This window comes from Salvelinus namaycush, chromosome 21 (assembly GCF_016432855.1).
Source record: "Salvelinus namaycush isolate Seneca chromosome 21, SaNama_1.0, whole genome shotgun sequence".
NCBI lineage: Eukaryota > Metazoa > Chordata > Actinopteri > Salmoniformes > Salmonidae > Salvelinus > Salvelinus namaycush.
This window is the reverse complement of record NC_052327.1, coordinates 48,959,556-49,078,537: the sequence shown is the minus strand read 5'-3', so window position 1 is coordinate 49,078,537 and position 118,982 is coordinate 48,959,556. Positions and strand designations below refer to the sequence as shown.

Sequence of the window (118,982 nt, the reverse complement as noted above, 5' to 3'; positions counted from 1 at the left end):
TTCCCATCAGGACTATGAGAAAGCCTCGTTCTTCTGTGTAATATGATCTGTTCTGTTCCCTCCCTCAGACTACTGAGAAAGCCCTGTTCTTCCTGTGTAAATGATCTGTTCATGTCCTCATATGGACTATGAGAAGATCCCTGTTCTTCCTGTGTAATGATCTGTTTCTGTTTCAAAAATCCCATCAGGACTATGAGAAAGCCCGTTCTTCCTGTGTATAATGATTGGGATAGCTCCATAGGGGGGGAGGGGGGGACGGGGGGGGTAGGACGAGGAGGGGGGGGGGAGGAGGGGGGGGGGACGCCCTGTCGTCTGTGTAAAGGGGGGGGGGGGGGGGGTGTCTGTCTTTCCTCCCATCAGGACTATGAGAAGCCCTGGTCTCTCAGTGTAAATGATCTGTCTTTCCTCCCATCAGGACTATGGAAAGCCCTTTCGTTCCTGTGTAAATATACTGTTAGTCCTCCCATCAGGACACTTATGAGAAAGCCCTGTTCTTCCTGTGTAAATGATCTGTCTGTTTCCTCCATCAGGACTATGAGAAGCCCTGTTCTTCCTGTGTAAATGATAAATATTAAAAAGAAACAGAAAAAAAAAAAAAAAAAAATCCGAAGATGAGATGTAATAGAAAAAGAAAAAATTGGTAGGGCAAAAATTACACTTGTATTGCAATCGCTGTATCGATCCATCGGTTTCAATTTCTAAAGTAATACATGAGGGTATTTTCAAGTAATAAATTAACACATTGACTGCGTATAATGAGGTCAACATTGACAGTTTTTAAACAATAGGTATTACAAAAAATTATCATAATATTATAAACTAATAATCCATAATAAACCTAAAAACTCTTAAAGGTATTCTCTATGAACGAGATTTCAATGTCAAAACAAAAAAATGAATAATTTTAATTACGCGATATATATAATCATACGAAGATAAAGTTACCATATGTAATAAAATTGGAAGACGAGAAATGCACAGGTAAAATATACCCTTTAAAAAAAAAAATAACAAAATAAATAAGAATTTACATCAACAATTATCTGTGTTTCATGAAACAAACAGTATAGGGCAAATACTATGATCTAATTCTAAATAAATTCAAACACAATAACTTCACATAGTAAATAAAGTCTACTCTATTAAAACATTAAATAACAAATTACTTACATTACAAATGATATCCTAGATAATACAATATCATCATAGTTAAACAAATAAAAAGAAATAACCAAACAATAAAACTGAAAACCTACGACAAATTGATAGATCATAGAACTACAAAAAAACAAAACCTGAGCTAAGAAAAAATATTAACTAGAAGAAAAAACAAAACTATAAATATAATATAAGTATGCTTATAGTTGCCAACATCTTAATCACCAATGATAAACTACAAAGAAAACATATAGATACAAATCAGACATTCTGTCCAGTTTAATTCTAATAAAATTGAATCACTGAAGTTTCACCTTTCAAAAAAAGTTAAATAAACCAGACAAAGTATTTCCAAAACTATATGAAATATCACTGACACAGCATGTATAATACGGAACCAAAATACTTATAATAGCTAAAGCAAATTAAATACGATACCAAATACCTCAAAAAATATAATAGCGCATGATATCATCAAAATATCGGGAGAAAAAAAAATCCAACAACAAAATTTTCAATATTAAAATTCACAAATACCATAACTAAGTGTTAATTACTAAAATGCCTTTACTGTAATTGATCATACATTATTGGATATAAGCAAATTTTGGTTTCCCTTAGCTAAGAAATAAACCAACCCCAAGAAAAACAAAATAATTTAACTATTCAATCGATAAGCTGTGACACAAAAAAATAACAGTTAATTCATCTCACTGTATATCAAATAATATAATCGTCAAAAGTATAAATAGTAAAATTGAAATACCTTTTCGTCGGTATGTTTTTTAATGCTTTTCAACTGATACCGAAAAAACGCTGCGTGATAGGAGAAATGACGCTTAGTTCAATTACATTATCATTATGGTTCTTGGGCTTGGACGTTGGGTTTCCTGTGTTGTTCGTGAAACTTCAGTATATGCCGGCGTGGCGCGATATTCACAGAGGATGCTTTATGATGTGATGTCAAGTCTTTTCGTGGTTTGCAAGAGCCATTCATAAACAGACTCTGACACAATACCATGGAAATATAAAAATGAAAAAATATTGAATAATAATGAAATAAAACAAAGAAAAAACAATTACAATTTTAATACAAAAAATAAAACGCAAACTTAAAATTACTGATAATTATAATTACTAAAAAAACATTATCACTGATGATGAATTTCCACTAAACTACACTCCAACTTGTACCACCAACCTGAATATTAATAAAAGCTAATGCGACAAAATAACCCTATCAAAGTTAATAAGATCTCAATCTGAATAATCAACCACATAAGGACAAAGACTATTTAATCAAACATCTGAAATAATAGTCAAACTTATCATCATGTGCATAACACACAAATGACTAAAATGAAATCAAGAGTTTTTACTCAAGACTAGCCGACAAACCTTGCAAGTTAGCCATAACACGGATAACCGACTCAAAACTCCCAACAAACCACTGTAAGTTTGAAAGAAACAATATCCAACAACTTCCGTGCAAAACTCCCTTAAAATATTAACACTAATGACAACATATCATTATCTCCACAAACCCTACACACATCACCTCAATTCAAAAAACAGCATATCTCGATTAAAATCTTAAACAACAGCTAAAACAATCCCCCGAGCCATTATAGAGTTTTTCCCTAAAACTACAATAGAACAAACTCAACTAAGAAAAAAAAATCCCTCCCGATTTAATCAAAAAATTTACCACACCATAATGGCCTTACCACTATATTGGTCTAAGAACTCCGTAAATTACATACTTTTCATCGAAGAATGATATCCCTCCACAAAACCTTGAAAAGCCAGACATCTTCCTATATACAGAGTCTCTCAAAAGAACAAATCCCCCCTACTCAAAAAAGCTGATGATCATTTCATACAACCCAAAAAAATATAAAAAACAAGCAATTAGAAGTATTGTCATACATAGCGAGTGCATGGGTTAGCGAACCATAGTAATTACCCAATAACTTAAATCTCCTATATCAATTAAGCCCATTAATAACAACAAATTTTTATTGAACCTCTACTCTCCATAAAGGTACATTTAAAAAAATCTGATCACAACTAAGTAACAATAACACAAAAAACACACAAATTTAAACCCAGTGCACGAACAAAAAATACTTTTCTCAAAGAAGATCGCAGGAATCACAATCCAACTAGAAAGATACACGTAAAACAAACCTAACAATTTCATAACAACCATTGAGCTACCACAATACGCGAGACATATCAATACTGCTTCGTCGCTAACCTAAACCAACTATACTAGGTATTCACACAACAAGAAACCTTAATCAAAAACTACATCTAAGCTACACGACTAACATATTGGTCTCAGCAGGATACACCGAATTCTTCAATGACATGTACAAACTCCGGATTCAAAAATTAAAATCATTACAAACCTTAATACCAAATCAATATGATACTGTTCCATCCAAATTTAGACAAAAAAAACTCACGACAACGCTTGTAAAAGCCATTGGCAACCTTCTCTGACACTGAAATAATCATCAATAATAAATTACCAATCTCACAATTCCAATGCGGATCTTCACGAAACACTATCAAAGGTAATAATTGTGCAAGCAAACACCGGAATTTAACATGATCTCTAATTAATCAGACTCAAACTACAAATCTGTACGCCGCTTCCTGTGAATCCATCCTGACATTATCACTGCATTACACAAAAACAACACTTGATTATCAAACCCTTATCCGCCTCCACATGATTCGGTCCCTATCAGAGACAACAATATACTTACGGATAACGCATGTGGACCCATCTCACATTATACAAATCGCCACGTCAAGAACGCCAGCCTGGTTCTCTTCCCAGAAACACACGTATTGTGCCTGCTCACAACTTCTACCTATCTCACCTTTATCCTCCACCACAACTCCCGGGTTCCTCAGAAACCCCGGGTGTACCTCGCCGCGCCCTATTACGAATAACTCCTTCAACATCTAGTTCCTCTGTGTTTTACTAGCCGAATAACCCCATTATACCAGTGGATATGCTCCATGGTGGTCCTGATCTTATACAATCCCTCATATATTCAAATCTAAATCCTCTGCCTCCTTTCCGAAACACTACTAGGATAACTATACACCGAGGCAATTTGTGACATGCATATTCCATATGATCCCTCTGGTTTCAGGAATACAACGGTATACGCGAAACCGTGGGCCAAAGCTACATGATATATCCAACTTTTCACAAATACTCCATCGGTTTGCCAAGAAACAACCTAACCCCCCACTCTTTGGGCATTCTGCATACACTGTATTAGACGCAACTTTAACTCATCCTGGCATTTCAGCAAACACGATGCGGGTAATACGACAGAGGCAACCGTCTACTGATCGCTCGGCAATCTTGAAACTCCCCCCCTCTATGGACGTTTTCGAAAAAACCCCAGGATACAGCGGGCATATTACCCCATGATAAAGCTTAGACAATTATCTCAACTGCCATCCTAGGTTCTTCAGAAACAACAGCACGGTTTAAAATGGCAAGTAACTGAATAGCAGTTCATCATCACATATGGGTTAGACCAGAACACAGGTGAATTGATGGGAATCTCACCATGAAGATTACTCCACAAACTTTATACAACCAACAATTGACCTGGTTATATTACAGAAAACCACGAGTTATTGGGCCAATCTACCACCAGTCGAAAGTTCTTCAGCTACTCAGGGTTACAGAAACGCCCGCCAGTATCCATTCGGGTCAAGGCAATAGACGCACACTGATACAATCAATACCTCTACGCGTTTCCCAAGCGACAACAACTATACGGTAATCATATATTGCCGCACCAAACTGCAAATGATCGTGAAAATTATCTCATGAATTGCGTTCCCGAAACCCCCACCAGTATACTCCGGGCATATTCTATTAGATAGCTTACGAATTCAATCTCCACTCACCCCGATTGGTTGATCAGACGCATACCCGGATAGAGTCATTACTTAGGGATCAAATGGACATCTTATTACCACATTGAATCTATGTCCTCTCGGTCTTCAGACACCGGCCAGTATCTTGTGGCCCACTTCACCCCATGATATCCCGTCACCTTGTCCTCCCCCCTGGTTTCAGACCACCCACCGGTATCATCCCTCCTGGCCTTGACGACCACTTTAACATCTATCCTCACCTTATCCGAAACTCCCTCGGTCCTTCAATAAGCTAAACTCCCCATAGCAGATTATTCTGCGGCTCAGGGGCATTACATTTATCCTTCAAAATTAGTACCCCCACACCGCCACCTTTCATTGGTTTTCAACGTAAACTCCTCTACATTAACGGTTTAAATCTCCACCCCTCCTGGGTGCGAATTACATTTTACCTCAACTCTATCCTCCCCTGTTTATGAACTCACCGTACGTATTCAAGGGAGAAAGTTAAACAATGATAATCAATTATACCTCAGATGGTATTCACAGAAGCAACATTATATGGTGGTTTACAAAATATTACTGAATAATAATTTATCATCTGGTTTTCACGAATAAACAACAAAAGTGTATTAAATGAATATAATGTTACCAATGATATCATACTTTACTCTCTGGATGTCCCCACTCAGAAACAAAGCAGCATGAGGCATAATGGGCAATGACATGTATCATTAGCTCTTGGTTTCAGAAACACGTAATATGGGGTCATTACATTATTCATTATCTCTGGTTTCAGAAAAGACAGTGCTATGAGAAGCTATAATATTACCCATTATATTGCCTTCAAAATCTTCATCTCTAGCGCTTTCCAGAACACTCGACTCAAGGTAATAATTGCCCAGTTTCCATCTGGACGCACTCTCATGACTATCTCAACTCTATTATCTCTGGTTTCAATTTTCAGAAAACCGACAGTAGTATTCCCGGGCCACACAAATATACCGCAACATCGATATCAATTATCTCCATGTGAGTTCTTCCAGAATCACCTTGAGCCACCAACACCTACAACTCGGTTAATCAAAGATGGGACCAATTACCATGATATCAATGTTCCTATATAACTACTGTCTATACACCTACCATCCTATATAACTACTGTCTATACACACCATCCTATATAACTACTGTCTATACACACCATCCTATATAACTACTGTCTATACACACCATCCTATATAACTACTGTCTATACACACCATCCTATATAACTACTGTCTATACACACCATCCATATAACTACTGTCTATTACACGACCATCCTATATAACTACTGTCTATACACAACCATCCTATATAACTACTGTCTATACACACCATCCTATATAACTACTGTCTATACACACCATCCTATATAACTACTGTCTATACACACCATCCTATATAACTACTGTCTATACACACCATCCTATATAACTACTGTCTATACACACCATCCATATAACTACTGTCTATACACACCATCCTATATAACTACTGTCTATACACACCATCCTATATAACTACTGTCTATACACACCATCCTATATAACTACTGTCTATACAAACCATCCTATATAACTACTGTCTATACAAACCATCCTATATAACTACTGTCTATACACACCATCCTATATAACTACTGTCTATACACACCATCCTATATAACTACTGTCTATACACACCATCCTATATAACTACTGTCTATTACACACCATCCTATATAACTACTGTCTATACACACCATCCTATATAACTACTGTCTATACACACCATCCTATATAACTACTGTCTATACACACCATCCTATATAACTACTGTCTATACACACCATCCTATATAACTACTGTCTATACACACCATCCTATATAACTACTCTCTATACTCTCTATACACACCATCCTATATAACTACTGTCTATACACACCATCCTATATAACTACTGTCTATACACACCATCCTATATAACTACTGTCTATAAACACCATCCTATATAACTACTGTCTATACACACCATCCTATATAACTACTGTCTATACACACCATCCTATATAACTACTGTCTATACACACCATCCTATATAACTACTGTCTATACACACCATCCTATATAACTACTGTCTATACACACCATCCTATATAACTACTGTCTATACACACCATCCTATATAACTACTGTCTATACACACATCCTATATAACTACTGTCTATACACACCATCCTATATAACTACTGTCTATACACACCATCCTATATAACTACTGTCTATACACAACCATCCTATATAACTACTGTCTATACACACCATCCTATATAACTACTGTCTATACACACCATCCTATATAACTACTGTCTATACACACCATCCTATATAACTACTGTCTATATAACTACTGTCTATACACACCATCCTATATAACTACTGTCTATACACACCAATCATATATAACTACTGTCTATAGCAGCACCATCCTATATAACTACTGTCCTATACACACCATCCTATATAACTACTGTCTATACTGTCTATAACACACCATCCTATATAACTACTGTCTATACACACCATCCTATATAACTACTGTCTATACACACCATCCTATATAACTACTGTCTATACCACACATCCTATATAACTACTGTCTATACAACACCATCCTATAAACTACTGTCTATACACACCATCCTATATAACTACTGTCTATACACACCATCCTATATAACTACTGTCTATACACACCATCCTATTATAACTACTGTCTATACACACCATCCTATATAACTACTGTCTATACACACCATCCTATATAACTACTGTCTATACACACCATCCTATATAACTACTGTCTATACACACCATCCTATATAACTACTGTCTATACACACCATCCTATATAACCACTGTCTATACTGTCTACACACCATCCTATATAACTACTGTCTATACACACCATCCTATATAACTACTGTCTATACACAGACCATCCTATATAACTACTGTCTATACACAGCCCATCCTATATAACTACTGTCCTATACACACCATCCTATATAACTACTGTCTATACACACCATCCTATATAACTACTGTCTATACACACCATCCTATATATAACTACTGTCTATCACACCATCCTATATAACTACTGTCTATACACACCATCCTATATAACTACTGTCTATACACACCATCCTATATAACTACTGTCTATACACACCATCCTATATAACTACTGTCTATACACACCATCCTATATAACTACTGTCTATACACACACCATCCTATATAACTACTGTCTATACTGTCTATACACACCATCTATATAACTACTGTCTATACACACCATCCTATATAACTACTGTCTATACTGTCTATACACACCATCCTATATAACTACTGTCTATACACACCATCCTATTATAACTACTGTCTATACACACCATCCTATATAACTACTGTCTATACACACCATCCTATATAACTACTGTCTATACAAACCATCCTATATAACTACTGTCTATACACACCATCCTATAGAACTAATGTCTATACACACCATCATATATAACTACTGTCTATACACCATCCTATAGAACTACTGTCTATACACACCATTCCTATATAACTACTGTCTATACACACCATCCTATATAACTACTGTCTATACACACCATCCTATATAACTACTGTCTATACTGTCTATACACACCATCCTATATAACTACTGTCTATACACACCATCCTATATAACTACTTTCTATACACACCATCCTATATAACTACTGTCTATACACACCATCCTATATAACTACTGTCTATCACACCATCCTATATACTACTGTCTATACACACCATCCTATATAACTACTGTCTATACTGTCTATACACACCATCCTATATAACTACTGTCTATACACACCATCCTATATAACTACTGTCTATACACACCATCCTATATAACTACTGTCTATACACACCATCCTATATAACTACTGTCTATACACACCATCCTATATAACTACTGTCTATACACACCATCCTATATAACTACTGTCTATACTGTCTATACACACCATCCTGTATAACTACTGTCTATACACACCATCCTATATAACTACTGTCTATACTGTCTATACACACCATCCTATATAACTACTGTCTATACTGTCTATACACACCATCCTATATAACTACTGTCTATACACACCATCCTATATAACTACTGTCTATACACACCATCCTATATAACTACTGTCTATACACACCATCCTATATAACTACTGTCTATACTGTCTATACACACCATCCTGTATAACTACTGTCTATACACACCATCCTATATAACTACTGTCTATACACACCATCCTATATAACTACTGTCTATACACACCATCCTATATAACTACTGTCTATACACACCATCCTATATAACTACTGTCTATACTGTCTATACACACCATCCTGTATAACTACTGTCTATACACACCATCCTATATAACTACTGTCTATACACACCATCCTATATAACTACTGTCTATACAGACCATCCTATATAACTACTGTCTATACAGACCATCCTATATAACTACTGTCTATACAGACCATCCTATATAACTACTGTCTATACACACCATCCTATATAACTACTGTCTATACACACCATCCTATATAACTACTGTCTATACTGTCTATACACACCATCCTATATAACTACTGTCTATACACACCTATATAACTACTGTCTATACTGTCTATACACACCATCCTATATAACTACTGTCTATACACACCATCCTATATAACTACTGTCTATACACACCATCCTATATAACTACTGTCTATACACACCATCCTATATAACTACTGTCTATACACACCATCCTATATAACTACTGTCTATACTGTCTATACACACCATCCTATATAACTACTGTCTATACACACCGTCCTATATAACTACTGTCTATACACACCATCCTATACAACTACTGTCTATACTGTCTATACACACCATCCTATATAACTACTGTCTATACACACCATCCTATATAACTACTGTCTATACACACCATCCTATATAACTACTGTCTATACACACCATCCTATATAACTACTGTCTATACTGTCTATACACACCATACTATATAACTACTGTCTATACACACCATCCTATATAACTACTGTCTATACACACCATCCTATATAACTACTGTCTATACACACCATCCTATATAACTACTGTCTACACACACTATCCTATATAACTACTGTCAATACACACCATCCTATATAACTACTGTCTATACACACCATCCTATATAACTACTGTCTATACACACCATCCTATATAACTACTGTCTATACTGTCTATACACACCATCCTATATAACTACTGTCTATACTGTCTATACACACCATCCTATATAACTACTGTCTATACACACCATCCTATATAACTACTGTCTATACACACCATCCTATATAACTACTGTCTATACTGTCTATACACACCATCCTATATAACTACCGTCTATACTGTCGAAACACACCATAAGGATTTCACTACATCCACAGTAACATTAGCTAAATATGTGTACATGACCAATAACCTTAGATTGAATGTTTATTGAAGTCAGCACCTTTTCACCAGGTCAAATGCCTGGTCCGTGTTAATGTCCGTGGAGAATAACGTTGATTCTGATTCATTTTGACCTCGGATGGTAAAAACAGGAGAACTTAGCTAATGTACAGTATGGATGTGTTGTTCAGAGGTTGAGTGTTGTTCAGAGGTTGAGTGTTGTTTAGAGGTTGAGTGTTGTGTAGAGGTTGTGTGTGTGTTGTTCAGAGGTTGTGTGTTGTTTAGAGGTTGTGTGTTGTTTAGAGGTTGAGTGTTGTTTAGAGGTTGTGTGTTGTTTAGAGGTTGAGTGTGTGTTGTTTAGAGGTTGAGTGTGTGTTGTTTAGAGGTTGTGTGTTGTTTAGAGGTTGTGTGTTGTTTAGAGGTTGTGTGTTGTTTAGAGGTTGTGTGTTGTTTAGAGGTTGAGTGTGCGTTGTTTAGAGGTTGAGTGTTGTTCAGAGGTTGTGTGTTCAGAGGTTGAGTGTTGTTCAGAGGTTGAGTGTTGTTCAGAGGTTGTGTGTTCAGAGGTTGTGTGTTCAGAGGTTGTGTGTTGTTCAGAGGTTGTGTGTTGTTTAGAGGTTGAGTGTGTGTTGTTTAGAGGTTGTGTGTTGTTCAGAGGTTGTGTGTTCAGAGGTTGAGTGTGTGTTGTTTAGAGGTTGTGTGTTGTTCAGAGGTTGTGTGTGTGTTGTTCAGAGGTTGTGTGTCACACTAAAGTGGGTCCCATCCCCCAGGAGTCCATGAAGATAGCCCTGCAGCACGGGGACCGACCTCTCCAGGCACTGTGCTTACTGAACTTCGCCGATATCCACCGCTGCCGGCATGACGTTGATGTAAGTAACCAAATACTGTCCGTACTACACTGTTACAGATCTGAAGAGAAAAACCTTCCTTCAATATAGTCTGGGCTTGATTTATATTATTTTCTCTCCTCTTCTTTCCTCTCCTCTCCTCTACAACCTTTCATCTCCTGTTCTCTCCTCTTACCCTGTTCTCTTCTCTTCTCTCCTCCCCTTCTCTCATTTCCTGTTCTCTCCTCTCCTCTCTCTTCTCTCCCTCTTCTCCTCCCCTCCTTCATCTCCTCTTCTCTCCTCTCCTCCTTTTCTCTCCTCTCCTCTTCTCTCCTTCCTCCTTCTCTCCTCTCCCCCTTTTCTCTTCTCTCCTCCCCTCCCCCTCTTCACTCATCTCCTGTTCTCTCCTCTCCCTCTTCTCTCCCTCATCTCCTGTTCTCTCCTCTCCTCCAGAAAGCATTGCCTCGTTATGAGTCCTCCATGTGTATAATGACAGAGATTGGGAACCGTCTTGGCCAGACCCAGGTGTACCTGGGGGTAGGGAAGTGTTGGCTCCAGCAGAAAGAACTGGACAAGGCTCTTGATGCTCTGCAGCGCGCTCAGGAGTTGTCAGAGGCTTTAGGAACCAAGGTACAGTGTTACATAGTTCTGAATAAATACCATGAAAATATGCTGCCTTTTTACTGTAACAAAACATACTGTGCAATTAAAACAATTATGTGGGAATTATGAGGGAATCGACTGCAGTAAGTCAGCTATGTTCAGCCCGTGTGTTGATTCGAACCCTATACACCTCTCTCTCTGTTAGCTGTGTAGTCTAAAGGTGCACTGTCTCAGTGAGGGGATCTACCGCAGTAAGGAGAGTCAGGAGGAGCTAAGGGAGCAGGTTGTGAAGTTCCTGCAGTGTGTGGAGGAACTGGAGCTGTACTGTGGAATGTGTGGCGAGTCCATAGGAGAGAAGAACCAACAGCTGCAGGCCCTGCCCTGCTCTCACATCTTCCACCTCCAGTAGGTGCTCTACATGTCATTACTACATATGGCCCTGTCCTGCTCTCACATCTTCCACCTCCAGTAGGTGCTCTACATGTTATTACTACATATGGCCCTGCCCTGCTCTCACATCTTCCACCTCCAGTAGGTGCTCTACATGTTATTACTACATATGGCCCTGTCCTGCTCTCACATCTTCCACCTCCAGTAGGTGCTCTACATGTTATTACTACATATGGCCCTGCCCTGCTCTCACATCTTCCACCTCCAGTAGGTGCTCTACATGTTATTACTACATATGGCCCTGCCCTGCTCTCACATCTTCCACCTCCAGTAGGTGCTCTACATGTTATTACTACATATGGCCCTGCCCTGCTCTCACATCTTCCACCTCCAGTAGGTGCTCTACATGTTATTACTACATATGGCCCTGCCCTGCTCTCACATCTTCCACCTCCAGTAGGTGCTCTACATGTTATTACTACATATGGCCCTGTCCTGCTCTCACATCTTCCACCTCCAGTAGGTGCTCTACATGTTATTACTACATATGGCCCTGCCCTGCTCTCACATCTTCCACCTCCAGTAGGTGCTCTACATGTTATTACTACATATGGCCCTGTCCTGCTCTCACATCTTCCACCTCCAGTAGGTGCTCTACATGTTATTACTACATATGGCCCTGCCCTGCTCTCACATCTTCCACCTCCAGTAGGTGCTCTACATGTTATTACTACATATGGCCCTGCCCTGCTCTCACATCTTCCACCTCCAGTAGGTGCTCTACATGTTATTACTACATATGGCCCTGTCCTGCTCTCACATCTTCCACCTCCAGTAGGTGCTCTACATGTTATTACTACATATGGCCCTGCCCTGCTCTCACATCTTCCACCTCCAGTAGGTGCTCTACATGTTATTACTACATTACATATGGCCCTGCCCTGCTCTCACATCTTCCACCTCCAGTAGGTGCTCTACATGTTATTACTACATATGGCCCTGTCCTGCTCTCACATCTTCCACCTCCAGTAGGTGCTCTACATGTTATTACTACATATGGCCCTGCCCTGCTCTCACATCTTCCACCTCCAGTAGGTGCTCTACATGTTATTACTACATATGGCCCTGTCCTGCTCTCACATCTTCCACCTCCAGTAGGTGCTCTACATGTCATTACTACATATGGCCCTGCCCTGCTCTCACATCTTCCACCTCCAGTAGGTGCTCTACATGTTATTACTACATATGGCCCTGCCCTGCTCTCACATCTTCCACCTCCAGTAGGTGCTCTACATGTTATTACTACATATGGCCCTGCCCTGCTCTCACATCTTCCACCTCCAGTAGGTGCTCTACATGTTATTACTACATATGGCCCTGTCCTGCTCTCACATCTTCCACCTCCAGTAGGTGCTCTACATGTTATTACTACATATGGCCCTGCCCTGCTCTCACATCTTCCACCTCCAGTAGGTGCTCTACATGTTATTACTACATATGGCCCTGTCCTGCTCTCACATCTTCCACCTCTAGGTGCTCTACATGTTATTACTACATATGGCCCTGTCCTGCTCTCACATCTTCCACCTCCAGTAGGTGCTCTACATGTTATTACTACATATGGCCCTGTCCTGCTCTCACATCTTCCACCTCCAGTAGGTGCTCTACATGTTATTACTACATATGGCCCTGTCCTGCTCTCACATCTTCCACCTCCAGTAGGTGCTCTACATGTTATTACTACATATGGCCCTGCCCTGCTCTCACATCTTCCACCTCCAGTAGGTGCTCTACATGTTATTACTACATATGGCCCTGTCCTGCTCTCACATCTTCCACCTCCAGTAGGTGCTCTACATGTTATTACTACATATGGCCCTGCCCTGCTCTCACATCTTCCACCTCCAGTAGGTGCTCTACATGTTATTACTACATATGGCCCTGTCCTGCTCTCACATCTTCCACCTCCAGTAGGTGCTCTACATGTTATTACTACATATGGCCCTGTCCTGCTCTCACATCTTCCACCTCCAGTAGGTGCTCTACATGTTATTACTACATATGGCCCTGTCCTGCTCTCACATCTTCCACCTCCAGTAGGTGCTCTACATGTTATTACTACATATGGCCCTGCCCTGCTCTCACATCTTCCACCTCCAGTAGGTGCTCTACATGTTATTACTACATATGGCCCTGTCCTGCTCTCACATCTTCCACCTCCAGTAGGTGCTCTACATGTCATTACTACATATGGCCCTGCCCTGCTCTCACATCTTCCACCTCCAGTAGGTGCTCTACATGTTATTACTACATATGGCCCTGCCCTGCTCTCACATCTTCCACCTCCAGTAGGTGCTCTACATGTTATTACTACATATGGCCCTGCCCTGCTCTCACATCTTCCACCTCCAGTAGGTGCTCTACATGTTATTACTACATATGGCCCTGTCCTGCTCTCACATCTTCCACCTCCAGTAGGTGCTCTACATGTTATTACTACATATGGCCCTGCCCTGCTCTCACATCTTCCACCTCCAGTAGGTGCTCTACATGTTATTACTACATATGGCCCTGTCCTGCTCTCACATCTTCCACCTCTAGGTGCTCTACATGTTATTACTACATATGGCCCTGCCCTGCTCTCACATCTTCCACCTCCAGTAGGTGCTCTACATGTTATTACTACATATGGCCCTGTCCTGCTCTCACATCTTCCACCTCCAGTAGGTGCTCTACATGTTATTACTACATATGGCCCTGCCCTGCTCTCACATCTTCCACCTCCAGTAGGTGCTCTACATGTTATTACTACATATGGCCCTGTCCTGCTCTCACATCTTCCACCTCCAGTAGGTGCTCTACATGTTATTACTACATATGGCCCTGCCCTGCTCTCACATCTTCCACCTCCAGTAGGTGCTCTACATGTTATTACTACATATGGCCCTGCCCTGCTCTCACATCTTCCACCTCCAGTAGGTGCTCTACATGTTATTACTACATATGGCCCTGCCCTGCTCTCACATCTTCCACCTCCAGTAGGTGCTCTACATGTTATTACTACATATGGCCCTGCCCTGCTCTCACATCTTCCACCTCCAGTAGGTGCTCTACATGTTATTACTACATATGGCCCTGCCCTGCTCTCACATCTTCCACCTCCAGTAGGTGCTCTACATGTTATTACTACATATGGCCCTGTCCTGCTCTCACATCTTCCACCTCCAGTAGGTGCTCTACATGTTATTACTACATATGGCCCTGCCCTGCTCTCACATCTTCCACCTCCAGTAGGTGCTCTACATGTTATTACTACATATGGCCCTGCCCTGCTCTCACATCTTTCACCTCCAGTAGGTGCTCTACATGTTATTACTACATATGGCCCTGCTCTCACATCTTCCACCTCCAGTAGGTGCTCTACATGTTATTACTACATATGGCCCTGTCCTGCTCTCACATCTTCCACCTCCAGTAGGTGCTCTACATGTTATTACTACATATGGCCCTGTCCTGCTCTCACATCTTCCACCTCCAGTAGGTGCTCTACATGTTATTACTACATATGGCCCTGCCCTGCTCTCACATCTTCCACCTCCAGTAGGTGCTCTACATGTTATTACTACATATGGCCCTGCCCTGCTCTCACATCTTCCACCTCCAGTAGGTGCTCTACATGTTATTACTACATATGGCCCTGCCCTGCTCTCACATCTTCCACCTCCAGTAGGTGCTCTACATGTTATTACTACATATGGCCCTGTCCTGCTCTCACATCTTCCACCTCCAGTAGGTGCTCTACATGTTATTACTACATATGGCCCTGTCCTGCTCTCACATCTTCCACCTCCAGTAGGTGCTCTACATGTTATTACTACATATGGCCCTGTCCTGCTCTCACATCTTCCACCTCCAGTAGGTGCTCTACATGTTATTACTACATATGGCCCTGCCCTGCTCTCACATCTTCCACCTCCAGTAGGTGCTCTACATGTTATTACTACATATGGCCCTGTCCTGCTCTCACATCTTCCACCTCCAGTAGGTGCTCTACATGTTATTACTACATATGGCCCTGCCCTGCTCTCACATCTTCCACCTCCAGTAGGTGCTCTACATGTTATTACTACATATGGCCCTGCCCTGCTCTCACATCTTCCACCTCCAGTAGGTGCTCTACATGTTATTACTACATATGGCCCTGCCCTGCTCTCACATCTTCCACCTCCAGTAGGTGCTCTACATGTTATTACTACATATGGCCCTGCTCTCACATCTTCCACCTCCAGTAGGTGCTCTACATGTTATTACTACATATGGCCCTGCCCTGCTCTCACATCTTCCACCTCCAGTAGGTGCTCTACATGTTATTACTACATATGGCCCTGTCCTGCTCTCACATCTTCCACCTCCAGTAGGTGCTCTACATGTTATTACTACATATGGCCCTGTCCTGCTCTCACATCTTCCACCTCCAGTAGGTGCTCTACATGTTATTACTACATATGGCCCTGCCCTGCTCTCACATCTTCCACCTCCAGTAGGTGCTCTACATGTTATTACTACATATGGCCCTGTCCTGCTCTCACATCTTCCACCTCCAGTAGGTGCTCTACATGTTATTACTACATATGGCCCTGCCCTGCTCTCACATCTTCCACCTCCAGTAGGTGCTCTACATGTTATTACTACATATGGCCCTGCCCTGCTCTCACATCTTCCACCTCCAGTAGGTGCTCTACATGTTATTACTACATATGGCCCTGCCCTGCTCTCACATCTTCCACCTCCAGTAGGTGCTCTACATGTTATTACTACATATGGCCCTGCCCTGCTCTCACATCTTCCACCTCCAGTAGGTGCTCTACATGTTATTACTACATATGGCCCTGTCCCTGCTCTCACATCTTCCACCTCCAGTAGGTGCTCTACATGTTATTACTACATATGGCCCTGCCCTGCTCTCACATCTTCCACCTCCAGTAGGTGCTCTACATGTTATTACTACATATGGCCCTGCCCTGCTCTCACATCTTCCACCTCCAGTAGGTGCTCTACATGTTATTACTACATATGGCCCTGTCCTGCTCTCACATCTTCCACCTCCAGTAGGTGCTCTACATGTTATTACTACATATGGCCCTGTCCTGCTCTCACATCTTCCACCTCCAGTAGGTGCTCTACATGTTATTACTACATATGGCCCTGTCCTGCTCTCACATCTTCCACCTCCAGTAGGGACGTTTGCCTTGATTAAAACCTCTTCAGGATCAGTGGGTCCCCTGCGGGACCGCTGAGCTAACGTGCGCTAATGCGTTTAGCATGAGGTTGTAAGTAACAAGAACATTTCCCAGGACATAGACATATCTGATATTAGCAGAAAGCTGAATTAAATTCTTGTTAATCTAACTGCACTGTTCTACAGTAGCTATTACAGTGAAATAATACCATGCTATTGTTTGAGGAGAGTACACAGTTATGATCTTGAAAATGTATTAATAAACAAATTAGGCATATTTGGGCAGTCCTGATAGAACATTTTGAACATAAATGCAATGGTTCATTGAATCAGTCTAAAACTTTGCACATACACTGCTTCCATCTAGTGGCCAAAATCTAAATTGCACCTGGGCTGGAATAATACATTATGGCCTTTGTCTTGCATTTCAAAGATGATGGTACAAAAAAACACATGCTTTTTTCTTTGTATTATCTTTTACCAGATCTAATGTGTTATATTCTCCTACATTCATTTCCCATTTTCACAAACTTCAAAGTGTTTCCTTTCAAATGGTATCAAGAATAGGAATATCCTTGCTACAGGCAGATAGATTTGGGAATGTCATTTTAGGCAAAATTATTAAAAAAAAAAAAAAGAAAAAGGGGCTAATCCTTAAGAGGTTCTACATGTTTCATGTCCAGGGGTGGAAACAGGAGAGAACTCTTAGGATTTGGGTCAGTTCCCAGAGTCTCTACTTCTTCTATCCTCTCAGGTGTCTACAGAACAACGGTTCCAAGGGCTGCCCCAAATGTCGTCGGTCCTCCATGAAGCCTGGGTTTGTGTGAGGTTACGAGGCACCGTGCCTGGGACTTGAGGACACTATGTGATAACACTCTGTGAAGCTCCGACCTCAGTCACATAGCAGAGCCAGACTGCTGAACACACATCTGAATGTCTGAACTAATCTGAACACATATCTTAATGGGCAGACTGCTGAACACACATCTGAATGTCTGAACTAATCTGAACACATATCTGAATGGGCAGACTGCTGAACACACATCTGAATGTCCGAACTAAACTGAACCCATATCTGAATGTCTGAACTAATCTGAACACATATCTGAATGTCCGAACTAAACTGAACACACATCTGAACACATATCTGAACACACATCTGAATGTCCGAACTAAACTGAACCCATATCTGAATGTCTGAACTAATCTGAACACATATCTGAATGTCTGAACTAATCTGAACACACATCTGAATGTCCGAACTAAACTGAACCCATATCTGAATGTCCGAACTAAACTGAACACACATCTGAATGTCTGAACTAAACTGAACACATATCTGAATGTCTGAACTAATCTGAACACACATCTGAATGTCTGAACTAAACTGAACACACATCTGAATGTCTGAACTAATCTGAACACACATCGGATACAGTTTGTTGCCTGGCTGCTGTGTTCAGAGGATGTGCCACAGAAACGGAACCAGCCCATTACCTCGCCCCCGGGCTACTTGCTACCGAGGAACAGCTGGCTGGTAGACAAGACTAACAATCCCAGTGTGAGGACAGCCAGGACTGTAGTTCAAGACAGAGTTCAAAGGTCACCACTCCTCCGGTTTTTGTACAGTAAGTATGTCTCCTTAGCTGACACAGATAAGGAGGATACAGTGATAGATTTATTACACTGTTGTACATGATTTACTGTTTGTTTTTTTGTCAGAGGGTGAGGAGGAAGAAATCCAATATACTTAGTTTTGTGGACGTCTGTTTTAGATAAATCTGATAGTTTAGCATAATGTTCACTTTACTTTGGTTAGGGTATGCTGGAAGATTCATTGCAAGCATGTAATTGGAAATGATGTGAAACATTATTGTTTGGGATAAAGTGAAATCACTAGGATTTTGGCCACACGTTATATTATTCAAATTGAACAAAAATTGTATTTGAAATATACCCATCGAAAGGCAAATTGAGCCGTGTGTTTTTTTTATAAATGATTACTGTATAAATGATTACTGTAAAGTGTTTAATGGCCGTATGTCATGAAGATATTTCTGTACAACCTTTTTATCATCAGTGAACACACTGTACGTTGTCCAATCACAGTTGAGAACACAACACTTCAACTAAAGAATGCATAGTCACGAAGATCAAACGCTGATCGAATGGACGGTCAGGATATACTTGTGTTCGTTTTACTTTAGCATTTGATAAAAAACTATAAACTAGTATTTGTCCTTACTGCAGGGGTATGCAGCTTCCCCCTTTTTTTCAACTTACAGTAAGTTGAATTTTCACTTAAGTCTCCCATTAACATCAGTGCACGACTAAGTGAAAACTTAACTCGAGTGAACGCTAGGATTCACCCCCTGAGTGACTAAGGAGCAGTTCAACCCACATTGTGTTATTAATTATCAGGTGTGCTTGCTGAAGGCAACTCTAAATGTCTTATTATTATTCCGCGCTTAAACAAGTTAAGCTATAAACATGAAAATAACTTGTAAATATGCAGACTACCCGAGCTTAGATGGCTTGAGAACATTCATACTTTTTGAACTATAATAATATTTGGATGAGCTCCCAGTGCGTTTCAAGGAAACAGAAAAGGTCCGTAGACTTGGTAAAGAAATCAACACTTCTACACCCATCTCCTCTTTCACTGTTTAAGCTAACAACTCCAAACCAGATGTTCAGACTGGCCCAACTTAGTATGAAAACTCCTTCGATAAGCAATCTGTCTATACTTTTTGGAACTGTAGCCATTTCAAATGTGCATAGATTAGCATGGGGTTTGAATGAGAACCATAGGAATACAGAGGCAGCTGTTCAAAAAGGTCCTGCTCCTTGGACAATCAAGCTAAAATACTAACTTTACAACACTCAGGCTATCCTAACTTCACATTATTTAACATATAAAACACTCAGGCTATCCTAACTTCACATTATTTAACATCTTTATCAAGTATAACTATATAAAATAGCAATTTATTTCAGGAAATGTCCTTTTCTAGTTAAGTATTGATTACTTTTTCTATCCAGCATCTATTTCTGGAAAACGAAAAGTATATGTTTATTTTGAGTCTATAACACTACAACACTATTCAAAGCAAAATATTGTTGGGAATGAAGAAAAATGAGATCATGTATTATTGGGAAAACGATGTTGTCTGACCAATCACACGCATGTAGAATAATAATAAACTGTAGAGATATTTTCATTTATTTAGTTGTTGTAGCTCTGGTGTAAATAAGATTGGTTCTGATGGGGATCATCAGCAGTAACACAATGTGGATAGTTGTTGCATGTTTTCTTTGCCAAGTAGAACAAGTAATCAATCGTTTTATTAATATACAAATGGGGTTTTTTGATTATCGAAAGTCACACTTTATATAAACACAATGGCTTTTCTATTTACTGATTGATAATATTCATATTTATATCATTGTTAATCACCATTTTTTCTTACAGATTTCCAATAATATTAAGTAGACTGTATGAACATATACACCAACAATATTGTGGAGTTTTTTCATTTGATAATCAATCCTAACTTATTTGGAATGCATTGCAACTTTCTAGAATGAATCGTTTTACCTTAATTCACTTTGTTTAATGTGTAAGACATATATTTTACTGGAATGCATTGCAACTTTCTAGAATTAATTGTTTTGCATCGTAACTTTGTTAAATGTGTAAGAAATATATTTTCTGATGTAACATTTTGTAATTTTATATTTAATCCATTTCGATATAATGATACATCTGGTCAAAATGTTTTGATTATAAAATGGAATATGAACAATTCTTAGAATGTATTTATTGTTGTATTTTTAATAAACCACCACATTTACATATATGAATATTGTAGATGTTTGAAGAGAACTTTGATTGTTTGACCTTTTATCTAGTTGGTGTTAAAGTTCAGATAAGACAGACAAAATAATGTAACATAATGTAGGCCTGTATGATGGGTAACATAATGTAGGCCTGTATGATGGGTAACATAATGTAGGCCTGTATGATGTGTAACATAATGTAGGCCTGTATGATGTGTAACATAATGTAGGCCTGTATGGTGTGTAACATAAGTATACCAAACAATAAGTAACACCTTCCTAATATTGAGTCCATCCCACCTCACAGTTGTGTCAAGTTGGCTGGATGTCCTTTGGGTGGTTGACCATTCTTGATACACATGGGAGCCTGTTGAGTGTGAAAACCCCAGCAGCATTGCAGTTGTTGACACACTCAATCCAGTGTGCCTGGCACCTACTACCATAACCCGTTCAAAGGCACTTAAATCTTTTGACTTGTCTATTCACCCTCTGAATGGCACAGGGCTTAAAAATCCTTCTTTAACCACCTGTCTCCTCCATTTCATCTACACTGATTTAAGTGGATTTAACAAGTAACATCAATAAGGGATCATACTGTATCTTCTGACAGTGACACAGCGCCCCCTGTGGACTGAAGCTGAACTTTCCTACAACATTATATTTAACCCGGTTTAAAATTAATGTTGAGGTGGTAGAACTAACTAAATGAAACATGCTCATGTCTGTTATTTCCATATAGGATATGTAAGTATTTGTAAAAAAAAAAAAAAAATGCCCATTATTAAATTTGAGAAATTATTTCATTGAGCTTTTATTTTTTCATTCACTTAGCTACTTGTTCTATTGTTGCTACGTTGTCGCGAGTGTTCTATTGTTGCTACGTTGTCGCGAGTGTTCTATTGTTGCTACGTTGTCGCGAGTGTTCTATTGTTGCTACGTTGTCGCGAGTGTTCTATTGTTGCTACGTTGTCGTGAGGTTAACCTGCAAGGAAGCATTTCACTGCACTGTGTACTCCACCTACATCAGGTGTATATGACTAAGAAACAAATTTGAACTTAGAAGGGAAAGGAAGGGGGAGGACAGCCAGAAAGAGACGGTAAAACATGCCCAGCTTGGTGGTTTGCTTGTAGGTGAACACAACACTGAAAATACATAGGCCCTTAAAATGTAACGTAATCTTAAAACACCTCGCGTTAGCTGGTAGGACTGATGAAATGACATGAATCATACAGGTCTTATAACCTATTACATTCTACAGGAAAATGTGTGGCTCATGTCTCTTGATATTCATATAGCCTAGGGGCTATGTAGCTTTTGTTCTCTCATGTATGTGTGTTGCTCTGTTATGCAGACACTTTAATTTTTTATTTACAGTTGAGTTGCCTTGGTCAGTTTTTTAAAATAAATGTTTGCAAATTCTTAAATTTAAAGCAGAAATACCTTATTTACATAAGTATTCAGACCCTTTGCAATGAGACTCGAAATCGACCTCAGGTGCATCCCGTTTCCATTGATCATCCTTGAGATGTTTCTACAACTTGATTGGAGTCCACCTGTGGTAAATTCAAATGATTGGAGATGATTTGGAAAGGCACACACCTGTCTATATAAAGGTCTCACATTTGACAGTGCATGTCAGATCAAAAACCCAAGGCATGAGGTCGAAAGAATTGTCCGTAGAGCTCCGAGACAGGATTGCGTCAAGGCACAGATCTTGGGAAGGGTACCAAAACATTTCTGCAGCATTGAAGGTCCCCAAGAACACAGTGGCCTCCATCATTCTTAAATGGAAGAAGTTTGGAACCACCAAGACTCTTCCTAGAGCTGGACGCCCGGCCAAACTGAGCAATCGGGGGAGAAGGGCCTTGATCAGGGAGGTGACCAGGAACTCGATGGTCACTCTGACAGAGCTCCTCTGTGGAGATGGGAGAACCTTCCAGAAGGACAACCATCTCTGCAGCACTCCACCAATCAGGCCTTTATGGTAGAGTGGCCAGACAGAAGCCACTCCTCAGTAAAAGGCACATGACAGCCTGCTTGGAGTTTTCCAAAAGGCACCTAAAGGACTCTGACAATGAGAAACAAGATTCTCTGGTCTGATGAAACCAAGATTCAACTCTTTGGCCTGAATGCCAAGCGTCACGTCTGGAGGAAACCTGGCACCATCCCTACGGTGAAGCATGGTGGTGGCAGCATCATGCTGTGGGGTTGTTTTTCAGCGGGACTGGGAGATTAGTCAGGATCGGGGCAAAGATGAACGGAGAAAAGTACAGAGAGGTCTTTGATGAAAACCTGATCCAGAGCGCTCAGGACCTCAGACTTCCAACAGGAAAACGACCCTAAGCACACAGCCAAGACAACGCTGGAGTGGCTTCGGGACAAGTCTCTGAATGTCCTTGAGTGGCCCAGCCAGAGCCATCTCTGGAAAGATTCTTCAACAAAGTACTGAGTAAAGGGTCTAAATGCTAATGTAAATGTGATATTTCAGTGTTTTATTTGTAATCATGTTTTTGCTTTGTCATCATGGGATATTGTGTGTAGATTGATGAGGAAAAAAACAAGTTAATCCATTTTAGAATAAGGCTGTAATGCAACAAAATGTGAAAAAAGTCAAGGGGTCTGAATACTTTCCGAATGCACTGTACATACAGTTGAAGTCGGATGTTTACATACACTTAGGTTGGAGTCATTAAAACTCATTTTTCAACCACTCCACAAATTTCTTGTTAACAAACTATAGTTTTGGCAAGTCGGTTAGGACATCTACTTTGTGCATGACAAGTAATCTTTCCGAACAATTGTTTACAGACAGATTATTTAACTTATAACTCACTGTATCACAATTCCAGTGGGTCAGAAGTTTACATACACTAAGTTGACTGTGCCTTTAAACAGCTTGGAAAATTCCAGAAAATTACGTCATGGGTTTAGAAGCTTCTGATAGGCTAATTGACATCATTTGAGTCAATTGGAGGTGTACCTGTGGATGTATTTCAAGGCCTACCTTCAAATTCATTGCCTCTTTGCTTGACATCATGGGAAAATCAAAAGAAATCAGCCAAGAACTCAGAAAAAACATTGTAGACCTCCACAAGTCTGGGTCATCCTTGGGAACAGTTTCCAAAACGCCTGAAGGTACCACGTTCATCTGTACAAACAATAGTACGCAAATATAAACACCATGGGACCACGCAGCCGTCATACCGCTCAGGAAGGAGACGCATTCTGTCTCCTAGAGATGAACGTACTTTTGTGCGAAAAGTGCAAATCAATCCCAGAACAACAGCAAAGGACCTTGTGAAGATGCTGGAGGAAACAGGTACAAAGGTATCTATATCCACAGTAAAACGGGTCCTATATCGACATAACCTGAAAGGCCGCTCAGCAAGGAAGAAGCCACTGCTCCAAAACCGCCATAAAAAAGCCAGACTACGGTTTGCAACTGCACAACTGAAATGTCCTCTGGTCTGATGAAACAAAAATAGAACTGTTTGGCCATAATGACCATCGTTATGTTTAGAGGAAAAAGGGGGATGCTTGCAAGCCGAAGAACACCATCCCAACCGTGAAGCACGGGGGTGGCAGCATCATGTTGTGGGGGTGCTTTGCTGCAGGAGGGACTGGTGCACTTCACAAAATAGATGGCATCATGAGGCAAGAAAATTATGTGGATATATTGAAGCAACAGCTCAAGACATCAGTCAGGAAGTTAAAGCTTGGTCGTAAATGGGTCTTCCAAATGGACAAAGACCCCAAGCATATTTCCAAAGTTGTGGCAAAATGGCTTAAGGACAACAAAGTCAAGGTATTGGAGTGGCCATCACAATCATATAGAAAATGTTTGGGCAGAACTGAAAAAGCGTGTGCGAGCAAGGAGGCCTACAAACCTGACTCAGTTACACCAGCTCTGTCAGGAGGAATGGGCCAAAATTCACCCAAGTTATTGTGGGAAGCTTGTGGAAGGCTACCCAAAACATTTGACCCAAGTTAAACAATTTAAAGGCAATGCTACCAAATACTAATTGAGTGTATGTAAACTTCTAACCCATTGAGAATGTGATGAAAGAAAAGCTGAAATAAATAATTCTCTCTACTATTATTCTGACATTTCACATTCTTAAAAAAAAGTGGTGATCCTAACTGACCTAAGACAGGGAATTTTTAAGAGGATTAACTGTCAGGAATTGTGAAAAACTGAGTTTAAATGTATTTGGCTAAGGTGTATGTAAACTTCCGACTTCAACTGTACCTATACCTACTGTAGGTCAGGGCCCTGTTGCGTAAAACATCTTTAGTATTTCCCTTAAGGAATAGTTTTCCCTTACCGAAGGGAATTGTTTAAGGGTGTTGCATAGAGCCCCTCAAATATTTCCTCAGGTAAGGGCATAATTTAAGGATTTTATGGTAGTTTGACGGCATGTATGGCAGAAATAGTATCTGGTTACCATGGAGATGGCCTGATTCACTGACTGTCTCAAATAAATAATTTATTTTGTGGTAGATTTTTTTAACTTCTACAATTAACACAGGATAATCAAATTGCTTCAGAAGATAATAAACCATGTTCATTGTAGTTACTTTTGTCTCAACTTGTTTATATTACTTTCTAGCAAGTCAAGCTAGCTTACAGAGAGTAGCTAGCTAGCTTTGTAGCCGTGGATTGTGCACTTTCCATTGTTTAGCTAAGAAGCTAACTAGCTAGCTACCTAGCTGGCGGTTGTTTTACTATTGAAACCAGGGCACCTCCACAAATGCGGTTTACATTGATATTAATACTGAATGAAGCGGTTAAGGGACCTCATGGGCATCCCTAACTTTTTCACTTAATTTATGAGGGAAATTTACCTTAAAATGTTTTGTGACACTGACTTAAAGAAATTGTAAGGGAAACGATGAGGTGATGAATAACTTGATGTTTTATGCAACTGGGCCCTGGTTGACTAAGTCAGTTGCAGAAAATATTTTAAGGTGAATTCGTGCAGGTGAATGTTTTTCTCTGCCCTGGTTGCAAAAAGGAAAACATCAACTAGCTAGCTAGGTGTATAGCTAGCTAACAATAGCTACCTAGTGAAACAATGGAAGGAGCACAATCCATGGCTACAAAGCTAGCTAGCTAGCTAAGCTACCTACTCTGTAAGTTAGCTTGATGTGCTAGAAAGTAATAGAAACAAATTGAGATTAAAAGTAGAGAAACATGTTTTATTATCTTATGAATCAACTTATTTCTCCTGTCTTGAATGTAGAAGTTCTATTTTGTGATCTCCCAAAATAAAATGCTCTTTGATGAGATGTTCAGTGAGTGAATCAGGTCATCTCCATGGTAACAAGAGATTCTTCCTGCTCTACAGGACTTTAGACTAGCGTAAAACCCCTTAAGTAAGCCCTTACCTAGGTGCTCTATGCAACGGCCTTTAACAATTCCCTTAGGTAAGGGGAAATGATTCCTAAAGAGAAACACGATGTTTTATGCAACCAGGCTCAGGCCCCAAGTGAAACGATGTTGCTGGCCTCCACTTTATTGTCCATTAACGTACAGAGAATGGAAATGTGTCTTTATGGTCACCACCCAATCCCCTGAGACATACCCTGATGGCCTGGAGGCAATGCAGCGCCCCTGAACCATTTCTGGGCTAGTTGAGTGATGATGAACAAGTACATTTGGGACTGGCACCATGTGTATTCTACTAGTATGTTGAGACGCAGACTGAATTACATTTTTATTTTTTTTACAATTTGGAAATTGATCCGCGGGCTGCCAGTTGCCCATGCCTAAATTACACGATCAGAAGAAAAAAAAGAAGAGACTTCAGTAGCACTTGACAACTGTCAACCATAATGAAATCAGAACCGTTGATAAAGGTCTAGAAATATATAATAATATTAAAGTAGCCTAGTGGTTAGAGAAGCGGGTCAGCACCCGGAGAGTTGTCGGTACGAATCCCAGCTCAGATGGGAAAATCTGGTGCAGTGAGCCGGCAACTGGAGGGTTGCTGGCATCATCCTAGATACCGTCCCCTGCCGTTGTGCCGACGATCAAGGCACTAACCCCCTACAAATTATTTCAGGGACGCGGCACTGCAGATGACCCAGTCCATCAGCGTGTGTCTCGGGGGATTGGTTTCTGAGCATAAAGACAACTCCATTCTCTAAGTTAATGGACAATAAAGTACTGGAAGTTATGTCCTGTTATGTCCTGTATGTGTGTTTATAAGACGTATTGAGTTATATACTATATTAAAACACAAGATATTGACAGACCGGTTGAAATAATTTAGCAGTAATCTGTTTAATAATTATATCTATTCAGTCCACAAAGGATCATCCTCAGAGTTTACAGTCACTGACAAACTGGAATTAAAAAGGTCAAAGGTCAATTATTGTCATTCTCTTTGGGTTTGGTCTTCCGCTGCTTTTCCATGTCTTTGAGTTTGGAGTCCAGCTTCCTGTGTAGATAGGCCTTCTTGTTCGGATCTACAGACTTGTTCTTGTGTCCACTACCGGCATACAGAACCCCTTCTTTACTGATCCTCATCCTGGCATTGGCCCTGGCTTGGTCTCCACACCCATGGACCTGGAGGAGTCACAACACAGTCACAGAGGAGTCACAACACAGTCCCAGAGGAGTCACAACACAGTCACAGAGGAGTCACAACACAGTCCCAGAGGAGTCACAACACAGTCACCGAGGAGTCACAACACAGTCACCGAGGAGTCACAACACAGTCCCAGAGGAGTCACAACACAGTCCCAGAGGAGTCACAACACAGTCACCGAGGAGTCACAACACAGTCCCAGAGGAGTCACAACACAGTCACCGAGGAGTCACAACACAGTCACCGAGGAGTCACAACACAGTCACAACACAGTCCCAGATGAGTCACAACACAGTCCCAGAGGAGTCACAACACAGTCACAGAGGAGTCACAACACAGTCAGAGGAGTCACAACAGTCCCAGAGGAGTCACAACAGTCCCAGAGGAGTCACAACACAGAAACATCAGAGAATAACCTTTCCAAAAATGTGAAACTAAATTAAAATCAGTCCACTAAATACAAAATATACCTGAAAGTGACCACTGGTAGATAAGAGTTACAACAAATTAGAGATGTCGAACGGAAAACAAATGTAATTGAGTTTACTTGCAAATGCAGAATTAGTTTAGTGATCTGTCATTTAAAAGGGCAGTGCAGTCCAAAACGTGTTTTATATATATTTTCACGCTATAAAGTTGGAATAATACTGTGAAAATTATGATAATGCACTTTTAGTGTAAGAGCTGTTTGAAAAGACTGCCTGACATGTCAGTTTGATCGGCTGGGTGGGTTTCTGGTCACATCACCAGGCGGTGTAAGTTAATAGAACCACAAAGGGTTTCTTCTCTGCCAAAAAGAGCTAGTTTTCAGGTTACCCTCCCAGTAGGCTCCTCCCATTAGGCTCCTCAGCCCACTTCCAGACTGTCCTAGCCAAATTCCTGCTTGAAAATGTTTGCATTTTGCTAAGAAGACATTGTGTCTTTTGGACATTTTAATTCAAAAACAATCACAGTAAGGTACTTAAATTGTTAACCAGAAATGATTTGATAAAAATGGCTGCATTGGACTTATATAGACGTCTTGATTAACTCGAGTTAACGGATTAACTCTGGCAGCTAAACGTGCAAATGTTTACTAAACAGTGGAACATAATACAGTCAGAAAATGATTTGCCTAGATCTGGAAACAACGTCTTACCTCAGGTATGTGGTGACCGAGGCAGTATTGTCTGTTGCAGAACAGACAGAGTTGTCCCAGATAAATGACTAACGTTTTACACTTGACAAAACTACAGACACGTTCTGCCTTCACCACGGCATCTATAAGGGTGTCAAAATCATCGTCCGCCGTCGCAGCCGCAGCGATCTCACAGGCACCCGCTTTGGTCTTTTTGGTCTTTCCTAGAGGAGAGAAATTATACAGAACCAGTCAAAAGTTAGGACACACCTACTCATTGAAGGGTTTTTCTTTATTTTACTGTTTTCTACATTGTAGAATAATAGTGAAGACATCAAAACTATGAAATAACACATATGGAATCATGTAGTAACACAAAAAAAAGTTATTTTAGATTCTTCAAAGTAGACACCCTTTGCCTTGATGACAGCTTTGCACACTCTTGGCATTCTCTCAACCAGCTTCACCTGGAATGTTTTTTAAACAGTCTTGAAGGAGTCCCCATATATGCTGAGCACTTGTTGGCTGCTTTTCCTTCCCTCTGTGGTCCGACTCATCCCAAACCATCTCAATTGGGTTGAGGTCAGATGATTGTGGTTCCAGGTCATCTGATGCAGCACTCCATCACTCTCCTTGGTCAAATAGCCCTTACACAGCCTGGAGGTGTGTTGGGTCATTGTCCTGTTGAAAAACAAATGATTGTCCTACTAAGCACAAACCAGATGGGATGGCGTATCACTGCAGAATGCTGTGGTAGCCATGCTGGTTAAGTGTGCCTTGAATTCTAAATATATGACTGACAGTGTCACCAGCAAAGCACCCCCACATCATCACACCTCCTCCTCCATGCTTCACGGTTGGAACCACACGTGGAGACCCTGCTTCTACCCTGCTTCTCACAAAGACATGGCGGTTGGAACCAAAAATCTCTAATTTGGACTCATCATACCAAAGGTCAGATTCCCACCAGTCTAATGTCCATTGTTCGTGTTTCTTGGCCCAAGCAAGTCTCTTCTTATTATTGGTGTCCTTTTGTAGTTGTTTCTTTGCAGCAATTTGACCATGAAGGCCTGATTCACACAGTCTCCTCTGAACAGATGATGTTGAGATGTGTCTGTTACTTGAACTCTGTGAAGCATTTATTTGGGCTGCAATCTGAGGTGTTATACAATCTGAGGTGTATATCGGAGGATCAAAAATAAAACAGGCAATTAGAGTGAGCCTTGTTGATCATAAAGGAGGAATACGGTTTGATCAGAACTTATGTTGATCATCATTTTTGACTGCTAATTTGATCATTTTTTTCACTAACCTTTTGCCTTGGCCTTCTTAGCAGTCTGAGTCTGTCCTGCTGTACGGACGGTCTCTAGATGCTTCTTCTGCTCCCTCCTCTCCTGCTCCCGTCTCATTCGTTCCAGATGTAAAGTCTTGAGATCTACAGGTGCTGCCGGTTGCCCTACAGGAGGCCCTGTAACACTGTCTTCCTCCAGGACGGCTGCCGGGTGCCCTACAGGAGGCCCTGTAACCCTGTCTTCCTCCAGGACGGCTGCCGGTTGCCCTACAGGAGGCCCTGTAACCCTGTCTTCCTCCAGGACGGCTGCTGGTTGTAGGGCTTGTTGCTCCTCTTCTTCCCCAGCCTCGTTAGGCCCTGTCGGGGGTCTGGAGACAGTGATGCATCTGTCCTTTCCCTCTCCCTGGCTCTCATGGTTCAGGCCCAGCTCCTCTGCAACCTGTTTTAGGTGTATTTATTTGCAACAGGAAAAACAAAGCACAACATCAAAGTACAATACAGGGTGCAGGTGAGAAAGAGAAACACAAAATGAGCTTATGAAAAGTCTCACCATAATTTGTACATTCATAATGTACAACTACAAAAAAGTAATTTTCCTGAAGGAAAAACTGTGCTTTGTTTTTAGCTAATCGGTAGCCGTAGAAGTTAGTGTACTTTGCATCAGCAACTTAACAAAAACACAAAGTATTATGTACCTGGTGTACGAGCAGGCGGTCGTGGGAGTTGAGGGTCGAGGGAAACCGTAGCTCCGTCTGGTCTGGGTCCTGTAGGAACCACTCCACCTGGCCCTTGATTTCCAGGTATTTTATCTGGGTCAGTCTCTGCTCCTCCTCCGTGGGGGTGGAACGTCTGGCTTGGCTGTGTGTGCCGGGATCTGTGTCATGTTAATCAACGTGAACATGTAAACTTTTGTTTAAAATTTCAGTTGTGTGCATATTTCTGTATCACTACCACAGCAAGGGGGTAGATTAAACCTGATCCTGGAATAAAACAAAACTATTTTCAATTGAGATTTTCCATTGAATTAGATTTTTAGTCTAGGACTAGGCTTACTCTGGTTCTGGAAAACCAGCCTCTCCAAACCGTTAAACTCGTCCTTATTACTACACTATGTGAATAACGTCATAGCTGAACCTGTCTGGGGCTGTCCTCCCTGGGTCTTGTTCCCCCCAGAGGTCTTCTTGTGTCCTGGCTCCACCTTGCTCCCAGCCTGACCTCTGCCCTTCTGCTTGTTGGAGGTGGATGAGGAGCTGCTAGCGGTAGTGTTGCTGGACTTGGTATCTCGGTGGTCTCTGGTGTAGTTCTGGGGCACAATGTCCTGTAGGATGGATGGATGATACTTTCAGTTTCGATTTATACCAATTTATTTCTCAGGCTAGTATTGCCCCATATGGATAACAATATTTTTTAGACTAGTATTGCCTTTATCAATAGAGATATATTTTAGGCTAATATTGCCAATATCGATATTTTATAGTTTAATATCGTAACGTTATGACTCTAACTACTGTTCCCTTAAGGAGGCAAACGAGGTACAGCATACTATGGGGAGTTGTGCCTGACAAGGCCAATGAAATCCGCGCCTCGCTAGAAGCCCCGCCTTCCACAGGTGATACGTGTGAGGCTCGGATTCATTCCTTCCATTTCAAACCGCTCTTCACCGAGCTCAGGAATGGGCGGTGCGGGGCTAAAACAGGTGTTGTACCTCGTTTCCCTCCTTCAGGGAACAGTAGTTATAGTCATAACGTTAAGTTCCCTTTCAGTCAGTCAACTTATGTACAACATACTATGGAGAAATATAATCCCGCCTGAAAAGGAACCATTCCTTTACCTTGGCACCAGAGCTCAAAATTGCTTGCCACTTATATCCATACAGCCTTCTCATGGAGGGCCCCCTTGCAGACTGAACGGTAGCAATAACAGTCGGAGATAAACCTCTAGCCATCAGATTGGCCCTCTTAGGGGCCAGGCCCATAAGAACCAAATCTCTGGCCTCGCTTGCCAAACCTGCCCGTGCATGGATGTGTATAACACTGTTGGCTGTAATAGCCAGAGGCTCTTGATTATTCTTAGTTTGTAGACTCTGAGGTGTTTGCTGGACGTCGGTCTAGAACGCCACGCAAAGTTTATACCAGCCATTCTGGATCTTCGACATAGGAACCACTCGGCCTGCTTCTGGTGACGTGAGGATCTTTCCTCCCTCAATACAGGCACTGAGGCCTGGAGAACAGTCAACGTGATGACGCTGCAGAAACTCGGAACGAGCACAACAAATTGTAGCCTGTACCCTGACGTCAATGTTCGCACGATCCATGGAGACACTGCGCATGCGCGCAATTGGTCGGAGCAGACAGCGAGATTCCCGAGAATCTGGTTCTTCTTCTTCCATTTCCACCACTCTTGAGAACCGTGTGTCTGAACATGGCGAAGGAGAAAAAATGTGCTTAACAAGTCTCATAATAAAGTTTAATGGACTGTGAAATAGTGTTTAACATGACTACCTCATCTCTGTACCCCCACACATACAATTATCTGTAAGGTCCCTCAGTCCAGCAGTGAATTTCAAACACAGATTCAACCACAAAGACCAGGGAGGTTTTCCAATGCCTTGTAAAGAAGGGCACCTATTGGTAGATGGGTAAAATAATAAAATGCAGACATTGAATATCCCTTTTGAGCATGGTGAAGTTATTAATTACACTTTGGATGGTGCATTAATACACCCAGTCACTACAAAATATACAGTCGTCCTTCCTAACTCAGTTGCCAGAGAGGAAGGAAACCCGAGAGTGATGAATAGAAAACTACTTCCAGTTAATAATCTGGTATTAGCGGACAGAGCGCACCAGGTACTAGTCTACAGTAGCCCACAACATAACTGTTCTATGAAGAGCCTTGGCTCTGACATCAGATTACTAGGATGTTTTCACTTCGTCATCAGGGGTGTAGATGTGAGAAAAATAATAATACTTCATCCATTTGAATTTAGGCTGTAACAAAATGTGGAATAAGTCAAGGGGTATGAATACTGTGTTTGTGGCTAGTATTGCCGATATGGATTACGATATGTTTTAGGCTAGTATTGCCGATATGGAATACAATATTTTTTAGGCTAGTATTGCCGATATGGAATACAATATTTTTTAGGCTAGTATTGCCGATATGGAATACAATATTTTTTAGGCTAGTATTGCCGATATGGAATACAATATTTTTTAGGCTAGTATTGCCGATATGGAATACAATATTTTTTAGGCTAGTATTGCCGATATGGAATACAATATTTTTTAGGCTAGTATTGCCGATATGGAATACAATATTTTTTAGGCTAGTATTGCCGATATGGAATACAATATTTTTTAGGCTAGTATTGCCGATATGGAATACAATATTTTTAGGCTAGTATTGCCGATATGGAATACAATATTTTTAGGCTAGTATTGCCGATATGGAATACAATATTTTTAGGCTAGTATTGCCGATATCGATAGCAAAACAAGTACGTTTAAATGGGGGGGACTAAAAAAAACATTCCCTTGATAGACTGATACGTTATTGATTCCAAAAGGATTATAAACCTACCCGCAGGTACTCAAAGGCGGTGCGTACGTCTCCGTGCTGGGTCATGTGATCGATGAGGGTCTTGAGGAAGCCGTGGGTCTGGACGGTCTGTGTGTCACACACCAGGGCCAGGTGACGTCTGGCTCGAGTCACAGCCACGTTGATCCTCCGGTCTTCAGCTAAGAACCCTATCTCACCTGAAGGAGAAATAGAACTTAGTACATCAGCACGTTGGTAGAAATAGACGACACACACACACACACACTAGTTTACCTTTCCTGTTAGATCTGACCAAGGTCAGCACCACAGCCTCCTTCTCTCTGCCCTGGAAGCCGTCGACAGACTTGATCTCCAGATCGGGATGTCTGGCTGAGAGACGCTGACGCAGGAGATGCACCTAAACACAGACAAGAACATAAACAGCCTCTGCACCTTCTGTCACAAACGTTTCAGATCAAGGCTTACAAGACACAGGGCTCTGCAAAACTCAACTGATCTCCACCCCAAAAACAAATAGAGCTAAAACGTTCAATAGTGCAGAAAGCAGCCGTGACTCACCTGCAGATTGTAAGGGGCAATAACAGCGATGTCTTTAGGTTTCACCCCAGCTTCAGTCAACGCTTTGATGTGCAGTTCCACAATGTCCACCTCACCTGTTTATCAGAATACGAGTTCATCACAATTAGTTTATTAGATTTCAGCACCTCACACGGGTCCTAAGAAGACAAGATACCCGCGTGTGTTTCCTCTTAGTTTAGACTAGGTCATACTGTGTAGAGCTAGGGGACATTTTGGTTTGGTAGTAGTAAAAATAACAAACATGATCACAACATAAAATCAACAACCAACAGGAAATAGGACACCACCTCATATCATTTAGAAAGCTGACCTTGGTTTCCTTTGGACTGTTCGTCTGTCACCTCCATCTCACTAAGCCCACAGCCTGCTGTGTCTATGAGGAGGAGAGGGGTGCTGGTCTCTTCAACACTGGCTACTCCTGGGAGATCTCTGTTCAGGGGGAAGAGCCATGTTAGAACTGGGTTCCTTACAGGGTTGGGGTCAATTCCAATTCAATTCAGGAAGTAAAGTGAGAGTCAACTTCCTTCCGTCAATCCAGGAATTAACTTAAAGTCTAGAATGAAAATCCAAATTGGACTTCCAGTTAAATTACTGAATTCAAATGGAATTGAACTGTAAATTGTGATCCTAAACCCTCATTAAAATGTCTACTAATTTGATGTGAGATAAATGGGCTGTGTTTACACAGGCAGCCCAATTCTGATCCTTTGACTAATTATTGATCTTTTGACCAAATCAGACCAGATGCCAATACTTGGGGCAAAAAGAACCTGAATTGGGCTGCCGGTGTAAACGTAGCCAAAAGGAGGCAATTGTTACTTGAGCAGGTGTTTCTCCACTGAGCTGTGTGCGGTGAGTTGCCCCTGGTACATCTGTTCTGAGGCCCAGGTCATGATGTTACTGTTCATGCGGTACTGCACTGTCAGCATCCTGACTACGGAGTCTCCATACTTCTGGATCAACCTCTCCATCAGGCTGACAGACAGGCCTTTAGACGCAGCCCTGGATGAGAAAAATAGTATTGATTGAAATCCAAGTATCCATTTTAAATATGGCAAAAAGTAAAAAACGACACAAGCATGAATACTGTTTAACAAACTATTTACATGGCAGGTGTGACTGGGGACAGTCAGAACCCACTACCTGTTGCTCATTTTACATCTTTATTGGAGCATTTTTATTTTATTATTTTATTACAGACTCGGTCAGGGATAGGTGAAAAATGTCAGTGAAGACAGTTGGTCTGCGCATGCTTTGAGTACACGTCCTGGTAATCCATCGCGGCTTTGTGAATGTTGATCTGTTTAAAGGTTTTGTTCACATCGGCTACCGAGAGCGTTATCACACAGTCATCCAGAACAGCTGGTGCTCTCATGCATGCTTCAGTGTTACTTGCCTCGAAGCGAGCATAAAATGCATTTAGCTCGTCTGGTAGGCTCGCGTCACTGGGCAGCTTGCGTCTGGGTTTCCCTTTGTAGTCCGTAATAGTTTTCAAGCCCTGCCACATCAGACGAGCGTCAGAGCCGGTGTAGTAGGATTCAATCTTAATCCTGTATTGACGCTTTGCTTGTTTGATGGTTCGTCTGAGGGCATAGCGGGATTTCTTATAAGCGTACGGATTAGTCTCCCGCTCCTTGAAAGCGGCAGCTCTAGCCTTTAGCTCGATGCGGATCTTGCCTGTAATCCATGGCTTCTGGTTGGGATATGTACGTACGGTCACTGTGCGGACGACATCGTTGATGCACTTATTGATGAAGCCAGTGACTGATGTGGTGTACTCCTCAATGCCATTGGATGAATCCCAATACATATTCCAGTCTGTGCTAGCAAAACAGTCCTGTAGTGTAGCATCCGCGTCATCTGACCACTTCCGTATTGAGCGAGTCACTGGTACTTCCTGCTTTAGTTTTTGCTTGTAAGCAGGAATCAGGATATAATTATGGTCAGATTTGCCAAATAGAGGGTGAGGGAGAGCTTTGTACATGTCTCTGTGATTGGAGTAAAGGTGGTCTAGGATTTTTCCCCCTCATCCTGGTGTAACGGATGTGAAATGACTATCTAGTTAGCGGTGGTGCGCGCTAATAGCCTTTCAATCGGTGACGTCACTCGCTCTGAGACCTTGAAGTAGTGGTTCCCCTTGCTCTGCAAGGGCCGCGGCTTTTGTGGAGCGATGGGTAACGATGCTTCGTGGGTGACTGTTGTTGATGTGTGCAGAGGGTCCCTGCTTCGGGTCGGGGCGAGGGGACGGACTAAAGTTAAACTGTTACACCGGGAAGATGGGACGCCTTTAATTTTGAGCCCTGCTCTGAAGGCTCCGTTTAAGGCCCCATCTTATTCCTTATCTACATGCACCCCCCTTGGTCTCCAAACTCGAAATGTGACCAATTCCACTGACTATACACAGAGCAACATATATGTGTTGGTGGGACCAATAAGAAGAGCTGATATTTACGTGTGAGACTTGATGGTGGGTGGCAGCTGCTTGTAGTCTCCAGCCAGGATACACTTCCTGCCTCGGAGCAGAGCGATCCAGCATGAGCTCTCCAACGCCTGGGCACACTCATCGATCACCACCCAGTCAAAATGGTCTACAGGTAGGTTCTTCAGAGGGCCACCATCATTAGCACCTGGAGACAACACAGACAGGTAATAATATTGTTCAATAGGACACACATCCAGTCACAATGAAGATAGAGGGTTGTGTCCAAAGGGAAGAAAACGGACTGAAATAGGAAGGCGCAACCAGGACTTGTTGTGTTGCAAAACATTTTTGAAACGTTTTATAGCGTGTGCCCTAATGAACAACTGTTGATATCCACCATCACTCACCTGTGTTAGTAGCTAGAACCACATCAGCGCGTTTGAGGACCTCAGCAATGGCTGTAGCTTCCCTGGTCCTCAGCTCTTTCCTCAGCTCTCCTACCTCCCTCTTCAGGTGGATCCGATCTCGTTTGTCCTTCATCTTCTTCATCCCCATCTTCACCATACATTGAGAAAACACAACAATATCAAACCCAGAAGCATTCCAATACATCATGAAAAATACACAGAGAACATTACCTTATTATCTAAGTCTAAAAGTCACAAATCCGAATGTGAGGAGCTGGGAGTTAATCAATGGGAGTCAATCAATCAAAATCAGTTTCTGGACATTGATATACTGTGTACAGAACCTGTCAAAAGTTTGGAAACATCTACTCATTGAAGGGTTTTTCTATATTTTTACTATTTTCTACAATGTAGAATAATAGTGAAAACATCGAAGTTATTAAATAACATATGGAATTATGTAGTAAACAAAAAAGTGTAAAACAAATATTTTATATTTGAAGAATCTCAAATATAAAATATATTTTGATTTGTTGGACACTTTGGTTATTACATGATGTGTTATTTCATAGTTTTGATGTCTTCACTATTATTCTAAAATGTAGAAAATTGTAAAAATAAAGAAAATCGCTTGAATGAGTAGGTGTGTCCAAACTTTGGACTGGTACTGTATTACAGTAACTTCTGAAACCAAAATATCTGTGATCATAATTTACCAGTCAAATAATTAGAGACCATGCTAGCGCCCCACTGTAAATTCACCACACTGACATAAAGATGTGATTATCATTGATGCCATATTATCAATACTCACAAAAGCTTTGTCGATATCTTTGCGTATGTCAGCGATGATGTTGGTGTTGTCACTGTGAGCGAGGACGGCGTCTAGCGAGTGTTTCTGAATGGACTCTAGCAGGCGGGCAGGGTGACCCAGTCTCAGGACCTTAGCTTTGGCCTTAGCCAGGCGCTCTACCAGGTTATCCACGGCCACGTTAGAACCAGCACAGCACAGGACCTACAGGACAAACAGAGAAACAAAACAGAGAAAGACATTCAAATAAAATTACTGTAAAATGCTTACTTAAAAGCCCTTAACCACGCAGGTCAAGAAATAGAGTTAAGAAAATATTTAATAAATAAAGTAAAACATTTAAATTTAAACAAAATAACAATAACGAGGCTATATATGTACACGGGGTGCCGGTACCGAGTCAATGTGCGGGGTTGGGTGACAATTTTTAGGGCCTTCCTCTGACACCGCCTGATATTGAGGTCCTGGCAGGAAGCTTGGCCCCAGTGATGAACTGGGCCGTACGCACGACCCTCTGTAGCGAATTACAGTCGGACGCCGAGCAGTTGCCGCGGTGATGCAACCGCTCAGGATGCCCTCGATGGTGCAGCTGTAGAACCTTTTGAGGATCTGGGGACCCATGACAAATCTTTTCAGTCTCCTGAGGGGGAAAAAGGTGTTGTCGTGCCCTCTTCACGACTGCCTTGGTGTGTTTGGACCATAATAGTTGGTTGGTGATGTGGACACCAAGGAACTTGAAGCTCTCAACCTGCTCCACTACAGACCCGTCGATGAGAATGGGGGCGTGATCAGCCCTCCTTTTCCTGTAGTCCACAATCAGCTCCTTTGTCTTGATCACGTTGAGGGAGAGGTTGTTGTCCTGGAACCACACTGCCAGGTCTCTGACCTCCTCCCCATAGGCCGTCTCATTGTTGTCGGTGGTCAGGCCTACCACTGTTGTGTCATCAGCAAACTTAATGATGGTGTTGGAGTCGTGCATGGCCATGCAGTCGTGGGTGAACAGGGAGTACAGGAGGGGACTGAGCACGCACCCGAGGGTCCCGTGTTGAGGATCAGCGTGGCAGATGTGTTGTTGCCTCCCCTTACCACCTGGGGGGCGGCCCGTCAGGAAGTCCAGAATCCAGTTGCCTTTCAAAGCACTTCATGGCTACCGACGTGAGTGCTACAGGGCAGTAGTCATTTAGGCAGGTTACCTTTGTGTTCTTGGGCACAGGGACAATGGTGGTCTGCTTGAAACATGTAGATATTACAGACTCAGTCAGGGAGAGGTTGAAGAAACTTGACAGTTGGTCCACGCATGCTCTGAGTACACAGTCATCCGGTACAGCTGGTGCTCTCATGCATGCTTCAGTGTTGCTTGCCTCGAAGCGAGCTTAGAAGACATTTAGCTAGTCTGGCTCGCGTCACTGGGCAGCTCGCATCTGGGTTTCCCTTTGTGGACCGTAATAGTTTTCAAGCCCTGCCACATCCAACGAGCGTCAGAGCCGATGTAGTAGGATTCAATCTTAATCCTGTATTGACACTGGGCCTGTTTGATGGTTCATCTGAGTGAGTAGCGGGATTTCTTATAAGCGTCCGGATTAGTGTCCCGCTCCTTGAAAGCGGCAGCTCTACCCTTTAGCTCAGTGTAGATCTAGCCTGTGATCCATGGCTTCTGGTTGGGGTATGTAGCTAGGTATGTAACATACCAACAGGGTATGTAGCTAGGTATGTAACATACCAACAGGGTATGTAGCTCGGTCACCAATAAGAGTCCAAATCTGGTCCAAGTGTGACTAACAAAACAATCAAGCCATTATTATGATTACAAGGGACTACCTAAACCATATTTAAGAAGGGACTACTACCTAAACCATATTTAAAAAAGGGACTACTACCTAAACCATATTTAAAAAAGGGACTACTACCTAAACCATATTTAAAAAAGGGACTACTACCTAAACCATATTTAAAAAAGGGACTACTACCTAAACCATATTTAAAAAAGGGACTACTACCTAAACCATATTTAAAAAAGGGACTACTACCTAAACCATATTTAAAAAAGGGACTACTACCTAAACCATATTTAAAAAAGGGACTACTACCTAAACCATATTTAAAAAAGGGACTACTACCTAAACCATATTTAAAAAAGGGACTACTACCTAAACCATATTTAAAAAAGGGACTACTACCTAAACCATATTTAAAAAAGGGACTACTACCTAAACCATATTTAAAAAAGGGACTACTACCTAAACCATATTTAAAAAAGGGACTACTACCTAAACCATATTTAAAAAAGGGACTACTACCTAAACCATATTTAAAAAAGGGACTACTACCTAAACCATATTTAAAAAAGGGACTACTACCTAAACCATATTTAAAAAAGGGACTACTACCTAAACCATATTTAAAAAAGGGACTACTACCTAAACCATATTTAAAAAAGGGACTACTACCTAAACCATATTTAAAAAAGGGACTACTACCTAAACCATATTTAAAAAAGGGACTACTACCTAAACCATATTTAAAAAAGGGACTACTACCTAAACCATATTTAAAAAAGGGACTACTACCTAAACCATATTTAAAAAAGGGACTACTACCTAAACCATATTTAAAAAAGGGACTACTACCTAAAACCATATTTAAAAAAGGGACTACTACCTAAACCATATTTAAAAAAGGGACTACTACCTAAACCATATTTAAAAAAGGGACTACTACCTAAACCATATTTAAAAAAGGGACTACTACCTAAACCATATTTAAAAAAGGGACTACTACCTAAACCATATTTAAAAAGGGACTACTACCTAAACCATATTTAAAAAGGGACTACTACCTAAACCATATTTAAAAAGGGACTACTACCTAAACCATATTTAAAAAGGGACTACTACCTAAACCATATTTAAAAAGGGACTACTACCTAAACCATATTTAAAAAGGGACTACTACCTAAACCATATTTAAAAAGGGACTACTACCTAAACCATATTTAAAAAGGGACTACTACCTAAACCATATTTAAAAAGGGACTACTACCTAAACCATATTTAAAAAGGGACTACTACCTAAACCATATTTAAAAAGGGACTACTACCTAAACCATATTTAAAAAGGGACTACTACCTAAACCATATTTAAAAAGGGACTACTACCTAAACCATATTTAAAAAGGGACTACTACCTAAACCATATTTAAAAAGGGACTACTACCTAAACCATATTTAAAAAGGGACTACTACCTAAACCATATTTAAAAAGGGACTACTACCTAAACCATATTTAAAAAGGGACTACTACCTAAACCATATTTAAAAAGGGACTACTACCTAAACCATATTTAAAAAGGGACTACTACCTAAACCATATTTAAAAAGGGACTACTACCTAAACCATATTTAAAAAGGGACTACTACCTAAACCATATTTAAAAAGGGACTACTACCTAAACCATATTTAAAAAGGGACTACTACCTAAACCATATTTAAAAAGGGACTACTACCTAAACCATATTTAAAAAGGGACTACTACCTAAACCATATTTAAAAAGGGACTACTACCTAAACCATATTTAAAAAGGGACTACTACCTAAACCATATTTAAAAAGGGACTACTACCTAAACCATATTTAAAAAGGGACTACTACCTAAACCATATTTAAAAAGGGACTACTACCTAAACCATATTTAAAAAGGGACTACTACCTAAACCATATTTAAAAAGGGACTACTACCTAAACCATATTTAAAAAGGGACTACTACCTAAACCATATTTAAAAAGGGACTACTACCTAAACCATATTTAAAAAGGGACTACTACCTAAACCATATTTAAAAAGGGACTACTACCTAAACCATATTTAAAAAGGGACTACTACCTAAACCATATTTAAAAAGGGACTACTACCTAAACCATATTTAAAAAGGGACTACTACCTAAACCATATTTAAAAAGGGACTACTACCTAAACCATATTTAAAAAGGGACTACCTAAACCATATTTAAAAAGGGACTACCTAAACCATATTTAAAAGGGACTACCTAAACCATATTTAAAAGGGACTACCTAAACCATATTTAAAAGGGACTACCTAAACCATATTTAAAAGGGACTACCTAAACCATATTTAAAAGGGACTACCTAATCCATATTTAAAAGGATTACCTAAACCATATTTAAAGCCAGATTCTGCAACTTTTTCAATATGACAAAAAATTGTCAATGCTTGATAATTCTCTTGATAAGAATGGACACACCAATGTACTGTATGACATAATCTCTACCTTCTGTCCCCGTTTGACCACTTGCAGGATGATTTCCACCACAGTGGTTGTCTTGCCAGTGCCTGGTGGCCCGTGTATTACAGCTACCTCTCTCTGAGACAGCGCAAACGACACCGCCTGTCTCTGAGACTCATCCAGACCAGTGTTCAGGAAACACAGATCATCTGAACAAAGAAGAGAGATAATTGTCAATCTTACATTTGCATCTGAGAAGTTTTTTTTTTTTTTTTTAGACAAGTGAATATTTTTTTCTGATGTCCAAAATCACAAAGGCAATAATTTTCACATTCTTCTATTTCAGAGAGTATAATTCCAGATCTGGTGTGATACAGTAAGCTCATAACATATTCCTGAGAGGAAGCATTACGTGGTTGTGATATAGAGCCAGGTTCTGAGTAGCCGAAGAGAACGCTGATCAAATCCGAGGCTGGTCCACTGCTGTACCCATTCAGAGTGTTCAAGGCCCTGCGGACAACAAGTAATGGAATAGGTTAGGATTAGAGTCAGAGTTATAGGTTAGTGTTAAGATCAGGGTAACGGTTAAGCTCGGGCATAGGTTTTCTTACTAACTTTTTCATGCGTTTGTATGTGACATCGTTAGCCAGCTTCATGAGGTTGTACAGAGCGTCTGTGTCCAGGTTGAGTCCGTCCGGCGAGTCCTCACAGGCCACGGTTACCGCTGACTGACTGATGCGGGTCACTACACCAGTACACAGCTGGGAGGACGGCGTACAGCCATCCAGGTCATACAGACCCACTATGTCTCCTGCAACCACAGATAAATCAATCAGAGAGTTAGCGATTTAGTTTAGTCAAATTTAGTGTAAATAGCCTTTTCATAGACCTGTTTGTGCTTTTTGCCAACTCCAATGGCCATAGGAGTTGGCAGGACATCAAATATATGGAACCAGGCGGGTCTTACATACAGTAGATAAATAAAGATGGCTAGACCATAAGCTATGATATTCAACGTTAATGTTTATTTATTTACTTTTTAATTTTACCCCCTTTTCTCCCCAATTTCGTGGTATCCAATTGTTAGTAGTTACTATCTTGTCTCATCGCTACAACTCCCGTACGGGCTCGGGAGAGACGTGTGCGCGATGAGACAAGGATATCCCTACCGGCCAAACCCTCCCTAACTTGGACGACGCTAGGCCAATTGTGCGTCGCCCCACGGACCTCCCGGTCGCGGCCGGCTGCGACAGAGCCTGGGCGCGAACCCAGAGTGTCTGGTGGCACAGCTAACACTGCGATGCAGTGCCCTTGACCACTGCGCCACCCGTGAGGCCCGATATTCAACGTTCTTACCGGGTCCAAAGTTGTTGCTAGGTAGCACAGAGACGCCCATGTGTTTTCTGGGTTCTAGAAGAAGGAGTGATCTTCCATAAAGGCCAGTTGACTGGCTTCCTATCTGCAGCTTCAGAAGACAAACACCTTTACTCTGGAGATCTTTCAGAGAGACATTCTCCTGCCATAGCCTGCAGGTGCACAACAAGAGGAAACATTCAGAAACACTTCAATGTCCTCAATGAGGCAATTCATTTAGCGACGAACACAATGCATTCTGACCAAAACATCTTTAAAAACAACAGAAAGGAAACATGTTTTGTACCGGATGACTGTGTACTCAGAGCATGCTTGGACCAACTGTCAAGATTCTTCAACCTCTCCCTGACTGAGTCTGTAATATCTACATGTTTCAAGCAGACCACCATAGTCCCTGTGCCCAAGAACACAAAGGTAACCTGCCTAAATGACTACTGCCCTGTAGCACTCACGTCGGTAGCCATGAAGTGCTTTGAAAGGCAACTGGATCCTGGACTTCCTGACGGGCCGCCCCCCCAGGTGGTAAGGGGAGGCAGCAACACATCTGCCACGCTGAACCTAAACACCGGGGCCCCTCAGGGATGTGTGCTCAGTCCCCTCCTGTACTCCCTGTTCACCCACGAGTGCATGACCAGGCACGACTCCAACACCATTATTAAGTTTGCTGATGACACAACAGTGGTCTATGGGGAGGAGGTCAGACACCTGGCAGTGTGGTGCCAGGACAACAACCTCTCCCTCAATGTGAGCAAGACAAAGGAGCTGATTGTGGACTACAGGAAAAGGAGGACCGAGCACGCCCCCATTCTCATCGACGGGGCTGTAGTGGAGCAGGTTGAGAGCTTCAAGTTCCTTGATGTCCACATCACCAACGAACTATCATGGTCCAAACACACCAAGACAGTCGTGAAGAGGGCACGACAATGCCTATTGACTGAAAAGTTTTGTCATGGGTCCTCATATCCTCAAAAAGTTCTACAGCTGCAACATCGAGAGCATCCCGAATGGTTGCATCACCGCCTGGTATGGCAACTGCTCGGCCTCCGCCTGCAAGGAACTACAGAGGGTAGTGCGTACGGCCCAGTACCGCACTGCAAGTGGTACCAGAGAGCCAAGTCTAGGACCAAAAGGCTTCTTTACAGCTTCTACCCCCAAGCCATAACACTCCTGAACAGTTAGCCAAATGGCTACCCGGACTATTTGCATTGTCCCCCCCCCAAACCCCCATTTTTACACTGCTGCTACTCTCTGTTTATTGCCCATGCAGTCACTTTACCTCTACCTACATATTACCTCAACTAACCGGTACCCCCACACACCGACGCGGTACCGGTACCCCCTGTATATAGCCTCCACACCGACTCGGTACCGGTACCCCCTGTATATAGCCTCCACATTGACTCTGTACCGGTACCCCCTGTATATAGCCACCACACCGACTCTGTACCGTAACACCCTGTATATAGCCTCCACACCGACTCGGTACCGGTACCCCCTGTATATAGCCTCCACACCGACTCGGTACCGGTACCCCCTGTATATAGCCTCCACACTGGTACCCCCTGTATATAGCCTCCACACTGGTACCCCCTGTATATAGCCTCCACACTGACTCGGTACCGGTGCCCCCTGAATATAGCCTCCACACTGGTACCCCCTGTATATAGCCTCCACATTGGTACCCCCTGTATATAGCCTCCACACTGACTCTGTACCGGTACCCCCTGTACATAGCCTCCACACTGACTCTGTACCTGTACCCCCTGTATATAACCTCCACATTGACTCTGTACCGGTACCCCCTGTATATAGCCTCCACATTGACTCTGTACCGGTACCCCCTGTATATAGCCTCCACACTGACTCTGTACCGGTACCCCCTGTATATAGCCTCCACATTGACTCTGTACCGGTACCCCCTGTATATAGCCTCCACACTGACTCTGTACCGGTACCCCCTGTATATAGCCTCCACACTGACTCTGTACCGGTACCCCCTGTATATAGCCTCCACATTGACTCTGTACCAGTACCCCCTGTATATAGCCTCCACATTGACTCTGTACCGTAACACCCTGTATATAGCCTCCACACTGACTCGGTACCGTAATACCCTGTATATAGCCTCGTTACTGTTATATTATTGTTGCTCTTTAATTATGTTATTTTTCCTTCATTTATCATTTATTTAGTAAATAACTTAACAGTTATTTTTTCTTAACTGCATTGTTGGTTAAGGGCTTGTCCGTAAGCATATCACTGTAAGGTCTACTACATCTGTTGTATTCGGCGCATGTAACAAACACGATATGATTCTAAGATAATATAGGAGTTAAATACATACCTTGTCTCCTCGATCTCTGCTTCTCTCTCCTCCTGAAGGAGCTCTAGGGTCTTGGACACAAAGCATTCCACCTCCATTTCTCACTGAAATGACACAAGCATAATGTACAGTTTACTCCAGAGAACACATGTTTCCGCTGCTCCAGAGTCCAATGGCGGTGAGCTTTACACCACTCCAGCCGATGCTTGGCGCATGGTGATCTTAGGCTTGTGTGCGTGCGGCTGCTCGGGCCATGGAAACCCATTTCACGAAGCTCCAGACAAACAGTTATTGTCCTTAAGTTGCTTCCAAAGGCAGTTTGGAACTCGGTAGTGAGTGTTGTAACCAAGGACAGAAAAGTTTTACGTGCTTCAGCACTCATGGTCCCATTCTGTGAGCTTGTGTGGTCTACCACTTTGCGGCTGAGCCGTTGTTGCTCCTAGACGTTTCTGCTCTAGTAGGGCAGAACTTTGATGAACTGACTTGTTGTGAAGGTGGCATCCTATGACGGTGCAACGTTGAAAGTCACTGAGCTCTTCAGTAAGGTCATTCTGCTGTTAATGTTTGTCTATGGCGATTGCATGGCTGTGTGCTCTACTTTGTACACCTGTCAGCAACGTGTAACAGTATAACTTTAAACCGTCCCCTCGCCCCGACACGGGCGCGAACCAGGGACCCTCTGCACACATCAACAACTGACACCCACGAAGCGTTGTTACCCATCGCTCCACAAAAGCCGCAGCCCTTGCAGAGCAAGGGGCAACACTACTAATAGGTTTCAGAGCAAGTGACGTAACTGATTGAAACGCTACTAGCGCGTACCCGCTAACTAGCTAGCCATTTCACATCCGTTACAAACGGGTGTGGCTGAAATAGCCAAATCCACTAATTTGAAGGGGTGTCCACATACTTTTGTAGATACAGTGCACCAACTATTGTACCTTCACAAAAAAACATTAAGACACGGCTAAAGGACAATCAGACGTGTGCACATAATTACTAGCTGTGTATTGCCGCTTTTCATGTAGCTTGTGAGGTGTTACAAACACTTTTTGTTGATTTGATGTATTATGTTTTATTGCGCTATTGCTCTGTCTGCGTGCTACGTGTTTCTTGTCCTATGTTGCTCTGGGTGCTCTCATTGTCTGTCTGGATTGTTATTGGAATTGTTTTTAATAACCAGCCCAGGGACTGCGGTTCAAAATTAGCCGTCACTTTTACTGGACAGGACAGTGCACGTTAAAAGAGCCAGCTAGCTAGGTAGGCTAACTAGCTAGCCTACCATTGATATATAGCTGCTACTGTTATTTCATTTAAGAAAATAACACAAAGAACGGCAGATTAACAGTGTTAGCTATAATTACCAACTGCTTATTAAATATCCGTTCTATAACGAAAGCAAACTAGTGTAGGTAAAACCAAAAACTACCTGCTTGTTGAATCAGTTCGAGTTGAGCAAATTCATTATTGTTCCTCTTCGGTGGATTAATGCGTCATTTAGTTGCTCACACGTCTAAGGTATATCGCCACCTGCTGAGCTGGAGCGTGGGTTAGGTTGAACGTTTCTGAATAAATCTACCGTTTATTTTATTTGCTACCAAAAAAAAAAGATAATTCTCTGTCCTTTGATTTTTCCTATAAATGTTGTATGCTGTAATATGTGCTTATTTCATTGTGCGACTTCCATGAGCAAAAGTTCTAAATACAAAACTCTTATTTTGAAAACCACAAATGGAGGACCAGGAAGTGTCTCTTCTTCCTCTTTGTTTTTTTTCTGCCAGCTAGCTGTCAAACAGCTCGTACACACCATAGAGAAGGATAGAGAAAGCATCCCTAATATCCTTTCTATTATGGCGTCTGCGCACAGGCAGCGCAATAAAGAACAAAAGTAACGCCATGGTTCATTGAACAAAGTCTATGGGAAAATGAATGGAAGTTTTTGTAGGGGTTTTGGATAAATGACCAAAATAAGGTCTTTGGTAAACACAGGCTGAGGAGATCTTATACGTTTTGGTCAATGAGATCATCTTCGTCAGCCAACGTCGCTGTTTGTGAATATTGAAGCATTTATGTAATTTAAAAAACACATAAAGCCTTCAGAATTCATGAAGGTCATGTTAACTGACTGATTATCTCATAGAACAACATTTTAAAGATTTTCTAAACCTGTGTTAATCTTATTTTCTGTGTTATTCCTAAAACCCTATATTTCCCAAGTAATTTTCCCCATGGGAATGGCTGAACGATCCAGAGGTAACTCCTTATATGGGTTTTAGGACTACAAACTGGAGAGCTCTATTGAGGCAATCTCCATTTTGAATTAGTCAATTTTCTTCTTCTTGATCTGCTTATTCCTTCTGATGACCCTGTTGGACATGACTCCAACATGGTCACCAGGAGGGTTCAGCCAATGAAGTTGGAAGTCCCACCCAGTTGACCACATTAAAATGGTGGAAGCCCTCAATGGCGCTGCCCCTTACTAATACATGTTAAAATAGCCTTTTGGCTACTAGAGGCCTCTATCATTCTCTATGGTATACACAGCCACAGACCTGCAACTACATGGGTAGAGTTGAGTGAGATTGCTAGTATATTCGTGATTTCTCACTGGTTATAATTCATATCAAAACGTTGAACTGGCTGTGGGCACCATGCATCATTGGGTGTTCAGCTGACTTGACAACAATAACATCGTAACTCTATCCAGGCAGGGGTGGTTCTTGCCGGAACTCGCAAATGCTTCCGACACAGTTTCCTGTATCTCACTAGCTAGAACTTGTAATTATCTGAGTGGGTAGCTAGAAATCGTTTTTTTTTCAGTTCGTGTTGGTGCAGCCAACTGCAGTAGCAGCAATTGGTCCCATTCCTGTCTCTGTGTAGTTTGACTCGGAGGAGAGATGAGAGTAGAAGCAACGTTAATCATTGTGCTACACACCATACTGGTTACCCTGTTGGTCAGCTATGTTAGTGCTACGCTGTCCAGGACTGATGCCAAGAAGAAGGACTCCAAAACACAGGAGCCAGAGGTGAGGAAGAGGAGGATAGTGGTGATTTATGATGAGGACGAGTGGTGGCATCAGTATTTTGCATCCTGGAACCAGTGTATGTAACGGGCTCAATCAGCTATGCATATGGACGCTGGAGTTAAGGGTTCTCACTAGGGCTCAGCCCATGTGTGTGGAGATGGTGTGGACTTTGTATTCTCCCCTACCCAGTTCTGATTTAAGTAAAGGACCAGTATTGTAGAATAGACCACAATGAATTAATTATAGATATTGTCAGTGTTTATTTAGTTAGTCTCATCCCAGTTCCCACAGTTGCTGTGTCTTCCTCACAGCTCCACAATTCTGGCAACAAGACTACCAGGGTTGGGGTCAAATTGGGGTCAATTGTAATTGAAGCCAGTCAATTCAGGAAGTGATTTGAAATTAAAATCCCAGAAACTGAACATCTTTAGAAATAGATGCCCTTTTTTCAGGTTATTGAGGGAATCATTGAGAATAGATGCCCTTTTTTCAATGATTGAATTGGAATTTCAGTTTACTTCCTGAATTGACAGCCTTCCAATTGAAATTGACCCCAACCTTGGAGACTACAGTTTGGTTGGTTCTACAACTACACATGCAAATAATTTTATCTTGTGTTTGTTTATTATTATATCAGACGTCCCAGGCAGAGCGGTCGGTGCTGGAGCGAGGTCTGGTTGTTACTGACCCTCAGTGGAAGGACATCGTAAAGGAGGAGAGGAGATACTGCCAACAGGCTGTGACTCAACACACGTTCCAAGGACCCGTACTGGGTTATATAACTCCTGTAAGTGCAGTGCTTGATTTGGGCTGGAGCTCACCGGAGCTGAGTTCCGGCATCACAAATGTTCTTCTGTTTGAGTTCCTGCACCTCTTATAAAAATTATTAGCTTATTGCAGAGTTCCTGCACCTAAATATAAACAGTACTGGCACACAAAATGAGTACCGGCACCTATTTCAGTCTAAGTCAGGCGCTGTGTAAGTCTCTAAAAGCATGTTGGTGTGTTGTTTTAGAGTCTGGTTAAACCAGACTGAACGTTGCAGTCACCTTTGAACAACAGTGACACTTTATCCTTTACAGAAATGTTGCCAATTTTTGCCTGCAGGTTAGCCTGGAATCCAGAACCCGATTCACTAATATTCCACTCCTTGTACTCCATGTTTAGCATGGCAAGGAGTGGCATGATAACTCAATACAGAATGGTACCCAGGCTACCTGCAGGTACCATGTGTTTATCTGATTGGTTCTGATCACCCTGCTATTACTATTCAATGTCTGTGTATATAATAGTGGAACTATCATCTCACTACTGTTGTGTACGAGCTATATCTCATCAATAGGCTCCTTTTTTAAAAATCCATTATTTTACCAGGTCAGTTGACTGAGAACACGTTCTCATTTACAGCAACGACCTGGGGAATAGATACAGGGGAGAGGAGGGGGATGAATGAGTCAATTGTAAACTGGGGATTATCAGGTGGCCGTGAATGGTTTGTTGGCCAGATTGGGAATTTTAGCCAGGACACCGGGGTTAACACCCCTACTCTTACGATAAGTGCCATGGGATCTTTAATGACCTCAGAGAGTCAGGACACCTGTTTAACGTCCCATCTGAAAGACAGCACCCCACACAGGGCAATGTCCCCAATCACTGCCCTGGGGCATTGGGATATTTTTTAGACCAGAGGAAGGAGTGCCTCCTACTGGCCCTCCAACACCACTTCCAGCAGCAGCTGGTCTCCCATCCAGGGACTGACCAGGACCAACCCTGCTTAGCTTCAGAAGCAAGCCAGCAGTGATATGCAGGGTGGAATGCGGCCTAGAATACATTTAGAATCAACTCTTCATATAACCTTTCCCTTCTGCTTTATTTCTCTTCTCACGCTCCAGTGGAACTCTCATGGTTACGATGTTGCCAAGGTGTTCGGTTCTAAGCTGACCTCCGTGTCTCCGGTGTGGCTTCAGCTGAGACGGAGAGGACCGGAGAGCTTCCATATCACTGGTCTACATGATCATGACCCAGGTAATCTTTTCATAGACTAACCAGATTGATGCCAGACAAAGTTGTGATGTTGTCAGACAAAGTTGTGATGCCTAAGAAATGTGTACTAAGGACTTGTCAGAGTTGTGACAGTCAGAAATGTGTACTAAGGACTTGACAGAGTTGTGATAGTCAGAAATGTGTACTAAGGACTTGACAGAGTTGTGATAGTCAGAAATGTGTACGAAGGACTTGACAGAGTTGTGATAGTCAGAAATGTGTACTAAGGGACTATATGGAAAATAAAGTTGTCTTTCAAAGACTCTCCTTCCTTTCTAGGTTGGGTAAAAGCTGTGCGGAAGGCAAACAAAAAAATCAAAATGCGTAAGTGTGTTAAACTCAGCTTCTGTTTAAATAAAAAATATATTTCCAGATGACCTCACTATGGTATCATTCAGTCACATCCAGTTCCAATGATCTAACTCTCCTCCTCCTGATCAAACTCTTCTCCTCCTGATCCAAACTCTTCTCCTCTTGATCAAACTCTCCTCCTCTTGATCAAACTCTTCTCCTCTTGATCAAACTCTCCTCCTCTTGATCAAACTCTCCTCCTCCTGATCAAACTCTCCTCCTCCTGATCCAAACTCTCCTCCTCCTGATCCAAACTCTCCTCCTCCTGATCCAAACTCTCCTCCTCCTGATCCAAACTCTCCTCCTCCTGATCCAAACTCTCCTCCTCCTGATCCAAACTCTCCTCCTCTTGATCCAAACTCTCCTCCTCTTGATCCAAACTCTCCTCCTCCTGATCCAAACTCTCCTCCTCTTGATCAAACTCTCCTCCTCTTGATCCAAACTCTCCCTCTTGATTCAAACTCTCCCCCTTGATTCAAACTCTCCTCCTCCATGTGACATGCTTGGATTTGAACCTTTTTATTTAAATATTTTTCATCAAACTGTCCCGTTTTGTTTCTATATCAGATGTTCCAGCACCATCCTCAGACAAATGATTTCATTTTTGGTGTAATTCTAATTTCTGGATAAGGCTTAAAATACAGGATAGAATCTTTCTCTGTCACATGATAACCAATCACAGGGCCCTCATCATCTGATGCTTCTCTTCTTCTCGCTCAGTTCCTCGCCTGTTATTTGACGGCTGGTCGTACCAGGACTATATGAGTGTTCTGGACAGTGAGGATGAGATCGAGGAGCTGGGGACTGAGATGGTGGACGTAGCTAAGGTAAGGAGGGGTATTTATGCTTTCTTCAGACATTTAGAAAAAATGAAAAAAAAGGAGGAGACGGGGATCAAACCCTGGTCTCTGGGGTACTAGACGAATCCCAGAGCTGACAAGGTACAAATCTGTCGTTCTGCCGCTGTTCCTAGGCCGTCATTGAAAATAAGAATTTGTTCTTAACTGACTTGCCTAGTTAAATAAAGGTCAAATAAAAAGACCATGGGGCCTGCACATAAGGAGTTGAATTCACAATATAATACTAATGCATTATAGTACATTTATATCACATCAGTTGGCAAGTGAGACTGAAAACAATTTATCAACTGACAAAAAGTTGAATGTGTTGTGTATTTTTTTTTAACGGTAAATATTCTCATATACAGTCGTATACCTCAAAGTGAATGTTTGTTACAGATGTTGACTTCCGCTGTTTACAACATAGGAGTGTATCCTGAATGACTAACATGTCAAATGTAAACGCCTAATTGTGTTCTGCCTTTGCAGACAGAAGGCTTTGATGGCTATACGCTGGAGCTGTGGAGTCAGCTGGGAGGGAACAAGAGAGGGTGAGTAACACATGACACCGTGACCTGTCGTAGTCATGGTAATGACCCCTCTGAAGAGCTTAAAATCAACTTTTACAACCGTGGTTTGTATTGACTGTAAACACCTTTCCATTCAGGGAGTTGGTCCACATGATTACACACATCTGTGAGGCTCTTAAGGAGAAGAAGCTGGAATGTGTACTGGTCATTCCACCAGCCGTCACACCAAGGTAGGTGGAACAGATTCCACCGGCCGTCACACCAAGGTAGGTGATACAGATTCCACCAGCCGTCACACCAAGGTAGGTGATACAGATTCCACCAGCCGTCACACCAAGGTAGGTGATACAGATTCCACCTGCCGTCACACCAAGGTAGGTGGAACAGATTCCACCGGCCGTCACACCAAGGTAGGTGATACAGATTCCACCAGCCGTCACACCAAGGTAGGTGATACAGATTCCACCGGCCGTCACACCAAGGTAGGTGGAACAGATTCCACCGGCCGTCACACCAAGGTAGGTGATACAGATTCCACCAGCCGTCACACCAAGGTAGGTGATACAGATTCCACCGGCCGTCACACCAAGGTAGGTGGAACAGATTCCACCGGCCGTCACACCAAGGTAGGTGGAATAGATTCCACCTGCCGTCACACCAAGGTAGGTGATACAGATTCCACCGGCCGTCACACCAAGGTAGGTGATACAGATTCCACCAGCCGTCACACCAAGGTAGGTGGAACAGATTCCACCAGCCGTCACACCAAGGTAGGTGGTACAGATTCCACCTACCGTCACACCAAGATAGGTGATACAGATTCCACCAGCCGTCACACCAAGGTAGGTGGAACAGATTCCACCAGCCGTCACACCAAGGTAGGTGGTACAGATTCCACCAGCCGTCACACCAAGGTAGGTGGTACAGATTCCACCTGCCGTCACACCAAGGTAGGTGATACAGATTCCACCGGCCGTCACACCAAGGTAGGTGATACAGATTCCACCGGCCGTCACACCAAGGTAGGTGATACAGATTCCACCGGCCGTCACACCAAGGTAGGTGGTACAGATTCCACCGGCCGTCACACCAAGGTAGGTGATACAGATTCCACCGGCCGTCACACCAAGGTAGGTGATACAGATTCCACCGGCCGTCACACCAAGGTAGGTGATACAGATTCCACCGGCCGTCACACCAAGGTAGGTGATACAGATTCCACCGGCCGTCACACCAAGGTAGGTGGAATAGATTCCACCGGCCGTCACACCAAGGTAGGTGGAATAGATTCCACCGGCCGTCACACCAAGGTAGGTGATACAGATTCCACCGGCCGTCACACCAAGGTAGGTGATACAGATTCCACCAGCCGTCACACCAAGGTAGGTGGAACAGATTCCACCGGCCGTCACACCAAGGTAGGTGGTACAGATTCCACCAGCCGTCACACCAAGGTAGGTGGAACAGATTCCACCGGCCGTCACACCAAGGTAGGTGGAACAGATTCCACCGGCCGTCACACCAAGGTAGGTGGTACAGATTCCACCGGCCGTCACACCAAGGTAGGTGGAATAGATTCCACCGGCCGTCACACCAAGGTAGGTGGAATAGATTCCACCGGCCGTCACACCAAGGTAGGTGATACAGATTCCACCAGCCGTCACACCAAGGTAGGTGGTACAGATTCCACCTGCCGTCACACCAAGGTAGGTGATACAGATTCCACCAGCCGTCACACCAAGGTAGGTGATACAGATTCCACCGGCCGTCACACCAAGGTAGGTGATACAGATTCCACCTGCCGTCACACCAAGGTAGGTGATACAGATTCCACCGGCCGTCACACCAAGGTAGGTGATACAGATTCCACCTACCGTCACACCAAGGTAGGTGATACAGATTCCACCTACCGTCACACCAAGGTAGGTGATACAGATTCCACCGGCCGTCACACCAAGGTAGGTGGAATAGATTCCACCGGCCGTCACACCAAGGTAGGTGGAATAGATTCCACCGGCCGTCACACCAAGGTAGGTGATACAGATTCCACCGGCCGTCACACCAAGGTAGGTGATACAGATTCCACCGGCCGTCACACCAAGGTAGGTGATACAGATTCCACCTACCGTCACACCAAGGTAGGTGATACAGATTCCACCTACCGTCACACCAAGGTAGGTGGAATAGATTCCACCGGCCGTCACACCAAGGTAGGTGATACAGATTCCACCTACCGTCACACCAAGGTAGGTGATACAGATTCCACCGGCCGTCACACCAAGGTAGGTGGAATAGATTCCACCGGCCGTCACACCAAGGTAGGTGATACAGATCATTAAAACACATAAAAGGAAGACAACAGCTGCTCTAGAATCACACGGGGTCACAGATACATTAACAGTCTGGCATCATCAAACTTTAACCATAACATTCAATCCTGGCAGACATTTGATAGTGTTAGTTTAACAGATCATCAACAGGTTTAATGTATCTAACATTCGCCGTGATCTTTTCTATCTTATCTCCACTTTTAGTACTTTTTAATTTACACTGAAAGTGTTTTTCCATCCCGAAAATACACTACACTCTTTTAAGTTAGGCATCCTGAAAAAAATACTTAGGCTGTCCGCTCAAGGATTTTAATCGCAGAAAAATCCCTGCAATACCATTACTACCATGTCTGATCCTGAGAGAGAGGAGTTGAATCCTTCTGCTGTGATCAGATCAATACCATGTCTGATCCTGAGAGAGAGGAGTTGAATCCTTCTGTTGTGATCAGATCAATACCATGTCTGATCCTGAGAGAGAGGAGTTGAATCCTTCTGCTGTGATCAGATCAATACCATGTCTGATCCTGAGAGAGAGGAGTTGAATCCTTCTGTTGTGATCAGATCAATACCATGTCTGATCCTGAGAGAGGAGTTGAATCCTTCTGCTGTGATCAGATCAATACCATTACTACCATGTCTGATCCTGAGAGAGGAGTTGAATCCTTCTGCTGTGATCAGATCAATACCATTACTACCATGTCTGATCCTGAGAGAGGAGTTGAATCCTTCTGTTGTGATCAGATCAATACCATGTCTGATCCTGAGAGAGGAGTTGAATCCTTCTGCTGTGATCAGATCAATACCATTACTACCATGTCTGATCCTGAGAGAGGAGTTGAATCCTTCTGCTGTGATCAAATCAATACCATTACTACCATGTCTGATCCTGAGAGAGGAGTTGAATCCTTCTGCTGTGATCAGATCAATACCATTACTACCATGTCTGATCCTGAGAGGAGTTGAATCCTTCTGTTGTGATCAGATCAATACCATGTCTGATCCTGAGAGAGGAGTTGAATCCTTCTGTTGTGATCAGATCAATACCATGTCTGATCCTGAGAGAGGAGTTGAATCCTTCTGCTGTGATCAAATCAATACCATTACTACCATGTCTGATCCTGAGAGGAGTTGAATCCTTCTGTTGTGATCAGATCAATACCATGTCTGATCCTGAGAGAGGAGTTGAATCCTTCTGTTGTGATCAGATCAATACCATGTCTGATCCTGAGAGAGGAGTTGAATCCTTCTGTTGTGATCAGATCAATACCATGTCTGATCCTGAGAGAGGAGTTGAATCCTTCTGTTGTGATCAGATCAATACCATGTCTGATCCTGAGAGAGAGGAGTTGAATCCTTCTGTTGTGATCAGATCAATACCATGTCTGATCCTGAGAGAGAGGAGTTGAATCCTTCTGTTGTGATCAGATCAATACCATTACTACCATGTCTGATCCTGAGAGAGAGGAGTTGAATCCTTCTGTTGTGATCAGATCAATACCATGTCTGATCCTGAGAGAGAGGAGTTGAATCCTTCTGTTGTGATCAGATCAATACCATGTCTGATCCTGAGAGAGAGGAGTTGAATCCTTCTGCTGTGATCAGATCAATACCATGTCTGATCCTGAGAGAGAGGAGTTGAATCTTTCTGTTGTGATCAGATCAATACCATGTCTGATCCTGAGAGAGAGGAGTTGAATCTTTCTGTTGTGATCAGATCAATACCATGTCTGATCCTGAGAGAGAGGAGTTGAATCTTTCTGTTGTGATCAGATCAATACCATGTCTGATCCTGAGAGAGAGCAGTTAGCTATAACATTTATTTTCTCCTTGTTTAATCTTCCTGTTGTGATCAGTTCAGGCCAGCCGGGGATGTTCGGGAGGGAGCAGTTTGAGCAGTTAGCTCCCGTAGTGGACGGATTCAGTCTAATGACCTACGACTTCTCCTCTGAACGGTAACATTTCCTTCTCACTGAAACAATCATATCCTTTTATTTAAAAAACAATATTATATTGGTAAAATGACCATCACTGAACATTTTGACAGATGTTATAGGCCACTCCCATTGTTCTTAGTATATCAATAAGTCAGGTTCTCCCTCCTAGACCGGGCCCCAGCTCCCCTCTACCCTGGCTGAGAGAATGTGTCCTAGAGTTGTCCCCCAACAACCAATGGAGACACAAGATACTGCTGGGACTCAACTTGTATGGACTGGACTTCTCCACCTACGGAGCTGAACCACTGCTGGGGGGCAGGTAGGACACTCCTAATAAATACTTTATACTAGTAATCTATACAGAAGATTGTATCTCTGTCACTTCCAGGTCCCCCTTCAACCCCCTCTCTCGGTCACCTCCGGTCCCCCTTCAACCCTCTCTCTGTCTCACCTCCAGTCCCCCTTCAACCCTCTCTCTGTCTCACCTCCAGTCCCCCTTCAACCCTCTCTCTGTCTCACCTCCGGTCCCCCTTCAACCCTCTCTCTCTCTGTCACCTCCAGTCCCCCTTCAACCCTCTCTCTCTCTCTCTGTCACCTCCGGTCCCCCTTCAACCCTCTCTCTCTCTCTCTCTGTCACCTCCGGTCCCCCTTCAACCCTCTCTCTCTCTCTCTCTGTCACCTCCGGTCCCCCTTCAACCCTCTCTCTCTCTCTGTCACCTCCGGTCCCCCTTCAACCCTCTCTCTCTCTCTCTGTCACCTCCGGTCCCCCTTCAACCCTCTCTCTCTCTCTCTGTCACCTCCGGTCCCCCTTCAACCCTCTCTCTCTCTCTCTGTCACCTCCGGTCCCCCTTCAACCCTCTCTCTCTCTCTCTCTGTCACCTCCGGTCCCCCTTCAACCCTCTCTCTCTCTCTCTCTGTCACCTCCGGTCCCCCTTCAACCCTCTCTCTCTCTCTCTCTGTCACCTCCGGTCCCCCTTCAACCCTCTCTCTCTCTCTCTCTGTCACCTCCGGTCCCCCTTCAACCCTCTCTCTCTCTCTCTCTCTGTCACCTCCGGTCCCCCTTCAACCCTCTCTCTCTCTCTCTCTGTCACCTCCGGTCCCCCTTCAACCCTCTCTCTCTCTCTCTCTGTCACCTCCGGTCCCCCTTCAACCCTCTCTCTCTCTCTCTCTGTCACCTCCGGTCCCCCTTCAACCCTCTCTCTCTCTCTCTCTGTCACCTCCGGTCCCCTTCAACCCTCTCTCTCTCTCTCTCTGTCACCTCCGGTCCCCCTTCAACCCTCTCTCTCTCTCTCTCTCTGTCACCTCCGGTCCCCCTTCAACCCTCTCTCTCTCTCTCTCTCTGTCACCTCCGGTCCCCCTTCAACCCTCTCTCTCTCTCTCTCTCTGTCACCTCCGGTCCCCCTTCAACCCTCTCTCTCTCTCTCTCTCTCTCTGTCACCTCCGGTCCCCCTTCAACCCTCTCTCTCTCTCTCTCTATCTGTCACCTCCGGTCCCCCTTCAACCCTCTCTCTCTCTCTCTCTCTATCTGTCACCTCCGGTCCCCCTTCAACCCTCTCTCTCTCTCTCTCTCTATCTGTCACCTCCGGTCCCCCTTCAACCCTCTCTCTCTCTCTCTCTCTATCTGTCACCTCCGGTCCCCCTTCAACCCTCTCTCTCTCTCTCTCTCTATCTGTCACCTCCGGTCCCCCTTCAACCCTCTCTCTCTCTCTCTCTCTGTCACCTCCGGTCCCCCTTCAACCCTCTCTCTCTCTGTCACCTCCAGTCCCTCTTCAACCCTCTCTCTCTCTGTCACCTCCGGTCCCCCTTCAACCCTCTCTCTCTCTCTCTCTCTCTCTGTCACTTCCAGGTCCCCCTTCAACCCTCTCTCTCTCTGTCACCTCCGGTCCCCCTTCAACCCTCTCTCTCTCTCTCTCTCTCTCTCTGTCACTTCCAGGTCCCCCTTCAACCCTCTCTCTCTCTCTGTCACCTCCAGTCCCCCTTCAACCCTCTCTCTCTCTCTCTCTCTCTGTCACCTCCAGTCCCCCTTCAACCCTCTCTCTCTCTCTCTCTCTCTCTGTCACCTCCGGTCCCCCTTCAACCCTCTCTCTCTCTCTCTGTCACCTCCAGTTTCCCTTCAACCCTCTCTCTCTCTCTCTCTGTCACCTCCAGTCCCCCTTCAACCCTCTCTCTCTCTCTCTCTCTCTGTCACCTCCGGTCCCCCTTCAACCCTCTCTCTCTCTCTCTCTGTCACCTCCGGTCCCCCTTCAACCCTCTCTCTCTCTCTCTCTCTGTCACCTCCGGTCCCCCTTCAACCCTCTCTCTCTCTCTCTCTCTCTGTCACCTCCGGTCCCCCTTCAACCCTCTCTCTCTCTCTCTCTCTCTGTCACCTCCGGTCCCCCTTCAACCCTCTCTCTCTGTCACCTCCGGTCCCCCTTCAACCCTCTCTCTCTGTCACCTCCAGTCCCCCTTCAACCCTCTCTCTCTCTGTCACCTCCAGTCCCTCTTCAACCCTCTCTCTCTCTGTCACCTCCGGTCCCCCTTCAACCCTCTCTCTCTCTCTCTGTCACCTCCAGTCCCCCTTCAACCCTCTCTCTCTCTCTCTCTCTCTCTCTGTCACCTCCGGTCCCCCTTCAACCCCCTCTCTCTCTCTCTGTCACCTCCGGTCCCCCTTCAACCCTCTCTCTCTCTCTCTCTGTCACCTCCGGTCCCCCTTCAACCCTCTCTCTCTCTCTCTCTCTCTCTCTCTCTCTCTCTCTGTCACCTCCGGTCCCCCTTCAACCCTCTCTCTTTCTCTGTCACCTCCGGTCCCCCTTCAACCCTCTCTCTCTCTGTCACCTCCGGTCCCCCTTCAACCCTCTCTCTCTCTCTCTGTCACCTCCGGTCCCCCTTCAACCCTCTCTCTCTCTCTCTGTCACCTCCGGTCCCCCTTCAACCCTCTCTCTCTCTCTCTGTCACCTCCGGTCCCCCTTCAACCCTCTCTCTCTCTCTCTCTGTCACCTCCGGTCCCCCTTCAACCCTCTCTCTCTCTCTCTCTGTCACCTCCGGTCCCCCTTCAACCCTCTCTCTCTGTCACCTCCGGTCCCCCTTCAACCCTCTCTCTCTCTCTCTCTCCCTCTCCCTCTCTCTCTCTCTGTCACCTCCGGTCCCCCTTCAACCCTCTCTCTCTCTCTCTCTCTGTCACTTCCAGGTCCCCCTTCAACCCTCTCTCTCTCTCTCTCTCTGTCACTTCCAGGTCCCCCTTCAACCCTCTCTCTCTCTCTCTCTCTCTGTCACCTCCGGTCCCCCTTCAACCCTCTCTCTCTCTCTCTGTCACCTCCAGTCCCCCTTCAACCCTCTCTCTCTCTCTCTGTCACCTCCAGTCCCTCTTCAACCCTCTCTCTCTCTGTCACCTCCGGTCCCCCTTCAACCCTCTCTCTCTCTCTGTCACCTCCAGTCCCCCTTCAACCCTCTCTCTCTCTCTCTGTCACCTCCGGTCCCCCTTCAACCCTCTCTCTCTGTCACCTCCAGTCTCCCTTCAACCCTCTCTCTCTCTCTCTCTGTCACCTCCGGTCCCCCTTCAACCCTCTCTCTCTCTCTCTCTCTCTCTCTCTGTCACCTCCGGTCCCCCTTCAACCCTCTCTCTCTCTCTCTCTCTGTCACCTCCGGTCCCCCTTCAACCCTCTCTCTCTCTCTCTCTGTCACGTCCGGTCCCCCTTCAACCCTCTCTCTCTCTCTCTGTCACCTCCAGTCTCCCTTCAACCCTCTCTCTCTCTCTCTCTCTCTGTCACCTCCGGTCCCCCTTCAACCCTCTCTCTCTCTCTCTCTCTCTCTCTGTCACCTCCAGTCCCCCTTCAACCCTCTCTCTCTCTCTCTCTCTCTGTCACCTCCGGTCCCCCTTCAACCCTCTCTCTCTCTGTCACCTCCGGTCCCCCTTCAACCCTCTCTCTTTCTCTCTCTGTCACCTCCGGTCCCCCTTCAACCCTCTCTCTCTCTCTCTCTGTCACCTCCGGTCCCCCTTCAACCCTCTCTCTCTGTCACCTCCGGTCCCCCTTCAACCCTCTCTCTCTCTCTCTCTCTGTCACCTCCGGTCCCCCTTCAACTCTCTCTCTCTCTCTGTCACCTCCGGTCCCCCTTCAACCCTCTCTCTCTCTCTCTCTCTGTCACCTCCGGTCCCCCTTCAACCCTCTCTCTCTCTCTCTCTGTCACCTCCGGTCCCCCTTCAACCCTCTCTCTCTCTCTCTCTCTGTCACCTCCGGTCCCCCTTCAACCCTCTCTCTCTCTCTCTCTCTCTCTGTCACCTCCGGTGCCCCTTCAACCCTCTCTCTCTCTCTCTGTCACCTCCAGTCCCCCTTCAACCCTCTCTCTCTCTGTCACCTCCGGTCCCCCTTCAACCCTCTCTCTCTCTCTCTCTCTGTCACCTCCGGTCCCCCTTCAACCCTCTCTCTCTCTGTCACCTCCAGTCCCCCTTCAACCCTCTCCCTCTCTCTCTCTCTCTCTGTCACCTCCGGTCCCCCTTCAACCCTCTCTCTCTCTGTCACCTCCAGTCCCCCTTCAACCCTCTCTCTCTCTCTCTCTGTCACCTCCAGTCTCCCTTCAACCCTCTCTCTCTCTCTCTCTCTCTCTCTGTCACCTCCGGTCCCCCTTCAACCCTCTCTCTCTCTGTCACCTCCGGTCCCCCTTCAACCCTCTCTCTCTCTCTCTCTCTGTCACCTCCGGTCCCCCTTCAACCCTCTCTCTCTCTGTCACCTCCAGTCCCCCTTCAACCCTCTCTCTCTCTGTCACCTCCGGCCCCCCTTCAACCCTCTCTCTCTCTCTCTCTCTCTGTCACCTCCGGTCCCCCTTCAACCCTCTCTCTCTCTGTCACCTCCGGTCCCCCTTCAACCCTCTCTCTTTCTCTCTCTGTCACCTCCGGTCCCCCTTCAACCCTCTCTCTCTCTCTCTCTGTCACCTCCGGTCCCCCTTCAACCCTCTCTCTCTGTCACCTCCGGTCCCCCTTCAACCCTCTCTCTCTCTCTCTCTCTGTCACCTCCGGTCCCCCTTCAACTCTCTCTCTCTCTCTGTCACCTCCGGTCCCCCTTCAACCCTCTCTCTCTCTCTCTCTCTGTCACCTCCGGTCCCCCTTCAACCCTCTCTCTCTCTCTCTCTGTCACCTCCGGTCCCCCTTCAACCCTCTCTCTCTCTCTCTCTCTGTCACCTCCGGTCCCCCTTCAACCCTCTCTCTCTCTCTCTCTCTCTGTCACCTCCGGTGCCCCTTCAACCCTCTCTCTCTCTCTCTGTCACCTCCAGTCCCCCTTCAACCCTCTCTCTCTCTGTCACCTCCGGTCCCCCTTCAACCCTCTCTCTCTCTCTCTCTCTGTCACCTCCGGTCCCCCTTCAACCCTCTCTCTCTCTGTCACCTCCAGTCCCCCTTCAACCCTCTCCCTCTCTCTCTCTCTCTCTGTCACCTCCGGTCCCCCTTCAACCCTCTCTCTCTCTGTCACCTCCAGTCCCCCTTCAACCCTCTCTCTCTCTCTCTCTGTCACCTCCAGTCTCCCTTCAACCCTCTCTCTCTCTCTCTCTCTCTCTCTGTCACCTCCGGTCCCCCTTCAACCCTCTCTCTCTCTGTCACCTCCGGTCCCCCTTCAACCCTCTCTCTCTCTCTCTCTCTGTCACCTCCGGTCCCCCTTCAACCCTCTCTCTCTCTGTCACCTCCAGTCCCCCTTCAACCCTCTCTCTCTCTGTCACCTCCAGCCCCCCTTCAACCCTCTCTCTCTCTCTCTCTGTCTGTCACCTCCGGTCCCCCTTCAACCCTCTCTCTCTCTGTCACCTCCGGTCCCCCTTCAACCCTCTCTCTCTCTGTCACCTCCGGTCCCCCTTCAACCCTCTCTCTCTCTGTCACCTCCGGTCCCCCTTCAACCCTCTCTCTCTCACCTCCGGTCCCCCTTCAACCCTCTCTCTCTCTGTCACCTCCGGTCCCCCTTCAACCCTCTCTCTCTGTCACCTCCGGTCCCCCTTCAACCCTCTCTCTCTCTGTCACCTCCGGTCCCTCTTCAACCCTCTCTCTCTCTGTCACTTCCAGGTCCCCTTCAACCCTCTCTCTGTCACTTCCAGGTCCCCTTCAACCCTCTCTCTCTCTGTCACCTCCGGTCCCTCTTCAACCCTCTCTCTCTCTGTCACCTCCGGTCCCTCTTCAACCCTCTCTCCTTTGTTTCCTGTAAAGGTTCATAGAGCTGTTGAAGGAGCTGAAGCCTCGACTACTATGGGATGAACAGGCTGAGGAGCACTACTTCAGCTACAAGAGGTACAGTTAGTCTACCAGATTATGGTATTAGGGGTACAGTTAGTCTACCAGATTATGGTATTAGAGGGACAGTTAGTCTACCAGATTATGGTATTAGAGGGACAGTTAGTCTACCAGATTATGGTATTAGAGGGACAGTTAGTCTACCAGATTATGGTATTAGAGGGACAGTTAGTCTACCAGATTATGGTATTAGAGGGACAGTTAGTCTACCAGATTATGGTATTAGAGGGACAGTTAGTCTACCAGATTATGGTATTAGAGGGACAGTTAGTCTACCAGATTATGGTATTAGGGGGACAGTTAGTCTACCAGATTATGGTATTAGAGGGACAGTTAGTCTACCAGATTATGGTATTAGGGGGACAGTTAGTCTACCAGATTATGGTATTAGGGGGACAGTTAGTCTACCAGATTATGGTATTAGGGGGACAGTTAGTCTACCAGATTATGGTATTAGAGGGACAGTTAGTCTACCAGATTATGGTATTAGAGGGACAGTTAGTCTACCAGATTATGGTATTAGAGGGACAGTTAGTCTACCAGATTATGGTATTAGAGGGACAGTTAGTCTACCAGATTATGGTATTAGAGGGACAGTTAGTCTACCAGATTATGGTATTAGAGGGACAGTTAGTCTACCAGATTATGGTATTAGGGGGACAGTTAGTCTACCAGATTATGGTATTAGAGGGACAGTTAGTCTACCAGATTATGGTATTAGAGGGACAGTTAGTCTACCAGATTATGGTATTAGAGGGACAGTTAGTCTACCAGATTATGGTATTAGAGGGACAGTTAGTCTACCAGATTATGGTATTAGAGGGACAGTTAGTCTACCAGATTATGGTATTAGGGGGACAGTTAGTCTACCAGATTATGGTATTAGGGGGACAGTTAGTCTACCAGATTATGGTATTAGGGGGACAGTTAGTCTACCAGATTATGGTATTAGAGGGACAGTTAGTCTACCAGATTATGGTATTAGGGGGACAGTTAGTCTACCAGATTATGGTATTAGAGGGACAGTTAGTCTACCAGATTATGGTATTAGGGGGACAGTTAGTCTACCAGATTATGGTATTAGGGGGACAGTTAGTCTACCAGATTATGGTATTAGGGGGACAGTTAGTCTACCAGATTATGGTATTAGGGGGACAGTTAGTCTACCAGATTATGGTATTAGGGGGACAGTTAGTCTACCAGATTATGGTATTAGGGGGACAGTTAGTCTACCAGATTATGGTATTAGAGGGACAGTTAGTCTACCAGATTATGGTATTAGAGGGACAGTTAGTCTACCAGATTATGGTATTAGAGGGACAGTTAGTCTACCAGATTATGGTATTAGAGGGACAGTTAGTCTACCAGATTATGGTATTAGGGGGACAGTTAGTCTACCAGATTATGGTATTAGGGGGACAGTTAGTCTACCAGATTATGGTATTAGGGGGACAGTTAGTCTACCAGATTATGGTATTAGGGGGACAGTTAGTCTACCAGATTATGGTATTAGAGGGACAGTTAGTCTACCAGATTATGGTATTAGGGGGACAGTTAGTCTACCAGATTATGGTATTAGAGGGACAGTTAGTCTACCAGATTATGGTATTCTTTAACTTCATTATGTCACGTAAAAGAACGATCATTCCTAGATTATGTGAAGTGCAGTTTCCATTCAGCACTCCTTTATTTACTGTCTTGGTGAAGAAATGGGTCTTGTCTGATATCTTCACACCACAGTAACTCACTTTGTGTTCCACCTTCTAGGAGCAATGGAGTCAAGCATGTGGTGTATTACCCAACACTGAAGGTATGACCCTTTGACCTCCCTTTGATATACATCAGACACCATACGGGAAAGTATTCAGACACCTTGATTTATTACACATCTTGTTACGTTACAGCCTTATTCTTAAATTAATTAAATTGTTGTTGTTTTTTACCTCAATCTACACACACTACCCCATCATGACAAAGCAAAAACAGGTTTTGATACATTTTAGCAAATTGATATATATATAAAAAACTGAAACATCACATTTACATAAGTATTCAGACCATTTACTCAGTACTTGGCACACCTGTATTTGGGGAGTTTCTCCCATTCTTCTCTGCAGATCCTCTCAAGCTCTGTCAGGTTGGATGGGGAGTGTCGATGCACAGCTATTTTCAGGATCTGCAGAGATGTTCAAGTCCGGGCTCTGGCTGGGCCACTCTAGGACATTTAGAGACTTGTCCCAAAGCCACTTCGGCATTGTCTTGGCTGTGTGTTTAGGGTTGTTGTCCTGTTGGAAGGTGAAACTTCGTCCCAGTCTGAGGTCCTGAGCGCTCTGGAGCAGGTTTTCATCAAGGATATCTGTACCTCGATCCTGACTAGTCTCCCAGTCCCTGCTGCTGAAAAACACCCCCACAGCATGATGCTGCCACCACCATGCTTCACCGTAGGGATGGTGCCAGGTTTCCTCCAGACGTGGCATTTAGGCCAAAGAGTTCAATCTTGTTTCTCATGGTCAGAGTCATTTAGGTGCCTTTTTACTGAGGAGTGGCTTCCGTCTGGCCACTCTACCATAAAGGCCTGATTGGTGGAGTGCTGCAGAGATGGTTGTCCTTCTGGAAGGTTCTTCCATCTCCACAGATGAACTCTAGGGAGGCGTCAAAGTGACCATCGGGTTCCTGGTCACCTCCCTGACCAAGGCCCTTCTCCCCTGATTGCTCAGTTTGGCTGGGCGTCCAGCTCTAGGAAGAGTCTTGGTGGTTCCAAACTTCTTCAATTTGAAGAATGATGGAGGCCTCTGTCTTCTTGGGGACCTTCAATGCCGCAGAAATGTTTTGGTACCCTTCCCCAGATCTGTGCCTCGACACAATCCTGTCTCGACACTCTACAGATAATTCCTTCGACCTCATGGCTTGGTTTTATAGACAGGTGTGTGCCTTTCCAAATCATGTCCAATCAAATGAATTGACCACAGGTGAACTCCAATCAAGTTGTAGAAATATCTCAAGAATGATCAATGGAAACAGGATGCACCTGAGCTCAATTTCTAGTCTCATAAAAGGGTCTGAATACTTATTTAAATAAGGTATCTGTTTTTTAAATTTTATACATTTGCTAACATTTCTAAAAACCTGTTTTTGCTTTGTCATATGTGTAGATTCAGGGGAGGGAAAGCATCAATTCTGAATATTTTCCAAATGCACTGCAGACGATTCTCAAAATAACCAGATAAATACACTGAAAGAGTATCATGGTACACCAGGTTTGAGTTGATTCATGATCAAACAACATTTTCCAGAAACACAGATCCTTTATAATGTATTGCCCTGTCTCTCTCTCTCCTCTAGTCTCTCCACCAGCGGATCTCTTTAGCCACTGAGTTAGGTACAGGAATCTCCATGTGGGAACTGGGCCAGGGGCTGGACTATTTTTATGACCTGTTATGAGCCAATCAGAGTAAGAGACTCAAGCTCCTTTTTATTTTTTTTAGCAAATCGATAAACGGTAATATTTGCTGAGCCACTGAGCACCAGCCAAGCATGAGGATTCTACCATTTATTTTGATGAATGACGTCTCTTATCTCAGGAAGAGTGATCATTGGAGACGGAGGCCGTGTTGTATGTGGAGTAAATGTGACGAGGGGTGACAAACTGAACTAAGGAACTTGAAGCTGCTAACGTGGCAAGAGCATCCATCAAAGCAGTTTAACTGGGGGTTGGTGACAGGGTTATTATGGGGTGTGTCACACACACGAGGTGTTCATGTATTTAAAAATGGAAAGATATGAAGTATTCTTCTACCATTTTAAGGACTGGTTTCCCGGACCTAGATTAAGCCTACTGTAGTCCTACATCTGAGGCTACATCATGTTTGTCAGGTCTAAATCAGACACCAGTCTGCTGCAGGAATGTTGCTTTGACATGAAATTAAAAAAAAGGTACATTGTTCAGTGTTTGTTTTTAATATAAAAATGTAATCGACAATAGAAATGTACATACATACAGTGATACTTTTTCTAATACCTCACCGGTGGCTGTTGAATTAGGCTGTGTGTGGTAGCTACGCTAGTAGTACTACAAACCTCTGCTGTAGTAGACTGCAGGGTTGGCCTCAATTCCATCTAAAATCCAGTCGATTCAGGAAGAGCACTGAAAATTCAAATCTCTTCTACAAGGTCTAATTGGAATTTGGTTTACTTTCTGAAATGGAATTGCACCAACCCTGGTGTACAGTACATAAGACAGGAGTTGTCCTCATGGCCCAACTAAACTTCATATTATCACATTTGTACCCAGAACCTTTATTTGTCCTTGATCGCACTAAATGTAAAGGAGCTCTACTTTGAGATTTTGCCTGCGACACCTGTATTTGAAAGGTTCAGTCTTCTTACTGTATGTATACTCTGAGCCCTGTCTGCTAAATCATATCCTGTTCATGTCAAAATAAGGCTGGGATTAAATCCGATCGCGCTTTGTGGGCAACGCACCTTTTTAAAAGAGCCACGGAAGACGCCGATTGGCACGTTTTTCTGCTTATTAGAAAAACAGGTTTCAGTTTTGGAGGTGTGGTTAAATCTGTTTATTCCCCATGAAGCCTATTTCACTTCCTGAAAATCCCCAGAATGAATCGAAGATTACATTTATTACAGATGTATTGAGTTGATGTTTTAGTTGTGTAATTTTACATCTAAAAAAGGTGTTTGGTGCAGTTTTTCTCAAGTAAAAAGAAAAAAATTTGCGATTTGTTGTCTTATGTAAAAGTCGGAGCTGCTGGGCAGGTCTGTCTCACTGTTTATGCTATTGGATAGAGAACAATCACAGCAGCTGTTCACCCCGTGTTAGTGGGTAAATGGACATCGTCAAATCAAAACCCAACCTTAATTTATCCGTTGTGACACACAGATATTCCAAACTCCATTTTAGACGAGACCCACTTTATGACCAAAATGATCCGATTTACACTAACTCATATCGATGCCAAATTGGCCATTTTCAAATGGATTCGTGGCTTTTCAAAGGCAGTAGCTCCTTTAAAAGGCAATATTCCCACGCATTCATGATAAACGCTGCATATGTCGATTCAATGGCAGATCACCTTTTTAAAAATGGCGCATAGCTGTCAAAGCACGATCGGATTGAATCCCGGCCCAGGGCTTTTTAGCTTGGTCCCTACGTAGCTGAACAGAAGACATGTTACTTTCCATTACAGAGCATGATGAGGTTATTGACAGCGACTGACGTAGACTGTGTGTTCTGTCCGGTCACCAGGTGTCTGTCGATCACGACATGCACGGCGTCCTCCTGACTAGCTGGAAAAACAACAGAAATACATCAGGTTACATCTTTTGTTTTTTGCTCGAGACACAACACTTAACATCCACGTCAGTCATATTGATTGGCTTCCTGCCGTGTTAAAACATGACTTCCTCGTGTCGAGACATGAGACCAATTCAGATCTCATTCTGAAGTAGTGTTGAACATGGCAGGAAGCCAATCAATATGATCTACTGATAGGGTGGCAAAATTCCACTCACTCCACCCCCCCAAAAAAACAGGTTTGCCAGAAATTCTGGGTTGTAGTATTCTGAATGTATTGCCTCCTCCTTCCTGATTCTGGGTTGTAGTATTCTGAATGTATTGCCTCCTTCCTGATTCTGGGTTGTAGTATTCTGAATGTATTGCCTACTCCTTCCTGACTCTGGGTTGTAGTATTCTGAATGTATTGCCTCCTCCTTCCTGACTCTGGGTTGTAGTATTCTGAATGTATTGCCTCCTCCTTCCTGATTCTGGGTTGTAGTATTCTGAATGTATTGCCTCCTCCTTCCTGATTCTGGGTTGTAGTATTCTGAATGTATTGCCTCCTCCTTCCTGACTCTGGGTTGTAGTATTCTGAATGTATTGCCTCCTCCTTCCTGATTCTGGGTTGTAGTATTCTGAATGTATTGCCTCCTCCTTCCTGATTCGGGGTTGTAGTATTCTGAATGTATTGCCTACTCCTTCCTGATTCTGGGTTGTAGTATTCTGAATGTATTGCCTCCTCCTTCCTGATTCTGGGTTGTAGTATTCTGAATGTATTGCCTCCTCCTTCCTGATTCGGGGTTGTAGTATTCTGAATGTATTGCCTACTCCTTCCTGATTCTGGGTTGTAGTATTCTGAATGTATTGCCTACTCCTTCCTGATTCTGGGTTGTAGTATTCTGAATGTATTGCCTCCTCCTTCCTGACTCTGGGTTGTAGTATTCTGAATGTATTGCCTACTCCTTCCTGATTCTGGGTTGTAGTATTCTGAATGTATTGCCTACTCCTTCCTGATTCTGGGTTGTAGTATTCTGAATGTATTGCCTCCTCCTTCCTGACTCTGGGTTGTAGTATTCTGAATGTATTGCCTCCTCCTTCCTGACTCTGGGACTGTTCCAACTGGGATTTTGGTGGAAAGTTACCAGAATTTTTTCAACCCTACTTATTGATCATTTTCTCAAAATCCTCTGCAATGTAGACGTCCTGGAACAAAAATACCAGTTATCTCCCACACTCACCGGTGTACGATCCTCCGCTGTCCTTGACAAAGTCCTCCACGATCAGAGGCAGGTTGGCAAAGTCTGGGCTCCTCACCAACTCAAACACAGACGGCTGGGAAATAACACAACCAGGAGAATGGAAGTTGTATGAAACGAGTAACCATATATTTTCATGTAAAAATCAGGTTTATTATTGGCTTTCATGAATTTGGAACGTAGTGTTATTCCCTGCCCCCCCCCCCCCCCTAGACTAACCCCAGTGAGACTGTAGCCAGTGAAGATCCACCTCTGTCCTTCTACGGCGCAGCACAGACCAGATACCCCTTGTCCTATAGCGCACACCGCCTCTGGTACAGACATGGTCGTGTCAAAACAACAGCTCACAAACCACGCAACAATGTTTCACAATATTAGTTTCTTAAACATTTTGAGTCCAAGATTTAGCTGAGGCCTCTGTCGGATCTGGATCGCCGTGCGATAGAAATTTAAAAAGGTAATTTCGGATTGAGCCGACATATACATATTTGTTTACCATGAATGCAGTCTCCACCCAATGCAGGAGCATTACCTTTAAATTGGTATTGGGCTTTAGCGGATTGAATAGAGACCTAGTCTGTGTTAGGGGATCTGTGGTGTAGAGATCTACACGAGAGACTACGGGATAGAGCACAGGGTAGGGTACTGACTCTGCTGTGAGGTGAAGTGTGCGAGGATACGTGCCAGAGAGCCACTGTGTGCCAGGTCAGTGAGCGCCCCAGGACAATCTGGAATCAGCAGAGCTTGGTACCGAGCACCTGGAATATAGGGGACAGTCACGACATCGTCACGTGACCTTCGGGCAAAGTATTACGCCAACTATTTCCATTTGTATCTTAACAGTCAAATAACTGACCGCTCAATTACCGTGTAGCAATTGACATATTTTGGATATGAATGCGGCAAAGAAATATACGAAGGTTACAAACTTATGCATGTAATCTTACCGTCTATTGACTCCAACTTGGCTGGGGTCGCAAAAGACTTTTGGCTGAAGTCTTGGACCCATCTGGCTGTGGTTTCATCCACCCCGACAAAATCTATGGGCTTCCCCTGGAAATGACAAGACACCAACATCTTGTGTGTTTTTTTTGGTGTGTCTGTCTGTGTGTGTGTGTGTGTGTGTCTCCGTGTGTTTCTTACCCCTGGTGTAGCAGTCTGCAGGTTGAACACTGAACTGCAGAGACAGAAGGCTTGATGGAACGACCGAGCAGACACTCCTGATGACAGGAGAGAGAGAACTTAAAACAGCAGGCTAGCTACTAAAGCAGCAGTATGAACCATTCATGGTGATGAATGTACAATATGATAATGATTGTGTCAAACAAACAATCCGGGATAAGATAACAGCACAGCTACAAATTAGTCATATTTCCCTTTTTGACACAGAAAAGATACTGTAAAACATGACTAATATGGGTGCAATAGCTATCTAGTTCATTGAAAATATGAAGACTCATTGTCGTCCGTCACATGACATAAGGTTACATTCAGCAGCGCTAGCTTGACGTGCTCGTATCGACAGAAGTGGAAGAAATGAAATGTTCATAACGTGTTAACGCCTTACCTTGTGAAGCTGCACTGGCCACAATTAGACAAGTGGGCTTAGAAGACATTTCAGTGGTTTACCGAGATCAAATCGGTTGGCTGCTACTTCAGACCACTGTTTAAAAAAAAAAATGAAAACAGGAAGTGATCAGAGTTCAACTTCCTCTTCCTCTAGCCAATGACAGTTCAACAGCCGTTTTCACTCTGAACCAATTTCAAAATAAACGTCTAACGTACAGCAAGTGAAGTGAGCATAAAACGATGTGAATATCCTTTACAAAACCTTTGTATGTATATACAGTACCAGTCAAAAGTTTGGACACACCTACTCATTCGAGGGTTTTAATTTATTTTTTTATTATTTTCAACATTGTAAAATAATAGTGAAGACATCAAAACTATTAAATAACACATATGGAATCATGTAGTAACCAAAAAAGTGTTAAACATATCAAAATATTTGAGATTTGAGATTCTTTAAAGTTGTCACCCTTTGCCTTGATGACAGCTTTGCACACTTTCTCGAACAAACCAAGTTCACGTGTAAAATTCAGTTAAACTAAGTTAATAATGTTATTAAGTTAGCCCAAGTCTACATTCATGTAAGGTGAGTCCCAGACACAACTTTACCTGGACAAAGGCGATCCTGATCCCCACTGCTCCAATGATCTACAGTCGGCTCAGAATGAATTCCTCAAACTGATGCACCCTCCTTCATGGGGGAGGATGACAGGACAGAAATGGTGGCAGAAGTTGAATGTTGAACCTTTGTTGTACACATAGACAGATGATATTGTGTCCTATTTTGCGCAAATATGCTGTCGGTGTGTTCGAAGCGTCGTCTCATCACAGCCGCACACCCAACCTAGTGTTGCGTACTGCTCCATTGAAAATGAATGACTTCTGCCAAAACCAAAGAGTTTGATGCATATTTGGGGTGGGGGTGATGGGAGTAGTGAGGTTTGTATGGAATGATTTTATTTTATTATATTATAAATTCTGGGTTAGTTAACACTTCTTCGGGATCGGTGTCCTGTCCACGGTTGAGCTAACGTAGGCTAATGTGATTAGCATGAGGTTGTAAGTAACAAGAACATTTCCCAGGACATAGACATATCTGATATTGGCAGAAAGCTTACATTCTTGTTAATCTAACTGCACTGTCCAATTTACAGTAGCTATTACAGTGAAATAATACCATGCTATTGTTTGAGGAGTGCACAATTTTGAACATGAAAACTGATTAATAAACCAATTAGGCACATTTGGGCAGTTTTTTTTTATACAGAAATGCAATGGTTCATTGGATCAGTATTTGTACATACACTGCTGCCATCTAGTGACCAAAATCTAAATTGTACCTGGGCTGGAATAATACATTATGGCCTTTCTCTTGCATTTCAACGATGATTGTACAAAAACAAAAACAAAAGAACAGTTGGTTTTTTCTTTGTATCTTTTACCAGATCTATTGTTATATTCTCCTACATTATTTTCACATTTCCACAAACTTCAAAGTGTTTCCTTTCAAATGGTACCAAGAATAAGCATGTCTTTGCTTCAGGGCCTGAGCTACAGGCAGCTAGATATTTGTATGTCATTTTAGGCGAAAATGTTTTAAAAAAGGGCGAAGTTTCAAGAGAATATAGTGGTGTAGATAGGTCGTGGCCGGTCTCACACTCCAGTACAGTAGGTGGCGCTGTGGGCACCTGTCAGTTGGTTGCTGTTCGCCAATAAAACTTAAAGAAGAAGAAGAAGCGTTAAAGCGTCTGGTGGTTATGAGCCGTAGGCGGCATCTACCCATGTAGAATAAGGTATATGTAGATTTGTTTTCAAACTTCATTAAACCAGCTCATATGACAGTGTCGAAGAAATAAGTTAAACTTTCTGATGATAATAACCTAGCTAACGGCCAGCAAAATTAGATTGCTAAGTTAACTGTTTGTCTGGGTTTAGTTAACTAAGGTCACTAACTTTAGTTTTGTAACAGCGTTTTATTTTACAAACGTTACTTGGCTTTTTCGATGAGCTAGCTAGCTACAGTAGCTAGCTAATGTAGTCAGTTTATTTTGTTAGGTGAAACACTTTTCACGCAACTTCGATACCGAAGTGACTTTTTCGAAGCAGGTTTGGAGAATTTTACGCAGCAGGTTATGACGCCTCGATCACACCTACAGTGTATCTTTGCGCGAAATGGCACGCAACATCATCTGGATATATGTGCAACATACGTTGCACAACATTCACCTTCTGCTACCAATTCTGTCCATCCCTGTACACATATTGTCGGCTCCCGAGTGGTGCAGAGGTCTAAGGCACTGCATCTCAGTGCTAGAGGTTTTACTACAGACCCTGGTTCGATCCTGGGCTGTATCACAACCGTCCGTGATAGGAAGTCCCATAGTGCGGCGCACAATTGGCCCAGCGTCGTCCGGGTTATGCGAGGGTTTGGCCGGGATAGGCCGTCATTATAAAATAAGAATTTGTTCTTAACTGACTTGCCTAGTTAAAGGTAAAACATATATATATATATATTTTTTAATATTTTCGATAAATCCAAGGTATGCACCACACAGAACGCACTGCCTCTGCAACACAGCGAAATGAATGTACTTCTGGTGTACCAGAACACAAACGCTGTCTGTGTGATCGAGGCGTAAGACTGAGGTTAAGGTTAGAGAAAATGCCCTCATAACCTGCTACGAAAATCACTTTGTATCGAAGTGGCGTTAAAAGTGTGTCCTGCTTGTTAGTAAGAAGTTCGGGGGATGTTGGCTAGCTAAGTGTTTGTTTGGATCCCAAGTGACTCTCGCTTGGCTTGATTCGATTTCCTAGATGATGTAACGAACAAGACTTGTTGCTAGGCAACTAAAATCAGCTTGCCGTAACCAAGAAACAACTACTACAACAACAACAAGAGACGGTGTTGACTACTACAGCCGATCGAGGACAAAAAAGGATTACATTTACATTTTTTTTTAAACATTTTAGTCATTTAGCAGACGCTCTTATCCAGAGCGACTTACAGTAGAGTGCATACATTTTATTACATTTTTACATACTGAGACAAGGATATCCCTACCGGCCAAACCCTCCCTAACCCGGACGACGCTATGCCAATTGTGCGTCGCCCCACGGACCTCCCGGTTGCGGCCGGCTGGGACAGAGCCTGGCCTGAACCTAGAGACTCTGGTGGCGCAGCTAGCACTGCGATGCAGTGCCCTAGACCACTGCGCCACCCAGGAGGCCACGCCACCCAGGAGGATTACGTCCCAAATGTCTCCCTAGATAGGGCACTACTTTTGGAGCCCTGTGGGTCCGTGGTCTAAAGTAGTGCCCTACATAGATAGGCAATAGGGTGGCATTTGGGACCTGTAACCCCTAACGTTACCCTGACCTCTCCACGGCTGCCTGTCTGTGGAACAGATTTAGCTAGCTCACTACTCACAAAGTTACACACTGCTTTGGCTCTTGACCAGATGCATGGGAGGAGAGCAGGGAGCATGGTACGTTTCTATATTTAGCTCCGAAATACTACTGTCACACTATCTTACTCATCTACATGTAACGGTTTAGCGTCCGTCCCTCTCCTCGCCCCAACCTGGGCTTGAACCAGGGACCCTCTGCACAAATCGACAACAGCCACGCTCGAAGCATCGTTACCCATCGCGCCCCAAAAGCCGCGGCCCTTGCAGAGCAAAGGGGAACAACTACTTCAAGGTCTCAGAGCGAGTGACGTCACTGATTGAAACGCTATTAGCGCGCACCACCGCTAACTAGCTAGCCATTTCACATCGGTTACATACACAAAGGCTCATTTTCCAGAAGATAATGAAGTTGACAGAGACTGGGGGCTGAAGCATCCTAATGTTGTGCCACTACTATTTAACTACTCTGTACTTCTGTTTCAGGGAGGACTAGCAAGAGGAGAAGACTAAAGAAATCATCCTGAGAGAAACTCAACGTGACCGTTAACAGAAGTCCATTATGAAGCAGAGAACCTTGTTTCTCACCTCAAAATGACGATCCATTTCAATCTGTTCAGTATGGCTACCAGCAGGACTGACATGCTGAGGAATAACACAGCCTATGTTCCTGAACACTGATACTAGGAGTTGGATTAAATGTTTTAATCTGAACTGAAGGTCCGCATCTAAAAACTCACAGATTTGGGTAGAACCAAAGTGAAGAAGGTGACGGTGGAAAGGTAGGTGGCCATCAAAGCGGAGGGTCGTGGAGGTCATCAAAGCGGAGGGTCGTGGAGGTCATCAAAGCGGAGGGTCGTGGAGGTCATCAAAGCGGAGGGTCGTGGAGGTCATCAAAGCGGAGGGTCGTGGAGGTCATCAAAGCGGAGGGTCGTGGAGGTGAGGGCCATCAAAGCGGAGGGTCGTGAAGGCCATCAAAGCGGAGGGTCGTGGAGGTGAAGGCCATCAAAGCGGAGGGTCGTGGCGGTGAAGGCCATCAAAGCGGAGGGTCGTGGAGGTGAAGGCCATCAAAGCGGAGGGTCGTGAAGGCCATCAAAGCGGAGGGTCGTGGCGGTGAAGGCCATCAAAGCGGAGGGTCGTGGCGGTGAAGGCCATCAAAGCGGAGGGTCGTGAAGGCCATCAAAGCGGAGGGTCGTGGCGGTGAAGGCCATCAAAGCGGAGGGTCGTGGAGGTGAGGGCCATCAAAGCGGAGGGTCGTGGCGGTGAAGGCCATCAAAGCGGAGGGTCGTGGAGGTCATCAAAGCGGAGGGTCGTGGCGGTGAGGGCCATCAAAGCGGAGGGTCGTGGAGGTCATCAAAGCGGAGGGTAGTGAAGGCCATCAAAGCGGAGGGTCGTGGAGGTGAGGGCCATCAAAGCGGAGGGTCGTGGCGGTGAAGGCCATCAAAGCGGAGGGTAGTGAAGGCCATCAAAGCGGAGGGTCGTGGAGGTGAGGGCCATCAAAGCGGAGGGTCGTGGCGGTGAGGGCCATCAAAGCGGAGGGTCGTGGCGGTGAGGGCCATCAAAGCGGAGGGTCGTGGCGGTGAGGGCCATCAAAGCGGAGGGTCGTGGCGGTGAGGGCCATCAAAGCGGAGGGTCGTGGAGGTGAAGGTCATCAAAGCGGAGGGTCGTGGAGGTCATCAAAGCGGAGGGTCGTGGCGGTGAAGGCCATCAAAGCGGAGGGTAGTGAAGGCCATCAAAGCGGAGGGTCGTGGCGGTGAAGGCCATCAAAGCGGAGGGTCGTGGAGGTGAGGGCCATCAAAGCGGAGGGTAGTGGCGGTGAAGGCCATCAAAGCGGAGGGTAGTGAAGGCCATCAAAGCGGAGGGTAGTGGCGGTGAAGGCCATCAAAGCGGAGGGTAGTGAAGGCCATCAAAGCGGAGGGTCGTGGAGGTGAGGGCCATCAAAGCGGAGGGTCGTGGCGGTGAGGGCCATCAAAGCGGAGGGTCGTGGCGGTGAAGGCCATCAAAGCGGAGGGTCGTGGAGGTCATCAAAGCGGAGGGTAGTGAAGGTGAGGGCCATCAAAGCGGAGGGTAGTGAAGGCCATCAAAGCGGAGGGTCGTGGAGGTGAGGGCCATCAAAGCGGAGGGTCGTGGCGGTGAGGGCCATCAAAGCGGAGGGTCGTGGCGGTGAAGGCCATCAAAGCGGAGGGTCGTGGCGGTGAGGGCCATCAAAGCGGAGGGTCGTGGAGGTGAGGGCCATCAAAGCGGAGGGTCGTGGCGGTGAGGGCCATCAAAGCGGAGGGTCGTGGAGGTGAGGGCCATCAAAGCGGAGGGTCGTGGAGGTGAGGGCCATCAAAGCGGAGGGTAGTGGCGGTGAAGGCCATCAAAGCGGAGGGTAGTGAAGGCCATCAAAGCGGAGGGTAGTGGCGGTGAAGGCCATCAAAGCGGAGGGTAGTGAAGGCCATCAAAGCGGAGGGTCGTGGCGGTGAGGGCCATCAAAGCGGAGGGTCGTGGCGGTGAGGGCCATCAAAGCGGAGGGTCGTGGCGGTGAAGGCCATCAAAGCGGAGGGTCGTGGCGGTGAGGGCCATCAAAGCGGAGGGTCGTGGCGGTGAAGGCCATCAGCGGAGGGTCGTGGCGGTGAAGGCCATCAAAGCGGAGGGTCGTGGCTGTGTCACTACAGGTCAAATACCTGTGACTGGCAAAGGAGCGAAGACGGGAAAGGAACCAAAGAGTAAAAGCCAGAGGGGCCTTTTGAAGTTCATCCCAGCCGAGGGCCAGAGAAGGTGGTGGCAGCCGAGGGCCAGAGAAGGAGGTGGCAGCCGAGGGCCAGAGAAGGAGGTGGCAGCCGAGGGCCAGAGAAGGAGGTGGCAGCCGAGGGCCAGAGAAGGAGGTGGCAGCCGAGGGCCAGAGAAGGAGGTGGCAGCCGAGGGCCAGAGAAGGAGGTGGCAGCCCGAGGGCCAGAGAAGGAGGTGGCAGCCCGAGGGCCAGAGAAGGAGGTGGCAGCCCGAGGGCCAGAGAAGGAGGTGGCAGCCCGAGGGCCAGAGAAGGAGGTGGCAGCCCGAGGGCCAGAGAAGGAGGTGGCAGCCCGAGGGCCAGAGAAGGAGGTGGCAGCCCGAGGGCCAGAGAAGGAGGTGGCAGCCGAGGGCCAGAGAAGGAGGTGGCAGCCGAGGGCCAGAGAAGGAGGTGGCAGCCCGAGGGCCAGAGAAGGAGGTGGCAGCCGAGGCTGTGATTGTGTCAAGCTCATCCCAGCTGCAGGTGTCCTGGGCTAGGTAGCCAGACCTAACCCAGAGATGCTCCAGACCAACAACAACTCGCTGGTCCTGCTGACCTATGACCTGTGTGTCAACTCCTTAAGTGAGCTGCTCAGGGCAGCGCCCGTCATCCAGCTAGTGCTGTTCATGTACGTACATGATTGGTTTTGTAGCCCGTTAATGATTCAAATGTTTATTTGACTTTAATAGCTAGTTATTTTTTATTTTGTTGTTTTTGAAAATGTTCCAAAATCTTTCCCAATAACAATCAGGTCTTACTTACTTTGTTTATAATTACTGTAATGTTGTTTAGGCCTAACTGTGATTTATAACCTGTGTGTTCCAGCATCTAGGACATAGCCTCGCTGTTCAACGTGATCATCATTCTGCTGATGATGTTTAACACGTCCGTGTTCCAGGTCGGTCTGGTCGCTCTGCTACTGGAGAGGTTTAAAGGCTTACTGATGCTGTGTGCCATCTACCTCACCATCAGCATCTCCTTTCACTGCTCGGTAGTGGTACGTACGGACACACAGAGAGAGAGAGAGAGAGACGTAGGAGGGACAGGATTCTAACTCTCATCAGAAATAATACATGATGTAGTTCTAAACATGGGTCATGTTTTGATGTTTCCTCTAGAGCCTGAGATGGCTGGAGTCCAACAGTTTGACCTGGACAAACGGCCTACATGTTCTCTCTGTCTTCCAGAGGGTTGGTATGTTTGAAGAGAAAGACCTGCTCTCAGTACCACTTAGGTTTATTCAGCTGTACTTTTTTGAAGCTTGATAAGTGGTTGCTTCTTTTCACAAGCCTACTTAACTGACAAACATGTTTGTTAACTTTGTGACGCGTCTTAGGCATTAGCACTGGCAAATGGTTGCTTTTATTAATGATGCTAATACTAGACTAAACAACATGTTGGTTGGTGATGTGTTTGGGACATTTAACCAGACTAAACAACATGTTGGTTTGTGACATTTAACCAGACTAAACAACATGTTGGTTGGTGATGTGTTTGGGACATTTAACCAGACTAAACAACATGTTGGTTTGGGACATTTAACCAGACTAAACAACATGTTGGTTTGTGACATTTAACCAGACTAAACAACATGTTGGTTTGTGACATTTAACCAGACTAAACAACATGTTGGTTTGGGACATTTAACCAGACTAAACAACATGTTGGTTGGTGATGTGTTTGGGACATTTAACCAGACTAAACAACATGTTGGTTTGGGACATTTAACCAGACTAAACAACATGTTGGTTTGTGACATTTAACCAGACTAAACAACATGTTGGTTTGTGACATTTAACCAGACTAAACAACATGTTGGTTGGTGATGTGTTTGGGACATTTAACCAGACTAAACAACATGTTGGTTTGGGACATTTAACCAGACTAAACAACATGTTGGTTGGTGATGTGTTTGGGACATTTAACCAGACTAAACAACATGTTGGTTTGGGACATTTAACCAGACTAAACAACATGTTGGTTGGTGATGTGTTTGGGACATTTAACCAGACTAAACAACATGTTGGTTTGGGACATTTAACCAGACTAAACAACATGTTGGTTTGTGACATTTAACCAGACTAAACAACATGTTGGTTTGTGATGTGTTTGGGACATTTAACCAGACTAAACAACATGTTGGTTTGTGACATTTAACCAGACTAAACAACATGTTGGTTTGGGACATTTAACCAGACTAAACAACATGTTGGTTTGTGACATTTAACCAGACTAAACAACATGTTGGTTTGGGACATTTAACCAGACTAAACAACATGTTGGTTGGTGATGTGTTTGTGACATTTAACCAGACTAAACAACATGTTGGTTTGGGACATTTAACCAGACTAAACAACATGTTGGTTGGTGATGTGTTTGGGACATTTAACCAGACTAAACAACATGTTGGTTTGTGACATTTAACCAGACTAAACAACATGTTGGTTTGTGATGTGTTTGGGACATTTAACCAGACTAAACAACATGTTGGTTTGTGACATTTAACCAGACTAAACAACATGTTGGTTTGTGACATTTAACCAGACTAAACATGTTGGTTTGTGATGTGTTTGGGACATTTAACCAGACTAAACAACATGTTGGTTGGTGATGTGTTTGGGACATTTAACCAGACTAAACAACATGTTGGTTTGGGACATTTAACCAGACTAAACAACATGTTGGTTTGGGACATTTAACCAGACTAAACAACATGTTGGTTTGGGACATTTAACCAGACTAAACAACATGTTGGTTTGGGACATTTAACCAGACTAAACAACATGTTGGTTTGGGACATTTAACCAGACTAAACAACATGTTGGTTTGGGACATTTAACCAGACTAAACAACATGTTGGTTTGGGACATTTAACCAGACTAAACAACATGTTGGTTGGTGATGTGTTTGGGACATTTAACCAGACTAAACAACATGTTGGTTTGTGACATTTAACCAGACTAAACAACATGTTGGTTTGGGACATTTAACCAGACTAAACAACATGTTGGTTTGGGACATTTAACCAGACTAAACAACATGTTGGTTTGGGACATTTAACCAGACTAAACAACATGTTGGTTTGGGACATTTAACCAGACTAAACAACATGTTGGTTTGGGACATTTAACCAGACTAAACAACATGTTGGTTTGTGATGTGTTTGGGACATTTAACCAGACTAAACAACATGTTGGTTTGGGACATTTAACCAGACTAAACAACATGTTGGTTGGTGATGTGTTTGGGACATTTAACCAGACTAAACAACATGTTGGTTTGGGACATTTAACCAGACTAAACAACATGTTGGTTTGGGACATTTAACCAGACTAAACAACATGTTGGTTTGGGACATTTAACCAGACTAAACAACATGTTGGTTTGTGATGTGTTTGGGACATTTAACCAGACTAAACAACATGTTGGTTTGTGACATTTAACCAGACTAAACAACATGTTGGTTTGTGATGTGTTTGGGACATTTAACCAGACTAAACAACATGTTGGTTTGTGATGTGTTTGGGACATTTAACCAGACTAAACAACATGTTGGTTTGTGATGTGTTTGGGACATTTAACCAACTCTGTCCTTCTGTTCCAGTGTTGTATTACTACTTCTACAAACGGACGACAGAGTGTCTGGGCGACCCGCGGCCGCATGACGATTCTGGCTGAGGGATTCCTTCGCCAGAGCTCGTCAGCGAGGAGGGAGGGACTGGAGGATCTATTATCTGTCTGGCTGAGGGATTCCTTCGCCAGAGCTCGTCAGCGAGGAGGGAGGGACTGGAGGATCTATTATCTGTCTGGCTGAGGGATTCCTTCGCCAGAGCTCGTCAGCGAGGAGGGAGGGACTGGAGGATCTATTATCTGTCTGGCTGAGGGATTCCTTCGCCAGAGCTCGTCAGCGAGGAGGGAGGGACTGGAGGATCTAGTACCAAGTGAGGTCCGCCAGACTGGTGACAAGACTTTCACTACCTGGGTGGGTCATGTTCATTTGACACCAGAAGAAAACTGACATGGAGGGACTATCTGGCCTTGTCCAATAAGAAACGCCCATTGTTTTCAGTTTCAAAACATTTTGCTACGGTGTGCCCTACTGAACACGACCCTGGACTAGGATAGAGATAGGAGAAAGAGTGGTCCATCCTGGTAGTTTCTCAATCAAGATGTTCCACTAATATGGACTAGTGTTGTTACTAGAGGCAGATGACACTAAAGGACAATCTCAGGTTTTCCTCCAATGGATTAAAAAATAAAATAAAATGCACAATGGCAATTCATTTCAGTGTTTTTACTAAAATGTGATACCGTCTCACTCCTAAATGGAACCCTATATAGTGCACTACTATAGACCAGAGCCCTATTCCCTATATAGTACACTACTGTTGACCAGAGCCCTATTCCCTATATAGTACACTACTATAGACCAGAGCCCTATTCCCTATATAGTACACTACTGTTGACCAGAGCCCTATGGGTCCAGAGAGAGTAGTGCACTAAATAGGGAATATAATGCCATTTGGGAGGCATGCAGTGCCTTCACACTTCTTCCACATGTTACAGCTTGAATTTAAAATGGATTAAATTTACATTTTCTGGTCACTGGCCTACACACAATACCCCATAATGTCAGAGGAATTATGTTTAAATTGTTTTACAAATGAATTAAAAATGAAAAGCTGAAATGTCTTGAGTCAATAAGTATTCAATCCCTTTGTTATGGCAAGACTAAATAAGTTAAGGAGTCAACATGTGCTTAACAAGTCACATAATAAGTGTCATGGACTCACTCTGTGTGTAATAATTGTGTTTAACATGATTTCTGAATGACTACCTCATCTCTGTACCCAAACACATACAATTATCTGTAAGGTCCCTCAGTCCAGCAGTGAATTTCAAACACAGATTCAACCACAAAGACCAGGGAGGTTTTCCAATGCCTCGCTGAGGGAGGGCCCCTATTGGTAGTTTATCATTTTAAAGCAGACATTAAATATCCCTTTGAGGCCAATGGTGACTTTAAAACAGTTATAGAGTTTAATCGCTGTGATAGAAAACTGAGGATGGATCAACAACATTGTAGTTACTCCCCGGGGCCAGATGGTCACGAGGGTAACACCGGGGCCAGATGGTCACGAGGTTAACACCGGGGCCAGATGGTCACGAGGTTAACACCGGGGCCAGATGGTCACGAGGGTAACACCGGGGCCAGATGGTCACGAGGGTAACACCGGGGCCAGATGGTCACGAGGGTAACACCGGGGCCAGATGGTCACGAGGGTAACACCGGGGCCAGATGGTCACGAGGGTAACACCGGGGCCAGATGGTCACACTGGGGCCAGATGGTCACGAGGGTAACACCGGGGCCAGATGGTCACGAGGGTAACACCGGGGCCAGATGGTCACACTGGGGCCAGATGGTCACGAGGGTAACACCGGGGCCAGATGGTCACGAGGGTAACACCGGGGCCAGATGGTCACGAGGGTAACACCGGGGCCAGATGGTCACGAGGGTAACACCGGGGCCAGATGGTCACGAGGGTAACACCGGGGCCAGATGGTCACGAGGGTAACACCGGGGCCAGATGGTCACGAGGGTAACACCGGGGCCAGATGGTCACGAGGGTAACACCGGGGCCAGATGGTCACGAGGGTAACACCGGTGCCAGATGATCACGAGTGTAACACCGGGGCCAGATGGTCACGAGGGTAACACCGGTGCCAGATGATCACGAGTGTAACACCGGGGCCAGATGGTCACGAGGGTAACACCGGGGCCAGATGGTCACGAGGGTAACACCGGGGCCAGATGGAGACTGACTGCTCTGTTTGTACCTCAGATATTAATCTGGGATTGGGGTTTAAGGCACCACCACCACTATTAGACCACAGTGGTCTGAAATAGCCCTCACTGCATTCCCTAGGGTACATGCTGTATCTCAAAGTTACATTTACTGCATTCACTCCAAATAAAGAGATAGATACATCTCTCTATGGCTGCGTTTACACAGGCAGTCTAATTCTGATCTGCAGCCGGATCACATAGAATTAAAACTAGTATAAATCACTACAGATTTCCATATGTTCTTGGACTTCCTACTCCCATGTCAATGCCAGGGCCGTCGGCATGAGGATCTTGAAACACCAGATTCTTTCCTGAACAGTCATGTCACCTTTGTGAATGAGATGTGTCTAGGTAGTTGTCACTACTACTAAACGGAAGTTTAAAACTAATACTGCAATCACTGACTTATTGGGGACAATCTGAATTGAATTGCCTTGATTCCTCACATCCTTAAAACTCATTTAATGACAAGGTCAAAGGTTTGACTTCATCCAATGGGGTTTTGAGAAGGAAGCGAGGAGAGAGGGTGCAAGGAATCAAGGCAATGCAATTCAGATTCACTGTGGTGCCCTCTGGCAGACGTCTCTAGCACCACCTTGTGGCGATTTATTTCTACTGCAGTCCTCTGACTAATGAAGGCACTTCCAAAGCATCAATAGGCTGGCTCACTCCAATGCTGTCACAATTTCACCAGTAAAGACTAGGTATGAATCCAAAACAGAGGCTTAAATACAGAAGCAAAATACGTTTTATTTGGACATCATAGTGCCCAAAAGTTCAGCGAGTAAAAGTGCATTAATAAAAAGCTGCCTATGACTTGATACCAAATGGTTTTGTTTACCTTTATTCTGCATATAAGCCTCAGTTTGGGATTTATTCCTCTTCAGATAGTGTGCGGGTTCCCATCTCTTTTAGTTTTCACATTTTGATACCTACCTGGAATCAACACAGATTTGTAAACCAGACCTTTAAAAACAAACGCACAGGCGGCCTCCTTTCATTACCAGTAGAAACTACGCAGTTTTGTACAAATGTCTCTTTATTTAGTGAAAGGCAACCCCAATCCCCAGCCTCTTGTCAGTGCAGTCCATCTTCTGTGTCTGTGGTGGAGCCCACTTCGTGATGTCCTTCTGTTCCACTGGAATGTTCTTCTGTATCATTTGGCAATATAACAATCTGTAACAGGACACACACAGGGATCATAGACATGAAACACTATGGTGAATGAGTGTCAGAACACGGAAATTGAGAAATGTCCGACCTGGAAACTCATTGTAAAGAGTTAATACCGGGTCCGAGTTGCCCACTTGGGAAGTATCCCGAATCAACCAATAGGAAGCTCCAGGAAAATAAATTTAACTCACGAGGTTCCGACTCATTATGAATGCAGCATAAGTCTCTCTCTTACCTGTCAGACATAGATGCCGACCCACAGTAACAGAAACAGCACTCCGAAGCCCATGAAGAGAGACGCCACTAGGGAGATGAGCAGCTCTTTGTACACGTCTCTGGTGTATTTAGTGGACGTTACCTCGTAGCTGGGAGACAGTTATGGTGCTAATCGTAGTGGTACACAACAGACCAACCGTTACATCCAGTCTATCGGAAAAATATATATACATCGTCTCACTTATTGTCAACACATTCACCTACAGTAGTGTATATTATCTCTGTGAATATTCAGACTCAGCAACCGCTTCTATCAGCCTGTTATCCAAATCTCAGCCTGTTATCAATCACTGTTCTTCATTCCTAAGTCATAGAGAGACACAAGGCATATTAGTTGACATTGGTGTGTTAATACTGGGCTGCAACAAAAGCCGACACGTTCAGTGTCCCCATTCCCCAGGTTTGAAGACCATAAAAGTCACTATAAAGACAGATGACCATGGAAGGATACACAAAGAACCACGCAGTGAAGAACATGCCGATAGCCAGTAGGACCACAGTGAGGTGTGGGAAGACTGCCGGGTTCACCGGACTGGTGTATCGAGTCATAGCCTCCAGCTCCTGAGGGAAGAAGAACGGAGACAATGTAGAGATTCACTCAGTGTGCTTCTGGTTAGGGACAATATCCCACATTTCTAAATGGACAGGTATGTTGCTATAAATAAACATGGGGTTTCAACTTACTAACGAGGTAAATATGAGTTATGTACAGATCAAACGGCTTATTGACTGACTTGGTCATAACAGTTGAAGTTCTCTGGTCTTAACTTGGCATTGTCTGTGGGAGGCTGTATTGGGTGTTAGCTTACTAGCTACAGTAGCTAGTTAAGCTTGATCTATATTGTTCCGCTATATTACCATAGCTAGCTACTGTATTCCCATCATAACATAGCTACATGTTATGCTATTCGATTAAATGATGAGTAGCTATGAAACGTAGTTCACTAGCTACAGATATAGCGTTAATGAATATCGTTAGCTGAACTAGTATCTGTGCGTTAGAGACCTCTCGCCCAGAAAACTCAAAATCAAACTCCCATTTTTATTTAACGAGACAAGTCAGCTCTGTAAACGTTGTCAAAATACGTTCATTTATCACCAAATATGGAGTTTCGCTGAGCAACCATCTTCCTTTACGGCCGGTATGTACTTACAAAAACATGTCTACAAATATTTTTAAACAAGCCATCGAAGAAAATGCCTATTCAGCCCGGAGGCTCGGTTTGAACATTAACAGCATCGCTTGCCGTACGGTTTTGGAATCATACGGATATTTCATATCGGAGAGAAAAAGTTTTCCAAAAACGAAAGGTTAAATTGATTCACACCTTTTTATAGGGTTAGGGTTCCCACAAGGCCATATCTCCATGTTACAGCCTTGTTTACGGAAAACAGACGCAAGACAGAGGACTGACTGACTACCTGCGCTAATGAGTTATCTGCTTCTCTGCGTGTAAACGGAAGACAGACACCACAAACCTGTTGTCACTAAAAAATACTGTATGCTGCAACTGTGTTAAAACAAAACAGTAAGTGTCTATTGTGTCTTATCCGGTGTCCTGTGTGAATTTAAGTATGCTCTCTCTAATTCTCTCTTTCTTTCCCTCAGAGGACCTGAGCCCTAGGACCATGCCTCAGGACTACCTGGCCTGACGACTCCTTGTTGTCCCCAGTCCACCTGGCCGTGCTGCTGCTCCAGTTTCAACTGTTCTGCCTGTTCTGAACATGTGAACATCTTGGCCATGTTCTGTTATAATCTCCACCCGGCACAGCCAGAAGAGGACTGGCCACCCCTCATAGCCTGGTTCCTCTCTAGGTTTCTTCCTAGGTTTTGGCCTTTCTAGGGAGTTTTTCCTAGCCACCGTGCTTCTACACCTACATTGCTTGCTGTTTGTGGTTTTAGGCTGGGTTTCTGTACAGCACTTTGAGATATCAGCTGATGTAAGAAGGGCTTTATAAATACATTTGATTGATTGATATTTAACGTTTGTGACCTGAACAGGGATTTGTGTTTCTAGAACCGTATTGCAATTGAGATTTCCATTTAATTTGAGTATTTGGCTGTTTTTGGTTTCCAGAGTCAATTTGTATTTTAATAAACAGAACATGTAACACAAATCCTTGGAATAAGGAGTAACGTGAATTTAGGCTCCTTTCGTCCAAGATTGGGCTAGTTAGCTAATGTTGGCTAGCAAGCTAGCCATTACAACACGGAAATGCCTAGCTACAACAACCATTTGAATACATATAATATTAGGATTTAGACAGATCTATAGCTATAAGTCGCATTTCATGATCAAGTTATTCTTATAAAATTGTGCATTAGCTACAAATCACTTACCATTTTGTTGAGTTTCTTGTTCCTACTGCAGAATCTCAATACTAGATAAGAGCCACGTCAGTTCTCCCGACGTTCTCAAGCCAGCGTAAAAATACTTGGCCGCCACCTAGCGGGCTGGAGAAACAGTTTCATGCGGAATCCTTAGTTTATTTATTCCATGTTTTATTCCGAAACAGAGATTTTTACATGAGATTAATTTTAAGATTAGCACAAAATAATTTAACAGATTATTTTACATGCAATTGTGCTGATCCTAGATCTTAAAATGAATCGATAAAATAACAATGTTCCTGGCTGTGATATGCTGTTTAGGTCTCTCTCTCTCTCTCTCTCGCTCTCTCGCTCTCCACCAACCAAAACACATTTTGTTTTCAATCAATATTTTATTTACTGCATGCATTCATATTATGACAACAAGCTCTTCAAAACAAACAAAAAAAGAGACGAAAACAGCAAAGACTTACAAATAAATGCCATGATCATGTATTAAAAACAAAGTAAGAGGTTTGACTAAAAAGCACAGATTTATAGGGAGAACTTTTAAAGCAGGAACAGGACTAGTACAGAGGTGAATGAGGGAAGGGGGTGAATATGCTTTACAAAGTGATTCAATGTTCATCAAGTATTTTAGTGTTCTGAAGGGCTTTAAGCCATACGAATTAGAGTAAGAAGATAAATGTATTTCAAAATGAGTGATTTGATCGTTTCATTGTAAAGTTTTAATTAGAAAGTCCTGTGTGTGTGTGTGTGTGTGTGTGTGTGTGTGTGTGTGTGTGTGTGTGTGTGTGTGTGTGTGTGTGTGTGTGTGTGTGTGTGTGTGTGTGTGTGTGTGTGTGTGTGTGTGTGTGCGTGTGTGTGTGTGTGTGTGTGCGTGTGTGTGCGCGCGCACACCCATGTGTTTTCTTTCTCAGTGAAACAGGTAAAAGGAGAATAGTGATTTTGATTGGCATAGAATTTCATAAAACAACATTTACATATTAATGATACAACATACATGATACAGTAATAAAGAGTAAAAATGATAGTGATAATACAGAAATAACATAAAAAAGGAGCATAGATTGTTACAAAATGAAGCTACACAGTAACATGTAATGAGTTTCTATACCATTTTAAACCAGTTGGAACCAGTTTGAACCAGTTGGAACCCGTTGGAACTAGTTTGAACCAGTTGGAACCACCATCAGAGCATTAAGCAGTTCATATATACAGTGCTAAACTACAAGTACTATGCTGGTGTCACTATAAAGGCTGGCTGGTGCATTTTAAATAAACTAAAACAGTACACTGTACTCATGTATGGCAAAATCATATTGGTAATACAGTATAATACTATATATTTTATATTGTGTCATCTTCAATTAAGTATATTCATTTAATTATTTGTTTTTTAATTTAGATTTCTTATGACAGGTCAGGTAAGATTTAACACACCTGGTTAGAGGGACATTGTGTCAATACAACTGTTTCAACCCACCAGGGGCCTGCATTTGTGATCAAGGATATTTCTTTTGGACATGGACAATGGGAATCTGATCCTAGATTAGCACTCCTCCTCTAAGGCCTGATCCTAGATCAGTACTCCCACCCTAAGGCCTGATCCTAGATCAGTACTTCTACCATAAGACCTGATCCTAGATCAGTACCCCTACCCTAAGACCTGATCCTAGATCAGTACTCCTACCCTAAGGCCTGATCCTAGATCAGTACTCCTACCCTAAGGCCTGATCCTAGATCAGTACTCCTACCCTAAAGCCTGATCCTAGATCAGCATTCCTAAGGTGATTTCTGAATACGGGCCCAGGTCTCTGTATTGGAGAGATGATGCATTCTGAATGCCCGTGAGATGGGAATACATATTTTGTTAACTTGTGACATTCAGATACCAGATAATATCCAAAGGGTCCTTCATCACGTACTAATACATGTATATACTAAATACTGTATTGCATGACATATGAGGAATATAGTCAATAGTATATCCAACAGGACAGTGGTCAGTGAGTAAGGAAAAGATATCACTACAAAAAGTATAGGCTAATAACAGAGTACATGTGAAGAGGTGTGTTTTCCAAAGGAGATTTATAGTTATAAACATGGCTTAAGGGAAAGGGTGATGTTTCCCGTCAGGGAGGGGAAGACAAAAAGCGTTACACAGATTCAGAGCAATGAATGGAAAGGTTAGAATAATACAATGTGCCAAGTGTATAAATCCGTGACTCTTTCAGTAGGCTGCTAGCGTGGCTTCTGGCCAAACCTTTTTCTCCTTCAGTTGCACAAGGCCGTGTCACAAAATGGCCACCTTTGTTAGTTTAAATAAATAGGATTTAAACACTCTGTGGCTCAAACGTGAACAGCATTCAATCAGTCAGCATTCAATCAAGTCCATGAGCCGCTTCTGTCTCGAGATAAGCCGACCTCCTTGTCGAGAAGGATAAGGCACCAGCGGTTTAAAAAACATCATTCAGATGTTGATATTTGTGTGGGTTATCAACATCATCATCGAGAGCAGAAAGGAATCGCCAATCTTCTACAATTCAAGCATATAAAGTTAACATACATGTAGCTAAGAAAGTACTTTGTCTTAAACACAAATGTAGTATTTGCTAGTGGTCCTGTGAGTGAGTTACAGTGTATTACGTTTCCAGTGGGCAAGTTACAGCGTAAAAAGTATTTTCATTGTTGTTCAAACATATAGTCAGTGTTGGACCTGAACAATGGATGCAATTATCAGCTGCTGAGATCATACAGTGTTCCAGATTATACAGTGTTCCAGATTATACAGTGTGTACACAGTATTCCATCCAGTCATATAATTAGAATCATTCTAACTCTATGGTTCCAGTACAGTGTATATACAGTATTCCAGATTATACAGTGTATATACAGTATTCCAGATTATACAGTGTATATACAGTATTCCAGATTATACAGTGTATATTCAGTGTTCCAGATTATACAGTGTATATACAGTGTTCCAGATCAGACAGTGTTCCAGATTATACAGTGTATATTCAGTGTTCCAGATGATACAGTGTATATACAGTGTTCCATATTATACAGTGTTCCAGATTATACAGTGTATATACAGTGTCCCAGATTATACAGTGTTCCAGATCATACAGTGTTCCAGATTATACAGTGTATATTCAGTGTTCCAGATGATACAGTGTTCCAGATTATACAGTGTATATTCAGTGTTCCAGATGATACAGTGTATATACAGTGTTCCAGATCAGACAGTGTATATACAGTGTTCCAGATTATACAGTGTATATACAGTGTTCCAGATTATACAGTGTATATACAGTGTTCCAGATCATACAGTGTCCCAGATCATACAGTGTTCCAGATCATACAGTGTATATACAGTGTTCCAGATCATACAGTGTTCCAGATTATACAGTGTATATACAGTGTTCCAGATTATACAGTGTATATTCAGTGTTCCAGATCATACAGTGTTCCAGATTATACAGTGTATATACAGTGTTCCAGATTATACAGTGTTCCAGATCATACAGTGTATATACAGTGTTCCAGATCATACAGTGTATATACAGTGTTCCAGATTATACAGTGTATATTCAGTGTTCCAGATCATACAGTGTTCCAGATCATACAGTGTATATACAGTGTTCCAGATTATACAGTGTATATTCAGTGTTCCAGATTATACAGTGTATATTCAGTGTTCCATATTATACAGTGTATATTCAGTGTTCCAGATTATACAGTGTTCCAGATTATACAGTGTATATACAGTGTTCCAGATTATACAGTGTTCCAGATCATACAGTGTATATACAGTGTTCCAGATCATACAGTGTATATACAGTGTTCCAGATTATACAGTGTATATTCAGTGTTCCAGATCATACAGTGTTCCAGATCATACAGTGTATATACAGTGTTCCAGATTATACAGTGTATATTCAGTGTTCCAGATTATACAGTGTATATTCAGTGTTCCATATTATACAGTGTATATTCAGTGTTCCAGATTATACAGTGTTCCAGATTATACAGTGTATATACAGTGTTCCAGATCATACAGTGTTCCAGATTATACAGTGTATATTCAGTGTTCCAGATTATACAGTGTATATACAGTGTTCCAGATCATACAGTGTATATACAGTGTTCCAGATCAGACAGTGTATACAGTGTTCCATCCAGTCATAGAATTAGAATCACAGAATGAGAATCATTCTAACTCTATGGTTCCAGTACGGTGTTCCAGATCAGACAGTGTAGCTGTGCTGCTGAGATAATACATTGCAGAGCCCTACTGTGTACTTAGAAAGATATGGTTCTTATACAGTGTATACACAGTGTTCCAGATTATACAGTGTTCCAGATTATACAGTGTAGCTGTGCTGCTGAGATCATACATTGCAGAGCCCTACTGTGTATTTAGAAAGACATGGTTCTTATACAGTGTATAGTGTTTATCCTCCGCATTGTGCAATGTTCCCAGTTATCTGAGTTGATATCCAGTCTGATCATGGTGAGTCATTCCTTGTAGATATAAAACGTATTTACTCCTGTGGTTCAATGCATTTAAAATTAAAATGTGTGTTCTCCTGTTTCTTTATATAACATTGACCTTCATGGGATCAGCTAGCTACCTGTATAGATCCATCATCACCAAAAACAATCTGATGTAGCTGAAATCACATCCCACCGACCAGTAGCTTATCTGTTAAGACACATTTATACACTACGTGCAAGTAGTGCACTATATAGGGAATAGGGTTCTATAGGGCTCTGGTCTAAAGTAGTGCACTATATAGGGAATAGGGTTCTATAGGGCTCTGGTCTAAAGTAGTGGACAATATAGGGAATAGGGTTCCATAGGGCTCTGGTCTAAAGTAGTGGACAATATAGGGAATAGGGTTCCATTTGGACGCAACCAGTGAGTAAATCAATCTGACCCAGAATAAAGCAGCCCGGTACGTAATATAACGTTACTCTTGATACGCCACTGAGACCAGCTGTAATATAACGTTACTCTTGATACGCCACTGAGACCAGCTGTAATATAACGTTACTCTTGATACGCCACTGAAGTCAGCTGTAATATAACGTTACTCTTGATACGCCACTGAAGTCAGCTGTAATATAACGTTACTCTTGATACGCCACTGAGACCAGCTGTAATATAACGTTACTCTTGATACGCCACTGAGACCAGCTGTGAACATGACTCCCCCTTATTATTTGCTGAGGCACAGTCTGCGTACCCAATGGTACCCTATTCCCTATTTAGTACACAATAGAGTGAATGGGGTTCCATTTGGGACGAAGCCACTTGTGTTCTAGAACCAAATGGAATTTCCATTAAACATGAAACCATTAGTTCAAAACAGAGTTTTGTTTTCAGTCATCAGGAATGGTTAGAGTGTGGATAAGAAAACCAGTTCAGTAAAATGTGTAAGGATGCTATAAATTGGCAAAAAAAACATAGTTATTAAGACATAATGTACAGTGCATTCAGAAAGTATTCAGACCCCTTGACTTTTTCCACATTTTGTTACGTTAAAACCTTATTCTAAAATGGATTAAATCGTTTTTTCCCCCATCATCAATCTACACACAATACCCCATAATGACAAAGCAAAAACAAAAAGTATACAGGTATATAAGGTATATACCTTATTTACATAAGTATTCAGACCCTTTGCTGTGAGACTTGAAAGTTCAGGTGCATCCTGTTTCCATTGATCATCCTTGAGATTGATCATCCTTCTCTGGTCTGATGAAACCAAGATTGAACTCTTTGGCATGAATGCCAAGCATCTGGAGGAAACCTGGCACCATCCCTACGGTGAAGCATGGTGGAGGCAGCATCATGCTGTGGGGATGTTTTTCAGCGGCAGGGACTGGGAGACTAGTCAGGATCGAGGGAAAGATGAACGGAGAAAAGTACAGAGAGATACTTGATGAAAACCTGGTCCAGAGCGCTCAGGACCTCAGACTGTGGCGAAGGTTCACCTTCCAACAGGACAACGACCCTAAGCACACAGCCAAGATAACTGAGGAGTGGCTTCGGGACAAGTTTCTGAATATCCTTGAATTGGCCAGCCAGAGGCCGGACTTGAACCTGATCGAACATCTCTGGAGAGACCTGAAAATAGCTGTGCATCGACGCTCCCCATCCAACCTGACAGAGCTTGAGAGGATCTGCAGAGAAGAATGGGAGAAACTCCCCAAATACAGGTGTGCCAAGATTGTAGCGTCATACTCAAGAAGACTCGAGGCTGTAATCGCTGCCAAAGGTGCTTCAACAAAGTACTGAGTAAAGGGTCTGAATACTTATGTAAAATGTGATAAAATATGGAAAAAGTCAAGGGGTCTGAATACTCTCCGAATACACTGTAAGTCTATATCATCATGACATCATGTAAGGCATCGGAGCTTGGGTGGATACAGTTCCACATTCATGCCTCTCTCATAAGTTTGAGAGCAGAATAAATAGTTTTTCGATCCCCTATTGTTTGGAAGGAGCCAGAGAGAGAGAGAGAAGGATGGGATAGGAGGTGTACTAGTTAAGATACCCTGGGTCAGTCTGCGGATACGTTCAAAGCAGCACACTAGTTCGCATGCTTAGTTTCCTCTCCTCTCACGAGCAGCTGCTTTGAATGAGGAAGTAGAAGTCAGAGTATGGCGGTGTGGTGGATACGTTCTCATCCTCTACGCCACACCTCACTTCACTCTGCCAGAAGGAGAAGAGGACAGAGGTCAAGGACGCAACTTTTATATGGATTTTAAATGGTCAAATGTATTTAAATTCAATACTCACAGATTTGGCCACTCTGAAGTGATAGGTAACGTCCTGGAATGACAGTACAGATACTGACCACAGGTGATTTGTCCCCTGAGGAGAAAGAGGTCAAGAGGTCAGTCAGTAGCTCCATAAGCTGGGAAGTCAGTAACAGGGGTTGGGGTCAATTCCACAGTTAATTTGAGAAGTATTGTAACGTCAGGTGAAGAGGGATTGACCCCAACCATGTTCAGTAACATCTGTAATGTTTTATCATGGTGGTGTGTAGATGTACCTCAGTAACTGTTCTTTCTCCAGCATAGAGCTCGGTCTCTCTGTGGTCAGGACACAGCCGTCCTCTGGTGACTCCACACTGTTTGACCCACACACTGGCACTGGAACTGAGGAATATAATGTTGTTTGTACTGTTAATCTTATCATTGGAAATATCCACGAGATGGTGTGCCTGGCAGTTGTATGTGTGTGAACAGTAGATATACCGTAGCTGTCAGGTGAACGGTAGATATACCGTAGCTGTCAGGTGAACGGTAGATAGAGATAGATATACCGTAGCTGTCAGGTGAACGGTAGATATACCGTAGCTGTCAGGTGAACGGTAGATGTAGCGTAGCTGTCAGGTGAACGGTAGATATACCGTAGCTGTCAGGTGAACGGTAGATGTAGCGTAGCTGTCAGGTGAACGGTAGATATACCGTAGCTGTCAGGTGAACGGTAGATGTACCGTAGCTGTCAGGTGAACGGTAGATATACCGTAGCTGTCAGGTGAACGGTAGATAGATATACCGTAGCTGTCAGGTGAACGGTAGATATACCGTAGCTGTCAGGTGAACGGTAGATATACCGTAGCTGTCAGGTGAACGGTAGATAGATATACCGTAGCTGTCAGGTGAACGGTAGATGTACCGTAGCTGTCAGGTGAACGGTAGATATACCGTAGCTGTCAGGTGAACGGTAGATATACCGTAGCTGTCAGGTGAACGGTAGATGTACCGTAGCTGTCAGGTGAACAGTAGATGTACCGTAGCTGTCAGGTGAACGGTAGGTATACCGTAGCTGTCAGGTGAACGGTAGATAGATATACCGTAGCTGTCAGGTGAACGGTAGATAGATATACCGTAGCTGTCAGGTGAACGGTAGGTATACCGTAGCTGTCAGGTGAACGGTAGATAGATATACCGTAGCTGTCAGGTGAACGGTAGATATACCGTAGCTGTCAGGTGAACGGTAGGTATACCGTAGCTGTCAGGTGAACGGTAGATAGATATACCGTAGCTGTCAGGTGAACGGTAGATGTACCGAAGCTGTCAGGTGAACAGAGCTGATTTGATTTGATTTGATTATACGTGTTGGTATCATTTAGTGCACATTTGAAGGTGTGTAGCAGGCCGTGTTGGTTCAGGTGAATGTGTGGAGCAGGTCGTGTTGGTTCAGGTGAATGTGTGTAGCAGGTCGTGTTGGTTCAGGTGAAGGTGTGTAGCAGGCCGTGTTGGTTCAGGTGAAGGTGTGTAGCAGGCCGTGTTGGTTCAGGTGAAGGTGTGGAGCAGGTCGTGTTGGTTCAGGTGAATGTGTGTAGCAGGTCGTGTTGGTTCAGGTGAAGGTGTGTAGCAGGCCGTGTTGGTTCAGGTGAAGGTGTGTAGCAGGCCGTGTTGGTTCAGGTGAAGGTGTGTAGCAGGCCGTGTTGGTTCAGGTGAAGGTGTGTAGCAGGTCGTGTTGGTTCAGGTGAAGGTGTGTAGCAGGTCGTGTTGGTTCAGGTGAAGGTGTGTAGCAGGCCGTGTTGGTTCAGGTGAAGGTGTGTAGCAGGCCGTGTTGGTTCAGGTGAAGGTGTGTAGCAGGCCGTGTTGGTTCAGGTGAAGGTGTGTAGCAGGCCGTGTTGGTTCAGGTGAAGGTGTGTAGCAGGCCGTGTTGGTTCAGGTGAAGGTGTGTAGCAGGCCGTGTTGGTTCAGGTGAAGGTGTGTAGCAGGCCGTGTTGGTTCAGGTGAAGGTGTGTAGCAGGTCGTGTTGGTTCAGGTGAAGGTGTGTAGCAGGCCGTGTTGGTTCAGGTGAAGGTGTGTAGCAGGCCGTGTTGGTTCAGGTGAAGGTGTGTAGCAGGCCGTGTTGGTTCAGGTGAAGGTGTGTAGCAGGCCGTGTTGGTTCAGGTGAAGGTGTGTAGCAGGCCGTGTTGGTTCAGGTGAAGGTGTGTAGCAGGCCGTGTTGGTTCAGGTGAAGGTGTGTAGCAGGCCGTGTTGGTTCAGGTGAAGGTGTGTAGCAGGCCGTGTTGGTTCAGGTGAAGGTGTGTAGCAGGCCGTGTTGGTTCAGGTGAAGGTGTGGAGCAGGCCGTGTTGGTTCAGGTGAAGGTGTGTAGCAGGCCGTGTTGGTTCAGGTGAAGGTGTGTAGCAGGCCGTGTTGGTTCAGGTGAAGGTGTGTAGCAGGCCGTGTTGGTTCAGGTGAAGGTGTGGAGCAGGCCGTGTTGGTTCAGGTGAAGGTGTGTAGCAGGCCGTGTTGGTTCAGGTGAATGTGTGGAGCAGGCCGTGTTGGTTCAGGTGAAGGTGTGTAGCAGGCCGTGTTGGTTCAGGTGAAGGTGTGTAGCAGGCCGTGTTGGTTCAGGTGAAGGTGTGGAGCAGGCCGTGTTGGTTCAGGTGAAGGTGTGTAGCAGGCCGTGTTGGTTCAGGTGAAGGTGTGTAGCAGGCCGTGTTGGTTCAGGTGAAGGTGTGTAGCAGGCCGTGTTGGTTCAGGTGAAGGTGTGGAGCAGGCCGTGTTGGTTCAGGTGAAGGTGTGTAGCAGGCCGTGTTGGTTCAGGTGAATGTGTGGAGCAGGCCGTGTTGGTTCAGGTGAAGGTGTGTAGCAGGCCGTGTTGGTTCAGGTGAAGGTGTGTAGCAGGCCGTGTTGGTTCAGGTGAAGGTGTGGAGCAGGCCGTGTTGGTTCAGGTGAAGGTGTGTAGCAGGCCGTGTTGGTTCAGGTGAAGGTGTGGAGCAGGCCGTGTTGGTTCAGGTGAAGGTGTGTAGCAGGCCGTGTTGGTTCAGGTGAATGTGTGGAGCAGGCCGTGTTGGTTCAGGTGAAGGTGTGTAGCAGGCCGTGTGTACTCACCTCATGTGTAGAGTGATTTTTGACATGGAGGAGTTCCTGGTTCCTTGGAGTGATACGGAATAGCTGTGGACAAAACCAAAAATCATTATACAATGCAGTCACAATATCTACGTGGTGTCATGTATTCCACAAAGTGTCATGTATTCCACAAAGTGTCATGAGAACCTCACAGGCAGACCCACAGCTGTGTAGAGACCCACACAGGCAGATCCACAGCTGTGTAGAGACCCACACAGGCAGACCCACAGCTGTGTAGAGACCCACACAGGCAGACCCACAGCTGTGTAGAGAACCTCACAGGCAGACCCACAGCTGTGTAGAGACCCACACAGGCAGATCCACAGCTGTGTAGAGAACCACAGAGGAAGACCCACAGCTGTGTAGAGAACCACAGAGGAAGACCCACAGCTGTGTAGAGAACCATACAGGCAGATCCACAGCTGTGTAGAGAACCACAGAGGCAGACCCACAGCTGTGTAGAGACCCACACAGGAAGACCCACACCTGTGTAGAGAACCACAGAGGAAGACCCACAGCTGTGTAGAGAACCACACAGGCAGATCCACAGCTGTGTAGAGAACCACAGAGGAAGACCCACCTGCAGCTGTCAGGATGGGGACAGTTGTGTGATGAGATGTGTTGGTCTGTCTCCAGGATGTGCAGATCTATAATGGAAGGGAATGGTCTTCCTCCTGTTTCCTCCTCCGTGCTGATGTGTGTGTTGTCCCTGCGTTGTCTCTGAGGCAGGGGCAGTGTCTGCTGGTCTTCAGGCCCGCCCGGTCCAGGCAGCCAGTTGTTGACCCCCCCCACCCCCCCTACACCCCCCAGGTCCTCTGCAGGGGCAGGTTTCTTAGCCTTGGACAGGTAGATGGGGGCGGAGGTGTGGCTGAGACGGTTCCGGTAGCGTCCGTCCTTGTCCACAGGCCTGGACTTGGCCTTCTTGTTGATGCTGCGCGGTGTAGGGACCGGACTACTCACTTCTACAAGAGAGAGGATGGAGACCGGTACCATTTAATGGAGACCGGACTACTCACTTCTACAAGAGAGAGGATGGAGACCGGTACCATTTAATGGAGACCGGACTACTCACTTCTACAAGAGAGAGGATGGAGACCGGTACCATTTAATGGAGACCGGACTACTCACTTCTACAAGAGAGAGGATGGAGACCGGTACCATTTAATGGAGACCGGTACCATTTAATGGAGACTGGTACCATTTAATGGAGACCGGACTACTCACTTCTACAAGAGAGAGGATGGAGACTGGTACCATTTAATGGAGACCGGTACCATTTAATGGAGACCGGACTACTCACTTCTACAAGAGAGAGGATGGAGACTGGTACCATTTAATGGAGACCGGTACCATTTAATGGAGACCGGTACCATTTAATGGAGACAGGTACCATTTAATGGAGACCGGTACCATTTAATGGAGACCGGTACCATTTAATGGAGACAAGTACCATTTAATGGAGACCGGTACCATTTAATGGAGGCCGGTATCATTTAATGGAGACAGGTACCATTTAATGGAGACCGGTACCATTTAATGGAGACCGGTACCATTTAATGGAGACAGGTACCATTTAATGGAGACCGGTACCATTTAATGGAGACCGGTACCATTTAATGGAGACCGGTACCATTTAATGGAGACCGGTACCTTTAATGGAGACCGGTACCATTTAATGGAGACAAGTACCATTTAATGGAGACCGGTACCATTTAATGGAGGCCGGTACCATTTAATGGAGACAGGTACCATTTAATGGAGACCGGTACCATTTAATGGAGACCGGTACCATTTAATGGAGACAAGTACCATTTAATGGAGACCGGTACCATTTAATGGAGACAGGTACCATTTAATGGAGACAAGTACCATTTAATGGAGACCGGTACCATTTAATGGAGACAGGTACCATTTAATGGAGACCGGTACCATTTAATGGAGACCGGTACCATTTAATGGAGACCGGTACCATTTAATGGAGACAGGCACCATTTAATGCTTATAGCAACAAACACAAGTTGATATATTTGCTGTGTCACAGTAATGTCACTTAAGCATTTATGAAATGCTTACTCACTGATTATGCATAGGTTATGAATGTAAGACAGATGGGTCAATGTTTTCTTACCCAATGTAGACTGGTTGTTGCTTGGCGACAGAGTAGTTGCTGATTGGTTGTTTGTGGCAGTTGTAGATGGACAGCAAGCTGCAGGATTGGCCAGTGAAGGAGAGGGTGGGACTGTATCTACACAGAATAGATAGGTTCATAACATATAGACATTGATTCGTGATGATGTCCTGTAGGATCAGTTTGGTTTCTAATGTCTTTATGACAACCCTAAAACAATACTCTATACACCGTGTTTAGATCTTAAAGTCTGTTACAAATACATAGTCAGTCCAATAACTAACAATTGTAAATAAGCCTCAGAGATAGCTAGTCCTTTCTACCTCTAAATACTGGTAAATACGCCTCAGAGATAGCTAGTCCTTTCTATCACTAAATACTGGTAAATAAGCCTCAGAGATAGCTAGTCCTTTCTACCACTAAATACTGGTAAATAAGCCTCAGAGATAGCTAGTCCTTTCTACCACTAAATACTGGTAAATAAGCCTCAGAGATAGCTAGTCCTTTCTATCACTAAATACTGGTAAATAAGCCTCAGAGATAGCTAGTCCTTTCTACCACTAAATACTGGTAAATAAGCCTCAGAGATAGCTAGTCCTTTCTACCACTAAATACTGGTAAATAAGCCTCAGAGATAGCTAGTCCTTTCTACCATTAAATACTGGTAAATAAGCCTCAGAGATAGCTAGTCCTTTCTACCATTAAATACTGGTAAATAAGCCTCAGAGATAGCTAGTCCTTTCTACCACTAAATACTGGTAAATAAGCCTCAGAGATAGCTAGTCCTTTCTATCACTAAATACTGGTAAATAAGCCTCAGAGATAGCTAGTCCTTTCTACCATTAAATACTGGTAAATAAGCCTCAGAGATAGCTAGTCCTTTCTACCACTAAATACTGGTAAATAAGCCTCAGCGATAGCTAGTCCTTTCTACCACTAAATACTGGTAAATAAGCCTCAGAGATAGCTAGTCCTTTCTATCACTAAATACTGGTAAATAAGCCTCAGAGATAGCTAGTCCTTTCTACCACTAAATACTGGTAAATAAGCCTCAGAGATAGCTAGTCCTTTCTACCACTAAATACTGGTAAATACGCCTCAGAGATAGCTAGTCCTTTCTACCACTAAATACTGGTAAATAAGCCTCAGAGATAGCTAGTCCTTTCTACCTCTAAATACTGGTAAATAAGCCTCAGAGATAGCTAGTCCTTTCTACCACTAAATACTGGTAAATACGCCTCAGAGATAGCTAGTCCTTTCTACCACGAAATACTGGTAAATACGCCTCAGAGATAGCTAGTCCTTTCTACCACGAAATACTGGTAAATAAGCCTCAGAGATAGCTAGTCCTTTCTACCACTAAATACTGGTAAATAAACCTCAGAGATAGCTAGTCCTTTCTACCACTAAATACTGGTAAATACGCCTCAGAGATAGCTAGTCCTTTCTACCACGAAATACTGGTAAATACGCCTCAGAGATAGCTAGTCCTTTCTACCACGAAATACTGGTAAATACGCCTCAGAGATAGCTAGTCCTTTCTACCACGAAATACTGGTAAATAAGCCTCAGAGATAGCTAGTCCTTTCTACCACTAAATACTGGTAAATAAACCTCAGAGATAGCTAGTCCTTTCTATCACTAAATACTGGTAAATACGCCTCAGAGATAGCTAGTCCTTTCTACCACGAAATACTGGTAAATACGCCTCAGAGATAGCTAGTCCTTTCTACCACGAAATACTGGTAAATAAGCCTCAGAGATAGCTAGTCCTTTCTACCACTAAATACTGGTAAATACGCCTCAGAGATAGCTAGTCCTTTCTACCACGAAATACTGGTAAACACGCCTCAGAGATAGCTAGTCCTTTCTATCACTAAATACTGGTAAATAAGCCTCAGAGATAGCTAGTCCTTCTACCACTAAATACTGGTAAATAAACCTCAGAGATAGCTAGTCCTTTCTACCACTAAATACTGGTAAATAAGCCTCAGAGATAGCTAGTCCTTTCTATCACTAAATACTGGTAAATAAGCCTCAGAGATAGCTAGTCCTTTCTACCACTAAATACTGGTAAATAAGCCTCAGAGATAGCTAGTCCTTTCTACCACTAAATACTGCCCATCTAGCATTCCAGAGAGGGATTCATATGTCTGTGTGTCTCTGACCTTGACGTGTCGAGATGGTGGATTGAGGAGCAGAGGCCATCCTAGATGATCCCTCTGCAGACCTGGACCAGAGGGGTATGAAAACATATAGTACAGTGAGAGGAGAAGGGAGATGGAATGGAATGGAATAGAATATAAAGGAATAGAATAGAAGGGAATAGAAGGGAATATAATAGAAGGGAATGGAATAAAATAGAAGGGAATAAAATAGAAGGGAATAGAATAGAAGAGAGATGGAATGGAATATAATAGAATGGAATAGAAGGGAATGGAATAGAATGGAATAGAAGGGAATGGAACAGAATGGAAAGGAATAGAAGGGAAGGGAATAGAATGGAAGGGAATAGAAGGGAATGGAATAGAAGGGAATGGAATAGAAGGGAATGGAAGGAAATGGAATAGAAGGGAATGGAATAGAAGGGAATAGAAGGGAATGGAAGGGAATGGAAGGGAATGGAATAGAAGGGAATGGAAGGGAATAGAAGGGAATGGAAGGGAATGGAAGGGAATGGAATAGAAGGGAATAGAAGGGAATGGAAGGGAATGGAATAGAAGGGAATGGAATAGAAGGGAATAGAAGGGAATGGAAGGGAATGGAAGGGAATGGAATAGAAGGGAATAGAAGGGAATGGAAGGGAAGGGAAGGGAATGGAAGGGAATGGAATAGAAGGGAATAGAAGGGAATGGAAGGGAATGGAAGGGAATGGAATAGAAGGGAATGGAATAGAAGGGAATAGAAGGGAATGGAAGGGAATGGAATAGAAGGGAATGGAATAGAAGGGAATAGAAGGGAAGGGAATTGAATAGAAGGGAATGGAATAGAAGGGAATGGAATAGAAGGGAATAGAAGGGAATGGAAGGGAATGGAATAGAAGGGAATGGAATAGAAGGGAATAGAAGGGAATGGAATAGAAGGGAATGGAATAGAAGGGAATGGAATAGAAGGGAATAGAAGGAAATGGAATAGAAGGGAATGGAATATAAGGGAATAGAAGGGAATGGAAGGGAATGGAATAGAAGGGAATAGAAGGGAATGGAATAGAAGGGAATGGAATAGAAGGGAATAGAAGGGAATAGAAGGGAATGGAAGGGAATGGAATAGAAGGGAATAGAAGGGAATAGAAGGGAATGGAATAGAAGGGAATGGAATAGAAGGGAATAGAAGGGAATAGAAGGGAATGGAAGGGAATGGAATAGAAGGGAATGGAATAGAAGGGAATGGAATAGAAGGGAATAGAAGGGAATGGAATAGAAGGGAATGGAATAGAAGGGAATAGAAGGGAATGGAAGGGAATGGAATGGAAGGGAATGGAATAGAAGGGAATGGAAGGGAATGGAAGGGAATGGAAGGGAATGGAATAGAAGGGAATGGAATAGAAGGGAATGGAAGGGAATAGAAGGGAATAGAAGGGAATGGAATGGAAGGGAATGGAATAGAAGGGAATGGAAGGGAATGGAAGGGAATGGAAGGGAATGGAATAGAAGGGAATGGAAGGGAATAGAAGGGAATGGAAGGGAATGGAATGGAAGGGAATAGAAGGGAATGGAAGGGAATGGAATAGAAGGGAATGGAAGGGAATAGAAGGGAATGGAAGGGAATGGAATGGAAGGGAATAGAAGGGAATGGAAGGGAATGGAATAGAAGGGAATGGAAGGGAATAGAAGGGAATGGAAGGGAATGGAATGGAAGGGAATGGAATAGAAGGGAATAGAAGGGAATGGAAGGGAATGGAAGGGAATGGAAGGGAATGGAATAGAAGGGAATGGAAGGGAATGGAAGGGAATGGAATAGAAGGGAATGGAAGGGAATAGAAGGGAATGGAAGGGAATGGAAGGGAATGGAATAGAAGGGAATGGAAGGGAATAGAAGGGAATGGAAGGGAATGGAATAGAAGGGAATGGAAGGGAATGGAAGGGAATGGAAGGGAATAGAAGGGAATGGAAGGGAATGGAAGGGAATGGAAGGGAATAGAAGGGAATGGAAGGGAATGGAATAGAAGGGAATGGAAGGGAATGGAAGGGAATGGAAGGGAATAGAAGGGAATGGAAGGGAATGGAAGGGAATGGAAGGGAATGGAATGGAATGGAAGGGAATGGAAGGGAATGGAAGGGAATGGAAGGGAATGGAAGGGAATGGAATAGAAGGGAATGGAAGGGAATGGAAGGGAATGGAAGGGAATGGAATAGAAGGGAATGGAAGGGAATTGAAGGGATTGGAAGGGAATGGAATGGAAGGGAATGGAATAGAAGGGAATAGAAGGGAATGGAAGGGAATGGAAGGGAATGGAAGGGAATGGAATAGAAGGGAATGGAAGGGAATGGAATAGAAGGGAATAGAAGGGAATAGAAGGGAATAGAAGGGAATGGAATAGAAGGGAATGGAAGGGAATAGAATAGAAGGGATTGAAATATAATTCCTAGCAGATGGCATCAGATGGGGAGGGGCATAGATATTTCACAATCCTCACGTGATAGAATAGTAATGAATGCTGAAATGTTACCTTTATACTTTGTATATTTTATTTAATGGTCTCCAGAATGATGTGCTCATGCTGGTGTTTAATGGCTGTTTTTAAGTGGTGAAACACAATACACATTTCTCATTCTAAAGTTTTGAATATGAGACTAGTGGATTGGGTTGTACAGTGTTGGTGCTGTGTTGAAAGTGGTTTGTACCTTTCACACTACTCTTTCAGAATACATTTGCCAGTATAGGCCTACTTCATGGAATGTTCCAGACTGAACAACCAAGTCAACAGTAGAAATGAGTCATGACCTCTTGAGACACAGCCTGGAAAACACCCTAATTACCAACTTGAAGTACGGCATCAATCAAAGATAAGAGAGAGGAGAGTAGGGAACGAGAGGAGGGAACGAGAGCAGGGAACGAGAGGAGGGAACGAGAGGAGGGAACGAGAGTAGGGAACGAGAGGAGGGAACGAGAGCAGGGAACGAGAGCAGGGAACGAGAGGAGGGAACGAGAGTGGGGAACGAGAGCGGGGAACGAGAGAGGGGAACGAGAGCGGGGAACGAGAGCGGGGAACGAGAGCAGGGAACGAGAGCAGGGAACGAGAGCAGGGAACGAGAGCAGGGAACGAGAGCAGGGAACGAGAGCAGGGAACGAGAGTAGGGAACGAGAGCAGGGAACGAGAGCAGGGAACGAGAGCAGGGAACGAGAGCAGGGAACGAGAGTAGGGAACGAGAGCAGGGAACGAGAGTAGGGAACGAGTGTAGGGAACGAGAGTAGGGAACGAGAGCAGGGAACGAGAGTAGGGAATGAAAAAATAAAAGAGAGAGAAAGATAGAGGAAGAAAGGAATGAGGAAAGAAAGGTAGAGGGAGAGCATACCATGGACAGAGTGGTGGACAGAAAGTGACTGTAGCAGTGAAGAGGGGCATCCAAGAGATGTACAGGGAGCAGGAAGCTACGTAGCTACAGAGGACATAAGAGACATATAAGGAGTAGGAAGCTACATAGCTACAGAGGACATAAGAGACATATAGGGAGCAGGAAGCTACAGAGGACATAAGAAACATATAGGGAGAAGCAGGCTACATAGCTACATAGCTACAGAGGACATAAGAGACATATAGGGAGCAGGAAGCTACATAGCTACAGAGGACATAAGAGACATATAGGGAGCAGGAAGCTACATAGCTACAGAGGACATAAGAGACATATAAGGAGCAGGAAGCTACATAGCTACAGAGGACATAAGAGACATATAGGGAGCAGGAAGCTACAGAGGACATAAGAAACATATAGGGAGCAGGAAGCTACATAGCTACAGAGGACATAAGAGACATATAGGGAGCAGGAAGCTATGTAGCTACAGAGGACATAAGAGACATATAGGGAGCAGGAAGCTACATAGCTACAGAGGACATAAGAGACATATAGGGAGCAGGAAGCTATGTAGCTACAGAGGACATAAGAGACATATAAGGAGCAGGAAGCTACGTAGCTACAGAGGACATAAGAGACATACAGGGAGCAGGAAGCTACACAGCTACAGAGGACATAAGAGACATATAGGGAGCAGGAAGCTACGTAGCTACAGAGGACATAAGAGACATATAGGGAGAAGCAGGCTACATAGCTACATAGCTACAGAGGACATAAGAGACATATAGGTAGCAGGAAGCTACACAGCTACAGAGGACATAAGAGACATATAGGGAGCAGGAAGCTACGTAGCTACAGAGGACATAAGAGACATACAGGGAGCAGGAAGCTACATAGCTACAGAGGACATAAGAGACATATAGGGAGCAGGAAGCTACGTAGCTACAGAAGACATAAGAGACATACAGGGAGCATGAAGCTACACAGCTACAGAGGACATAAGAGACATACGGGGAGCAGGAAGCTACATAGCTACAGAGGACATAAGAGACATATAGGGAGCAGGAAGCTACATAGCTACAGAGGACATAAGAGACATATAAGGAGCAGGAAGCTACATAGCTACAGAGGACATAAGAGACATATAAGGAGCAGGAAGCTACGTAGCTACAGAGGACATAAGAGACATATAGGGAGCAGGAAGCTACATAGCTACAGAGGACATAAGAGACATATAGGGAGCAGGAAGCTACACAGCTACAGAGGACATAAGAGACATATAGGGAGCAGGAAGCTACATAGCTACAGAGGACATAAGAGACATATAGGGAGCAGGAAGCTACACAGCTACAGAGGACATAAGAGACATATAGGGAGCAGGAAGCTACGTAGCTACAGAGGACATAAGAGACATATAGGGAGCAGGAAGCTACACAGCTACAGAGGACATAAGAGACATATAGGGAGCAGGAAGCTACACAGCTACAGAGGACATAAGAGACATACAGGTAGCAGGAAGCTACGTAGCTACAGAAGACATAAGAGACATACAGGGAGCATGAAGCTACACAGCTACAGAGGACATAAGAGACATATAGGGAGCAGGAAGCTACGTAGCTACAGAGGACATAAGAGACATACAGGGAGCAGGAAGCTGCTTAGCTACAGAGGACATAAGAGACATATAGGGAGCAGGAAGTTACACAGCTACAGAGGACATAAGAGACATACAGGGAGCAGGAAGCTACATAGCTACAGAGGACATAAGAGACATATAGGGAGCAGGAAGCTACGTAGCTACAGAGGACATAAGAGACATATAGGGAGCAGGAAGCTACACAGCTACAGAGGACATAAGAGACATATAGGGAGCAGGAAGCTACGTAGCTACAAAGGACATAAGAGACATATAGGGAGCAGGAAGCTACGTAGCTACAGAGGACATAAGAGACATATAGGGAGAAGCAAAATGGAAAAGAACAGCGATATCACACACATGGCTACAGAAGGCAGAGAGGAGGAGAAACGTAAACGAAAAGAGAGGAGTGAAACTGGTTTGTGTGATGTACTGTAGGATGTAGTATACAAGGGGGCATGGCGCCCTGAGACATGGCTGGTGACTCCTGTGTGGTCATGTTTCAGGGCTACAGGGACATGGCTGGTGACTCCTGTGTGGTCATGTTTCAGGGCTACAGGGACATGGCTGGTGACTCCTGTGTGGTCATGTTTCAGGGCTACAGGGACATCGCTGGTGACTCCTGTGTGGTCATGTTTCAGGGCTACAGGGACATGGCTGGTGACTCCTGTGTGGTCATGTTTCAGGGCTACAGGGACATGGCTGGTGACTCCTGTGTGGTCATGTTTCAGGGCTACAGGGACATGGCTGGTGACTCCTGTGTGGTCATGTTTCAGGGCTACAGGGACATGGCTGGTGACTCCTGTGTGGTCATGTTTCAGGGCTACAGGGACATGGCTGGTGACTCCTGTGTGGTCATGTTTCAGGGCTACAGGGACATGGCTGGTGACTCCTGTGTGGTCATGTTTCAGGGCTACAGGGACATGGCTGGTGACTCCTGTGTGGTCATGTTTCAGGGCTACAGGGACATGGCTGGTGACTCCTGTGTGGTCATGTTTCAGGGCTACAGGGACATGGCTGGTGACTCCTGTGTGGTCATGTTTCAGGGCTACAGGGACATGGCTGGTGACTCCTGTGTGGTCATGTTTCAGGGCTACAGGGACATGGCTGGTGACTCCTGTGTGGTCATGTTTCAGGGCTACAGGGACATGGCTGGTGACTCCTGTGTGGTCATGTTTCAGGGCTACAGGGACATGGCTGGTGACTCCTGTGTGGTCATGTTTCAGGGCTACAGGAATATGGTTGATGTATCTTGATGTGGTCATGTTTCAGGGCTACAGGGATATGGTTGATGTATCTTGATGTGGTCATGTTTCAGGCCTACAGGGATATGGTTGATGTATCTTGATGTGGTCATGTTTCAGGGCTACAGGGATATGGTTGATGTATCTTGATGTGGTCATGTTTCAGGGCTACAGGAATATGGTTGATGTATCTTGATGTGGTCATGTTTCAGGGCTACAGGGATATGGTTGATGTATATTGGTGTGGTCATGTTTCAGGGCTACAGGGATATGGTTGATGTATCTTGATGTGGTCATGTTTCAGGGCTACAGGGATATGGTTGATGTATATTGGTGTGGTCATGTTTCAGGGCTAGTGTACAGGTTGATGTATATTGATGTGGTCATGTTTCAGGGCTACAGGGATATGGTTGATGTATCTTGATGTGGTCATGTTTCAGGGCTACAGGGATATGGTTGATGTATCTTGATGTGGTCATGTTTCAGGGCTACAGGGACATGGCTGGTGACTCCTGTGTGGTCATGTTTCAGGGCTACAGGGATATGGTTGATGTATCTTGATGTGGTCATGTTTCAGGGCTACAGGGATATGGTTGATGTATCTTGATGTGGTCATGTTTCAGGGCTACAGGGATATGGTTGATGTATATTGATGTGGTCATGTTTCAGGGCTAGTGTACAGGTTGATGTATCATGATGTGGTCATGTTTCAGGGCTACAGGGATATGGTTGATGTATATTGATGTGGTCATGTTTCAGGGCTACAGGGATATGGTTGATGTATATTGGTGTGGTCATGTTTCAGGGCTAGTGTACAGGTTGATGTATCTTGATGTGGTCATGTTTCAGGGCTACAGGGATATGGTTGATGTATCTTGATGTGGTCATGTTTCAGGGCTAGTGTACAGGTTGATGTATCATGATGTGGTCATACATACACATCTTTCTCGATGACGTCCCCTCTGTGGTGCAGTGTCAACACATAGAGTACGGACATGGAGATGACACTGAAGGTCATGACGACGACTAGAGCCAGAATGGTTCCCTGCATGAACCTGTGACTGATGCATCCCTGCTCTGGAGTCGGACTCTGTAATGACATCAAAACACAGGTTTGACATTTGAAATGCTGGTTTTCCAGGAGGACTAGGCTGAGCGAGAGAGAGAAGGGGTTCTGTACCGGTGTTCATGTGTAGGGAAACATCTACCTTATTCCCAGGTTTAACTGTCTTCTTCTTCAGGGGACCACTTCCTGTCCTGCTGAACTGGCTTCCTGATTGGCTGGAGACAGAGACAGGAAGAACATTTTTTAATCATCCACCCAATACATTAGGTATGTCAAATAATAAAAAATACTGGACCAGCGCTTGATTACCAATGGAATAGTACCAAAAGGTATAGTCAGAGTGCTCCTCTTAGAAAGTATTTGACATGTAAAGGTGTGTCCTACCTGGTGGTGCCTCCGCTCACGGTACTCTTCATGCTGTCCAGGCGGCGGAGTTTGGCCAGCTTCCTGCTCCAACGCTCCAGCTCATCTATACGAGTCTCCAGGTTGTCAGTCAATTTACACAGCTCCTTCACTGCACCGACGTTCTCCATGAAGATACGGTCCTAGAGAGAGAGAGAGAGAGAGAGGAAGGAAGGGAGGGGGAGAGAGTGAGGGAGGGAGGAGAGAGGGAGGCACAGAAGTCAATGTCTGTTGCAAAATTCCATCCTGCTGTTGGTCCTCTCCTTTAACAAGAGACCAGGCCAGACATCCTGCTGGGGGTCCTCTCCTTTAAACAAGAGACCAGGCCAGACATCCTGCTGGGGTCCTCTCCTTTAACAAGAGACCAGGCCAGACATCCTGCTGGGGTCCTCTCCTTTAACAAGAGACCAGGCCAGACATCTGCTGGGGGTCCTCTCCTTTAAAAGAGACCAGCCAGACATCCTGCTGGGGGTCCTCTCCTTTAACAAGAGACAAGGCCAGACATCCTGTGGTGGTTCTAAAACCAGAGACCAGGCCAGACATCCTGCTGGGGGTCCCTCCTTTAACAAGAGACCAGGCCAGACATCCTGCTGGTGGTTTTACAAGAGACCAGGCCAGACATCTGCTGGTGGTCCTCTCCTTTAACAAGAGACCAGGCCAGACATCCTGCTGGTGGTTTAACAAGAGACCAGGCCAGACATCCTGCTGGGGGTCCTCTCCTTAACAACAGAGACCAGGCCAGACATCCTCGGGGGTCCTCTCCTTTAACAAGACATCCTGCTGGTGGTCCTCTCCTTTAACAAGACATCCTGCTGGTGGTCCTCTCCTTAACAAGAGACCAGGCCAACATCCTGCCTGCTGGGGGTCCTCTCCTTTAACAAGAGACCAGGCCAGACATCCTGCTGGGGTCCTCTCCTTAACAAGAGACCAGGCCAGACATCCTGCTGGGGGTCCTCTCCTTTAACAGAGACCAGGCCAGACATCCTGCTGGGGGTCCTCTCCTTTAACAAGAGACCAGGCCAGACATCCTGCTGGTGGTCCTCTCCTTTAACAAGAGACCAGGCCAGACATCCTGCTGGGGGTCGTCTGTAGCTGGGTTCCTGTAGCTGGGTTCCTGTAGCTGGGTTCCTCTAGCTGGGTTCCTGTAGCTGGGTTCCTCTAGCTGGGTTCCTGTAGCTGGGTTCCTGTAGCTGGGTTCCTGTAGCTGGGTTCCTGTAGCTAGGTTCCTGTAGCTGGGTTCCTCTAGCTGGGTTCCTCTAGCTGGGTTCCTCTAGCTGGGTTCCTGTAGCTGGGTTCCTCTAGCTGGGTTCCTGTAGCTGGGTTCCTCTAGCTGGGTTCCTCTAGCTGGGTTCCTCTAGCTGGGTTCCTGTAGCTGGGTTCCTGTAGCTGGGTTCCTCTAGCTGGGTTCCTCTAGCTGGGTTCCTCTAGCTGGGTTCCTGTAGCTGGGTTCCTCTAGCTGGGTTCCTCTAGCTGGGTTCCTGTAGCTGGGTTCCTCTAGCTGGGTTCCTCTAGCTGGGTTCCTGTAGCTGAGCAGAGCAGAGCAGTATTGTCCTGGTTAGTTGAGCAGAGCAGAGCTGTACTGTCCTGGTTAGTTGAGCTGAGCAGAGCAGTACTGTCCTGGTTAGTTGAGCAGAGCTGTACTGTCCTGGTTAGTTGAGCTGAGCAGAGCAGTACTGTCCTGGTTAGTTGAGCAGAGCAGAGCAGTACTGTCCTGGTTAGCTGAGCTGAGCAGAGCAGAGCAGTATTGTCCTGGTTAGTTGAGCAGAGCAGTATTGTCCTGGTTAGTTGAGCAGAGCAGAGCAGTATTGTCCTGGTTAGTTGAGCAGAGCAGTACTGTCCTGGTTAGTTGAGCAGAGCAGAGCTGTACTGTCCTGGTTAGTTGAGCAGAGCTGTACTGTCCTGGTTAGTTGAGCAGAGCAGAACTGTCCTGGTTAGTTGAGCAGAGCAGAGCAGTATTGTCCTGGTTAGTTGAGCAGTAGCCTGTAATTGATCCCTGGTTAGTTGAGCAGAGCAGAGCAGAGCTGTCCTGGTTAGTTGAGCAGGAGCAGAGCAGAGCTGTCCTGGTTATTTGAGCAGAGCAGTACTGTCCTGGTTTAGTTGAGGCCAGAGCATGTACTGTCCTGTTAGTTTGAGCTGAGCCAGAGCTGTTACTGTCCTGGTTAGTTGAGCTGAGCAGAGCAGTACTGTCCTGGTTAGTTGAGCAGAGCTGTACTGTCCTGGTTAGCTGAGCTGAGCAGAGCAGAGCAGTATTGTCCTGGTTAGTTGAGCAGAGCAGAGCAGTATTGTCCTGGTTAGTTGAGCAGAGCAGTACTGTCCTGGTTAGTTGAGCAGAGCAGAGCAGAGCTGTCCTGGTTAGTTGAGCAGAGCAGTACTGTCCTGGTTAGTTGAGCAGAGCAGAGCAGTATTGTCCTGGTTAGTTGAGCAGAGCAGTATTGTCCTGGTTAGTTGAGCTGAGCAGAGCAGTACTGTCCTGGTTAGTTGAGCAGAGCAGTATTGTCCTGGTTAGTTGAGCTGAGCAGAGCAGTATTGTCCTGGTTAGTTGAGCAGAGCAGAGCAGAGCTGTATTGTCCTGGTTAGCTGAGCAGAGCAGAGCAGAGCTGTATTGTCCTGGTTAGCTGAGCTGAGCAGAGCAGAGCAGTATTGTCCTGGTTAGTTGAGCAGAGCAGTATTGTCCTGGTTAGTTGAGCAGAGCAGAGCAGAACTGTCCTGGTTAGTTGAGCAGAGCAGAGCAGTATTGTCCTGGTTAGTTGAGCAGAGCAGTATTGTCCTGGTTAGTTGAGCAGAGCAGAGCAGAGCAGTATTGTCCTGGTTAGTTGAGCAGAGCAGAGCAGAGCAGTATTGTCCTGGTTAGTTGAGCAGAGCAGTATTGTCCTGGTTAGTTGAGCAGAGCAGAGCAGTATTGTCCTGGTTAGTTGAGCAGAGCAGAGCAGAGCTGTCCTGGTTAGTTGAGCAGAACAGTATTGTCCTGGTTAGTTGAGCAGAGCAGAGCTGTACTGTCCTGGTTAGTTGAGCAGAGCAGAGCTGTACTGTCCTGGTTAGTTGAGCTGAGCAGAGCAGTATTGTCCTGGTTAGTTGAGCTGAGCATAGCAGTATTGTCCTGGTTAGTTGAGCAGAGCAGACGCGACGAGTTGCAGAGTCAGTTTGTCCTGTTAGTTAGCAGAGCAGCAGTATTGTCCTGGTTATTTGAGCAAGCAGAGCTACTGTCCTGGTTAGTTGAGTCAGAGCAGCAGCTTTCCTGGTTATTTGAGCAAGCATAGCTGTCCTGGTTAGTTTGAGTCGAGTAGCAGAGACTGTACTGTCCTGGTTAGTTGAGCTGAGCAGAGCAGTATTGTCCGGTTAGTTGGAGTCTGAGCAAGCATTTGTCCTGGTTAGTTGAGCAGGCAAGCAGTACTGTCCTGGTTAGTTAGCTGAGCGAAGCAGTATTGTTCCTGGTTAGTTGAGCAGAGGCAGTATGTCCTGGTAGTGAGCAGAGCAGTATTGTCCTGGTTAGTTGAGCTGAGCAGAGCAGTATTGTCCTGGTTAGTTGAGCAGAGCAGTATTGTCCTGGTTAGTTGAGCTGAGCAGAGCAGTATTGTCCTGGCTAGTTGAGCAGAGCAGAGCTGTATTGTCCTGGTTAGCTGAGCTGAGCAGAGCAGAGCAGTACTGTCCTGGTTAGTTGAGCAGAGCAGAGCAGTATTTGTCCCTGGTTGTTGAGCAGCAGAGGTATTGTCCTGGTAGTTGAGGCAGAGCAGAGGTATTGTCCTGGTTATGTTGAGCAGAGCAGTACTGTCCGGTTAGTTGAGCAGAGCCGTACTGTCTGGTTATTTGAGCAGAGCAGAGCAGAGCTGGTCCTGGTTAGTTGAGCAGAGCAGTGGTCCTGGTTAGTTGAGGCAGAGCAGACAGTACTTGTCCTGGTTAGTTGAGCAGAGCAGTATTGTCCTGGTTAGTTGAGCAGAGCAGTATTGTCCTGGTTAGTTGAGCAGAGCAGTATTGTCCTGGTTAGTTGAGCTGAGCAGAGCAGTATTGTCCTGGTTAGTTGAGCAGAGCAGTATTGTCCTGGTTAGTTGAGCAGAGCAGTATTGTCCGGTTAGTTAGCAGAGCAGATGTCCGGTTAGTGAGCAGAGCAGCTATTGTCCTGGTTAAGTTGAGCAGAGGCAGAGCAGAATCTCCTGGTTAGTGAGCAGATCAGAGCAGAGCATTATTGTCCTGGTTAGTTAGCAGAGCAGTATTGTCCTGGTTAGTTGAGCAGAGCAGTATGTCCTGGTTATTTAGCAGAGCAGAGCAGTTGTCCTGGTTAGTTGAGCAGAGCGTATGCTGTAGTGAGCATCGCAGAGCAGAGCTGTACTGGTTAGTTGAGCAGAGCAGAGCAGAGCAGAGCAGTATTGTCCTGGTTAGTTGAGCAGAGCAAGCCGAGGCAGTTTGTCCTGGTTAGTTGAGCAGAGCAGATAGTATTGTCCCTGGTTAGTTGAGCAGAGCAGAGGCATCATTGTCCTGGTAGTTGAGCAGACAGCATTACTGTCCTGGTTAGTTGAGCTGAGCAGATGCAAGTATTGTCCTGGTTAGTTTGAGCTGAGCAGAGCAGTATTGTCCTGTTAGTTGAGCAAGCAGACAGTATTGGTCCTGGTTATTTGAGCTGAGCAGAGCAGTATTGTCCTGGCTAGTTGAGCAGAGCAGAGCTGTACTGTCCTGGTTAGCTGAGCTGAGCAGAGCAGGACAGTACTGTCCTGGTTAGTTGAGCAGAGCAGAGCAGTATTGTCCTGGCTAGTTGAGCAGAGCAGTATTGTCCTGGTTAGTTGAGCAGAGCAGAGCAGTATTGTCCTGGCTAGTTGAGCTGAGCAGAGTGCTGGCCTGGCTAGTTGAGCTGAGCAGAGTATTGTCCTGGCTAGTTGAGCAGAGCAGAGTGCTGGCCTAGCTAGTTGAGCAGAGTGCTGGCCTGGTTAGTTGAGCTGAGCAGAGTGCTGGCCTGGCTAGTTGAGCTGAGCAGAGTGCTGGCCTGGCTAGTTGAGCTGAGCAGAGTGCTGGCCTGGCTAGTTGAGCTGAGCAGAGTGCTGGCCTGGTTCTCATAGTGGCTGTCACCATTCTTGAAAGGACAATGTGAAAGAAAACTACCTGAGCCAGCACAAGTCTGTTTGGGGTATCAAGATGAAAATGGTACTCAAATACGTGCTGTGTGTGTGTGCGTGCTGTGTGTGTGTGTGCTGTGTGTGTGTGTGTGTGCGTGCGTGCGTGCGTGCGTGCGTGCGTGCGTGCGTGCGTGCGTGCGTGCGTGCGTGCGTGCGTGCGTGCGTGCGTGCGTGCGTGCGTGCGTGCGTGCGTGCGTGCGTGCGTGCGTGGAGACGAGGGTGGACAAACCTCCAGCAGTCTGGTACTTGTAAAATGTGAAATTATCCCAGCTGGATGGGATGGAGCGGAACATTACATATTGACTTGCTGATGAAGCAGTACCCCTTACTGCCCCGGCTAATCACACCTGATGGTTCTGCAGGACACACACACACACACACACACACACACACACACACACACACACACACACACCACACACCACACACCACACACACACACACACACACACACACACACCACACACAGGCAGAGAATGAGAGTGAAAGAGAAAGAGAAACAGAGACAAGGGGAATTGGGATTTGTGATTTATGTATGTCTTGTTTCTGGCTCTTTTCTTTGTAACAGCATGAGGCATCTGCTTGACCCCTTCCCTGATCTACATTACCACCATCTGTACTGATTACCACCATCTGTACTGAACTACATTACCACCCTGCTGTACTGATTACCACCATCTGTACTGAACTACATTACCACCCTGCTGTACTGATTACCACCATCTGTACTGAACTACATTACCACCCTGCTGTACTGATTACCACCATCTGTACTGAACTACATTACCACCATCTGTACTGATTACCACCATCTGTACTGAACTACATTACCACCATCTGTACTGAACTACATTACCACCCTGCTGTACTGATTACCACCATCTGTACTGAACTACATTACCACCATCTGTACTGATTACCACCATCTGTACTGAACTACATTACCACCCTGCTGTACTGATTACCACCATCTGTACTGAACTACATTACATCTTACTGATCAACATCGTACTGGAACTATGACCACCTCTGTACACTGAACTACATACCCACCCTGCTGTACTGATACCACCACTGTACGAACTACATTACCACCATCTGTACTGATTACCATACTGTACCAACTACACCATCTGCTGTACTGATTACCACCATCTGTACTGAGCTACATTACCAACCTCTGTACTGATTACCACCATCTTGTACTGGAACTACATTACCACCCTGCTGTACTGATTCCACCATCTTTCTGAACTACATACCACGGGCCTGCTGTACTGAATTACCACCATCTTGTACTGAACTACATTACCACCACTGCTGGTACTGATTACCACCATCTGTACTGAACTACAATTACCACCCTGACTGTTACCAGCTCGGAACTCTACCACCATCTGTACTGAACTACATTACAACCACATCTTACTGATTACCACCATCTGTACTGACTACATTACACCATCTGTACTGATACGACAGCTGTACCACCATTACATTGTACTGAACTACATTACCACCATCTGTACTGATTACCACCATCTGTACTGAACTACATTACCACCATCTGTACTGAACTACATTACCACCATCTGTACTGAACTACATTACCACCATCTGTACTGATTACCACCATCTGTACTGACTACTTACACTGGTTGATCCACCATCTGTACTGAACTACTTACCACCCGGCTACTGTACTGATACATCCATCTTACTGAACTACATTACCACCCTCTGTACTGATTACACCATCTGTCTGAACTACATTACCACCTATGCCACCACTGTACTGAACTCAGTTTACCTACCCTGCTTTACTGATTACCACCATCTGTACTGAACTAGCTTACCACACCCTGTCTGTACTGATTACCACCATCTGTACTGAACTAACATTACCACCAATCTGTAGCTGAATACATTCCCGTAGCTTTACCACCATCTGTACTGAACTACATTACCACCCTGCTGTACTGATTACCACCATCTGTACTGAACTACATTACCACCCTGCTGTACTGATTACCACCATCTGTACTGAACTACATTACCACCATCTGTACTGAACTACATTACCACCCTGCTGTACTGATTACCACCATCTGTACTGAACTACATTACCACCATCTGTACTGATTACCACCATCTGTACTGAACTACATTACCAGCCCCGCTTACTATACACCTTACCTGAACTACATTACCACCCTGCTGTACTGATTAACCACCATCTGTAACTGACTACATTACCACACTCTGTACTGAATTACCACCACTGTAACTGAACTACAGATTACCCCCTGCTGTACTGATTACCACCATCTGTACTGAACTACACTTACCCACCCTGCTGTAACTGATTACCACCATCGTACTGACACTTACCCTGTGACTTCCACTCTCTGCTATTCCCCGTGACTGATTACCACCATCTGACTGAACTACATTCCACCACTGCTATGATTACCACCATCTATGGACTGAACTACATTACCACCCTCGTTGATACATCGTATGAACTACATCCCACCCATCTGTACTGATTACCACCATCTGTACTGAACTACATTACCACCATCTGTACTGAACTACATTACCACCATCTGTACTGATTACCCACACGTCACTACTTGCACTTGTACTGAACTACATTAAATCTGATGTCTTAACCATGTACTGATTACCAATTGTACGACTCGAACTACAAAGTCGGATTTACGATTAAGTTTTTTTTTTATTTTTTATTTAACTTTATTTAACTACAAGTCAGTTAAAACAATTCTTATTTTCAATGACGGCCTACCGGGAAACAGTGGGTTAACTGCCTTGTTTCAGTGGTCAGAACGAGACCTAATTTTGTACCTTTCAGCTCGTTGGATGTCCAAACTTCAACCTTTCGGTTACTAATCCAATGCTCTAACCACTAGGCTACGCTGCCGCCCGATCTCAGATGCACAGGGTTCCATTTAGGATGAACAGGGTTCCATTTAGGATGCACCGGGTTCCATTTAGGATGAACAGGGTTCCATTTAGAATGAACAGGATTACATTTAGGATGAAACATGGTTCCTTTAAATGAACGGGGGTTCCATTTAGAATGAACAGGATTACATTTAGGATGAACAGGGTTCCATTTAGAATGAACAGGGTTCCATTTAGGATGAACAGGGTTCCATTTAGGATGAACAGGGTTCCATTTAGGATGAACAGGGTTCCATTTAGGATGAACAGGGTTCCATTTAGAATGAACAGGGTTCCATTTAGGATGAACAGGGTTCCATTTAGGATGAACAGGGTTCCATTTAGAATGAACAGGGTTCCATTTAGGAGAACTGACATAGATGACAGGGTTCCATTTAGAATGAACAGGGTTTCCATTTAGATGAACAGGTTCCATTTAAGTGAGTTCTCGAAACGGATTCCATTTAGGATGAACAGGATTCCATTTAGGATGAAGCAGGTTTCTCGATTTAGGATGAACAGGTTTCCATTTAGTGCAGGTTATTAGAATAACAGGGTTCCAGCTTAGGATGAGCATTTAAAACAGGGTTCATATTTAGGAGCCACCGGGTTCCCATTAGGATGAACCGGGTTACATTTATGATGCACACGGGTCATTAGGAAAAATGGTTCCATTTAGGAATACAGGGTGTTCCATTTAGGATGAACAGGGTTCCATTTAGGATGAACAGGGTTCCATTTAGGATGCATCGGGTTCCATTTAGAATTAACAGGGTTCCATTTAGGATGAACAGGGTTCCATTTAGGATGCACCGGGTTCCATTTAGGATGCACCGGGTTCCATTTAGAATTAACAGGGTTCCATTTAGGATGAACAGGGTTCCATTTAGAATTAACAGGGTTCCATTTAGGATGAACAGGGTTCCATTTAGGATGAACAGGGTTCCATTTAGATGCCAGTCATGGAGATCCAGTAGGTGAAAGGTCCATTATAGATGAACAGGTTCCATTTAAGGATGTCACAGGGTTTCCATTTAGAATGAACGGGTTCCATTTAGGATGCACAAGGTTCCATTTAGGTGGAACAGGGTTCCATTTAGAATGAAACGGCCATGGGACAGTTTCCATTTAGGATGACAGGGTTCCTTTAGGAATGACATTCATTGTGAATTCCATTTAGAATGAACAGGGTTCCATTTAGTGCCAAGGGGTGCTGATACAGGGTTCCATTTAGAGAAGGTTCTGGACAGGTTCCATTTGATGAACGGGTTCCATTTAGGATGAACATCATATGAGACGTTCCATTTAGGGAATTTTGGGGGAACGGTTCATTAGAGACAGGGTTTTCCATTTAGGATGCACCGGTTCCATTTAGTTGACAAGGGTTCCCATTGTAGATTGAACAGGGTTCCATTTAGGATGACAGGGTTCCATTTAGATGTAAACAGGGTTCCATTTTAAGGTCTAGGAGAACTTCCATTGGATGCAGGTTCCATTTAGGTGTGATAGAACAGGGTCCATTTAGGATGAACAGGGTTC

At 44.3% G+C, this 118,982-nt stretch overlaps 8 protein-coding genes across 8 annotated transcripts in view; 4 read left to right on the top strand and 4 right to left on the bottom strand.

Moving 5' to 3' along the window:
- Positions 1–21,589, top strand: part of rapsn (receptor-associated protein of the synapse, 43kD) — a 50,614-nt gene extending 29,025 nt beyond the window's left edge. Inside the window, exons 7-9 of the mRNA XM_039016992.1 lie at positions 11,464–11,562; positions 12,329–12,528; positions 18,507–21,589. Coding sequence (XP_038872920.1) covers positions 11,464–11,562; positions 12,329–12,528; positions 18,507–18,579 — 372 coding nt within the window. The 3' untranslated portion in view covers positions 18,580–21,589. The remainder of the gene's footprint in view (positions 1–11,463; positions 11,563–12,328; positions 12,529–18,506) is intronic.
- Positions 21,590–26,824: 5,235 nt separating this feature from the next.
- On the bottom strand, positions 26,825–47,809 carry ighmbp2 (immunoglobulin mu DNA binding protein 2). Its single transcript, XM_039017808.1, has 19 exons — positions 47,743–47,809; positions 46,335–46,417; positions 43,973–44,142; positions 43,232–43,427; positions 43,029–43,126; positions 42,662–42,825; positions 38,378–38,578; positions 37,564–37,711; positions 37,187–37,361; positions 35,554–35,736; positions 35,045–35,163; positions 34,714–34,808; positions 34,429–34,552; positions 34,177–34,352; positions 31,729–31,912; positions 31,290–31,468; positions 30,616–31,033; positions 29,325–29,527; positions 26,825–28,164 (listed from the first exon to the last, which is right to left on the bottom strand). The coding sequence occupies exons 2-19, from the start codon at positions 46,409–46,411 to the stop codon at positions 27,964–27,966; spliced, it is 3,111 nt and encodes a 1,036-aa protein (XP_038873736.1). The 5' UTR covers positions 46,412–46,417; positions 47,743–47,809; the 3' UTR covers positions 26,825–27,963.
- A 1,041-nt stretch (positions 47,810–48,850) lies between these two features.
- Positions 48,851–67,548, top strand: chid1 (chitinase domain containing 1). Its single transcript, XM_039017806.1, has 12 exons — positions 48,851–49,339; positions 49,977–50,126; positions 51,232–51,364; positions 51,662–51,706; positions 52,454–52,560; positions 53,062–53,123; positions 53,240–53,332; positions 57,286–57,384; positions 57,536–57,685; positions 63,524–63,604; positions 65,375–65,417; positions 66,950–67,548. Exons 1-12 carry the CDS (start codon positions 49,211–49,213, stop codon positions 67,046–67,048), a joined length of 1,191 nt encoding a protein of 396 aa, XP_038873734.1. The 5' UTR covers positions 48,851–49,210; the 3' UTR covers positions 67,049–67,548.
- On the bottom strand, positions 67,549–71,836 carry gatd1 (glutamine amidotransferase like class 1 domain containing 1). The gene is made up of 7 exons (XM_039017807.1): positions 71,724–71,836; positions 71,300–71,376; positions 71,104–71,209; positions 70,807–70,914; positions 70,376–70,467; positions 70,139–70,232; positions 67,549–68,911 (listed from the first exon to the last, which is right to left on the bottom strand). Exons 1-7 carry the CDS (start codon positions 71,770–71,772, stop codon positions 68,796–68,798), a joined length of 642 nt encoding a protein of 213 aa, XP_038873735.1. The 5' UTR covers positions 71,773–71,836; the 3' UTR covers positions 67,549–68,795.
- Positions 71,837–74,307: 2,471 nt separating this feature from the next.
- Positions 74,308–82,271, top strand: LOC120065949 (circumsporozoite protein-like). Its single transcript, XM_039016991.1, has 5 exons — positions 74,308–74,360; positions 77,659–78,506; positions 78,704–78,875; positions 78,997–79,072; positions 81,483–82,271. The coding sequence occupies exons 1-2, from the start codon at positions 74,308–74,310 to the stop codon at positions 78,377–78,379; spliced, it is 774 nt and encodes a 257-aa protein (XP_038872919.1). The 3' UTR covers positions 78,380–78,506; positions 78,704–78,875; positions 78,997–79,072; positions 81,483–82,271.
- tmem138 (transmembrane protein 138) lies at positions 78,397–81,556 on the top strand. Its single transcript, XM_039016990.1, has 3 exons — positions 78,397–78,510; positions 78,711–78,879; positions 81,483–81,556. Exons 1-3 carry the CDS (start codon positions 78,397–78,399, stop codon positions 81,554–81,556), a joined length of 357 nt encoding a protein of 118 aa, XP_038872918.1.
- Positions 82,272–84,748: 2,477 nt separating the features above from the next.
- On the bottom strand, positions 84,749–87,607 carry tmem258 (transmembrane protein 258). Its single transcript, XM_039018236.1, has 4 exons — positions 87,518–87,607; positions 85,628–85,737; positions 85,136–85,265; positions 84,749–84,903 (listed from the first exon to the last, which is right to left on the bottom strand). Exons 1-3 carry the CDS (start codon positions 87,518–87,520, stop codon positions 85,139–85,141), a joined length of 240 nt encoding a protein of 79 aa, XP_038874164.1. The 5' UTR covers positions 87,521–87,607; the 3' UTR covers positions 84,749–84,903; positions 85,136–85,138.
- Positions 87,608–93,831: 6,224 nt separating this feature from the next.
- myrf (myelin regulatory factor) lies at positions 93,832–101,721 on the bottom strand. Its single transcript, XM_039016989.1, has 6 exons — positions 101,682–101,721; positions 97,966–98,347; positions 97,368–97,430; positions 94,579–94,684; positions 94,323–94,397; positions 93,832–94,235 (listed from the first exon to the last, which is right to left on the bottom strand). Exons 1-6 carry the CDS (start codon positions 101,719–101,721, stop codon positions 94,143–94,145), a joined length of 759 nt encoding a protein of 252 aa, XP_038872917.1. The 3' UTR covers positions 93,832–94,142.
- Positions 101,722–118,982: the final 17,261 nt, after the last annotated feature.

Excerpts from the sequence above, each read along its gene's own strand:
- ighmbp2 (XM_039017808.1), bottom strand. The coding sequence starts at position 46,411 with ATGGAGGTGGAATGCTTTGTGTCCAAGACCCTAGAGCTCCTTCAGGAG. Across the intron at positions 34,553-34,713 it reads TTGCCCCTTACAATCTGCAG|GTGCATCTCCTGCGTCAGCG; the intron begins GTGAGTCACGGC and ends GTCTGTGTTTAG. Across the intron at positions 31,469-31,728 it reads GGGAGGACAGCCCCAGACAG|ATCCCGGCACACACAGCCAA; the intron begins GTTCAGCTATGA and ends AACATGACACAG.
- chid1 (XM_039017806.1), top strand. The coding sequence starts at position 49,211 with ATGAGAGTAGAAGCAACGTTAATCATTGTGCTACACACCATACTGGTT. Across the intron at positions 51,365-51,661 it reads TCTACATGATCATGACCCAG|GTTGGGTAAAAGCTGTGCGG; the intron begins GTAATCTTTTCA and ends CTTCCTTTCTAG. Across the intron at positions 63,605-65,374 it reads CACTACTTCAGCTACAAGAG|GAGCAATGGAGTCAAGCATG; the intron begins GTACAGTTAGTC and ends TCCACCTTCTAG.
- gatd1 (XM_039017807.1), bottom strand. The coding sequence starts at position 71,772 with ATGTCTTCTAAGCCCACTTGTCTAATTGTGGCCAGTGCAGCTTCACAA. Across the intron at positions 70,915-71,103 it reads CAAGTTGGAGTCAATAGACG|GTGCTCGGTACCAAGCTCTG; the intron begins GTAAGATTACAT and ends CCTATATTCCAG. Across the intron at positions 70,468-70,806 it reads ACACTTCACCTCACAGCAGA|AGGCGGTGTGCGCTATAGGA; the intron begins GTCAGTACCCTA and ends TGTCTGTACCAG.
- LOC120065949 (XM_039016991.1), top strand. The coding sequence starts at position 74,308 with ATGAATGTACTTCTGGTGTACCAGAACACAAACGCTGTCTGTGTGATC. Across the intron at positions 74,361-77,658 it reads GCTGTCTGTGTGATCGAGGC|GCCATCAAAGCGGAGGGTCG; the intron begins GTAAGACTGAGG and ends GTGGCGGTGAAG.
- tmem138 (XM_039016990.1), top strand. The coding sequence starts at position 78,397 with ATGCTCCAGACCAACAACAACTCGCTGGTCCTGCTGACCTATGACCTG. Across the intron at positions 78,511-78,710 it reads AGCTAGTGCTGTTCATGTAC|GACATAGCCTCGCTGTTCAA; the intron begins GTACATGATTGG and ends TCCAGCATCTAG. Across the intron at positions 78,880-81,482 it reads TCACTGCTCGGTAGTGGTAC|TGTTGTATTACTACTTCTAC; the intron begins GTACGGACACAC and ends CTTCTGTTCCAG.
- tmem258 (XM_039018236.1), bottom strand. Across the intron at positions 85,266-85,627 it reads TTCACTGCGTGGTTCTTTGT|CTACGAGGTAACGTCCACTA; the intron begins GTATCCTTCCAT and ends ACTGTCTCCCAG.
- myrf (XM_039016989.1), bottom strand. The coding sequence starts at position 101,721 with ATGGCCTCTGCTCCTCAATCCACCATCTCGACACGTCAAG. Across the intron at positions 97,431-97,965 it reads CCCCATCCTGACAGCTGCAG|CTATTCCGTATCACTCCAAG; the intron begins GTGGGTCTTCCT and ends TTTTGTCCACAG. Across the intron at positions 94,398-94,578 it reads GAGAAAGAACAGTTACTGAG|GGGACAAATCACCTGTGGTC; the intron begins GTACATCTACAC and ends CTTTCTCCTCAG.